This window comes from Caretta caretta, chromosome 4, assembly GCF_965140235.1.
Source record: "Caretta caretta isolate rCarCar2 chromosome 4, rCarCar1.hap1, whole genome shotgun sequence".
Classification (NCBI taxonomy): Eukaryota; Metazoa; Chordata; order Testudines; family Cheloniidae; genus Caretta; species Caretta caretta.
In genome coordinates, this window is record NC_134209.1 from 100,309,312 (window position 1) to 100,453,490 (window position 144,179).

A 144,179-nucleotide genomic window follows, 5' to 3' on the forward strand; every position below is an offset into this window, starting at 1 on the left:
AAACTTATTGAGTTTAATCTTGAAGCCAGATAGGTCTTTTGTCCCCACTGCTTCCCTTGGAAGGCTATTCCAGAACTTCACTCCTCTGATGGTTAAAAACTTTCATCTAATTTCGAGTCTAAACTTCCCAATGGCCAGTTTATATCCATTTGTTCTTGTGTCCACATTGGTACTGAGCTTAAATAATTCCTCTCCCTCTCTGGTATTTATCCCTCTGGTATATTTATTGAGAGCAATCATATCTCCCCTCAGCCTTCTTTTGGTTAGGCTAAACAAGCCAAGCTCCTTGAGTCTCCTTTCATAAGACAGGTTTTCCATTCCTCAGATCATCTGAGTAGCCCTTCTCTGTACCTGTTCCAGTTTGAATTTATCATTCTTAAACATGGGAGACCAAAACTGCACACAGTATTCCAGATGAGGTCTCACCAGTGCCTTGTATAACGGTATTAAAACCTCCTTATCTCTACTGGAAATACCTCGCCTGATGCATCCCAAGACTGAATTAGCTTTTTTCATGGCCATATCCCATTGGCGGCTCATAGTCATCCTGTGATCAACCATTACTCCAAGGTCCTTCTCCTCCTCCGTTACTTCTAATTGATGCATCCCCAGCTTATAACTAAAATTCTTGTTATTAATCCCTAAATGCATGACCTTACACTTCTCACTTTTAAATTTCATCCTATTACTATTACTCCAGTTTACAAGGTCATCCAGATCCGCCTGTATGATATAGCGGTCCTTCTCTAAGTTGGCAATACCTCCCAGCTTTGTATCATCCGCAAACTTTATTAGCACACTCCCACTTTTTGTGCCGAGATCAGTAATAAAAAGATTAAATAAGATTGGTCCCAAAACCGATCCCTGAGGAACTCCACTGGTAACCTCCCTCCAGCCTGACAGTTCACCTTTCAGTGTGACCTGTTGTAGTCTCTTCTTTAACCAATTCCTTATCCACCTTTCAATTTTCATATTGATCCCCATCTTTTCCAATTTAATTAATAATTCCCCATGTGGCACCGTATCAAACGCCTTACTGAAATCTAGGTAAATTAGATCCACTGCGTTTCCTTTGTCTAAAAAATCTGTTACCTTCTCAAAGAAGATCAAGTTGGTTTGGCACGATCTACCTTTTGTAAAACCATGTTGTATTTTGTCCCATTTACCATTGACCTCAATGTCCTTAACTACTTTCTCCTTCAAAATTTTTTCCAAGACCTTGCATACTACAGATGTCAAACTAACAGGCCTGTAGTTACCCGGATCACTTTTTCCCCCTTTCTTAAAAGTAGGAATTATGTTAGCAATTCTCCAGTCATACGGTACAACCCCTGAGTTTACAGATTCATTAACAATTCTTGCTAATGGGCTTGCAATTTCATGTGCCAATTCCTTTAATATTCTTGGATGAAGATTATCTGGGCGCCCCGATTTAGTTCCATTAAGCTGTTCAAGTTTCACCTCTACCTCAGATATGGTAATATCTACCTCCACATCCTCATTCCCATTTGTCATGTTACCATTATCCCTAAGATCTTCATTAGCCTCATTAAAGACTGAGGCAAAGTATTTGTTTAGATATTGGGCCATGACTAGATTATCCTTAACCTCCACTCCTTCCTCAGTGTTTAGCGGTCCCACTTCTTCTTTCTTTGTTTTTTTCTTATTTATATGGCTATAGAACCTTTTACTGTTGGTTTTAATTCCCTTTGCAAGGTCCAACTGTACTTGACTTTTAGCCTTTCTCACCTGACAAACCTTCCTGGAGAAAGTTTCATCAAAACTGATAGAGCACTGTTCCTGATTTGGAGCAGGGACTTGAACCTTATCTCCCACATCCCTGATGAGTTCCAGAAACACTGGGCTATAGAATCAGTCTCTCTCTGGCCCAGTGACTATTTAATTAGCTATACTAATTCAAACAACTCCAACAGGAGAGAGACTGACTATAAGCCAGGTGAGGGGACAGAACAGGAACATTATATACCTGTTAACAGGTTAAACATCCCGCATGCCCTAACCATTGGACTATTGGCTATGATGGGTGTCTGTCTTATTTCTTCCTGAAATTTTTCTGAAGGTCTTCGGTTCATTCCACATTGGAGCAGAAACAACTCTTGAAACCTCAATTTTTCATGAAATGGAATTCTTGTTTTCTAGCCATTTCTATGCTCCTGTTCTTCCAATCTTTTTCTGAGAGGGAAGAGGTGCAAAAAGTTCAGTGAACCAGGGGAGCTGGAGTGAAAACCTTAGCTTTATAGCAAATTGAGGGGCTTTTTTAAGTCATGGAAACTGGCTCAGTTGCGCAGTGATTGGATTTATTTTAACAGATTATGCACACATGCCCAGAGCATTTTTTAAAAAAGGTTTAAGAAGTTTAAATAAATATTCTTTTAAAATTACTTTATATAAATGGTGTTAGATCTTAAGATGTGCCTATAGCCTGATCCTGTGTTATATATACATAAAGAGAGAGAGAGATGTGAAGGCGATCACAAGGTTTTAAAGAGCAGAACACATGCTTTTGAGGATGGTCTGTAAAATGTCTTTTGGCATGCCTGCCTATTACTTTTTTCTAAGATCTTGTTTGTTAGGGAAATAAATGTAGCAGGCACAGAAGAAAAATGCTGTAACTGTTTTTAGCAACATGCTTATTCATTAAACCACTGGTATCGTGTATACTGGACTTCAAAGTCATGATACTATGCAAAGTCCATTTGCCTTTGAAGTCTTTGAAGTGTTCCCAGAAGTTGCTCTCAGTAGGGAGAATCTGGTGGTTTTTAAGAAATAAAAGTAATCTAGCTACAGCTAGCCTAAATCTACTCCTCAAATGCTAGGCTGGAAGTAACTGTAAAGGCTATATTTTAAAAAAAACACCTTGTCATGTGTTTTCCCTGTAAGAGAAGCTACATCCCCTTCTGTAAGTAGTTCAAAGGCAATGTTGGCTGCTAAGTGCTGGTTTCAGTTGACAGTGGAGAGCTTAGGATCCCAAGGCCTTTATCATTTGATGTAATTAAAAATAATCAAATCAAATAAAATTGTGTGCACACAGAGCCACCTTTTTGGCCAAGTAATCTGGAATTTAACAAACAAGTGACAGTCTATGTTGTAGGTTTTTTGACCCAACCTATAAAAACTTTATATAAGATTATAGCCGAGCGCTGATCATGAAAACACACATGTGCTTAACTTTACACATCGACTGCAGTGGGACTGCTCACAGGGCATAAAGTTAAGCACACGAGTGATTCTTTGCAAGAATGGGAACTTTGCAAGAATGGGATATTAAAATCCAATATCAAGAATATCACTCCCTATTACATTCTATAGGCTTTTAGTGTAATTAATATAGAATCCCAATACAATTATCTACAACCCTATTGGTTTAATTCCCATTAAATGCTAAAGGACTTTTCCATAAAGATAATGTTTCAGCCAGGCATAGTTTGATTTACTCACACAAAACCCTTGTCACCCTATGCAAACCTCACATTAAAGAGCGCAATAACCCTTTCCCAAATACAAAATGGATGTACCTACAATTTAAGGAGACCCACTGAAATTTGGCTGAATCATTTAAAAAAGATAGAGGCCTTGATTTTCAAACTTGAGTGGCTACAATTGAGCAACTAAATCCATATATAGAGGCCGATCCCACATCCACTGAACTCAATGGGAAAACTCCTATTGATTTCAATGCAGCAGGAGTAGTCCTTCGGCACCAAAACAAATGCTTTGTTTTCAGAGATATTAAGCAGCTACAGCTCCTATTCAAGTCAACCTCTGAAAATGAGGCCACTTTTATCTAGGTGTCTAAAGATGGATTTATGTACTTCGCTTTAGGCACCCACGCTTGAGAATTTCAGCCCAAGTATTTTAATACAAATGTGATGCTTTGTAAAGCCAGACCAATCAGACCTTGTGTGTATGTGTTATTATACAGTCAGTAATTACATGATCACTTACTATTTTTTCTACAAGACACTCTAACCTCCTAAGTTTACACCAAAAGTGGTATCTGAGTTCCATCTGAATAAGATCATTGTCTCCTGGTATTCTTCCCCAGATCTCATTCTGAGCCAGGGGAAGTTAGACTCCATACCCAGAAGTCAAAAAATATTTGCATTGGAAGAAAACATTTAGGAAATCTAGATTTTTTTGTAGCCTATGGGGATCAGAGGAAATTCCATCTCCACACAATATCTAAGTGGATCAAGCCACGTTTTGGGACTTGTTACATATTAATCCTGTAGCGGTACTTCAGAATTTTATACCTAATTCTGCTAAGGGTAAGGCAGCTTTGATGGCATCCCTTTGTAATGTTTCCTGTAAATCTGCTGTTTGTAGTTCTGTACATACATGCACAGCACTATTCTCTTCCCTTGGCATTTTGATCTAATGCTCACTTTGCAAGTACAATCCTGTGATACTTGTTTAATTAAAACTCCTCAGCCCACCAACCTGCTGGTTGTACCAATCACTGAACTCCCATAAGTGGGAATATGCAGAGGCCACTTTGAAGAAGAAAGGTAGGAAAAGTGTATAGGCATGGGGTCGTATCCCCTTAAATAGTGTGTGAGCAGTCTAGTGGCACTCACTGTGTTCTACATTTTAGAAGCCACCAGAAAGCCATCAGAGCAGCAATATGGAGGTAGCCTTGTACATTTGTGTGTAATTGATAAACACAATTATTTGGGATCCAGCTGAACTTGCGAGGAGTTTCTTTATTTTTGTTGTTGTTTTTGTAGAAAAAGCAAAAGACATATAGTGGATTATTTACCAGTAAGTCTAGGTCTTTGAAAGTGTTATTTCTGCCTATTCTGTAAAATTTGGGCAATAAACTTACCTATTTCACATGGGTGTATTTAGGATTGATTACCCCTGCTTATGCCAAGGCTGAATCTGTCCCATAAAATGGTAAGTTTTATTACTAATTGTTATTAACTTTCCTGCCAATGCTTTGGCACACACACACTGTAGGAAGATCTTTCTTATTTACTTTCTGGTTCTACAAATTTTGGATGATCCTTCACCAGCTAAGCTCTATACATCTTAGTGAAGAAAAAGGGGAGGGGGGAAGTCTCATCTTGAAGTCAGCCTTATTAAAGAATGTACTGTGGGCCATTTATCCTTAAAGAAAGTATTTCCTGCTGATGCCACAGGATATTTTGTGACATTTCTTTCAGAAAAGAAGGTACCACAGAATGGGGAATGACCCTCCTCTCTCAGCTGCACTGGGAATCTTTATACCATTTGTTGGCATTAGTGGACGTTCATGTGGAATATAGAATATGAAGTACAAATGAGAGAGGAAAATTTTGCCCTTAGATTAGTTTTAGGGAATCATTTTCAGAAGTGCCATAGTGACTTAGGAGGTGACGTCCCATTTTCAAATGTAGCTGAGGTGCCAATTTTGAAAATGGGACTTCACCTTCTATATCACTTAGGGGCTTTTGAAAATTTTATCCCTAGTCTCTTCCTGCCATACACTTCTCTGATGCGGGCTCAAGAACACTGCTGTACATCTGCATCGGTGGGCACAATGGCAGGAGTTATATGTACATTTACTGCAGATGACTGTATGTAAACACAAGCATACTGTTTGCATTCACCAGGTCCTCTTCCCATAGAAAATGTGTCCCTTCAACTTAATACACACAGGACAGTCTAATGTTCACAATTGCATATATAATGTCCATATCCCCTCGTTCTTCCCTCCCATTCCTTGCTCTTTATCATGCCCAAACTAACTGCTCAGTTAGGTTTACGCTTGGGTCTGAGTATCATACATGCCAAAAAGTCTGCATTTACTGAAACCTTTTTATCTGAAAATCAATTAATAATGTATGACCATAATTGGGAGATAATGTAATAATTGCTTGCTAGATTATGTAGCCAAAATAATCATTTTCAGAGATGTTTGATTTTTGCCTGGTGACTGAATTTTGTATAGATTTCAGGGCAACAGATGCTTCTCTGTTTGTTGTGGTCCAGAAAACAGCACTAACTTGAACCAGAATTACATTTTAACTTTCCACAGCACCTAATTTTACTTTTTTAAAAAAAAGATAATTGCCTAAATGTTCTTATTTTCAAGTGGGAAAATCAACATACCAAATCCATATATGAAGAATGCAATTTACTCCACTTAGGATCACACATCCACAATGTCAAAGTGGACAAATCTCTTTCACACACACACACACACACACACACACACACACACACACACACACACACACACACACACACAGTCTTTGAACTTGATTCTAATCTTTGTCCTCATTGTCGCAACTTCATGTATATGTTTAAAATATTTGTACATTTAGGTTGTGAGTTTACCCAAATGGAAACCTATTAGAAATCTTGTCAGGTAGTCATTCACAAAAATTATGGCCCACAAAGGGGTTGAAATTGCAATTAAAAATCCCAAACTGAGCACACAGTCCAAACATAGCTCTGGGGGAAAAAAATACAGTCACCAAAAAAACAAGATAAAAATTGACCTCTTGAATCCCATATCATAAATCTAAAGGAGGAAAACACACTAACTAAACCTAGGAGGAAAAAAAGACTCCACTGGACTATCTTACCTGCTCAGCTTGATGACCAATCACTTTGTGAGCTGTTAAAAAGGACGTTACGAGTGGGTTTTTCAAAAGCACTCAGCATTGGCCTGACTCTGCTTCCATTGACTTGAGTGCCAACAGAGGCCAGCATTGGAAATCCCACTACAGGGCCTTTTTCAGTATGTAAATCATCATCATTATTGTATTTCAAGGGCCAAATTCTGACCCAAATTAGCACTTCTATCTGAATTCTATTTTCCTCCAGAAGACTCAAAGAGGCTATTCCACAGGCCTCCCCTGCTATAAGATGCTGAGAGATGTTCCAAGGCAAGAACATGGCTCAAGATCTGGCACTGGGCCCTTTTCATCCAACCTACGTTATCACAGGCACTGGCTTCCCCACCCCACCTCTTCCTGCCCCCACCCTGCCTCTTTCCATCTATTTGTGCCCCCTCCTCTGAGCACAACCTGTCCCCGCTCCCCCTCAGCGCCTCCTGCATGCCGCGAAATAGCTGACCACAGTGGGTGGGAGGCACTGGGGAGGAGAAGCTGGCAGAACTAAATTGAACCAGAGTAGGGAGGGGTAACCAGCAGTCTGAGTATAGGTACAGAATAGTATTGCTTTTGCAGTACATGGGTACCCCTTTGTAAAAATCATCTGCAGGGGCAGCTAGGATTAGACCCAAACAAATCACATTTGGGAGAATTAGAAAATGCTGGCTGAAATTCTCTCCTTTGCTGAGGGCTCATATAAACCCTTAGATCCTCAGTGAGCATGTTTCAATGACATGAATTATTAAAATGCATGTGTGACACGGAGGCCCATTGGTGATTCACTGCTCTGTGTCAGCAGCTCTTGTCAGGCCTGGCACACTCGCTGCACTGAACATATTGTTGTCATAATCTGTATCTAAAGAGTGTCTTGTGCGGTATCATATACAAACTGATAACACGCTGGTTCTGAAAATCATTCCATGGTGTATTTATGATAAATCCACGAAGGACTTCAAGAACATATTTGCAGTACATAGCTATAAAATGTCTTTGGCAAGCACCGCAGGGGCCAACTTTTCATTGTGCTGGGGGGTGCTCGACCCCCAGCTCTGCCCCAGGCCCTGCCCCCACTCCACCCCTTCCCTCAATGCCATGCCCCCACCACACCTCTTCCCACCCCGTTCCACTCCCTTCCCCGAGCGCACCGCATCCTGGCTCCTCCCTCTTCCCCTCAGCCTCCTGCATGCCGCGAACCAGCTGATTGCAGTGGGCGGGTGGTGCAGGGATGGAGGGGGAGGAGCTGCTCGGCGGGGCCCACCAGTGGGCAGGAGGCACTGTGGAGAGGGGGAGATGCTGATGGGGGGGCTGCCGGTGGGTGCTCAGCACACAGCATTTTTTCCCTGTGGGTGCTGCAGCCCCAGAGCATCCACGGAGTTGGCACCTATAGCAAGCAGTGCCTAAGCCATGCCTGTTCCACACAAAGAAATGTGACTCCACCTGCTTGAATGTCTCTCCTGTAAATTAGGTAAGGTGTGACCAAGGACAAAGAAAAGCACATTTACAAGCAAGACAAACAAAGCTATCAGGAGAGCAAGTGGGGAAAGATGAATACTTAATCTCCAAAAAGAAAAGGAGTACTTGTGGCACCTTAGAGACTAACCAATTTATTTGAGCATGAGCTTTCGTGAGCTACAGCTCACTCCATCTCCATGAGGGATGGAGACTGCACACCCCACCCCCGCAATCAGGGAGCCTTCCTGCCTCTTGTAGCTGGGCCAATGAACTTTGGGAAGATAGCATGGTGCTTACATGCCAGCAGGTGAGAGAAGTTTGGGTGGGGCTTACTTTTCTACAAATACATTTCAAAGGTTTACTGGATTATGAAAAGAAAGGGGAGAGGACCCCATAGTTATCCATCACTTGGGTGATTCAAGGGTCCAAAGTTCTTGAAATTACAGAGCATTGGGGTTATCAGCCAAAAGGGTTCAAGTCTCTGGGAACTGAATATAGGTGAGAAACCTGCTTAGGCAAAGATTGTAACTTGCTAAAAATTAAGTTTTAGTCTTACAAGACTATGTTTACCTATTTGCTTGTAGCCCTTTCTATCTTTATTCCTTATATTTGACATCACTTAAACCTGTGTCCTTTTGTTAAATAAACTTCTTTTATATAAACCAATTCAGTGCAGTGATTGAAATAAGAGTGTTTGTCAAACCCCAGTGAAATTAATGAGCTGTAGTGTATTCTCTCTGTAAAGGAGCAACAAATTTAATAACTCCCGAGAGTGTTCCAGGAGAGGAATGGACATTGCAGAGAGAGATCTCTGGGGAACTTGGGATTCAAGGTTTGGTATCTGCAAGCCAAGGGCTGGACTGGCAGAGCTCTGAAGAGTTTGCTGGCAAGGTAGACAAGCTGTCATGCAGTGTGGCAATAGCAAAGCTGTCCCTTGCTGAGGCTGAGAGGGGTAGCACAGTCACTCACAATTCTGGGAACCTCAGAAGATTGTCACACTGGCAGAGAATTTAGGGACAATTTGGGACTGGGGGCGTGTTGGGGTCAGGTTGCTGGGCAATGGATGTCAGGGCGTGACCTGCATGCTTGTAGGCTGGCTGTTGGTGTCAGGGCTGTGAGCCACAGCAGCATAGCATTGAAGATATCCAGGGTGGCAGGGCAAATGGTGACACAATGCCTTACTCGTCTGGGTTGAACCCCAAAGTGTCACTGTATGAGTGGAAGAAAGGTGAATAATCCTAAAAACTCTTCATAATTAAAGTAAAACAAGCTAGTTTTGCACTGTAAAGGAAAGGGCAAGGAACAAGAAGTGGCTAATTTGGTTAACATGGGGCTGCTTAAAATCTGAGGGTAAAAAGGAACTTATGCTAAAAATGGAGAAGGTGGGGAGGGAAATAGACAAGACATTATTGTCAGCTAAGGCTTGCAGAGTAAAGATAAGAGCATAAAAAATGAGAAGTTGTGTATGTCAGTCAAAGGTGCTGAAGTCAACAGAAGGACATTTATAAATATAAGATGAAGGGCAAAGAGAGAAATTTCTTTAACGTAGCTCCTGCTCCAGTCAGCTCTCATGCAACATCCCAGTTACTTCTCCAGCATTTGCACACCCATCTCCTACTTCAATCAACTCTCCCTCAATGTTGTCACACACACACATGCACACACACACAATTCAGTATCCCCTGCCTCAATTTATTTACTCAAATGCTGATGAATTTCATCAAGCTGCTGCTTGAATCGTAAATCCACCCGGGATCTGACCAGAGATTGCATTTAAAAAGAAAAAGAATTGAGAAAAAAGAAGGTTTAGAGAATTAGCTAATGAAATTTGGGGACTTACTGAAAAGCTATGGAGAAATAGGGACAAGTCAAAGAATTAGAATGGAGGCTGCAATCTTAAAAAAAGAAAAAGAAAAAGGGATCTGGGCTATTACTGTCCACCCTCCTGTTAAGGCTAATTTCTGTACCTAGTAAATTAATGGAACAAATATAAAAAGAAACAAATCTTTAAGTACAGAGTGGAGAACTGAACCTTGAGCAATAGGCAACATGAGTTTGAAAACAAAGGGAATGCAGGAGCTGCAATATAGCTAGATATTGATAAAGGTTTCCGTACAGTGATAAACAAAATCTTCTTGAATTAATTAGGATTGGCTTGGATATGATCATTGCCATATGGATTGAAAACTGCCTAGGAACAAAGGGTAGCAATAAGTACCCAATCCTAAGATGGTTCCTAATGAGATACGGCAGTCCTCAATATTAGGCACAGGTTTATTTCACATACTTAATTATTAATGATCTGGAAGTTTATAGATCCACTCAGGGATGGTACTAGAGTGGGAGGTACAGTAATGTACTACCAAAGTATTAAGAAGGTGCACCCTCAACAATTTTCCATCTCTGCGGGCAATATGTGCAACATTCCCAGGGTGAAATTTGAAATTCTGTCCCAACCAAAAATATCCATCATTCCCATTCTCCACCCCATCTCTTCACTCAAAAAACAACCCACCAGTTCCATAGTGTGGCCCTCCCAAATCCATCACTCCTACTCCAACCCTCTTGCCCATTACCTCTAGACCTCAATGCTTTCCCCTATCTATGTTCTCACTGAGGCTCTTCTAGGTAGCTCTCTCTCTGTGGTGGCTGTCCCTTACAGCAGAAGTGGTAGCAGGTGGGTGTCCTTTGGCCTATGCTGGTGGCAGAGTAGCAAATAAGTAATTTGGGCTGCTTACTTGGGGCATTCCTGAAGTGGAATCAACAGCTGGCATGGGGGAGTGGGTCTCTGTTAGCTGATGTGGGTGCAGCAGAATGGGACCCAGCCTCCACTGTCTAATGAGTGACATAACAGGGCTCCAGGCTCACTACCCTCTTGGGTCTTCAGACTCCAAATGCAGAGGTGGGCAGCAGTGGCTACTGGATTTTCATTCAGGGCATCAGCAGATTTGGCCCTATTGCCACTCTTCATTTTTCTCAAGCACTGCTGGAACAGCTGGGGATTTGGAGAGGAGGATACGCAAGGACTATGTGCACCTGGTCCTAGAGGCACTGGTGGGGACATATGAGAACTGTTTGCAGCAACTGTTGTGGTTATAGCAATAGTCAGTGCGCTTAAAGAGGGCTGAAAATTTTAACAAACCAAATCTCACCCTAGCATTTTTGGGCAGCTTGCAAAACCAAAATGTAACCACAATCTACCCACAGTTATCACACTGTTACAAGTACACTGTTCAGGTACCATGGTGACGGGTGCCACATGGAACTTAGACAGAAGGTTAGACATATATTTTGGGGTTCTTATTTCCTTTTCTGGTGTAGTCACTATGGTAAACCCATTAAAATCTCTGTGCGGATGGGTGCGTGAGTGTGTATACAGTCTCATAGCCTGTAGTTATAGTAACAATATAATGCCCTCTTTCTGAGTCAGGAGTGGTAAAAACATGATACAGCAGAGCCAGAGAGAGAGTGCATGAGCTAATACTGATCATAGTCCTCAAAAGTGCAATACCCACTTTAGCGGTCTGGGTGCACAGTTTTAGAGAAGATTAATACCTTATTAATGTTTAATTGTTAATGATTATTTATTAAATATGGTTTTAGATTACCCAGCATCACAACTGGGTAGGGGAACTTTGGTCCACCCACTACGCCAGTTTCCAGCCAAGGGACCCTTCCATCAGCAGCCAAGGTCTGCTCAGGCTCAGCCCTTGCTGTTCTCTCTCTGAGCTTCTTTCTACTTTGCCTTCCACAGGCTGTCTTCCCCACCACTCCTCTGGATAAACCCCTTCTTTCAGGGACAGGATCCCAGGACTTTTGCTCCCCCCGGTGTCCTCCTACCCATCTCTTTGTGCCCAGAGCACAACTGTAGTCTCTCTTCCTTCCGTCCCTTTCTGCTGGCAACTTCCTGGTTTTATACAAGCCTAGCCTGCTCCTGACCAGCTGAGCGTCATCTTCAATTGGTGCTTCTCAATCAAGCCTGACTCTTCCTCCAGGTGTGGCCTATAAGGTTCATTGGCCCCTTCTGAACCACCTTATCTCCTTCAGGGCTGGTGCAGGGTGAACAACCCATCACAGTAAGGCTTTTGATACTCTCACATGACCTTCTCTTAAGCAAATTAGGGAAATATAGCTTAGATGAACCTACAAGAAGATGGGTGCACAACTATTTTTAAACTGTACCCATACAGTAATCAGTTGTTCATTGTCAAGCTGGAAGAGCATATCAAGTGGGATCCCACAGAGATCTGTCCTGGGTCCAGTTCTATTCAATATCTTCATAAATGATTTGAACAGCAAAGAGATTACATTTATAAAATTTATGGACGATACCAAGCTGGGATGGATTGAAAGCACTTTCGAGGACAGTATTAGAATTCAAAATGATCTTGATAAATGGCAGAAATGGTCTGAAATAAACAGGATGAAATTCAATAAGGACAAATGCAAAGTATTGCACTTAGGAAGGAATAATCAGTTGCACAAACACAAAATGGGAAACGACTGCCTAGGAAGAAGTACTGTGGAAAAGGATCTGGGGACTATATTGGATCACAACCTAAATATGAGTCAACAACGTAATATTGTTACAAAAAAAGCACACATCATTCTGGGATGTATTAGAAGGAGTAGTGTAAGCAAGACATGAGAAGTAATTTTTCCTCTCTATTCCACATTGATTAGGCCTCAACTGGAGTACTGTGTCCAGTTCTGGGCACCACACTTTGGGAAAAATGTGGACAAATTGGAGAAAATCCAGAGGAGAGCAACAAAAATGATTAAAGGTCTAGAAAACATGACCTATGAGGGAAGATTGAAAAAATTGGGGTTGTTTAGTCTACAGAACAGAAGACTCTGGGGGAGGGGGAAGAGAGACATCATAGTCTACAAGAACATACAAAGTTGTTATAAAGAGTAGGGTGATAAATTATTCTCCTTATCCACTGAGGACAGAACAAGAACTAATGGGCTTAAACTGCACAAGGAAGATTTAGGTTAGACATTAGGAAAAACTTCCTAACTGTAAGGGTAGTTAATCACTGGAACAAATTACCTAGGGACGTTGTGTAATCACTGGATGCTTTTAAGAACAAATTAGACAAATACCTGTCATGGATAATCAAGATAATACTTGGTCCTGCCTCAGTGCAGGGGACTGGACAAGATGACCTAATGAGGTCCCTTCCAGTCCTACATTTCTATGATTTCTATGATTCTATAAGGCCAACTATAAGATCATCTGATTGAAGCTAACATTCCAGACCTTGCACAATCTGGATTCAGGCCAGGACATCAGAACTGAAAAATGTTTTATTGGCACATAGGGATGGTCTCCTCCTATCCATGGATAGCTAACAGATATCCATTCTCATCATCCTGGACATCTTTGCAGTGTTAAATATTCTTGACAAAGAGATACCTCTGTCTCACCTGAGAGAATTGACAGGTGTCCAAAGTAATGCACGGAAATGGTTTGAGTCCTTCCTAGAGGGAGGCACCCAACAAGCAATGACGGGAAACGGAACCTCTGCCACTGGATCCCTCACCTGTGGGGTTCCACAAGGATCAATTCTCTCTCCAGTCCTTTTCAGCATCTACATGTAACCACTGGATGACCGGTCAGACAACATGGAGTCAAGTGCCAGCAATAAACAGATGACACACAGCTCTACCTAGCTTTCACCTCATACAGCCATACCACTACTGCCATGATGGCCCAGTGCTAGGATCAGATCAGCTCATGGATGAAAAGTATTTGGTTGAAGTTGAAAACAGCCTAAACAGAGGTAATGCAAGTGAACAGAACAAAATATTTGGAGGAGTTTTCACCCTCCTTTGATTGAAGATTGAAGTTCAGTCCATAGTCTAAGAGTCTTGGATTCCTTGCTGACACAGAGCTCTCACATTGCAACAGCTACAAGGAATAGGTTCTACAGCTCTGATTGGCTAGAAGATTCCTTCCAACTCCATCTCATCCTGGTGGACAAAGACCTGGCCTCGGTTACTCATGCCTTTGTCACCTTGTGTCTGTATACAGTAATGCAATATATATGGCATGAGACCTTCAGCCGTCAGGAAACTCCAATTAATACAAAATGTTGCATTGCATCTCCTCACAACACAGGCTATGTGAGCACATCACACCTGTTCTTCCACTTTCTACACTAGCTTCCCACAGAATTTCTAATCAAGTTCAAGATCACGGTCCTTATCTTCAAAGCATTCCATGACGACAGGTCCAGGATATCAAAAAGATCATCTAAAGCTCCAGGACAAAAACCATGGTTGAAAACTTCACTTCTCTCGCACAATGGAACTCCCACCATCACTAACTTCAACACCTTTCACTCCAAGTGCAAGGCAGATTTCTCCAATATAAATACATAGCAACAGGTAGATGTAGTAAAAAAATAAAACTCTACCAAAACAGGACACTCCATTCCATATGCTTCTCCCTCTGGGGACAGGATGAGAGAACAAACAACATATGACGGATGTGTGGTCATGTTGCTTAATGCACTACTGGTGGGTGCTTAGGCACTGTGGTGATGAGCATGGTATAAAAACCTGTGTACAGCAGAAGCCCTAGCACTCACATATCTGGAGAAAGAGCCATCCTGGTAGATGAATACTACATTTCAATGAATGACAGTTGTTTTTAGACCATTTTCTGAGAATTCCATTGAGAGCCCTTGAGGCTGTTTTTTGCTAAAAATAAAACTTTTAGGCATAGAGAATAGAGAAAGCAACTTTTGTTCAACTTCCCACTAAACTAAGGAGCAGAAAAATTTTCTTCCCCTTGCAGTATGTTGCTGATCAGCTTTAATCACATTTGAAGGTGCTATTCTGATTAGACTTCTATATACCCAGAAACTATAATTTGGAGTGCCATAAAACACAGCTAGTTTGCCATCTCACCATAGGAATCACACTGGTTCAGTACCAGAGGTGAGCATGCTAGTCTGTAACATCTTCATTGCTGTTACACTAGGAAAATTCAGACGTTTAGCGGAGCTTTACAATGTTATACACACATTGTAGAAAATGAAGGGAGGCAAGGCAGGACATAGCTTCTGATTCTGTCCTGGAATTAGGTATAGTTGAATTGATGTATGCCAAGGGAGTCATGAAAAAATAGGGCTCCACCCTAATCCGAGTTTGGCTGCAGTGAAAAGAATTTTGTGGCAGAGAGAACAAAGATTAATTACGCTGTGCGTTCTTTCCATATAAGCTATGCTAGCTCTACCCTCACATGTTTACACACAATCTGGAGAATATCACCTGTTCATGAGGTGAAATATTTTTCGTGCTTCTCAGATAGGCAGCAGGGTTAAAACAAGCAAAAGAAAGTCTTTTTTTTACACAACGCACAGTGAACCTGTGGAACTCTTTGCCAGAGGATGTTGTGTAGGCCAAGACTATAACAGGGTTCAAAAGAGAACTAGATAAGTTCATGGAGGATAGGTCCATCAATGGCTCTTAGCCAGGATGGGTAGGGATGGTGTCCCTAGCCTCTGTTTGCCAGAAGCTGGGAATGGGCAACAGGGGATGGATCACTTGGTGGTTACCTGTTCTGTTCATTCACTCTGAGACACCTGGCATTGGCCACTGTCGGAAGACAGGACACTGAGCTAGATGGACATTTGGTCTGACCCAGTATGGCCGTTCTTAGGTTGCATTTAATGTAATTGCCTCTTTGAATTATGAAGATATATGATGTTAAATGGGGGTTTCAAAATTCAACTTTTCTTTCAAACTAATATAATAGCTTTTTCTTCAGAATTTATAATTACCTCACTAAGGTGCAGAGTGCCCTCAACTCTCTTTGGGCCCCTCACATTCTTTTCCTAACCCCAAATTAAACAGTGTGTAATAAAGCAGGTGTAGTGTATTTAGTCTTAAATCATTTTTGCAGGGTAAACTTGACAAACATAACTCTCTTTCACGCTCCCTCCTCCCTTCCCCCTCCATCCCTTCAGGAAGTGGCGTTTTTAAACACTCGTTGCTTTGAATGGATGATAAGAACAGGTCCAAACCACTATCATATGGCTAGACACACATGTATTGCTTAGGGGAAAACTGACGCCAGTGGTCTGGTCTTGAGGAGGTAAATTGGATTAGTCTTTTCTTTCTAAAAAGAAAAGTGCCATGGTTGTGATCAGTACACATGACTATCATATGCATATGAAGCCTACGCAATGGCTGCAATAGTTCATAACATGATTAAAGGAAGATTTGTTTCAAATGCAATTTAGGGCAACATCACAGGGCTTTTGTGAAAATATGTGGCCTATATCGTCAGTGTACTTGACCAGCAGAAACGTGCTTACTGAAACTGTAAATACAGGAAAAATCTCAGAGTCCAGGCTTCCCTGCTGCTAGAACAAGGCACGGGGCAGTTTAGTTAACAACTAATACAGGGCAGTTTAGTTAACAGTTTAGTTTCCTGCTTGCAGGGCTATTATACTATTTAAACTCAATAGAAAAATAAAAATATAAGACACACCTCAGGATCATAGGCTTGTGAAGCAGCCTTACAGAGCAGCAAAACTGCAGGGTACCAAGAGACAACTGCCAAGCAAACCTATTAGTTTAACTCCTGCTCTCCTGGCTAAGTCCACACAGAAGATACAGGGTTAGTGGCTTTTCTTTTTACAGACCAGTTTGGTGTAGGGTGCTGTTCGCAAAGAATGTTTCACCTCTGAGCTGTGACTGGCCAGTACACCCACCACAGATAAATTCAGGCCTGTATGTACAGTTGTTAGTACACTATTCCCTCTGCAGCTAAGCTGGCTGCATATCCATACAGTATGCAGCAGAGCCTTCCCTAGCTTCACACTTCGAGCACTGAGAAAAGCCCTGTGCAACATGTACTGCCCACGTTCACCATATTGGGCTAGATTCTCTGCAGAACCAGATAATACTAGATATTAAATATTATGGTCTAGATAATACTTAGTCCTGCCATGAGTGCAGGGGACTGGACTAGATGACCTCTCAAGGTCCCTTCCAGTCCTATGATTCTATGTTTCAACACTAGGCCCAGGGGGAAAATGTGTAGGGGGTTGTCAGGGAACCAGTTATGACTCCCTGGTTATTGCTGCCGGTGCTAGCCCAGTAGTTCTCAAACTGTGGGTCAGTTTTAATTTTAATGGGGTTGCCAGGGCTGGCTTAGACTTGCTGGGGCCTGGGACCAAAGCTAAAGCCCAAGCCCCACCACCCAGGGCCGAAGCCAAAGCCTGAGCTGTAAGCCAAAGCCTGAGGGCTTCAGCCCTTGGCAGTGGGGTTCAGGTTGCAGGCCCCCTGTCTGGGCTGAAGCCCTTGGGCTTTGATTTTGGCCTCCCCGCTTTGGCTTTGGGCCCCACAAACTGGGGCGGTTGGGCTCAAGCGGGCTCAGGCTTTGGTCCCCCCTCCTGCTGTCATGTAGTAATTTTTTTTGTCAGAAGGGGGTCGGACTGCAATGAAGTCTGAGAACCCCTACTCTAGTTCAGTGTGACAGAGAAGCTGCTCTAAATTGCACCACTAACACAGAAACCTTTATATAGGGTGCCAGGTGTCCAGTTTTCGACTGGAATGCCTGGTTGAAAAGGGACTCTGGTGGCTACCATTGGCGCTGCTGATCGGACCGTTAAAAGTCTAAGGCAGACTAAGGCAGACTTCATGCCTGTCCTAAGGCATGTGTGGCTCCCAGAAGCAGCCACCAGGTCCCTGCAGCCCATAGAGGCATGGGTGGCCAGGGAGGCTCTGCGTGCTGCCCCCACCCCAAGGGCCAGCTCTGCAGCTCCCATTGGCTGGGAACAGTGACCAGTGGGAGCTGCAGGGGCGGTGTCTGCGGGCGCGAGGGCAGCGCACAGAGCCTCCCGGGCCGCCCATGCATCTATCGGCTACAGGGACCTGGCTGCCACTTCCTGTGAGCTGCAGTAATTGCTGCCAGGATCCCACACCCCGAACGCTCTCCCGCACTCAAATTCCCTCCCTGAGCTTGCACCCCCCCAACACCCCAACCCCCTGCCCCAGCCCCCTCCTGCACCCCAAGCCCCTCATCCCTGGCTCCAACCCAAAGCCTGCACCCCCAGCCAACCCCTCACCTCCACCACACCCCAACACCCTGCCCCACCCTGGAGCCCCCTCCTGCACCTCAAATCTCTCATCCCCAGCCCCACCACAGAGCCCATACCCCCTCCCACACTCTGAACCACTTGGCCCCAGCCCAGAGCCCCCTCCTGCACCTTGAACCCCTCATTTTTCACCCAGAGTCTGCCCAGAGCCCAGACCCTTCCACACCCCAGAGCCCGCACCTCCAGCTGGAGCCCTCCCACCCCACCCGCACCCCAACCCACTGGCCCAGCCTGGTGAAAGTGGGTGAAGTTGGTGGAAAGCACACGAAGGAGGGAGGGGGCATGGAGCGAGCAGGGGTGGAGCCTCGGAGAAGGGGTGGGGCAGGGGTAGGGCCTTAGGGAAGGGGCAGGGGTGTTTGGTTTTGTGGGATTAGAAAGTCGCCAACCCTACCTTTATAGCCTCAGGGCTAAGGAAGGATTGGTGTAGCACAGCTCTGCTCCACCTTGCCCCTTCACAGCATCTTCCTCCTCAACGTGTCCTCACCACAATATTTTCATTTCAGAATGAAAGACATTGACATTTTGAATCAGTTCAACATGTTGACAATTTAACCCTGAATTGGAAGCATAAGAGTGACCATTTGCAGTTTATTTTTCAGTACCTTATTGGGCAGGGTAAGGGAAGGGTGTGCTGTCTCTATGCTCCTGACACCCACACACCCCAAAAATCGACCAAGCACCAGCACCCACATAGCCAACATGGAGAGTGGAAGGGTGAGAGGAGGATGTGGAGAAGGCCTGCGGGGATAGGGAATGTGACTGCACTCCCTCAGCAGGGCAGCAAATCAAGAGCTAGAACCCTGTGTTCTGCATTATGGGGATATTTCAGGCTGCTGGAGAGCTTGCCAGCTATACAGGGATCCCCAGTAGCAGATGGTCAGCCAGACAGCCACAGAATACGTAAGACCTGCCCAGAAGGCCTGTGTAATGAAAAGCCCAGCTAAGGACTGTTATAAAAAGGCAGTCAGCTGCGAACCAGCTGAGCGGCGAACAGCGGAGAGGCTAATAGAGGGAGTTCGCCTGGGGAGAGCCCACTGAGGCTTTCATCTTGCAGGCTTCTCTGAGTAGTTACTACAACACCTGAGGCAGTTTGTAGAAGGAAGGTAATATGGATGGTGAAGGTTCAGCTGTTGTTACCTGCACAGGATGTGCCATGTTAGTCTTTCTTCCACAGGACAGAAGTGACTTTGTCTATACAAAGTGGAAGCTGGTCTCCATACTGGAAGAGAAGGTTCAAGGTCTGGAGAAACAAGTATCGTCCCTTCATTACATAAGAGAAACTGAAGATTTCCTGGACAGACGTCAGGATATGCTTCTATGGGCACAACATTCGGAAAATTCAGAGCAGGTTGCATAGCGGGGAGAGAAGGACGGTGAAAAAATTTGGCAGCATGTGATCTCCAGAAGAAGAAAGGGGAGCGTCCATGTACCAGCAATGCAGATACAGGTAAGCAACCATTTTCATGTTCTCTCCACAGGTACTAATGCGGAGAGTGGACTAGATGATACATCTGAGGGAAGGGAGAAGAAGGAGACTCCACCGATTGGAAGGCATGAGATGCACTGTCTTAGGGAAGGGAGCTCCACGACCACCGCTCCCAAGAGAAGGAGGTGTGTGGTGGTGGTCGGGGACTCCCTCCTCAAGTGGACTGAGTCATCTATCTGCCACACTGACTGGGAAAACCAAGAAGTCTGCTGCTTGCCAGGAGCTGGGATTCATGATGTGACGGAGAGACTGCCGAGACTCATCAAGCCCTCAGATCGCTACCCCTTCCTACGTCTCCACGTGGGCACCAATGATACTGCCAAGAATGACCTTGAGTGGATCACTGGAGATTACGTGGCTCTGGGAAGAAAGATAAAGGAGTTTGAGGAACAAGTGGTGTTCTCATCCAACCTTCCTGTGGAAGGAAAAGGCCTGGGTAGAGACCGTCAAATCGTGGAAGTCAACAAATGGCTATGCAGGTGGTGTCGGAGAGAAGGCTTTGGATTCTTTGACCATAGGATGGTGTTCCAAGAAGGAGGAGTGCTAGGCAGAGATGGGCTCCACCTAACGAAGAGAGGGAAGAGCATCTTCGCAAGCAGGCTAGCTAACCTAGTGAGGAGGGCTTTAAACTAGGTTCACTGGGGGAAGGAGACCAAAGCCCTGAGATAAGTGGGATACCGGGAGGAAGCACGAGCAGGAGAGCGCAAGAGGGGAGGGCTCCTGCCTCATACTGAGAAAGTGGATGATCAGCGAGTTATCTTAAGTGCCTATACACAAATGCAAGAAGCGTGGGAAACAAACAGGGAGAACTGGAAGTCCTGGCACAGTCAAGGAATTATGAGGTGATTGGAATAACAGAGACTTGGTGGGATAACTCACATGACTGGAGCACTGTCATGGATGGATATAAACCGTTCAGGAAGGACAGGCAGGGCAGAAAAGATGGGGGAGTTGCATTGTATGTAAGAGAGCAATATGACTGCTCAGAGCTCTGGTATGAAACTGCAGAAAAACCTGAGAGTCTCTGGATTAAGTTTAGAAGTGTGAGCAACAAGGGTGATGTCGTGGTGGGAGTCTGCTATAGACCACCAGAGCAGGGGGGTGAGGTGGACAAGGCTTTCTTCTGGCAACTAATGGAAGTTACTAGATCGCAGGCCCTGGTTCTCATGGGAGACTTCAATCACCCTGATATCTGCTGGGAGAGCAATACAGCAGTGCACAGACAATCCAGGAAGTTTTTGGAAAGGGTAGGGGACAATTTCCTGGTGCAAATGCTGGAGGAACCAACTAGGGGCAGAGCTCTTCTTGACCTGCTGCTCACAAGCCGGGAAGAATTATTAGGGGAAGTAAAAGTGTATGGGAACCTGGGAGGCAGTGACCATGAGATGGTCGAGTTCAGGATCCTGACACAGGGAAGAAAGGAGAGCAGCAGAATACGGACCCTGGACATCAGAAAAGCAGACTTTGACTCCCTCAGGGAACTGAGGATCCCCTGGGAGAATAACATGAGGGGGAAAGGAGTCCAGGAGAGCTGGCTGTATTTTAAAGAATCCTTATTGAGGTTACAGGGACAAACCATCCCTAAGTGTAGAAAGAATAGTAAATATGGCAGGCGACCAGCTTGGCTTAACAGTGAAATCCTTGCTGATCTTAAACACAAAAAAGAAGCTTACAAGAAGTGGAAGATTGGACAAATGACCAGGAAGGAGTATAAAAATATTGCTCAGGCATGCAGGAGTGAAATCAGGAAGGCGAAATCACACTTAGAGTTGCAGCTAGCAAGAGATTTTAAGAGTAACAAGAAGGGTTTCTTCAGGTATGTTAACAACAAGAAGAAAGTTAAGAAAAGTGTGGGCCCCTTACTGAATGAGGGAGGCAACCTAGTGACAGAGGATGTGGAAAAAGCTAATGTACTCAATGCTTTCTTTGCCTCTGTCTTCATGAACAAGGTTAGCTCCCAGACTACTGCAGTGGGCAGCACAGCATGGGGAGGAGGTGACCAGCCCTTGTGGAGAAAGAAGTGGTTCAGGACTATTTAGAAAAGCTGGACAAGCACAAGTCCATGGGGCCGGATGCGCTGCATCCGAGAGTGCTAAAGGAGTTGGTGGATGTGATTGCAGAGCCATTGGCTATTATATTTGAAAACTCATGGCGATATGGGGAGGTCCCGGACGACAGGAAAAAGGCTAATGTAGTGCCCATCTTTTAAAAAATGAAGAAGAAGGGGGGATTTGATAGCTGCTTTCAATTACCTGAAAGGGGGTTCCAAAGAGGATGGCTCTAGACTGTTCTCAGTGGTAGCAGATGACAGAACAAGGAGTAATGGTCTCAAGTTGCAGTGGGGGAGGTTTAGGTTGGATATTAGGAAAAACTTTTTCACTAGGAGGTGGTGAAGCACTGGAATGCGTTACCTAGGGAGGTGGTGGAATCTCCTTCCTTAGAAGTCTTTAAAGTCAGGCTTCACAAAGCCCTGGCTGGGATGATTTAGTTGGAGATTGGTCCTACCTCGAGCAGGGGGTTGGACTAGATGACCTCCTGAGGTCCCTTCCAACCCTGATATTCTATGATTCTAAGGAGTTACAAACCGCAATGGTCAATGAGACAAACACCAGTCCATAATCTAGTCCCTCTCCTCAATGACTGACGTGGCAGAGGAACAGTTCAACACCCACAGCCCCATGACACAACTCCTAGTCGAAGCATAAGTGGTGTTCAAAGTCTTTTGCAGGTCTTCCACACTGGGGTGAATTTCCCCTGAAACCCACAAGACAGTCAGACATACAGTGTATCGTACCGTAGCCCAAAGTCCCAAGCACTATCATAAACGCAGCAACAGTTTATCCTCTGTGACACACCAGTCAAGTACACCAATCACATACACTGTCCCGTATTTATGGGTACACTCATCCAATCATAGAACACCACATGGCAACATGTGATAAAACTCAGATGCCAATATACAGTTAGATTGGCAATGTGGGTTGGGGTGTTTTTTTGCAATATTTTTTAAAAAATCAAAATAAAACCATGAAAAATTATACTGCAATTTTAATTTAATTAAATTTTTGATGAAAAATGGGAAATTTGGAAATCTAAATAGTTACATGAAGCATTTCACTTTCTTCATATTTTTTACATTTGTCATTCAAAACATTTTGACTAACTGTAATGTATGTTATTATAATACATTAATTAGACAACTGGTGAATAACATGCAGCAACATAAATCAGGGTGTTGAAGGAGAAGGGAACAGATAATTTCCATGTAGCACCTTATACATCCTGATCTGCTGGGCCACTTGTTTACCATAATTACTTCTAAGGTGCTGTTCGAATGTTTTTAATGCATAAACATACGTAAGTTTCTAATTGCATAGTCACTAGAGTTGCCTGGAGGATGACAATTCTGTTTTGCAGCAACTTTCAGGGTTTCAAAATTTGTTTTAATTTCACATTGGAACAAAGACAAACCCTTTTGCATGTTTTCATGAAAATGGAATTGTGTTGAAATGTCTATTTTTGTGTCCAAAGGTGCATTGATGGGGTTATTCCATAGCCTGGTGGTTGGGGCTCTACCCTAGAACTTGGACAATCCCAGTTCAAGTCTCCCTAAGTTTTTCATCTGGGATCATTCTGAATCAGGCAGAGTAAAGATTTGAACACAATACTTCCACCTTCTAGGCCAGTACCTAAACTGTCAGGCTATAGAGTCTGAGCTCCTCTTGTAATCCTTTCCCTCTCCCCCCAAAATGAAAACTTAGTTGAAACTGATCTGTCACCACAACATATGTTGGTTTTGATAGTCCCACAATAAAACACATTTATCTGAGCTGAGAGAATAATTCACAGTGAATAATTTATTTGAGTAAATTACAGTATACTCCCGTTTATCGGAAACCCTATTTTGTGAACCTCCGCATTATCCAAACTCCCGATTATCCAGATAAAATCTGTACCCTTGGGAGTATACTGTAGTCTCTTCTTTCTGCTTTTGGATTCTCTGCAACTAGATCATGTATCTCCACAGATGTATTTGTTGTTCATATTTATTCCATGAGCATCTTTGCAAGGGTATGTCTACAATGCAAAAATATCCTGTGGCAGCTAGTCTCAGAGCCTGGGTCAACTGATTCAGGCACGTGGGACTCATGAGATGGGGCTAAAAATAGCTCACACTGAGGGGGTAGGTTTTAAAGTCTGGGGCCTACCCTGAGCCCAAATGTCTACACTGCTATTTGCAGCTCCATAGTATGAGTCCTGCAAACCCGGGTCAGTTGATCTGGACTCTGAGACTCACTGCTAGGGTTTTGGTTTTTTTTCCATATAGAAGTACTCTGTTTTACTGTATGGCTTGATTGTGAATATTCAAAACATGAGCTGTGTTAGATAGCATGATGTTTCTGTTCCATAACTGGCAGAGCCTGCAAGCATCTCCAGCATGAAAATCTACAAGTGCAAACTTAAAATGTGATTTCTGCCAACACTCACGCATAGAAGTCTGAAATTTGCTTTCCATAAACACCATTCAAATAGAATTTGTTCACATGCACGTCGGCTAAGAGAACACAAAAGGGCCACGAGCAAAGGAAAAGTACATTTATTTAAAAATATGACTGAATATTCAAAGAAATTGTTTGCTCAGCTCTATTATTTATGAATGGCCTATCAGGTAATTAATGCAGTTTAATTGTCATCTAAACTTTTACGTACTTGAACAACAAAAGGAACTAAACTGAAGCAGCAGCTATTAATTTCATGCTAGTTGGCAAGTCCCAGGATTCTTCTAGTTACTATGAATAGTGCCATCTGGGGAATTTCCGGCCCCCCGGCTCTGCAGAGGCAGCCGTGACAAGAACCGGAGCCTCCCCGATGTGTCACTGTGGGCAGCCCACTGCTCTCAAATCTTTCTTATGGACTGGAGACACAGTAAGCCTGGATACCATCGCCAGAACTGGAGGTGGGAGAAGTTGGTTGGCTCCACAAGAGGTCAGCAGAATGGGTGTACAAGAACATGAGGCCCTAGTCCTTCCTGCTGTTTTTTGGAAGGGGGCGGGGGAAGAGTTCAGGTGTGCCGGACTGACAGTAGGATTGAATAATAGTTTCATTCACAGTAAGAGCTGAGTAGCTGGAGTCCAGCTATCATCTGAATATTAGCACCTCTGAATATGAATAGTACTTGAACCTGGCTATGTGCTCAGAAGCCACCTAGGTCTCTACGTAGATTCTGTTGCTGATATGGGCCCTTCAGCAGTTCTTCTTAGTGTATGAGTGTATGCCCTCCATGCCTCAGGTGCCACATGGCCAGGATTCATCACCAAATTTGAGCCACTCGTTGGATCATTTGCTTCCCTGGGTGGGGCTGGGTTCTGAGGGGGAGTGTGACGTGAATGCTGATCAGTGCCCATCCCCCAGCAGTTATTTTGTGTGCAATTTATTTTATGTTAGAAAAAGCTTTATAGTTCATGCTGAAAAAAACTATTGTGCCTTGCTTTATTCAAGCCAGGAAATGGAGCACTCTGGCTAAGGCCTTGCCCACTCTCCCCCCATGGCAAAATGGGTGGGCTGCCATCCCACTGAAGTAATCACATGCCCAAAGAATTATATTGTCAAAAAAAGGGTGTATCTATAGAATACTTACAGTGGAGAGCAGCTGGGCCCTGATCCTCAACAGATGCCACATGGGTGGACCCCTGCATTCACGTGGCACCCCAGCAATTTCACTGAGGGTGTGTACAGGAGCTTGGGAAGGCTCTGAGTCTCCATTGTTACATGTGCTGTGTGGTATTGTTCCCCTTCCATGACTGTTGCTTTAACAACATCGTGAATTTCAATGAGCACATAGTTCCCACTGTAAAATGGAAACTTCACAGAGTGGTTTCATAGTTAGACAACTCAGAATCCACTGGTTGGTGACTGTTTCAGCATTCCTGAGCACTTTCATGAGCAAAGCTCAGTCCCCAGAATATTTGCAGGAAGTGAACACAACAGGGATACAAGCACACAAAGTAGAGTTGTTTAAAAAAACCTAAAATTGAGGACAAATTTTAGCTCTGCTCTGAATTTGATTTATTAATAGTATTTTTATGGGAAGAAAACCAACCAAACCCCAAAGCAGTTCTACTTAGATCTGGTAATTGATGTTTTCGGTAGGTCTAACTTTACCTTTAGACCTCCCAAGGGGCTGCCCACCAGCTGGGAATGGACAGAGCTCAACACAGTTTGGTCACCCCTTCCACAACAACCCTTCTTGCCCCAACAAACTTCTGTGTCAGGTGCAGGATGTAATATAGGAGGTGCCTATGCAGGTCCCCGAAGCCAGAGGAATCCCCCACTGGGGAGATGCATCTGGCTTTCAGTCCCCGTGTACACTTGGGCAGCACAAAAGGAATGAACAAGCTAGATAGAGAGTTAGTCTCCTACCATTAATTTAATGTGAAACTCTTTTTGAACACAATAGGAGAGCCCTGCTGCAGAATGAGGGTATATAGCTCTTAAATCTTTTTGAGTTGTGTATTATTACAGGGGTCTACTCGTCAGATAAGTTCGACATGCTTTCAAGATGGTCTAACAGACACCTAACAAGTGAAAGTATCTGGCCTTAGCTAGTGTCACTGCCATGCAGTTCCTAAATAACCAATTCAAGTAAGTAAAGGCTGATAATCTGTTTGTCAGTGGTATCCCAGTGGATAAAGATAGGTATTTTAATACAGTTAAACCTGAACAAAAGAACAAACTTATTAGGCAACTTCCCTTCTTAGGAGGCTATCCCAAAATATCACCATATACACCAATTACAATGTTTCTTCTTCAGTAGGTGGCCACCTCTGATAAACAACCCTAGACAGGTCATCTGAGACAGCTTGTTGTATCACAAGATCCATACATGTGCAGCCATTCCTTGCTGCTGCCAAGTCGCAAATAGATACATCACTAGGAACATTTCAGTTTTTGTCTGTTTCCTTTCTGCATCTGGGTTAAATGTTGTTGTTGTCTACATGCTATGAAGACTTTTACTACAATAAATTATATACATATAAGGGGTGACCAATAAATATACACACAGAGAGAGGAAATTACATGTTTCTGCATCTGCATCTTAGCAATGTGAGAGTACGGTGAATTTAACCAATTAACAGAGCCCCGTACACTATTGCAGCTATTGTTAATATTCAAATAATTGCACTTTCAAGCAACCAGAAAGTCTGTTTGGCTCATCCGGCTGTCTCTACAGACCATGAGAGCCCTCGATCAAGATCAGGACAGAGACAGAAAATCCAGTCTGGATGATAGTCTCTGCTAATTGATTAAATCAGCTCTAAAGTTTGGCTGGCAGGTAATAGTTACCATTAAAATAGTGCTCTATTGATGAAGAAATTTAAGAAATTCAGAAGATATCTACACTAAGTATTTCTGACAACTTCGCTTTTGGTTACAAGCTTTATACAATTGTGGACTTATCTCTAAAGAACCATAGGAAACTGAGGGCCAACTGCAACCATTGATATACTGAAAGATTTTCTCAAAACCACAGTAGAGCTGCAGAGTAGGTTTTCATAGCAGTGCTACTATTTCCAGATTTTAAAGTTAGGTGATTTGAAATCTATTTAATTTCTTAACTACTTTCTTGAGACAACTGTGGATGCTTTTGCACATTTAATAACTATATCATTGTCCAAGGAGGGGGAAATTTGCTAGTCTTCATGGAAGGTGAGCAAAATTTTGCTCTAGCCTAGTTTCATCATATCAAATAGAAAAAACTAGAATGTCAGGGGGGAAAAACCTGCTCCATATAACTTCACTATTACCATTTGTTTGATCTTGTGGCAAGGTTATATTCTGTAGAGCGATTAAGAACATTTCATTCCTGATTAGTACTGTATGACCTGGTGTCTTGGTCAGGAGCATTCCATGACCATTAGCTGCAAAGATGTAAATTTACTAAGGGCCCACATTTTATAGTGGGGAGAAAAATGAGACCATAACTAGAAAATTTGAGAGAATGTAGGAATCATCAATGCTGAGATAGTTTTTCCGCTCCCTTAGCCTGCCCTTAGCTACTAGTCCTAGGCTTTCATGCCTTCCGTCTCCATTACAGGCCCTAGTTGCCCTTCACAAGTGTCTTTTTAAGGCCAGCATAATTTATTGATTTCTTTTCTTGCCCTAAAATCTACACTTGGCTGATAGATCTTGCAAGCAGATTGGTCTTGTTTTGTCTGATTAATATAAAATTGTACTGTTAATGATGCTCGTTGGTTGCATCAGTGGTTTCTTAGGGATACTAGTGCTGGCTGAGTTTTAGCATTCAGGATACATGGACTAGCATTCAGGATACATGGACTGCTTTTTATCCCTGAATTTTGAATATTTCCCCTCCTACCAAGAGCTCCCTATAAAACTCAGAGGTCGTTTCCAGCTACGCTTGGTCATCAGTACTTGTTCTTCATCAGTTCCTGCCCTTCCATTGGAGAGTGCTCAAGGTCTTTACTATCACCCTGGTCAGTACTAAATTGTCTCTCCCTTCTGTGATTAGGTTGGAGATCACCTGGCTGGTGTTATGGACGCACATTGCTCAGTGCCTCCACACACACTGCAACACTTTCAAGGTCTTTCATTCTTGTTACCTTCCATGCAAGCTATAGTCATTTTGTTCTCTCTTTAATTAGTAGGGGAGAAGGCTGAAGGATCAGTCCTAGTGTTCAATAGCAGACTGGTATTTTCCATGCTTCCAGCCAAATGAATGCATCCGATGAAGTGAGCTGTAGCTCACGAAAACTTATGCTCAAATAAATTGGTTAGTCTCTAAGGTGCCACAAGTCCTCCTGTTCTTTTTGCGGATACAGACTAACACGGCTGCTACTCTGAAACCAGCCAAATGAATGTTACAAGTGAGATTCCCAAAGTTTGGTCACATGGTGGGGACTCTTGCTCATTTCCAGTTGCAGTAAATGATAGATAAAAACTACATTAAACACTTTCCTAATATCACTTTCCATGTAAGCAATTGCTATAGCTGACACAGGTATGCATCTGATGAAGTGAGCTGAAGTGAGCTGTAGCTCACGAAAGCTTATGCTCAAATAAATTGGTTAGTCTCTAAGGTGCCACAAGTACTTCTTTTCTTTTGACACAGGAAAGTTATTCAATCACCAGTGGGAAGAGAACTCGTTCATGTGATCGTTGATAGTAGGGGAGATGGTAAATGCTGCAGTCTCCAGAATAGGAACATAGTCTGGATGATTTTCTACATTTGACAAAGAGCCTTGACACAATAGTCTAGGTTCTTTTTTCAAAAATGCAAATTAATGATACAGTAAGCCCAGAAATACGTGAATTACCTCTGCAACGTAATTAGAGCTGTGTTGTAATAATTTATAAATATTGTACATTGATCTGGTTATTGGGATGTTTACTGCATACATTGGTTGGTTTACTTTAGTAGTAGGGTTGGTAGGAAAAACAACCAAGAAGGGAAGCAATGGCTCAGGATCAGACACTCCTTGGTAACCACTTCAGTGTTAAGAGGCAATGCCCGAACTATTAGCTTTACAGATTCTACATCTTGAATCCAGCCACATTCTATCTCCTGGGTGAATTCAAGATCACTCCCAGAGAAGTAAAGGTATGAGGCCTGGCACCTCTGGGAATGCACTCAGAGACCCGATGGGTCATAGAGTTGCAGCTAGTTCTATAACCATGACTAAGGTTAAGAATTCGTTGTGGGTATTTTTAGTAAAAGTCAGAGACAGGTCATGGGCAATAAACAAAATTTCACAGAAGCCCATGACTTGTCCCTGACTTTTACTACAAATACCTTGGTGGGGGGTGGGGGTGGGTGACGACCGGGGACGGGGGACTAACAGTCCGAACCCTGCTGCCAAGGGCTGACCGCTGGCAGCTGCTCCAGTCCCAGCTGCTGCTCCAGCAGTGGGGGCTGCTTCGACTTCAAGGACTGACTCATCCCCAGCCACTGCTCCAGCTGTGGGGGCTGCTCCAGCTCCGACCACTGCTCCAGTTGACAAGGTTCTGCTCTAGTCCTGGCTGCTGACGCAGCCCTGGTGGCTGATCCAGCCCCAACTACTGCTCTACCTGCTGCTCTGGCCATTGGGAACTGACCCAGTCCTGGGGACTGACCCAGCTCCGGCCACTGCTCCAGCCACCGGTGCTGCTCCAGGTCCAACCACTGCTCTTCACCAGGGATGCTCTGGCTCCAGACACTGCTCCAACCGTTGGAGCTTGACCAAGCCCTGGGGACTGACCAAGCTCTGGCTGCTGCTTCAGCCACTGGGGCTGCTACAGTTCCAGGGACTGACCCAGCCCCCAGGATTGACCCAGCCCCAGCTGTTGGGGTCTGACCCAACTCTGGGAACTGACCCAGCCCCAGCCCTAGCCACTGTTCCAGCCCAGGGCTGAAGCCGAAGCAGTCACGGAGATCCGCTAAAGTCACGGAATCTGTGATTTCAGTCACAAAATTGTATTCTTAACCATGACAGCCTGCACTAACCCACGGTGAACCTGCATCACAGATACAAGTTGCAACTTGTTTTTCATCCCAGACCCCACAAAACATATTTTTTCCACTTCCTGGCTCATTATAACAGACAGCGCACTATGCATAATTTTGTTACTTCACTGATCAGTGGTATTATTAATGTAACAAAACGATGAATCCTAATAATTTCACTGAACTAGGAAATGGAAGTAAATTAAAACTTATTTCTATACCAAATGTCCCCCAACACCTGGTTGAAGGGATGATTCAGCTCATAAATAACTTGCTGAACTGAGGCCTAAGCATGTGCTTAATGGTACTGCTCACAGCAGTATATTTCTAAACTTCTTGCAACATTTTATCTCAACTTTAAATTACTCAGACCAATAAAATATGTATTGTGGACCAATTCTCTAGCATCAAAATACTTTCACTCTTGGATACCAAAACAACCCTGCGTGCACAGATTCTTAAAGTTTTTCACATGCTGATCTAATCTGTTTATACGTAAAGAGGTCTCCAGAGAAGCATCAATAGATTGTTAGTGTCATAGCACACATTTTCAAAAATATTTCAGAATTCCAAACTTCGCCTCTGTGGATCCAGATACTGTGGTTTTGCATCCACCCAAGAGTTTATTAAGATTTATAACTAAAGGAAATATTACATTTTAAGATATTACACATCAGTAGCATAGGAATATGTATTTACATTTTTATTTGAACTCTTTAGAACTGCAATTCTACAACTGGACACCATATCCAAAAGTGTTTCATAAACTTTCGAACACTTACATTATTTATACATATGGTTTTTGCATATCTATATATACATATAAAAATATTTTTGTGACTCAAGGACTGAGACTAGTCAAAATGACATTATTGCTACATTTCCATATTTACAAAAAACAATGCGTAAAACCATTTAAAACATCAAGCCACTACAAAATAAGTTTCAAAAAAACCCAAATTATAAAAATATAAATTTAAAGAATATTTGAGACCAAAAATTCTTTCAGCTAAGTGCCCGCAAAGTACCAAGACATCTACAATTATACCAGCTAGACTGTCTACAATAGCTCTGAAAGCCAGCACACTACAAAAGAATTTTCATAGCATTGAAACAAGAATGCTCAACAAGAAGTATGATATGCATAAGTGTGCCCCCAAACAACTGGTTAACTTTAGAAAGGTGCAACAGCATAGATAGGTCCAGTGCAAATGGCTATTTTAAGATTGGTTGACAAATTTCTAGAACTATATACGAAATACATGGTTGTATAAAATAAAGTATGAAAACATGAGGTACTAAAATTATAATACCAGTGTGTGCATTTACAGCTATCTTGTTTTAGGCTGTTAGTTACACATAAAAAGTAAATGTAAACTCAGAACAATGAGACTGACTAGTATGTTGAGTATAAATAACAGAGTGCTTAAGTGCAGGCACATTGTAAATAAATAGGTACTTAAGTAGTACTGTCTCCTACATGCTTCTTTCAATGTTTTTGCTGATTTATACTTGACAGGAATATAGGAAGAGAAGAACTAGCAGTATCTGTGCTGGAAAAAATGGTTGTTTCGGACACTTAACCAGAGTCTTGGGCTCAGGGCTAGTATTTTTAAAAAACATATTCTCACCCCAAATCTACATACCTGTAAAATAAGGCTGAAGCTCTATTTTGTGTTCTGCTACATTAAGATCCAATGTTTCCCAATTAATAATCTCTCCCTCTTATTAATTTTACCATCACACAATATTCATCTGGAAAGACGAAGGGACTGAGAACAAAGCCCTTCCCAGGTTACGGGTATGTGGGCCCATCTGTGGGAAATTTACACTTGTATGAACACAAGGGGCCTCTGGAAAGAAGAATTCTTTGACGAAGAATTTGAAGAAGAATTATTTGTTTAAAATAAGGTGAAAAATTAACTGCCTGTCCTTAAGGTATGTGGATCCTACTATAAATGTCTCCTCTGTACCCAGATCTAACTACTACAACTACGGAAAGAGATTTTTCACTTTCACATTTTTTGTCCATTTTTAAGATACAAATATTAGCCAAGCATGTACTACTCCCTTTCCACCCTGCAACACCACACTCTTTGCTTGGAATGAAAACTATGTGAAATACGGGCTGGGACATGAGTAAGGCTAAGATTATGTCACAGCAGTCACAGAAGTCATGGATACTGTGTCTTCCAGCGACCTCTATGACATCTCCCTTCAGCCCTGGGGTGAGCGGGGCTGGAGCTGTCAGCTAGCTGGGACCCTGGAACAGCTCCCAGTTGCCATGGGTGGGGAGGGTGCCCCTGCAACTCTCAGCAGCTGCTGGTGTCAGAAGAACCCAGAGCTCCAAGCCGCTGGCCCTGGAGCTCAGAGCCACTGTGGGCGCCAGGGGGCCCCAGAGCTGTCAGCCGAAGCAGTGGGTGCTGGACCCCCCTTTCCCATCCTGCAGCAGGGCTCGGGCTCTCATCCCCCACATCAGCCCCATTTTGTCAGTTATTTTGAGTATTTTGAGGGACAGGTCATAGGCTTCTGTGAATTTTTGTTTATTGCACAAGACCTGTTCCTGACTTTTACCAAAAATACCCGTGACAAAATCTTAACCTCAGACATGAGGGAAGGGGAGAGAAACTCCACAATGCTCTCCTTCCCCAGATGTCTGGAAAGCCTTCCCTAATTGCAGAGTCCCTTCAATGGTCTAGTGGCTGCACAGGCTGAGGTGCTGGGGAGGAAAGGCGGGAGGTGTTATTCTATTCACTCCCACCCCTCTCCATGTCCACATGTTACCCTCTTCTCGTGGCATCCAATTCAGAACACCTGCTTGTGACATTTGTAGGGTTTTAGACTTGCCACTTGCAAGCAGCTATTTGTATGTGTGTATGTATGTATGTATGTATTTATTTCAGAAATGTAGCAAAAAATCCCCAACAACCAAGCAATCAGAAAATGACTATTAGCTTTCCAGGCACAGATCTAGAGATGGACTGTTTAATAGTTGGTTTGGTTTGTATTCAACTAGCTCCAGACCCAGGTTTAAGATTTAGATTTTTGTTTATATGACTCCCTACTGCAAAAACATACAATATAGCAAAGTATATACAGCTTCAGTCAAAACTGCAACAATGGATGTGGTGGATGGACTAAGTTTACATGTAACGGTGCGTGGTAAAGGACAGTATTATAGCAATGTTCAGACTACCCTGGTAGTGAGTAAAGTAAGACAAATCATTAATGTCTACCCTCTCTTGTCCCCTACAGAATAAGAGTGCCTAATCCATCTGGGTTGCCTATTTTCCAGATGTCCCTCTCCTCTTTCAAGCATCTTCGCGTACCACAAGGGGCTGAGTAGATGATGTGCTGCTCCCCACAGAATTAATCCTCACTGAGTGATCTGCAGCATTTCCTTGATGGGGTGAAAAGTTTGAGTAAGCCTGGAGAAGACAGACACTATTGTCAATATTTCACTGAATGCCTCCTTCATATAAGCAGAATTCACCATTGCTGTTAGTTGCCCTGTTTTACAATGTGCCCTGGTAACATCTATCCAGGTAATTTGTTTCCTTGGGAAATTAAAGTACATCCTGAAATAGAATTTAAGAGTGCCTGGATTTAATTGTTCTCTAAAATGGATCAGAACCCCAAACTCAGTTATTAAAAAAAGACAGGAGATTTTGTAAGATAATTTTAAACAGAAATCTTTGAAATCTTTCATCTGAATCTTTGAAAATCCCTCCAATAATTTCATACTTTTCCTCACATTTTTGCTTTTGTTTCAGTAACGCTTGTAGTTTGTCAAAAATATGTTAAAGGAAGCAATTGAACCCCAGCAGTTTTTGGTTTCCTCATTTCTCAACATATTGGGGAGCCACTTGTGTTTGTGTCAAAGCCAGGCACCTAGAATTTCCAAGGAACCATTATTTTTAACCTAGAAGCAAGTTCGAACCCCATATATGGTCACATGATCCTTAGGTGCAGATCTGTAAATCATTCGTCACAGGGCAGGATCTGTGTCTCTGAAATGGCATAATTCCTTCTTTAAGACCTGTTGTCCATTTATCCATCCACAAAGTTCTTAGTAAGAGAACTGAGTACAGCAAGATGCTAGCTTGTCAACACTTACATTCCACGTGACAGGCACCAGGGCCCAGATTTTTAAAGGTCTGTAGGTGTTGCTTCATTCATATGCAACACCTAACTCATTTAGGAGCCTAAATCTCATTTTCAAAAGTGATGTAAGCAATTAGGAGCCTACGTCTCACTGATAAAATAACAGAGCAGACAGATCAAAAAGTAAAGAAAGGCCAAATCCAGAAAGTGTATTACTTAGCTGTTCAAACAAAAGAAAAGGTACATTCCTGACTGATACATCCACAATTATGAGATTCCATACATATATATTAGTCTGTGTTTTAAGATATGAAGAAATCAAAAGCTATGACCATATTTTATAACAACATGTACAGTATGTACATTTTCAAAAACATGCAAAACATCAAAAACATACTCTAACTTGTGTTTATTTCATTTTATGCAGACACACAGTTTTCAAAAGTTAGTATGAGCATACCATTTGTGAAGGAATGGCGCAGCGAAGAGCTAGGGGTAAGTCTGAAAATTATCCTAACAGGAAAAATTTACAGTGCAAAAGTACACCAATAACAAGGCCACTAAATTTTTTGCTCTCTTTTTAGAGTCTGATTTACATCACACAGGTTTTTGAGAAATGTAATATTAAAGGTTGAAGATCCATTTGGAAGTTCATACTTACATGGTTTGCATTATCTGAAAGCTGCTGCTCAATTAGCTGTACAATTTGCTTAAATGTTGGTCTCTGTACAGGATCAGCATCCCAGCAACTCTTCATTATCTCATACCTGCAAAGATGTTAAATTAAATATTATTGACTGGAAATTTCAGCAAGAAATAATTTCTGTATTAAAACTCCATTATTATCTGTATGGGCTAAAACAGATTGAAGTTATCCAGTGTAACAATAGCAACTTATTCCAAAATTTCAAAACACAGCTAAGTAAAACTGTTTGAACAAATTTTATAAGAGTAGAAATTGTAGCACTGGCCCAATTGGCTATGGATACTAAGGACCGAATGCTGCTGAGATTCTGTGGGGAGAACTCCATTTGACAGTAATGGAAGTTCTGCGTAAGGAGTTGCTACAGCAGGATGGCTACCTATTTAAAGATAATGGGTCTGATATTGACAAATTTGAAAAAAACACTACACTGGAAATGGCTAGTAAAAAAGATGCTTGGACCATCTTATTCCAATCAGGAAGTAGAACACAACTACAGTAATTGCACAAGTTGGTGCAATTTAACCAGTTTACATCAACTGAAACTGCTTAGTATGCTCTGTGTATTATCTTTATTATCTTTACCTTAGAATATCTTTAATGACAGAGCCATTAGGCCATAAAAGGATCACAGTATGCAGGTGTTATACAATTAAAGCTAGTTCAGCTGTAGAAAATTTGAAGGGGAAAAAAAGGCAACATTATAAGGTACATTTAGCCCATATCTGGAAGTTTTACTTTCTTTGTTTCAAAAATTATTGGCTGATTAGTAAGTGATAGCTTGTCTCTTACATTTCAACTGGTGCACATTCTGGACTAAACATTCTGTATCCTTCCTTAATCATTTTATAAAACTTGGAGTCCACAGGCATTCCAGGGTAGGGGCTGCTTCCTGTGGATACAACATTTAATTAATCAATGCCATTTTAAAATCAGAAATAAACTCTAGGTGAAATACAAAGGACACATTCAATCAGTAAATATCTTACCTAAAGAAAACAGTTCCCAAAGCAATATTCCATAAGACCAGACGTCACTCTCGAAAGTATAAACACAGTTGAAAATACTTTCAGGTGCCATCCACTTTACAGGAAGCCGAGCCTTTACAGGGGTAGGGTATGAAGGTGAAAATAAAAATTAGACAAGCAGGTTAGAAAATTTAATAATATCAAATGTACATTTACATAATGGTTACCTATCTTTTTATATATTATTACTGAAGTGGAATTCTCTCTGCAAGTCAGAGTGCAGAGATACCATACAGTTACTGATCCATCACTGTACAGGCTTTCTACATTTATACCATTCCTTGCACTCTGATTAGTTTAAGTGTCTGATTTGCATAACAGCTATATAGTTGTGGCACCTTAGAGATTAACAAATTTATTTGAGCATAAGCTTTCGTGAGCTACAGCTCACTTCATCAGATGCATCAAGTACTCAAGTGCCACAAGTACTCCTTTTCTTTTTGCGAATACAGACTAACACGGCTGCTACTCTGAAACCAGTTATATAGTTGTTTTTATAAACAGTGTGTGACTCCCTGTTTCTGCTTTAAAATGGATGATAGCCAATCAGAGTGCAAGGATTTGTATAAACATGGTATGGTTGTTTAAAATAATCAGACTCTGAATATGCATATCTCTTCATTTGAATTAGCTATTATGCTTACACTGCTCTGATGCACTCCAGTTTTTCAAGCAGACAACCAAGGCAGCTGCTTTAGCTTCTAATACACCCTCCCCCACCCTCAAAAATGCAAACTGCTGAAAAGGAAATGGTTAAAAAAAAGTGTTCAAAACCTCTTGATTGATTTCCTTTCTTCCCTCTCATTCCTTTGACCTTTCCGCTGTTCCCAGAATGTTTGTATTGCAATGGGAGAATCCCAGCCCTTTCCTTCTAACTCTTTTGAAACAATGTATACCAAAATATATTATAGCTACTCTGTCTAGGAGAGCCTTGATGTCCTGTAGGGAAGGGAAGCAGGAAGTAGGGAAAGGACTTAAGAGGAAGAGAGGAAAATGAGAAGGGAAAGGAAAGGGTAATATCTTTCCATCAACTGCCTAGAGTTATGGGTGATGAAAAGAACATGTAGATGTTGGAGTAGATGAGCAATTTGAGTTACTCATGGTTTACTAAATGAAATATATAGCTGCAATAGTTAGATATTGGAATAATGTTTGGCTGAGTTAGAACAACCAAATACTCGTGCAGCTACTTGCAGCAGAAGTGGCTGCCGCCATTGTTTGGAGCATCAATGCTCCTATAGCCGTAGCTGGGTTTAAGATCAGGCCAGACACAATTAGAGGAGCCCCTCCCACAGCAGCCCCAGTTTCCCTTCTTCCCCAGCAGCTGCTGCCTATCCTTCTCTAACCTTCTCAGACTAAGAAAAATCCTATTGTCAAGCAGCTCAGGGCAACCTAAAGCATAGTCTAGACAAGTGTAATGTAATTAGTTACTGCCCACCTCACAAGCTGCTGGCCTGCACTTAAAAATCCTTGATCAAGCAGATCCTGACTTGAGGTTGAAAATTAAACCTGGCCTCTCACTTCAGTTTCTTTGTAAATGTCACTGAGCAGCACTCAGTAGATATTTTACCAACCCAGCCTGGCTGCTTTGCTGAATTCTTCCTCTGACTTCAGTTGTACCCTACACTGAACTTTGGGAACAGCACACATGGCTGGGGCAGATCTCCAAAACCAGCTGACAAATGCAGTCTTTTTCACTTAAGCCTTAAATGGTCACATTCTGGTTACCTTAAAGACTGCCTCTTCCTGTGGGACACCAAAGCAGTTGAGATTATCAAAGGCACCTAAGCGATCACCCATTGGGTTTATTCGGGAGGAACAGGCACTTTCAGTGAGAGAGGGACTGTGGAATTCTCTACCCTTCTCAGCTTGCCACAGCTTGATTTTTTGTTTCTTCAGCATGCTCCTGTAGTTTATTCCCATATGTGTCAGATTTTCACCAAGGACCCATGAACAGCTCTGGCAGTTAAAAAGGGACTTAAACTGGGCATAAATGCAATGTGCATTCACTTTAAGATTTGGTGAAAAGGGGTCTTAGTGTAATTGTGAATAGTCTGGATTGGAGTATTCAGACTTTTCTTTTTTGGTCCAAAATGTCACATCTCACTACAGTCCATATCTATCTGGATCTACAACTGCAAGTGTCAGGTTATGTCTGTTACATATACAAATTAAAGTCAGTTTCATTGCTAACCTCAGAATATAGAACCAGTGAAAAATCAAGCCTATTTCTGCTTCCCACTTTGTCCTACTCAATAAATATCCCACATTTAGAATACAATTTCTGTTATCTGCATGATATTTATAACAAAGCAAACACCATAAAACCTGATTTTTAGAATATTGTTGTATGAATACTTATTTTAATAATTAACCAAACAAATACAGCACCACTAAGTTTAAAGGACATACAAATAACTAAATTTTAGAAAAAGATTCTTTCACAATTAAGACAATTTAGAATGCTTCTGAGTCAAGTACTTACATTTCCTTTGACCACATAATTTGAGTCATTCCTTATATCTCTAGCAAGGCCAAAGTCACAAATTTTTGTTATTCGACCATGAGTGAGAAGTATGTTTCTTGCCGCCAGATCCCGATGAATGCACTAAAGTAATAAAACAAGCAAACAGGAAAATATTTGTTAGTATGTTCAGTCCTTTTCACTGCTGATGCAGAATTGCTGACTGTGTGTGTTTTCTTGAATATACATGTACTTAACGATACATAATATATAGTGCAAACTGAAAGTCAAAGCGTTTGAGTTTAAAAAGCTTACTTGGCTATCAAGCTTTATAGCACGATAATGTTACCGAAACATACAGGAGGAAGTGCATATACTGCTTTCTATAGTTAAGGTGGCCTAAGCATTTCCATTAGGAAGGATCATTTTCTGTTCCTTATAACTTTCTCAGAGTTTCACACTTTCAGCTGAAGTTCAGTGTGCTTGCTCTGAGCCAGAAATTTTTTTTTTCTGAAAGTTTCATTAAAAAGCGATTGGGCTATTTTCTAACACAGTCAGAGGGGGAAAAATGCAATTTGTTTCTATGGAAAAAAAATTATAGTTTTTTTTTAAAACAATTTTCATGACCTAGGGGAAGGTCATGGAAACTAGAAATTGGCAAAAATACAGGCTCAAAAATTCAAATATATTTCTTAGGAACCTAATTCTCATTTTCAAAAGTGACTAAGGCTTTCATTAAGACTTGTTTGTGGGGCAGGAAGTTTAAAATTACATATATTTGTTTTTACAGTAGATTCAAAATATACTGTACAACATAATGTTCCTAGATTTTATTACTTTTTTCATATTAATTGCCAAATTGTTTTCAAAAAGTAAAAATCTTATTGCAACTGCAGGGACATTATTAATAGCTCTAACTTTCTATTTGGCACAAATCCCTTTCTGATATTCCATAATTTTTCCTATGAAACCTTTAGAAAGCACAGAGCACACAGTGTGTCCAAATGAAAACAATTTGTGGGTCTCTATGTTGATTTTAACATTTTTTTAAAAAATTACAAAGATTCTTCAGTAGGAAACTAAAAGTATCCCATATGTTAAACCAAAACTTTGAAAATACCCATCCTGTAATGATCCACTTGTTTAAGAAGTGTTCTATGGTTCAAAAGTATCAGATCATCCAGGGTTTAATTCTGAACACATACATTTTGTGCAAATAGACCTTTCTTCAGAGGTCTTCTAATGCTCTTCAGTTTGTAAACTGTTTACAGATATCACAGAGAGTAAGCCATCTAAAACATTCAGGAGTTTACTGTCTTTTTGGAGGGATCTCCTCCTTTGAAGATCAGATTCATTCACAAATTCTATCTAGTTTCCACACTATATAAGTCCCTGAAAAATTAAGTCTTCAGGGCTTGTATGGGATCAGATAGCACCAAAAAAACAGATGGAGATTTTATTAGACGGGCTGCGTGCTCCAGCAGTCAAAGGAAAGGCCAAACTTATTGACCCTCTGAGCCGAACTACGACAATCTTCAGAAGTTTGAGAGCTGGACACGCCAGTTGGAGCAGGGCTTCTGCCCTGCGGTGGGGTGGTGGGGCTAGGAGCTTCTGCCCAGAGGGTAGGGGAGTCTCAGGGTGTCAGCCCCAGGGGACATGCCTGCTGGGGCTCAGGACTTCACCCCACGGGACATGCCTCCTGGGGATTCAGCCCCGCTCCTGCTGAAGCCCTGATCCCAGCAGGTGCACCCTGCAGGGCTGAAGCCCCAAGACACCCCCCTCCCTGCTGGGCAGAAGCCCCTAGCCCCACCACCCTGCTGCCGGGCAGAAGCCCCAAGCTCCCCTGCAGTCTGGTAGATGGAGAACTGGGGAGGGGGGGAGCTCTGTGAGTCGCACTTTAATCATAAAAGAGCCGCAGTTTGGCCACCCCTGCTATAGACCAAAATCCTCAACTTCACCAGCAGGACATAGGAAGTAGCAACAGAAAAGGACCTGCTGCTCCTGCTTTCTCCATACACACACAGTCAGTGGAGTTTGTGGATACGGTGCACACACCCTTACAACTCCTCAGGCCTATCCCTCCCTTCACACTTCTGGGCACAGAGCCATAGCATTGCTCTGTTCCATGCACTGAAGGAGCTCTCCAATTCCCAGTGCCCTCAGCAATGGAAATGCAACAATTCTGCTGCCTTTTGAGCATTGTACTCCCAGAGGTAGCCTAGAGGTTTTTCTTCATGCGAGTAAAGTCCAGGGAAAATTAATTCTGAGCAGACTAGCACTTTTCAGGGCAAAACTCTAGGCTGATAAAATGCAGGACTAGATTTACACAAAGGAATAGACTAGTCAAGTCTTCACAGTACAGCAGAACCCTGTTAATTTGCAGTGTTTGTTAAAAAGATTACTGAACAGGTGAAATAGTCATGTTTTAAAATGTCAATATGTGAAGAAAACCTGTCACTCGAATTCACAACTTACATTTTTGGAGGCAAGGAAGCTCATGCCCTTTGCCACTTGATAAGAAAAACTCAGTAGATCTTCAACGTCCAGAGCCAATTCATCATCTTCTAATATGGCAATGGTAACATCTTGATCCATATATGATCCTAAGCAACACAAATGCAAACACTTTATAAATGGACTAAGTATGATGGCCTGGAAACATATTTGGCTTATATTTATCAGAATGTGGTGCTGAATAAATAAGGAAACTCAGTCCATACATAGAATCATAGGACTGGAAGGGACCTCAAGAGGTCTGGTATTCTAGTCCCCTGCACTCAAGGCAGGGCTCAGTATTATCTGACCATCCCTGACAGGTGTTTGTCAATCTTGCTCTTAAAAATCTCCAATGAGGGAGAGTCCACAACCTCCCTAGGCAATTTATTCCAGTGATTAACTACCCTGACAGCTACCCACCACCCCACCTAATGTCCAACCTAAATCGCTTGCTGCAATTTAAGCCCATTGCTCCTTGTCCTATCCTCAGAGATTAAAGAGAACCATTTTTCTTCCTCCTCTTTGTGATGATCTTTTATGTACTTGAAAACTGTTATCACGTCCCCCTTCAGTCTTCTCTTCTCCTGACTAAACAAATCCAATTTTTTCAATCATTCCTCATAGGTCGTGTTTTCTAGACCTTTACTCATTTTTGTTGCTCTTCTCTGGACTTTCTCCAATTTGTCCACATCTTTCCTGAAATGTGGTGCCCAGAACTGGACACAACTGGACTCCAGTTGAGGCCTAATCAGTGTGGAGTAAAATGGAAGAATTACTTCTCATGTCTTACTTACAATACTCCTGCTAATACACCCCAGAATGACGTTTGCTTTTTTTGCAACAGTGTTACACTGTTGATTCATATTTAGCTTGTGATCCACTATGACAGACAGATCCCTTTCTGCAGTACTTCTTCCTAGGCAGTCATTTCCCATTTGTATGTGTGCAACTGATTGTTATTTCCCAAGTGGAGTGCTTTGCATTTGTCCTTATTGAATTTCATCCTATTTACTTTCAGACCATTTCTCCAGTTTTTCCAGATCATTTTGAATTTTAATCCTATCCTCCAAAGCACTTGCAACCCTCCCAGCTTGGTATCATCCGCAAACTTTATAAGTGTATTCTCTATGCCATTATCTAAATCATTGATGAAGATATTGAACAGAATCAGACCCAGAACTGATCCCTGTGGGACCCCAGTTGGTTTGCCCTTCCAGCTTGACTATGAACCACTGATAACTACTCTCTGGGAATGGTTTTCCAACCAGTTATGCACCCATCCTTATAGTAACTCCATCTAGGTTGCATTTCCCTAGTTTGTTTATGAGAAGGTCATGCGAGACAGCATCAAAAGCCTTACTAAAGTCAAGATATACCACATCTATTGCTTCCCCCCATCCACAAGACTTGTTACCCTTTCAAAGAACGCTATTAGGTTGGTTTGATATGGTTAGTTCTTGACAAATCCATGCTGACTGTTACCTTATGAGCTTCTCGGCATTTGCAAGTTGATTGCTTAATTATTTGCTACATTATCTTTCCAGGTACTGAAGTTATGCAGACTGGTCTGTAGCCCCCCAGGTTGTCCTTATTCCCCTTTTTATAAATTGGCATTACATTTGCCCTTTTCTAGTCCTCTGGAATCTCTCTAGTCTTCTATGACTTTTCAAAAATAATCACTAATGACTTAGATATCTCCTCTGTCAGCTCCTTGAGTATTCTAGGATATATTTCATCGGGCGTCTGTGACTTGAAGACATCTAAGTTGTTTAAGTAATTTTTCAGTTGTTCTTTCCCTATTTTAGCCGCTGATCCTACCTCATTTTCATTGACATTTACTATGTTAGATGTCCAATTGCTATTAAATTTTTTATGAAAACTTAAACAAAAAAGTCATTTAGCATGTCTGCCATTTCCACATTTTGTTATTGTTTTCCCCCCCCGCATTGAGTAAAAGGCCTACCATGTCCTTGGTTTTCCTCTTGCTTCTAACAATAACATCCATTACCAAAATGGTAGAATAATCATTTGAATCCCTCATCTAAATGTTTTCACAACATAGAGACACATGAAGCCTTTTTAACTGAATTTATTCTTTTTTTAGTCCTTGTCACATTGAATTAGGGTTTTAATTGGACACATCCATCATCAAAGATCATTTTAAAATTGAAAAGAAATCAGAAATCCCTCTTTGTACTATAGGATGTGAGTTAGATTTCTGGATAAGTACTTACCTGTCTTCCCTGATCTTCTTTTATCTGCTTTTGGTGGAACAACATAAGAGACTCCTGGTTTCATGTCCATGTATTCATTGATGACATCACTGTGTGGATAATTTAGCATAAAAATATTAAGAACAAATCTGAATCTAAAATTTTACAAATGATTAACACTGGAAAAACGTAAGGTTTGTGAGTGTTAATTATTTTTAAAAAGAAAATAAAAATTCTATACAGAGAGTGATGAGATTTGACAAAATAGGCTATAAGGATGTACATTATAAGATAAGTAATGGTCTGATCTCAAAGTCTGGAGTTTTGTTCAGATAAGCACCCAAAAAATTTTTGTTTATATTCCTTATAGTTAAGGTTGAGTCTGGAAAAGAAATGGCTAGATATTTCTGATGACATTCTAATGTTTCCTTCTTCTATTCAGGACCGCTTCTATCAATATATTCGGTAATTCAAGTTTCAGTTGAAATTCAGAAGATAAAACTGGAGAGAAAAGTTAACTGAACATCAGAATTTCCAAAAGGGTTCAAGTTTGGTTGCAGAAATCAGGATAAGTTAGAGGGAATTTGTATTTTTTTAAAATCAGTTTTCCCATCCCTATGCATATTCAAATGTATGGACTCTAATTACATATAGTTTATAAATATATACCTTTACAATGATGAATATTTTTCCATTTAGTATCTTTTTGAACTATATGGACACAAAAATTCACTTTACCCTGCCCATATACAACACCTTTTATCCAAGAATATCTTTTCACTTTGCAAACATTACGCTTGGTCTCACAACAACCTGAGAGGTAATTAAACACTTCACCCCTCCATTGAAGGGCAGAGACCTCTGGGGTGTTATGCAGCTGCAATTCAACAGCACACAGCAATACTCAAATTTGGTAAAGACTCTACAGACCCCATCCAACCTTTTATAAAAAAGTGCTATGTGAAACTCAAATAATGAGATTCTCAGCTTTATATCATATTTGAAAGATGGCACCTCCAATAGGAGTCATAACCTCATGGTGGGATTCAAATGGAAACTCCAGAACCACTTCCTTAAACACATAGGTGGTTTCTTCAGTGTTGTCTATCCATGTACTGATCTAGCATGACCAATCTTCTCTTGAAGGTGTTATGGCACAATGGTGATATGGCAGATACATCCTTAACACCAAAGGGACATAAATCCCTACTGTAGCAAAGTGCTTTAGCTCCTACTAAGAGCTCTATTGGATTCTTTTTAAGTTCAGTTTGCTAAAGTAGAGTAATGGGCTCAATGCTGCAAAGTATAGACTGAAATATAGAGCGGGTCCTTTATTGCTATACAAGTGAAGGTTTGATAAATGACATCTTCAGTACTTTAAAGAAAAGAAGGAATTAGGAGAACCTTTGCACAGATGTATGTGAAAATGTCCTAAGAAGAAGAACTTGGGTTGTATCTTAAATGGAATTCTTTAATAATATGTAGGCAGATGAACACTGGGGGAAAAAAGAGTGCAAGAACAATGTTTGGGGAAATCCTAACTCCAAAATAGTGGCACAGGGTCTTTTGTCACAAGATCTGTGTGATTTAGTGCAGTACTGAAAGGCATTATTTTTGTTGTAAAAAGCCATCTGCAAATGCAGGAACTCATGGTAACACAGAGTGCTATAACACAACAACATTAGCCATATTGTCATTTACGTTGCAAACTGACTGGTGCCAACCATTAGCAGTAATGATAATTAAAAATAAAGATGGAAGTTTTTGATCCAAGGAGTGGCACTGGACACAATCATAGAAAAGCCGTTGAATCAGTAAAAATAGAAGTGTATGAAATAATTTGAACTATAATCTTTAAAACAAACAAATTACTTGTAAAAATTAAATCATCTTTTTATAATAAACTGATTTTTTAAATAAATTGATGCAATCTTTAGAAAACACTACACAAAAGCCCTCTTGTGATTTCTTTTCACTAGATCAGCTTTGATTTACCCTCCCTCTGAACTTTCTGGCTATGCCTTTATGTAGTAGCAGATTATTCTTACCATGCAGGCCCTTTTTGATGCAGAAGGTTCTCATAAACTGCTGTTTCTGCATATTCGTCATGCTTTGGGCAAATAAATGAATCGCGTTTCCTTCTCAGAAAATTCAAAAGATCACCATAGCAGCAATATTCCGTGATGACCAGAGTGGGGCCTGCAGATGCAGAGGGAGTTTAAAAGGTGGGTATAAGGTTTGCTTTCAGAGTCAAAAATCTTATACAAAAATATTCTTCAATTAAACACACAAAATGTCCTATTTGAAGTCACACAACACAGTATTGTCTAGACATGAAAAGTCATAGTGAAGTTACAGCAGCAGTTTCCTCATTCATGGACTAGTTACTATTGTGCAATTAAAGCTATGTCATTCCCAATTAATTTTCCCCTCATCAATAGTATCACACTGTATAAAAATTAAACAAATAAGTCTTTTTTCCCTCTTCATGTGATAATGTTTCTGGCCAGACACATCTGTATGATTTTGCTCACTTCCTGAAGGAAGTTATTTGTTCCAAATATTAGAGTAAGAGGCTTCAAACATTAATCCTTTTGATTCACTTCTGTTTACAGTAGAGCTTCGAGTTCTTTCAGCTATGTTTTTAAATAATGTAGGGTGTTATACTCTGCAGTATAATGGGAAAAATCATTCACATAGAACAGTCTGCTGAGACAGAAAACTAAGTTACACTAGATCTTAGAATATTAAAATGAAATTTAAAAGGGGAATTAAAAGTCACCAACAGCATAGATGTTTATAGATCATATGTATGCTTTCCGAATGAATGACTGCAGCGACGGCATTTGAATATGTAATAATGCTGCCCATTATTTCATTCGTAGGATCATTCTGTACCAATATATCCTCATAGTTTTTCTTTAGTTTAATAATTATGGTTTCCATAAGAGCAAATACTATAGTTAAGATTACATCAGGATTATTACAAACCCTATATTTTCATAAGCTTATACTTTATAAAATTCTCTTTTTTGTCTGAAATAGTCCATGCATTGATTCAGGCCATAGAATTTGCTTTGTGGATCATTTGAACCAAATCCCTTCAGTCATTTTTGAATTATGAAAGGGTGGAATGTTTTGCATAAATCTAAAACTCTGAATTATTCCAAGATTTTTTCCTTTGAAAAGTAAAATGGAGAAATTAAAAATTACAAACATTTATGTTAGCATAACATGTAGGTTACAAATTTAAATGCAGCAAAGTTAAGAAATCACTGTATATAAGCTTCAATTATTTGTTGGATATAAGCTTCAATTATTTGTTGGATTATTTATGTGTGCATGTTAACATTACTGTTTATGTTCTTAAATATATAAAACCAAAATGTCCAGGATGTGCAATGTAAACAAAGTTACTTACTTTGAGAACCTTACTTTTTCATTTTTTGACTGATAAGTATTTAGAATTAATAACCCTAATATTCCAATAATAAATGTTTGCTGCAGTTTAAATAGATTATCTGAGGACTGTACAAGATAATACATATACCAGTTCAACAGTAGATAGTAAAGAATAACTCAGTTCAGACACTAATAAACCATAAAACCATAGAACCATAGAAAGTAGGGCTGAAAAGGATCTTAGGAAGTCATCAAGTCCAGCCCCCTGCTCTGTGACTGGACCAAGAAAACCTAGACCATCCTTGACAGGTGGTTTGTCCAACTTGTTCTTAAACGCCTCCAATGATGGGGACTCCACAATCTCCCTTGGAAGCAGATTTCAGAACTTAACTACGCTTATAGTTAAAAAGTTCTTCCTAATATCTAACCTGAATCTCCCTTGCTGCACATTAAGCCTGTTACTTTTTATCTTACCTTCAGTGGACATAGAGAATTGATCCCCATTCTCTTTATAGCAGACCTTAACGTATTTGAAGGCTGTTATAAGGTCCTGACTCCCCCGCAGATTTTTTTCCCTCAAAGCTAAACATGCCCTTTTAATGTCTGTTCTCATTTTTGGAAGCTAATGTTGCTGACGACAAACATAGACAGCCCATTTTATGAACTCTTAAGAGGAAGCTGTTTTATGTGCCAATCCAATGGAGTCCAGAAATGGACCATGTGCTGGGTCATGTCAGCAAAAAACTAATCTTCATTTCTAGCCAGAATTACTATGGTCTTGGGGTTTTTTGTGTGTGGATTTTTTAATATGGTCTCAAGTCTAGAAGAAAGGTCTTACATGAGAAGGTTAAACATTTCATCATGACTAAGCAATTCAAGGTATGTATGGAATAGGTTTCTACTTCTACAATAAGGCAATTACAAAAATCCAGTAATCTCATAACTTTACCTCCAACAGTGCAGGCTCCAAGTAGATTCACAATATTAATGTGGTTACCAAGGTAACTCAGAACTTTGAGTTCAGACATTAAGGCTTCTCTCTCCGTTAAATGGGCACTTGCTGGAATGAAAAACATGTCATTCAGCAAATTCGGTGTACAATAGAAGAAAGTTAGGAAAAAAGAATATTGTACATAGTAGAAACTTACGTTTGAGCATTTTTACTGCTACTGTCATTGCAGCATCAGATTTAAACAGACCATATGCAGTAGCCTCCACAACTTTCCCAAAAGCTCCAGCACCAAGAGTTTTACCTAAAAATTGCCAGACAACTTTTAATGGGTGTCACAACATTTTACCTATCAGTGGTTCTTTTTGCTTTATATTAAAAAAAGATCAGTAGTAGATTATTGGATCAATTTAAGCCATTTATTCTTCTCAAAGGAAATGGAAGTAGTTTAAGACAGGAAACTGCTTCCTCAAATTGCATGCTGAAAAGCAGCTGTTGTCATTATTATATATTTTAATATTCAATATATTATTGATAGCAAATGCTATGTTTTCATGACAAGGTCTCATAGAAAAGGGATTGAAAATTTCACATTGGAAATGAAGTTAAATAAACCTAAACTAACCAAAACTCAATCGGTTTCTAGGAAACTCCCATTTCTGATCATATGGAAGTTGTGTTGGGTCTATATAAACATAGTTGTTTCCATTTATTTCTTCAACAACTTTCCACTGAACTTCATATTTGGGTTTCTGGAAAAAAAGGGGAAAAATGGCCATTTTACTGCTAAAACTTCAACAAGAACAACTAAGATGAATGTGTGCATCTGATTTTACCTGTAGATATTTGTACACAAGAATCATTACTATGATGCACATCAGTCCTGCTGCTACTCCAAACCCTATCAGTAAAGGAGTGAAGAGAGTGTGGGTACTGATATGTTCTAGAAAGAGACAGAGAAAGTTGTTAAATGTAAAATCTTTATCCCCCTAATTGTTTTTCTTCCTCAGGGAATATTTTCTTTGTTTCGGCTGGAGCCCAGATGCTTTTCCCTTTTTCCCCTCCCCCCACCCGAAAGCTGAATATCAGAACCCTCCTAAATGGACAGAACTGTAAGATGATGTTGCCTGATGGCAAGTTGAGACATCTCTTTACCCTGGAAGCTGTGCAGTTTAGTTTGTTTCTTCAGCACTCCCAGCCCCATCAAACTAGGAAGCGTGAAACCAAGACCAATTAAACTCAGGGTTTCTGCATGGTAGCACAAAGTTCTATCGTTAGCCCATTAAGACAGCTCTCGCCAATTATTTTTAGCTTTAAAAACAGGATTCATGTCAAATTAGTGAAAGAAAAAGTTTCTTAACTGAACTTTTCTCAAAGTCCCAATTTTTTAGCTTATCCAATGATTAATATGCTCTCTACAACATATTCTTTGGAAGCAAAGAATATGGACAATAACATAATCTTGTAAAGATCAATATGCCTCAAATCTGACCCATTTTTGTTTGTATATTATATATGGCACATAGTATAGAAAAAGAACAGCACAGAAACCTTAGCTTTTGCACAGAAGGAAACAACAAAGAACAACATACAGGTTGCAACTGATAAGTATTTTGGCATTTCCACTTTTACAATTCTGCGAATTCTTTTATGCTGCTATGGAGGCCAAAACTCATTAGCACCCTCTAACCAGTGTGTTTGCAATCTGTTGTTAATTATTTTTATTATAGTGGCACCTAGAGGCTCCAACCAAACTCAGGGCCCCATTGTCTAAATAAACAGGACAGACAAAGGTGTGAGAGGGCACAGAGAGGGAATGTTACTGAGCAGGTCAGTGGCAGAAACAGGCAATATATTTAAAATATGGGTTTTATTGTAATTATTTGTGATGCACAGAGCTAAAACATCCCATCATCTTAATTACATTTTATACATTTCTATATACCATTTTGGCCACTACCTTTAACAGCAAAGTTGAAAAAAGCAGTACTTCTGGCAACATCATTGGAAGCCTCACATGATATAGTGCCATTGTTTTTGAATGTGCTGGCATCAACGGTACTTTCAACCACTATCCTTCCAAATGATGGAAAAGATGAATTTCTATAATAGATCTTCACATCCACTGGAGATATAGCTGGTGAATTGAAACACCTGGGAGAAACATTGTTGACAATTACCCTTTTATGGATAACTACTTGGAGTAAATTCTTCATTATTTGAACTTTCTTCTAAGATAAAGTTCAATATTTACAGCCAGATCCTCAGCTGGTGCGAACTGACACAGCTCCATTGAAGGATTGAGCTGAAGAACTTGCTTTTTATACTCTAATGATCAGATCTGAAGTATATTTTTTCCTCTGTGTGCAGAATTATATATGTAAATCCTCCATGACAACTTAACTCATACCTACACAGCGTGGCTCTCTGTTCTATTCTACTGGCTACTCCACATATAGAAATTTATGAGTCTGCTGCAGTCTTTGAGCTATGGAACCTGGCTCTTTAGCTCAGGCTATCAGATCCTTAGGTCCTGGTTTCAACTCCCACTGTTGATAACTTATTCAGAGACATTGTGTTTTAATAAGATAAAAATATATCCGTGGCCAATCTACAACAGCACCATATGTATCAAAGAACAAAATACCCAGCACTGCCTTACAAGCTGTTGTTTCTAAGAGCTACCCTATGAATTGGTCAAGATAAGTAGGTTTACTCTTTTTTGACCAGTCAATTGTAATGTTAAAATTTGACATCTTTACTATATAAAAGCAAGCATGCTAATTTTAGCAATATTACCAGTAACATAAGTTATAAAACAACACAGATTTTCCTTAAGAAGACTAAAAAAACAGACTATTTAAGGCTTAAAAAAATGATTCCAGTGAGATATATGTGACTTGTTAGTACTATGTCTCTGATAGAAGAAGTGAGGAGCATTTTACAATGTTTTTCACAAATATTCTACCTCAATCTTCTTAGAGACCTGGTAATTTAGTAATTTATTTTCATAATAACTCCAGACACATTTAACACGTAATCTACTGTATACACATGGAAATTTCATTATCCTGTGTCCTGGAAAATTGTGTGATTACATGATAAATCCAAAAGATAATAGCCATATATAGAAACTCTTCTGTAACTGTCATTCTGTGAAGTTACACAATTAGGGTCAAATTCACCCCCGGGGTAAAAAGGTGTGAACCCTTTGTAGTCAGTTGGCTTACAGCAGAACTCAATTTGGCCTTTAATGTCTACTCAGTAAAATACACTGAGTATCCTCCCTTCAAGGAACAAAACAAAAACAAAAAAAATCAAACAAACAAACAGCACAAACCTAAAACAATTAAGACTATGCTTACAGAAATAATGCAACAGTTGAACAGCTATTTGTCTGTCTTCTTTCAACATCTTATTGCTTGAATTTTAAATCAGGTGTGTCAGGTCACTTTTAAGGCACATTCTGGAAATTACTCACCTCTGCTCAGTTCCTGGACAGAAACGCCAATCTATTGTAGGGGCAGGGAAGCCAGCTGCCACACACTGGAGCATGCCATTGCTAAGTCTGTCCGAAGTGAGAATCTCTGGTTTTGCTGCAATAAAATAAGTGAATACTCATGCTTTTGGTGAATAAATAATTTTCATTCTGATTTATTACTAATTCTGGCCCTAATTTTGCCAGCATTTATGCATTGGACTACTCACTTCCATAAAGTCGTGCACGTGCATGAGCGTTTGAAGGACCAAGGCCTGTATGACCACATCTTTCCTACACTATCATTTTTAACATTAGCTACCTATGAAAATATATTTAATTTAAAATTATTATGTTGACAGGCTAACCTAGATTTTCCAAAGAAGGCAAAAGTAATACAAAAGCAAAATACTTGATCTGTGCAAGAATTTAAAACGACATAATCACAGCTGACAAGAGTTTAACCCACCAGAAAAAAAACCACCTTCCATATTTTGGAACAATTAATAAAGTTCCAACTTCTCTGCTGGCTGATCCCTCTAACATGCATTAACACTGTTTTTTTCATGATTGTGAATGTACTGTATCTGTCACACCACACTTCTGTTACATCTGCCTTTTATGTAATACAACACCATTGCACATCTAGGAAAGGTACTACAATGAAATATACAAGAACTTCCCACAATGAATTGACTAGAGAGTTGGGATTTGCTGTGTATTTAAAACACCCTGCAAATTCTCTAGATCATAGCTGATAGAGAGCAAGATTGTTGTAAGAAACTACCCAGCAAATTAAATATCAAAGGCAACTGCCCAAAAGGGTTTGAGCAGTGTACAATAAAATATAGATGTATATTTACAAATACATTGTCTTTGGTAGTTCAGGCTTGGATTTTACAAAAACTGCTTTTAAGACATTGCACATGTAGGAAATAAAACTAATATTTGGATGAATACATTAGATTCCTAAAAAGTAAGTCACAGTTAATTCATTACTTTAAAAAACATTGAATTGAGCAGCTTCCTTTCCTCAAGACACTATATTTTGTTTTAGTATATCAAGAAATAACAACATTGATGTATTTATTTAAAAGATTGTTATCTGAGCACAAGAAGAGAACGTACCAATAAAGCAGAATTTCCACATAGCGATCCAGTTTCTGAGAACTTTTGGAAGAACAGGCAATAACAGAATATAACAATAACAGAGTTTTGACAACTTTTCTAAAACACTCTGTGAGGATTCATTTAATAGAGGATTTGGACAGTTCTAATAAATGCAGAAGTCACATTTACCACCATATGTATCTTAGCTTCCTTTCAAATAACTGTAAACGACACTAATGGAAGATTCAATCTGCTGAAATCTCCAAGGACATTGAGCAATTCATAGATGCCATTAAAAGATCTTTTTAACACATTATTTTTCATAGACACATAAGACCAAATTCTCATGTGCTGTAAATTGATGGAGCTGTATTGACTTTAGTGAAGCTAGTATGTACATTTACACCAGCTGAGATGCATATACTGTAATTTGTTTGTGGATATGAATTTCATTGTCCATTTTACTTCCTAATTAAACTTGATGCAATAAAATGCATTCAGATCCTCAATCGTATCCTCACCTACTAGTGAGACAAGTTTCGGGAACTGAAAGCTCCTTCACTTCTAAATTTGCATGTAATGTTTGATTCAAAGCATCAAACAATTAACCTTGTTGCAATATGCTGGGTTCTATTTGCAACATTTAGTGTAGGACATTCTGATCATGCACATCTTGGACAATGGGGGAGTTCATGGATGATATCTAACTTTTTTTTAAGGCCCAATTCCAAAACAGTCACATTCAGAATTTTTTTAACTTAACTAAATCTGATACTCAGTGACTGATGACTGCTTTCAAACGCAAACATGACCCTTTAGAAATACATACTGTACACACTGGGCAATACGCCATCCAGCACAGATCATTGCTAGAAAAAGATGGACAAATTAATAGTCAAACTGAATTTAAGAGGAAATTGAACATTAGTTACTTTAAAAATATCATGTTGGGTGAAGCCTGAATCTAGACCTTTCTGGCTTTGGGTGAAGGAAACAAAAATAAAAAATATGCAGGTCCACTGTTCAGTAAAAGCCAAGTACAACAACATGTAAGCCAGTACCTAAAAGTTATACACTATGAGATGCTGGGCTTGAATCTGATCTTGGTTACAGGATCATAAAAAGACTGTTACCTTTTCGTAACTGTGTTCTTTGAGATGTGTTGTTCATGTCCATTCCATTGTAGGTGTGTGTGCTCGCCACATGCACCAGTGCTGGAAGTTTTTCCCTCAGTGATATCTGTAGGGGACCACCTCTGACACCCTCTGGAGTGGCGTGAGTATGCACTGGTATGAGGGGCGCCACCGGCTCCCCAATCCCAGAGTTCCTTCTTGCCGGAACTCCGACAGAGGGGAAAGAGAGTGGGTCATGGAATGGACATGAGCAACACATCTTGAAGAACAACAGTTACGAAAAGATAACCATCTTTTCTTCTTTGAGTGCTTGCTCATGTCCATTCCATTGTAGGTGTAGTACCACCGGAGACGGGTAGTTCATGGACGTGTCGATTGCAACACAGCTCTGCCAAAGCCAGCACCATCTCAGGTGCTGAGTAATGGCATAATGCGTTGTGAACATGTGTACTGAAGACCACGTTGTGGCCCTGCATATATCCTGGATAGGGATGTGCGCCAGGAAGGCAGCTGAAGACGCCTGCACCCTAGTCGAATGGGCCTTCACTATCGGTGGGGAGACAGCCTGCGTCAACTCGTAACAACTATGGATGCAGGTGGTGATCCAATTTGAAGTTCTGTGAGAGGACACCAGAAGGCCCTTCATCCTGTTAGCTATTGCAATAAAGAGCTGGGTCGATCTGCGGAAGGGCTTGGTGCCCTCCAGGTAGAACCCCAGGGCGTGCCTGACATCCAGAGTGTGCAGCCGCCTCTCCTCATTGGTCGTGTGAGGCTTCAGACAGAACATCGGGAGGAAGATATCCAGGTTGACATGGAAGTGTGACACCACCTTAGGCAGAAAAGCCAGCTGAAGCCACAGCTGGACCTTGTTCTTTGAGAATATCGTGTACGGGGGCTCTGAAGTGAGGGCTCTAATCTTGGAGACACGCCTCGCTGAGGTAATCGCTACAAGGAGTGCAACTTCCACAACAGGTGGGAAAGGGAACAAGAAGCCATGGGCTCAAAGGGCGGACCCATGAGCCTGGAGAGGACTAGGTTGAGGTCCCATTGGGGAACTGGGTACTGGATTGGTGGAAAGAGCCTTTCCAGGCCCTTCAGAAACCTGATCCACATCTCATGCAAGAATACCGATCTCCTGGACACGACAATGGAAGGCCAATATGGCTGCCAGGTGCACCTTGATCAAAGAGAAGGTGAGGCCCTGGTCCTTTAAGTGAAGCAGGTAATCCAGGATAGACTGCAGAGACGACTATGTCAGGAAGATGTTGCACTCCCGATACCCAGCCGGAGAAACACTTCCACGTTGCCAGGTCGCTGTGGTGGAGGGCTTTCTGCTATCCAAGAGAACCTGCTGTACCTGACTAAAGCATACCTGTTCCTCTGGATTCAACCATGCAACATCCCAGCTGTGAGGTGGAGAGAGATGAGGTTTTGGTGCAGGAGCCGACCATGATCCTGCGAGAGTAGGTCTGGGTGACTGGGAAGTGGCCACGGGGCTGGCACAGCCAGCCCATGAGTATGCCACACCAATGCTGCCAAAGCCATGCCGGGTCAATCATAATGACTCATGCCTTATCCCTCTTGATTTTTGCTGATGAGGGGAATTGGTGGGAAGGCGTACATCAGGTCCCCTGACCATGACAGGAGAAAGGCATTGGAAAGCGAGCCTGGGCGGAGGCTTTGGAGAAAGCAGAACTGATCACACTTTCTGTTCTGTCTGGTGGCAAACAGGTCCACTCAGGGAGCTCCCCACTTCTCGAAGAGCACTCTGATGACCTCAGAGTGGAGGGACCACTCGTGGTGAGAGAAGAAGGACCTGCTGAAGTGATCTGCCAATGTGTTCTGGATGCCGGGGAGGTGCGAGGTTTCCAGATGGATTGCATGCTGAATGTAGAAGTCCTACAGACGAATGTGCTCCCTCTTGCCTGTTGACATATAACATGGGAGGCCGTGTCATCTGTCAATACCTGCACAACCCAACCGGACAGTTGGGGAAGGAAGACACCGCAGGGCAGATGGATGGCCCTGAGCTCTCTGATGTTTATATGTAATGCAAACTCCTCTTGACACCATAACCCTTGAGTCCACAGTGTACTGAGATGTGCTCCCCATCCAAGGTCGGATGCATCCAAAATTAGGGAGACCATAGGTTGCAGGCTCACGAACAGCACACCTTCCAACATCAACGTCGGGTCGGACCACCACTGCAGAGAGATAAGTATCCTCAGAGGGACTGTGATGACTTTGTGTAGGTGATGTCTGGCCAGGGAGTAGACCGACGCCAGCCACATCGGGAGGGGACGCAGCCTGAGTCTCGCATGGTGGACAACATACATGCATGCTGCCATGTGACCCAATAGTCTGGGACAGACCCCGGCCATGGTGAGCGGAGGTGAGGTGATGCTGGCAATCAGATCTGACATTGCCTTGTACCTGGCCTCTGGCAGAAATGCTCTGGCTCAGGTAGAGTCGAGAACCACTCCAATAAACTCTATCTGTTGGACCGGGATTAATGTTGATTTTTGTTCGTTTATCAGCAGGCCCAGGGCTTGACAAGTGGCTCACAACGTCTCAACGCTGCGCTGGACTGGGACCCTAGAGCAGCCCTTGATGAGCCAGTCGTCGAGGTACGGGTAAATCTGGATACCCCAATGTCTGAGGTAGGCCACCACCATCAACATGCATTTCATAAACACCCTTGGTGTCGTAGGGCCAAAAAGGAGCACTGTGAATTGGTAGTGGGCGGTCCCAACTACGAAATGTAGGAACCATCTGTGACTGTGGAATATTGATATGTGAAAATAAGCATCCTTCAGATTGAGGGTGGCGTTCCAGTCTCCTGGATCCAGGGAAGGAATGATGGAGGCCAAGGAGAACATGCGGAACTTCAACTTCTTGAGGTACTTGTTGAGGCTCCGTAGGTCGAGGACGGGGCACAGACCCCCCTTGGCTTTTGGGATTTAAAAATAGTGGGAGTAAAACCCTTTCCCTCTCAGATGCAGTGGGACTTCCTCCACGACTCCCACTGGCAGAAGGCCCTACACCTCCCAAGCGAATACCCATGAGAAGGGTCCTTGAAGAGGGACGGAGAGGGTGGTGGGAGGAGGGGATAGAAATAAATTGGAGAGTATATCTCCCTGCTACTGTGCTAAGGACCCACCGGTCTGATGTTATAGAAGCCCAGGCAGGGATGAAGGGGGACAGGTGGTTGGAAAATAACAGGGGAGCAGGATCCAGGACACAGGCTGGAAGGTTGTCCTCGAGAGCACCTTAAAACGCCTGCTTGTTACCCAGTTGCTTACGGGTGGGGCTCGAGTGAGCAGAGAACGCCGGCTGATGGCCTTGCTTGTGCTTATAACTCTTGCTCTTATTGTGGAAGGGCTCCAACAGACATTGGCTCCCGAACCTGTGGGTGTGTTGCAGCTTAAACTGCTTCCTTGCCAGCCCCAGCATGTACAGCCCCAGGGAGCACAAGGGAGCCCTCGAGTCTTTCAGGCCATGCAATTTACTGTCCATTTGATCGGAAAACAGTGCCAGGCCATCGAATGGGAGATCCTGGATGGATTGTTGAACCTCTGTCGATAAGCCCTAAAACTGCAACCAGGACGCCTGCCTTATTGAAATGGCCAAAGCCATGGTTCGGGCGCAGAGTCTGCCACATCTGAGGCCGCTTGGAGGGCTGCCCTGGCCACTGCCCTGCTCTCATCGAGGATAGCCAGGAATTCTTTCCTGGGTTCCTCTGGAGGCGAATTTGAGAACTTGGCCATGAACTTCCAAATATTAAAATCATAATGGCCAACCAAGGCCTGATGGTTGGCCACTCTCAGCTGGAGGCTGGACATAGAATAAATTTTTCTACCAAACAGATTGAGCCTCTTTGCCTCCTTGTTCTTAGGCGTTGATCCTGGTTGGCCATCTATAATGCTCATTGGCTGCCAACACAACCAGTGAGCTTGGGGCAGGGTGGGTATAAAGATACTCATACTCCTTAGTGGGGACGTAGTATTTTCTTTCTGCCCGCTTGGAGATGGGGGGCAGGGAGGAGGGTGTCTTAGTAATTTTCACCATCCCACGTGCACCGGCAATGCCACCCTGGGAGGGGGCTGCTGCACTCAGCACATCGAACAAGGAGTTTGAGGACTCCGCCAGTTCCTCGTCTTCCAGCCCCAGGTTTGATGCGACCCTCTTCAAGAGCTCCTGGTGGGCCCTGGCATTGTCCTGGGGAACTGAGTGAGAGGGTCCTGCTATCGCCTCATCGGGCAAAGATGATGAGGGGGCAGGTACAGGCAGGTCTGCCAACTCTGCCGCTTCTGACCTAAAAACCAGATATCAGCCCCAGACTCTGTAAGCAGTTTGTTTTTTTCTGGGCTAGCCTCTTTCACTGCTATTGAGTTCTCTCTAGCTTCCTCTTATTTAATGCAGTAAGGAGCCTCATCAGGAGTCAAATGAATGTAGAGTAAATAGAATCAAATGTGGACTAGCCTTGGCAAGTGTGGACACAGAGTTTCTCATTAAGCTATCCTATTCTGAGAAATATTTTATTATGGTTAGTTTTATGACTTCCAATATCTAATTATCCTTAATTTAAAAGCAGATAGGATTTTAATGATTATATGTTGCTTACTGCTTTGGCTATAACATGTTAATTATTTAACGTTTCATTAAATTGTTCTGCATACTTGCATATTCCCTTCAATAATCAGTCATTAAATGCTTTAAATCTCTAATTTCATTAAGTTTATTAACTGTTATTCAGCTCTTATTGATGTTTATTCCAAACATAGTAAAGAGGAATTAAAGATGCCACTACTATTTATAACTCGACAGTCTAGCAGTTAACATTGTTAATTTAATTACTTTTATTACCAATTTCTTTTTCCTTCATCCTTAACAGAGGAAAATAAATATCTAAAAGTAACACTTCTATTGCCATTGTCTATCACTGTAGTCACTGGAAGAGGACTTTCTTCCTACAGCTCCAGTTTCTGGATTTGAATTAGTCTCTTTAAAATATCGTGGTGACTTCCCACACACTCCCTATATTTTCAGTAAGGCTTTCTGATATCTGGGAAACTTGAATTTAGCATCATGTGATTTGTAACGTCATGGTGGTAACGTGACTAGTTTCTCACCTGTAGCATCATCCTGAACTGCATATATAATACTTTGTTGATTGTCGCAACCTATATTTAAATTTGAAAACGTCTTCACTAATTTCTAGCTGGACTATAGTTGCTAGTCTGAAGATTTCTATCATTTCTTAATTGTTACTCCCTTCAGCATGCTGTTTGTCAATTTATATTTTAATCTTTAGTCTTTTAATACCTCCTCCCACCCCACTCTCCTGCTACTGTGGAAAGTGTAGAAGATCTTATTATATACACACAAAGCACCCCAGAGAGTGGGGTGGGAGGAGGTATTTTTTCATGCTTTGTGTGTATATAATAAGATCTTCTACACTTTCCACAGTATGCATCCGATGAAGTGAGCTGTAGCTCACGAAAGCTTATGCTCAAATAAACTGGTTAGTCTCTAAGGTGCCACAAGTTCTTCTTTTCTTTTTGCGAATACAGACTAACACGGCTGTTACTCTGAAACCTGTCAAAATTTAAAAAGACATGTCTGAACAAAGAAGCTAAAATTCATGGAAAAAAAAAACAGTCAGAAAACACTGGCAGGTCAAATTTACCTGAAAGCTTGTACAAATATGAAAGACCAATAGAAATTATTTTATTTTATTTATTTAAAATTCCAAAGAAAACTTTTTTTAAACAAATAAAATATTTGCAATCCATGCACTGTTGCAACGTTTCCTGTGAGGTGCTGCGTGCCTCCTTTGAGGTGGCTAAAAACCCTCAACTCCCATTAACTGTTGAAACAAAAAAGAAAGAGACTTGAATACTGGTGGTTGTAAACACAAGCAGCTCTAGATAAGCTCAGTCAGAAGGCATTTATTTTATCTGATGCAACAGCTGTAGAAGTGACCATGAGAGCAGCCACTAAGTAATACACAGCCAAACTGTTCCTAACTTGCTACCTATTACTGAACTGCTTTGTTAACCTGGAGTGTCTATATTCAGTCTCAGAACCCTGGAGCACTTGCTGTGAAGAACTGACAGGCTACTTCTGGCAGGCAGATATGACATCCCAAATCTGAGAGATCCAGTCAGGTTCACAGGAACTGATGGCCACGTACATAACTCACAATTCTTTTAGTTCCCAAGTGGCATCATTGGTAATGTGCTACAATATTGTGAATGGTGATGCTGTGTAAAACTCAAATGTTAACACCCGGCAACACATGGGAGCAATTCAGTAATTAGTGCTGAACATTTAATACAATTATTGTATCCTAAAGAAATAGTCTTGACTAAAAACTGTAATACATCTCTAGAGAACAGTATTTTGTAATTAAATCAATAGGATAGGATTTGATGTAAATTTACATTTCTACATTATGGATAATGCTCTCACATTTTTCAACATGTTAATACTACCAAGTTATTCCTTTTGCCATTCAGCTTGCAGTGCCTACCCTATTCTCCTTAGCTTCCTCCATTTTGCTTGTGATCCTCTATTGCTTTGATTTTTGTTAAATTTGGTCTTAAATGCCAATTTTTGCTTGGTGAGAGCATGAAACTCTTATAGGATGGCTTAAATTGGAAGGCCAGAGCTTACTCACGGTTTCATTTTCTACACTACGCTTTTGTCTTGAAGAATGCTGTTTTGCATCTAAACTAACACTCTGGAATTTTTATATAACTTTTGCTTGGGAATGACAATATACATACTTCTAAAGTTATGTCGGCCTTTTTGAAAACACATAATCTGCATTATTTTGCAGATGTAATGAGACTGCCGAAATGCTAGCATGCACGTCAATGGGTGCAATCTCCTCGTCAAGATTTCATTGTTGGCATGTAGTCCAAACAAATTTATGCAATTAATACCCTAAATTGGTTTCTGATCTGCATTTTTTGTTACTCTAGCCTCCATAGCCTATCATATACCACCTTAAATTATTGTTTTCTGAGGCCAGGTTTCCAGGTTCTACAGATTTTTTCCCCCCATATAAACTCACCAGATCAGTATTTTAAAATTGCTCAACACTTAACCTCCAGAATTCACCTCCTATGATCATTAGCAAGGTGTATTCCATAGAATTTAACGTCAGGAATGACATAAAATGTATTTGCATAAGTACTCTGTTGTTTTATATCTTGATATTTATATAGTTTTACAGACTGTACTTTGTATTAAACATGGTCTCCTATGTTGAACCACACTGTGACATCTCGTCCATGCACGGAATTTTGTACAATACGTCTGTGATAATAAAAAGTTTCAGACTGTTCATTTTACTTACTGTTCACATAGACATTAAATGGTATAGAGGACTTGGCATCAGAATTGGATACAAAAAATGTGTAAATGCCTCCTTCTGTTCCTTTTAATCGGGTAAGGTGAAGTTCACTCCTGTATCTGCAAAGACAGAGAAATTAAACATTACCACGTTTGTTACTCACTAAGTGAATGGAAGGCCAGTTGCTAAGTGATGAAGTTAATTTAAAGATATTCTGAATGTAAATGTTCAGACTGTTTATGTCACAGTTTATGCTGAAAACCACATTTTACTATATTTAAAGCTCTCTTAGGGCTAAATCTTGCCCTTGCCAATACAGGGAACAAACTGGGGAAAGAGCCAGAAAGGGTTTGCATAAACAGCAATACGCACACTATGAGCAGGAGTGGTAGGTTTGTAGAAATTTTGGTGGTGCCCAGAACCCGACCCCGCCCAAACTTTGCCCCCCCAAACTCCACCCCCCACCTGCCCAAGGCTCTGGGAGGGAGTCTGGGTGGGGAAGGAGGTCTGGGGTGCAGGCCCTAGGTTGGGGCATGGGATTGGGGTGCAGGCTCTGGGAGGGAGTGCAGGGGTGAGGGCTGTGGGGTGTGGCTGTAGATGAGGGGTTTGGGGTATGGGAGGGGCTCAAGGCGAGAGTAGGAGTGTGGAGGGTGAGGGCTCTGTCTGGGGCTGGGGGGTTTGGGGTGTTAGAGAGGCTCAGGGCTAGGGCGGGGGTTGGAGTGCAGGGGGATGAGGGCTCTGGCTGGGACTGGAGATGAGGGGTTTGTGGTGCTGGAGGGGCTGAGGGCTAAGGCAGAGGGCTGGGGTGCAGGGGAATGAGGGCTCTGGCTGGGACTGGGGATAAGGTATTTGAGGTGTTGAAGGGGCTCAGGGCTAGGATCGAGGGTTGAGGGTGCAGTGGGAGGGGTGAAAGCTCTGGCTGGGGGTGTGAGCTCTGGGGTGGGGCAGTGCTGGGGATGAGTTTGGGGTGCAGGCAGGCTGCTCCAGGACAGGGGCCAGAGAGGAGGACTCCCCCTAGCCCTTTCCCTGTCGGCAGCAGCAAGCTCTCGGAGAGGAACTCCCCTTTCCTGCCCCCCCAGCAACACACTCACCCCCACCACTGTCACTGCATGTGCTCCTAGGGCCCCTCTCAGGCCCAGGAATCTCCCTCGCCTCCCCCCGGTGGGTGCCAGGGGATGCTGTGTGCGCCTCCTCCCCTGCTGTTGCCCCTGACTGTAGCCTTGCTAGGGGTGAGGGATGGGGCTGCCTCCTTGCCCAGCATGGGGCAGGAGTGGTGACTGTGGGCGGGGTGGTCCCCTGTGCTGCTGGAGGGTCCCTCCGGAAAAGGGAAGAGTCTGAGGTGGAAGGGCAGGCTCAGAGTCAGTCTGCCCTGGCAGTGGAGATGTAGGGCACTAGGACCCCGTGGCAGCATGGACGGAGGCAGCATGGAGCTGCACGGAAGAGGGAAGAGGCAGGGATGCTCTGCTCCGGGGCCCAGGGAGGTGTGTGGGGGCAGCAAGAGGGGGCCGGGGGACACTTGGGGGAGGCGCAGGGGGGTGGGGAGGACACCCGGCCCCAAATATTGGTGGAGCTGGGCCCCTGGGCTCTGAATACTGCTGGTGCCCAGGCACCACGTCGGAATATAACTCGTCGCCTATGACTATGAGGGTTTAGAAGGTATCCAGATGTAGTCCACAAGAGTGTGCTAACAGATATACTCAGCTGGCACAACACAGTGACCACAGAGAGGGCATAATTATGCACAAACAGATGAGCATCTATGCCATCATCCACAGTAAGACAGCACCAGGAGCAGCAAAAATGGTTCTCCCATACCACAAAGTTGAAAACAAGCACCCCATGGCATAATAAGCCAGGATCCCACTCTGTGCCAGGAGGATTTCTTCAACATTTCTCTTTCCCCAATCCTTTTGGGATTGGGGGCAAGGGAGTGATTTCTTTTGCATCTCCCCACCCTCATCTTCTGTTGGAAGATTCCAGTAGCTGTCTCAAATTAAATCAATCATGCTTATAATTACTCATATTACCTGTTATTGCCTACAGTCTTGAATTTGACATAATGATCAGATGAATTGTGTAATGTTTCATTCATATACAACCACAGTTCTTCTTCTGGTCTTGGATATGCCTCATACTCAACTATTAAATTTAGATTTTCTCCAGCATTCACATCTACTGTTGTATTCTTCGTGGTAGACACATTGACAAATCCTTTATCTGATTGACATAATAAGAAAAAGAAAAACAATTTTAAAGGTAATTTTTACCCAATCCTTGGGTATTCTATTACACTATTTACTAATATCAGATCAGTGAGCCAACATCAAGCTGTGAGACAGAAAACCTTACCTAGGAAGCATACTCTGAACTCTCACCTGCTAAAACCAAGTCCACTAGTTACATAAGGGATTGAAGCCTTGGCTGCAAAAGAGAGTGACAACCAAACTACTTACATCAGCTATAGTTGGCAAACCTACAGTTGCTTTAGCAGAAGTAATTTAATCTTCTGGTAATAAATTGAAATATCCTGACCATGCTCCTGGAAAAATTGAGTACCTGCTTAAATTTTACTAATGTACTTAAATGTTTCCGTAATTGAAGCCCCTGACTGTTTGCCTGAGAAGAAATGTTGACAACAAATGCAAGACAAATTGATTGTTTTTGACAATATGTTTTGAGTTTTTGCTACTGTGTACTTAATGTTTCACTGTCATGTGTCATTCTTAATTATAAGTGAAACTATCAAAAACTGTAATTAATGAAATATCCACTAAGTTCACAGGTCTGGATACCAGTCCTTCTAAACAAAGGCATTTCTGTTCATCTACTATTGTGTCTTAAACTTTATTTGGGACATACCATTTATCACCATTAATTTACCTTCTAAAATATCATGTAGAGCAATGTATTTACTGAAGTGATTTTCTTTTAGTTAATAAGCTCATCAGCTTTAATACTACCTTCTTTAAAAGACAAATTTTCAATTACATATTAATTCATATGTGCATTGTCAGTTTCAGATCACTTGGCAGAAAGTGATTTACTGCTTGTTCCTGATCCACAATAGCTATAATTTAAGTTAGACCAAAAGTTAGAACTTGGGGCCTGCACGCTTCCAAATTGCTCTTCCTGGTTGGACCCATGTACTAAAGCAGGGGTGGGCAAACTTTTTGGCCTGAGAGCAGCATCAGTTTTCAGAAATTATATGGAGGGCCGGTTAGGGGAGGCTGTGCCTCCCCAAACAGCCAGGCGTGGCTCACCTCCCAACCCCTATGTGACCCACCCTGCTTCTCGCCCCCTGGGATCCCTGCCCCATCCACCCCCCAGCCCCCGCTCTCTGTCCCCTTACTGCCCCCAGACCTCCGGCCCTAACTGCCCCCTGCCGCCCCATCCATCCCCCCCTTTCCTTCCTGACTGCCCCCCCAGGACCTCTGCCCCATCCAACCACCCCTTCTCTGTCCCCTGACCACTGCCAGAACCCCCACCCCTGACTGCCCCGTGCTGCCCCATCCAACCCCTCTTCTCATTCCTGACTGCCCCCCCGGAACCCCTGCTCCATCCAACCCCTCCTCACCTTCCTGACTGCCCCCCGGGACTCCTGCCTCATCCAACCCCCCTTCTCCCTGTCCCCTGACTGCCCCCAGAACCCCTGCCCCTGTCTGCCTCCTGCTGCCCCATCCAACCACCCCTACTTCCTGACTGCCCCCCCAAGACTGCCCCCACTCAACCCCACCATTCCCCACCCTCTGACCGCCCCGACCCCTATCCACACCCCCGGCCCCTGACCACCACCCCCTGAACTCCCCTGCCCTCTATCCAACACCCCCTGCTCCCTTACTGCGCTGCCTGGAACACTGGTGGCGCAGCTCCACCAGGACAGGCAGCCGTGCCGTGCAGCACAGAGCACCGGGTCAGGCCGGGCTCTGCAGCTGCGCTGCCCCAGTGAGTTGAGGCTGTGGGGAAGGAAGGACAGCGGGGGAGGGGCTGGGGGCTAGACGTCCTGGGCCAAGAGCTCAGGGGCCAGGCAGAACGGTCCCGTGGGCCGGATGTGGTTTGCCCACCTCTGTACTAAAGCCATTGTAAAGTCCGTGGGGCTCTGTGAAAGCAGAAGTCTGACAGTTCAGAGCAGACTGCACAACTGGGGCGTTGGGCCATGAAATTTTCAAAATAGGAACACAGGAACCGTTGTACCTGGTCAAGCCTGTGGTCCATCTAGTCCAGTATCGTGTCTCTGACAGTGGTCAGAATGCTTCAGAGGAATATGTAAGAAGCCTGACAGCAAGCGGGTATGATACAGCCTGTTCCCTCCTAGTTAGAAACGTGTTTAAACCCTGCAACATGAGGTTTTTATCCCATTGCAAGCTCTTGTTTTGTATTAACTCTGGATATATTTGTTATTCATTCAATACATCCTGCAATCTTATTCAGTTCAAGACTGTATCTGAAACGTTTCAAATAAAATTCAATGATTAAACTGCCAATATCCAAAGCAGAATTTTAGTAATTGCTTGTATTTTACAGAAATCAACCTGTTTAAAAGAAAAAAAAATCAGTAGATCCACCAACATAGCTATTATTTCTTCCAAGCCTTTTGGTTAATGTCAAAAGGTGTGTTAATTTAGCATCTGATACAATCTCAAAGATCTCAGTTTTTTTCCCCTGTATTTCACCTCTATGATACTAGGATCTGGAACAGCAAAGAAAAGCAATAACCTATTTTATCAATTGCCAGTAAAAGAATCCAGAACAGATTGCTAACTTTGTTGTAGGTGAAACTCAAGGAAACAAAAAAATATTGTTTTGAAAATGAAAAATGCCAGCTTTTAACTGATTAAGAGCTTTAATTTTTTATTAAGCATAACATATGTTTTCTTTGTAAATATATTAGTTTATGTTTTATAGTGCTATGCTCATTGCATTTAATAAAGCAAGTATGCACAGAGCAATTGTTTTTTTCTGTGTATTTCACAAAACTATTCTGAGTGAACCAATTCAGCAAAGTCATTTGCATTTGGAGTATTTATAATAGGCTCTGTACTGAACAGCCTCCCTACCCTTATAATAAACTTGCTTATTTCCCCAACCCCTGCTCTTTGTAAAAGATTCTGTTCTTTAATTCTTAACATTGCTTCAGTACTGATTAGCTTACTTTATATAACAATTTCGTTTCATGTATAGCAATAGAGCAAAACATACATCAAAATTATGGGTCAGATCTTCAACCGGTGTGAACAGGTGTAACTGCATTAAAACCAATGGAGTTGTGCTGATTTACACCAGCTCAGAATCTGATTCAAATACTTATCTTATTTCTGCTTTTCTTGAGTTACTAGAAAGAACCATGCAAACAGTTTTGTAATGTCATTTGTGAAAGAAAACTGTTGTAAAAGGAAAAAAAGATGACAACAGAGTAACCACTACTTCAAGAAATATTGAGGTTTCATAGCTAGATTTTTTTTTTCCCAATTTCTACATTCTTGGAAGCAGAGGAACCAAAAATCTTTTAGCCAATAACTTGGAATTACTCAAAATTCTCTTACTAACTACATCAATGTGCTCCTTTATCAATTTAGCAAATTAGCACTTAGGGTGGTTTTAATATTTTAAAGTACATCTTGTCATAAAAATTAATACAGGGCATTTGGGGTCTAAATAGTCTTCACAGCATGACCTGTTACTAAAAGGGGCAGAGTAAAAAGATCTGCTTGCTCTTAAAGGGTGTGATCCAAAGCCCTTTGAAGTCAACGGATGGGAGTCTTTCTACTGATTTCAGTGCGCTTTGAATCAAGCCCATGTATTTTATGCTATAATGCCGTACAGAAAATAAATAAATAAATAAATAGAACTTTTAATTTTATAAAAATTCTTCCAAACAGAGTTCAGAGTGTGGCTTCTCCTACATAAAACATATTAACACACCAATGGATGTAACAGAAAATCAATTTCCTATACATGGAATGTGGTATTGAAGACCTGTTTTATATTTGCTCTGCCAGCACTATACAGCATGGGAATAATGTAAGGCAAATTTGTGTGGGACTAGTAATAACTCTGCACATTATTAAGACAGGCTGAGGCAAGACCCACAGCAGGAGGTAAGATTCCAGAAGATGATACCATACAAAGATGGGTGAGTAGATGAAGAAGGGGAAGTTTTGTGCTTCATTAAGACTGAAATAGTTTTAAAATTAAACCAGTTAAGAGCACACAAACCAGAGAGATGAAAACATTGTTGAGGTTGCTCTTCTATGCAAGATCACATTTGACTGACAAAGAGTAGGTTACCATCATTAAAGAAGTGATACACACTAAAGCTTTAATCTTTCTTTTTCAACATATCACCAGTCTGCAATACCTTTTTAATAAGCTCTACTGTTCGATATTGGAGGGGGTGTTTACTTTGCATTTTCACCTTTCAGCTCTTAGAAATGTTGTATTTCTTTAAGAACTATTTACCTAGTACGTTCAAGGTTATTGTGATATTGGATGATCCAAAAGGGTTTCTTGCTTGGCATGTGAATGCTCCAGAATCATTAACTCCCACTGAACGGATGCTCAATGTTAATTTCTTTTCATATCCATAATCACCCATATTCTTGCTTTTGCTTTTAACAGTCTGTCGGTAAAAAACAATTAACATCTAAAATACTGTGTATGCAGCAGCCTTCCTAGATAAATTAAAAATAGAAGTAATTATAACTTCACTACATTAATATTCATAACTTTAAACCGGAATAATAAGCCTTCGTGACAAACCTGTCACTGGAACGTCTCCATACAAAACAACTACATGATCAATTCTCTGTGAAAAATAATGCTCTTCCCAAAGTTGCAGTCCCTTTCCCTTGTTCTTTATTGCCTCTCCTCCTCAAACCCCACTCCTACACCCTTAGTCTGTTGGGTTTCACTGGCCTAGCTCTCTCTAAATGAGAGTCCCATCTTCTAGGATGCTGAGCACTTTCAACTCCAAATGGTTTCAATGGGAGCTACAGGCACATGACACTGTGCAATTAGATTTTATGGTCCTCAGGCAGGGGATCTACTCTGTTCACGTCTGAAGAGTACCAGATAATTAGAAATGGGCCAATGCCACAAAGTTCAAATCCAAATTTTCCCAAATATTGGTGTTTGTGTCAGTGGGCCAAGGCCAGTTCACTGGAGGTAATTTTCCAGCACCAGGAAAGATTCAGATTCTGCAGAAAGCAAACTTCCATAAAAATAAAAGGAGTACTTGTGGCACCTTAGAGACTAGCAAATTTATTTGAGCATAAGCTTTCATGAGCTACAGCTCACTTCATCGGATGCATTCAGTGGAAAATACAGTGGGGAGATTTATATACAGATGGCTAAAGGAGAGTAATAGAAGGCAGATATATTAGCCCCAGGCTAAGTAGGTCCCTTTTCCCTGGGTAAGGTAACAGGGAAGGTTCCAGAACAATCAGGAACCTTCTGGAGACAATTAAGACTGACAGGCTGATTAGAACACCTGCAGCCAATCAAGAAGCTGCTAGAATCAATTAAGGCAGACTAATCAGGGCACCTGGGTTTAAAAAGGAGCTCACTTCAGTTTGTGGTGTGTGTGTGAGGAGCTGGGAGCAAGGGGCACTAGGAGCTGAGAGTGAGAACGCATACTGTTGGAGGACTGAGGTGTACAAGCATCATCAGACACCAGGAGGAAGGTCCTATGGTGAGGACAAAGAAGGTGTTAGGAGGCCATGGGAAAGTAGCCCAGGGAGTTGTAGCTGCCGCACAGCTGTTCCAGGAGGCACTCTAAACAGCTGCATACCACAGGGCTCTGGGCTGGAACCTGGAATAGAGGGCGGGCGCAGGTTCCCCCCAAACCTCTCAACTCCTGGTCAGACACAGGAAGAGTTGACCTGGACTGTGGATTCATGAAAATGGCCAAACTGAGGGCTGCCGTGAAGCTCCAAGGCGAGCAAATCCGCCAATAAGCTCAAGACCCACCAAGGTAGAGGAGGAATTTTGTCGCAATACATAGAGAACATGATTCTCTATGTATATAAATCTCCCCACTGTATTTTCCACTGAATGCATCCGATGAAGTGAGCTGTAGATCACAAAAGTTTATGCTCAAATAAATTGGTTAGTCTCTAAGGTGCCACAAGTACTCCTTTTCTTTTTGCGAATACAGACTAACATGGCTGCTACTCTGAAACCTTCCATAAAAATAACGTTTCTAGTCCTTCTGTGTGGAAACTAGATGAGACCTCCGCATTGGATTTCACTTTGACATTGCTTGGAAGGTGAAGCTAGCACAGAATGTGGCTGCTGGACTGACGGTTGGTGCATCAGTCAAACAGCATGTAAAAAAACATTACCACAAAAGTTGATCTGGCTCTCAGTAAAGTTCCAGGTAGAGTTTAAGGTGCTAATTTTAAACTGCCAAGTCCTCACAGAGCTTGAGAAGAGGCACCACTTCTTTCTTGCGTCTTTCTATCACAGCTGAGCAGCATGGAGCTCTCTCAACACACACGACAGGGAGCTGTCAGTAGGCTGCTAAGTGAGGGGTTCTTAGCTTTGGAATACATTTCCCTCTTTGATCAGCAAGCATCTGGATTTCTTAACCTTCTGGGCAAACTGGAAAGCCATTTTTTTTTCTCAAACACTTAATATGTTGGGGTTTCTGTTTAGGGGGTAAGCCTGGGAGTTGAAGAAAGATTTTAGGTGTGATCTTATGAGATGGTTGGGTAGTAAGTGCTTTTAGTTTTTTGTGGCATATCTACTATTAAATTGGGATGACTTGTCATTTCAAATTAGACCAAAGCATAGTGTTGAATTATTTTTTTAGATGTTCTAATGAAAACGTTTTCATTAGGAGAGGTGCTAGAGATTTCCAGGTGTTTCATCCATTTAACACAGTTATGACTTTTGGCCTCTTTATCATTAATATTTTATACGTTAAGTCTGGAAGTGGTTGTTGAAAACAGATCTTCTACTGATTTTTCAAAAGCAGCAGCAGCAACAACAACTACTACTAGTGATCAGGGAAGCAGTGAACTTTTTTTACTTTGACCTATTCAGGCCAATATGCAATTCTGCCTCTATTTAAACTCATTAATGTTATGTATTCTAGCCATTCCAATACAAAATTTAATTTGACAGTCAATATTTTAAATGATTGCTTCCCCTGATATTTAACAAACAAGACTGAAAGGTCACACTTATTTGGTCCAAAATATTTTTCTTGTGGATTTTTCTTCATAAAAATGTAAACTAACATAGCATGAAAAAATGTGATCAAGAAAAGATCCTGACCTTACTGCAATCAAACAAGAAAATAAAAGTGCTCAAATGCAAGATTTATAGTTAACCTTGGCAAGGAACCAAAAGCCCCATCTGCAAGTACCATACTGCCTACATGTTATTTAGGCTTTAACTCTTGAAGCTGTGAGCTGGGATTTCACAATAGATATGCACTTAGTGAAAGAAACTCTGCCAGCATCAATGGATTAGTTAGGAATGGCATAGACCCTAGAGAGTCAGTATCCAGGCCTGAGGTTGTATGATTTATCTATCATTACAGTATCACAGAAGCTTTTTTTCTATACACACATGAACAGCAAATTATGTATTCCAGTCACTGCCATTAACAACAAAAGACCTACCAATTAACAGGGGATTGTATGCTGCAGGAGTAGTAGTCGGTCTTCTTACCAACAACAACCAGTTTGGGAACTTTAGGTACTTTTATAAACTATGGCCAAACTCTTCAATGCTACTGAGATCTTGCTGCTCCCGTTGAGATCAAAGGGATTTGTGGGTGCTCAGTAGTTCTGTATTTAGGTATGCCAATATAGGCTGATCTTCAGATTTAAGAGCCTAACCTCAGGTACCCAGGTTTGAAAACACTGGATATCTGGAAGCTGCTCTCCCCCTGGGCTGTGATCAATGATGCGCGTAGCCCACACAGAAAAGCAGGAGTGTGCCTGGTGCCCCATCTTTGGCATGCAGAGTGTTGTAAGGACAAGTCACAGTCCTGCCCTAAGTAAGGAACTGAGGTAAACTGAAATTGGCCAAATGTTACTTACTTGAGATAAACACATACATATCTTCGCAGAAGTTTTATTTTCAAGGAATACGGACATAAATGCCTTTCTAAGGTCCTGTTGTTTTTTAGACTGTGTTTTAAAACTTAAATGATCTCACCGTGTTATTTTGAGGAATCCAATTAGCTGTCAACGAACTATCTACATCTCTTATTGTGCATGTAACTTCAAATTCTTCTCCTTCTTTGAGAAGCTGGCTGGGTTTGGATAAGGTGATAACAGGGAGGGTTTTGTGAACTGGAAAATAATTTATAAGTGCATTATTTTTCATTACATTCAGAGCTTCCAAGAGGGATAAAAATCAACAGTCATTAACCTTCCAACAAAATTCAGACCTCTTAGCGGCATTCAAATCTCTGTAATATATTAGACTAGTGTTTTCATGCTAAGTATATTTCCATTTTGTCCCCTTTTAAACTATACTTAAAGTTAGGAAACACTTAGATCTACTCAAGTCACATGGATAAATGCAAGTCACATGGATAAACGTGGATGGTATTTAACTATCAATTAGGTAACTCATTCTATGACAATGATGAACCTGCTGAATTTTACAACTAAAACCAGTTAGAATTATGTCACTATGAAATTGCATGTTGAAATTAAATTCAATTTCTTAAATATAAAATGTCTACATGAATTTAGTGCTCTTGTAAAATGTCTAACTGAATGCCCTAGAAAACGAAAGTTCTCCACTTAGACAAAGAACAGGAACTGCACAGGGAATGACAGTGCTTGATTTTACCACACCACCCTGCCAATGGGCCTTAACTCTGCCTGAGATGGATGATCACAAAGGGGAGAATGTAGGTCTCCATCAAGACTGACAAGGCTGCCAACTGAGATGGCTTTGGTGATGTGTTACTGACTTAGTAGGCTAGATACACAGCTGTTTTAAGTTGGTGTAGTTCTGCTGAACTCAATCAAGTAATGACAATTTACACTATCTGAGGATCGAGTACCTATGTATTTATCTGTAATATCTAAAGCTTTTCAATTTCCTCCTTTAATTTTCTCTTTTTTTTGTTGCTTCAACATTTTCCCTCAATCCTTCCTCTAAATTGTCTCTTGTACTATAGTATAATAACAAATAATAACAGAATCCTAGAAATATAGGGGTGGAAGGGACCATGAGACGTCATCTAATCCAACCCTCTGTGCAGATGCAGAACCAAGTATACCTAGACTGTCCCTGATAGGTGTTCATCCATTAAATATTTCTAATGTGAGGGATTCCACAGTCTACCTTACAAGGCTATTCCAAAGATTAACTATCCTTATAGTTAGAAATTTTTCCAATTATCTAACCTAAATTTCTCTTGCTCCAAATAAGCCCCTTATTTCTTGTCCTACCTTCAGAGGACATGGAGAACAACTGATCACCATCCTCTTTGTAACAGCCCTTAATAAATTTTGAAAACTTATCAGGTCCCAGCTCAGTCTTCTTTCTCAAGACTAAATATGCTCGGTTTTTAAACCTTTCCTGATAGGTCAGGTTTTCTAAATCTTTGATCATTGTCGTTGCTCTACTCTGGACTCTCTCCAATTTGTCCACATCTTTCTTAAGATGTGGACACAATATATCAGCTGAGGCCTCAACAATGCCAAGCAGAGTTGGACGATTGCCTCCTGTGGCTTATGCCTGTTAATATACCCCAAAATGATACTAGCCTTTTTGGCAACTAATCACATATTTGACTCATACTCAATTTGAGATCCACTATAAACCCCAGATCGTTTTCAGTAGTACTATCACCTAGCCAGTTATTCCCCATTTTGCAGCTGTGCCTTTGATTTTTCCTTCCCAAGTGTAGTAATTTGCACTTGTTGTTATGGAATTTCATCTTGATGATTTCAGACCAATTCATTGATTTGTCAGGTCATTCTGAATTCTAATCCTGTCCTCCAAAGTGCTTGTAGTCCCTCCCAGCATGTTGTCATCTGAAAATTTTATAAGCATATTCTCCACCTCATTACCCAAGCCATTAATGAAAATACTGAATAGTAACGGACCCAGGACAGACCATTGTGGGACCCGATTAGGTAGGTCCTCCACAGTTTGACAGAGAACCATTGATAACTATTCTTGGAGTATGGTCTTTCAACTAATTCTGCACCTGTTTGCTTATGAGAATGTCATGTGGGACTATGTGAAAAGCTTTACTAAAAACCAAGATATATCACATCTACTGCTTCCCCCCAATCCACTAGAGCAGTAATCCTATCAAAGAAGGAAATTGGTTTGGTTTGGCATGATTTGTTCTTGGCAAATTCATGTTGCCTATTCCATATAATTCTATTATCATCTGGGTGCTTATAAACTGATTGTTTAATAATTTGTTCCAGTATGTTTCCAGTTATCAAACTCTAAAATTCCTGGGTTCTTTTTGTTCCCCTTTTGAAAGGTAGGTAGTATTTTTGACTTTTCCAGTCCTCTGGGATGTTATCAATCTTACATGAACTCTCAAAAATAATTGCTAACAATTCCAAGATTGCTTCAGCTAGTTCTTTAAGAACACTATGGTGAATTTCACCAGATTCTGCCAACTTGAATACATCAGACTTATCTAAATATTCTTTCACCTGTTCTTTCCCAATTTTGACTTGTATTTCTTCCCCCTTGTTGTTAATAGAATACCTAGCTCTTATATAGAACTTTTCATATTTGACTTTTATGCCAGTGGAATTGAACTGTCCACTCCTGGACTACATTTGGATAATGTAAATGATGGTACAAAAAAGGAGGATGTGTTTTCCAGTGGTGAAAATGGCAGTCTCATATGGGGAGCTCTGGATTCTACTACTCCTGGTTCTACCACAGATTTGGAGAGAGAACTTGGGCAAGCTATTTGAACCTTAAAAAGATGTTGTGCACCTCAACTGTTAATATATTTTAGGCGCTTTCATTAATTAGGCTTATATTCCTTCTCTCCAAACTGATTTACAACAATTTGCTAACGTACAACGTCACTAGAAGGTTAAATAAAAGATCTGTCTAAATGGGCTTAAAATTCAAGAGGGAGATCAGAGGTAAACAGTCACAAATGACAGCTTTACCAGTGATGTCCCATTCAAAATTAGAGGACAAGATTTCTATACCTACCTTTTTTCACCCATGAAGAAAATAAGATTGTTCCATTCCCTCCTTCCCCCACCACACAGCTTCTCTTTCTCTCTCACACACACACACCTTACTTCAGTTGTGAGAAACTGTATTTGTTAGCTTACTACATTTTGTTAACCAAAATGTATTATCAGGTCTTCCAATTTCAATTATATAGATAACAGTAAGGTGATAAGGTGTCCTAGTCTTCTGGTTTAGCAGGACAGTCCTATTCAAATCTACTGAATACTGTAAGTTTTGACAGAGCAAATGAATTAGAAAGCCAGCATCGAAGACGAGTGTCAGCACTGGACCAGGGCTCAGAAAAGCCTGGATCCCCAAATTCCTTTTAGAATCCACAGAACTACCCAAAATCAGCAGGGATTTTGCCAAAACCTTTCTAAGATCCCCACTGTCAACCCTTATGTGACACCTCTTCCCTTCTCCCTTCAAACACAAACACACACACACCCCTCTACCAAATTCTAGATCTGGAACAAGCTCTGAAGTCCCTGCAACCTATCCACCCAGCTACCAGAACCTCAAACAAGCACCTGTTTATTACTATATTTTAAAATGTATTCTGTTTTATTATATGAAAAAAAATCTAGTAATCCTAAACTTGCATTATTAACTCAAACCTTTCTATGAAAAATAGTGATAAGTTCAAGATCCATTAGTGTTTCTTAGGAAAGTATTCGCAGCAGTGTTCATCAATCTGTTTTCTTCAGATGAATGCCCATATGCATGCAGAGGGGAAAAAAGTGCATTTACCTGGCCTTACAATCAGGTATCTATTTTCTGAAGTTTTCTCAACTCCATTTTGTTTTGCCAAGCATTGGTAGCACCCTTTAAATGATCTTTGTACATTTTTTATAATGATTCCTTTCTGGGGATTGGCAATAAACGTCAAATTCTTGGGAAATGGTTTGCCACCACATAATTTCAAGGTGAAATTTGAAACATCTGGATCTGTCACTGGACATGCCACAAGAGCATCACTGTCCTCTCTTACATAGATTGAAGGGTCAGAGTCATCAAGGAAAAGGATATGTGGATCTGTAAAGAAAACAAATGTGTTAAAAAGTCAGGAATTGTACAAGTTAAGGTTCAAAAAAACCAAACTCTGCCAGATTGCTCAAAGAATACATTAAATTATACATTTTACTAATATTATGAATACTGTATTAATTCAAGTTTATTAAATTAACATTGCTAATAGAATTTTAGAAAACTTCCTTATTTTCTGACTGTGCACTATGCTGAGGTGCAGTAGTTTTAAAACTCAGTCACTTGAGAGTTTTGTGCAGGAAAAAAAAATCTTATTTTTTCTTTTATCTTTAAAGAGAGGAAATGATTATTTCCTTCTTGTCTAACTCAAAAAATGCCAGAATAGATTTTGCTCAGACTATTAAAAAAATCACCTATGAGCTGAGATCAGGTCTATCAAGTTTCATGCCCAGAAGGAGAATTTCTGAGAAATGTATGATCAAGTGAAAGTTGAACTGTAACCTCAATTATAATTTTCACTTCTAAAAAAGACAATCTAAATGAACACATATTGCTACCAGAGGAAATAGCAAAATTAAAACTTCTCTCTCCCTGAAAATATTGGGGGTATTTACATAAGCATCTGGTTAATCCATAGTATTGAAAAATTATGATGTAGTTATTCTGTATGACTGCTTACAATTTGTCATGTCAGTCAATCTACAGTACAGTAATATCTGATCTATTAAGTATTTTTAAAACCAAAGTTGAAGTCCTTGCTAGCTGCTAATTTTAAAATACTAATAACTTGCTCAACAATATTGAAAACCAAAAAATTAAGAGATTTCACAATGACTGTCAAAGTTTATTTATGCCCCAGGCTACAGTTTACATTGGAGGAGTAGAATTAGAACAAGTTTTGCTCATTTTATTTAAGTTGGTCTTCATGTAACTTATACATCCACTATCCTGAAATCACTACAGGAACTTAAGAACTAGCACCAGAAAATAGAGACCCACAATGAGGATAGGAAGAAGAAAACAAGAGCATAGCATATTGTTTAACCAAAACAAGAATGAATAGCACATTTCAAGCTTGTTTTACTTATACTGTATACTTTAAAGAACTGTAGCCTAGAGAACTTTGCAGTCAGAGATGGAGTCAGCTGAGGACAGAACATCTAATCTGCAACATTCTGTGGAAGGATAAAGTTACATTGAGCTCACTGGCCTAGTTGCAATATGAAGACATAGCATTAACTGTGCTTCTTTTCAAGTGGCAGAAACCCCCCAAAATTGAAAACAAAAGCAGCTCAGGCCAAGACCCTTATTGTAGGCTTAATGTCTTGCACCAAGAGTTTAATGGCTTCCAAATAAGATGGTAGCATACAGAGAAGCACGGAATCCCTCCAAAATCAGAAGACAATCTCAATGAACTCAAGAATAATCCATGCTGGCAAAGGCTTAAGCAATCTGTTTCCTCCTACTCAACTTCATCCTGGCTGGGTTCAGGTGCAGGAGGGTTCCCTAGGAAAAAGAGGTCCTTGGATGTGTGATAAGTGAAGTAACAGCTGGTTCACAGACAGCTGGAATTGGTGTCAAGGCCAGGGTTGAAGTGAGCAGAATTACCAAGGCTTGATCCTGTACAATCTTCCTAGATCATTCTGGAAATGGGGAGGGAAAGACGGGATGGCACAAATCCATTTGTCTAAGGGAATGAAGACATCTAAAAGGATTACACATATACTTTCCTCACTCCCCCCCCCCCCCCCCATCTCATCCCACTGACATTTTGGGCAGTACTCCTGCTCCTCCAACACAAAATGAGTTGCTTATAATTGTATTCACCCAGCTTGCCTTTTATATAAAAGTGTCTGAGAGGATTGTCCTCCATTTTATTTACCTAGAATGGGTTAATAATTGCCTCCATCTAGACAATGGAGTTGCAAGTTCCCTGCTTCTGCATGTTTAAATAGGTTGTCATTGTCCTGTTGTCTATCAACACTGCATGATTTCTGATCAAAGAATAAAGAGTGTGTGCCATGAATGACCCAAGCTCTGAAAGACAGATGATTAGTCTATATTACCCTCTGCCTTTGAAGGCTGGAATACCAGCTATAGAAATCCTGATGGTGAAATTGTGATGTCGATATCCACCATTGTAGCAAACAGAGGACTTTTTTGGAGACATTACTACATTGTTCATGTTCTCCTATGCATTCTAACTGTGTAAAAGGAAAGCCTGATAGTGTTTCATGTAGAGTTGAATGCTCTGTACTGTCCTTATGTCTGCATAGGATATCATCAAGCCCAGGATTTGAAGGGCATGCCACACACAACGCTGCAGGAAGATGACACGGCTTGAAAAAATAATTTGTTTTACCTCCAGAAGCCTGTTTGTCCCAGGTGAGTTAGGAATTTGACAAAGGGGTTAACCAAGTCTTGTGTGATTGCCAGAAAAAGCTTCTCTGATAATTCATTGCAAAACCATGTTCATTTGACAGCACTGGTTTGCTATCTTTCATTCTGAGGTGAAGAATATCCCACTAGTAGGTCATTCTTGTAATGGGAAATATGAATGCCTTCCTCATCAAAGTTGATTATGATAGCTACCATGAGGTTTAAGAAAATGTGTGTGATAGATAAAGCTCTATTGTGTCCATCACATACTGGCATTGGCATGTCTGACTTCATTTGTCATGATCCATGAGAAACAAAAGTATGGCTTGCTCTGAGGAAGAAACAAGAGAATGTCCCCAGTGCTAGAGAACATTTGAATGGCCTCCAAGGATTCCAGGTTACTGGATGGATAAGATGGTAGGGAGAAAGCTGGTATGGAACTGGAGAGATGGCAAAGTCCAGCACTACCACTGAACTCTTGGTCTCAGACAGCTGATGGTTTGAAGGCAGATTGTGAGTGGGTGGAATGAAGAATAAATCTGTTCATACACAGGTCATAAGGTCTAAAGGAACCCAACATAGTATGTTCCTACAAAGTCTACATGCATTTCTTGGGAAGCGGGGGTTCCAGAGTTTTAGGTTAGCTTTTTGGTCAGGTCAGCTGGATGGTTAGGCCTTGTCCTGGAATTGTGAAGTGAAAAAGAGGAAGAAATTTATCCATGAAAGAAGGATGGCTGTTCTGAGGACTTGGTAGCTTTGCATTTCTTCAGAAACGCCACAGGGCCACATAGACTACCTTTGAGAATATTCCATCTGGAGAAAATCCCCTGCCAGGCTATGCTGGCTTCTCTGTCCTTGTGAAGCAGTTCCAGAAGGTTTACCAGGCCCCTAAGCAACTTCCCTCACCTCTCCCAGGGACTGCTGGCTGGAGGTGGAGAAAGAGAAACACTAGTTGCAATAGAAAAGGCCACACACACACACACACACAAAACCCCCACCAACAGGAAAAGAGGGCAGCCTGAGCCACATGGGCTCAGGCAAGAGAATGGGTTGCCCTAGAAATCAGCGGAGTCAGCCCACTTGAGGCACATAAATTGGCAAAGTTGGCTGAGAGCCAGTGAGGCCATCTGTCAGAATCCAACAAGTCACAGAAGGGAGGAAAACCAGAGGAAAAGACAAAGGTGGGTAAAAGGCAATAGCAGTTCAAGAAAAAGTATCACAAGACAGGCAGGTACCCACTATTGAAAGGTGTACAAGAGTTAGTCAGAACTGCCTGAACTAAAACAGAGGCTGCATGCAAGATGATTCTTTGTTACCCACTGGCTTATACAAAGGAGCGTTTAGGTACTAACATTTGTAACAAACTGCCTCAGTAAGCCAGAGGGTGGGGTCAAACCTTTAGTGACTACAGACTAGTGGATGTAAAGAATAATAACTTTTAAAATTCTACAAAGAATAAAATGAAGGAAGAAATAAGTTTTTTGCTCTCTATACGGAACAATCCACCCAAATGATTTTAGCTCATTTTTTTAAAATGGTATCCAAATTCTCCTTCCAGAAGCCAAGTTTTTGCATATAACAGTGAAGATTTATATGGAAACGCTACCGAAAACTTCCTGTGACTACAATGACCCTAGCAAGCATTGTCTAATGTAAATACCTAACTTCTCCCTGTATGTGTTACACCATTTCTCATCCCCTGGTGTTATTGAACATTGCTGAAATATGTTGCGTTATTTTGAATATATTAAGTCCCTGCTAGGACTATTTATTATTATTATTATTATTTTTATTTTGGCTTAAGTCTTTTCTTTACCTGAGCTTACCAGACAATCCAAGTCTATGATTGTAGTGTATCATAAAGGACCATTGTCCGACCTCCTGCACATGCCAAGCCACAGAACCTCACCCATCCACTCCTGTAATAGACTCATAACCTTCGGCTGAGTTACTGCAGTCCTCAAATCGTGATTTACAGACTGTAGTAGCTCAGAGCCCTACCTATCTAGTGTCCCATCTCTGGCCATGGATTCCTCATGAATTTGGAATACAATTTAAACAGCTTTACTACAGTTTCTGAGTACTCATACGCAAAGGGACACACCAGACTCCAATTATGTGCTTTGGAAGGGAAGAAGGGGAAAAATACACATACAAATTTACCTTTAACAAAAACATAAATGGAGGTGTTCAAACTCTCTTTGTTTTTGCATATGTATCTGCCTGTGTCTTTGGCTGATGCATTTTTTATGTACCACTCCTTATTATTGAAATGTCTTGGTTTTCCTGAAGAGTCTGAGTTCTGAAAATCCCAAGTCACTGGACCATCATCATTGCATCTCAGTCTTACTTCTTGTCCGCTATTCACAACTAAGGAAGATTTTTCTGGAGTAATAGAAGGTATTGTACCACCTGGCAGAGAGACAAAATGCAGTATACATTGCTATATTTATTTGTCTTGTTTTAACAAATGAAAATATTTACCTGATCACTTAAGTATAATTTTAGATTTTGTGCCTTAAAAAATACAAAGTATTACACTTCATTAATTCTACAAGTTTCTGTAGACAGCTCATAACTAAAGACCCCGGCCCATATGCACAGAGCTTGCAGCCACTGCAGATGGAAACTGGGTTAAATAAATAGTCTGGAAACTAGTTCCAGCTAAAACAGTTTCTGTCATGGTTTGGCTTGTCAATAGGGACAGTGCAAACAATTTTAACATGAAACTACATTTGTAAACTTGATTCTACCATGATTTGGTTTCAAGAGCCAAAAGATGACCTCTGATGGTATTTTTAATTGAGTGTTGTCAAGATTTAAACTCTCTTTGCCCAGTATTTATTACTGTTTTAGCTGCTTTGCAATAGGAACTGCAACTACATCTATTCTGTATGCATATGGCTTCAGTGTAAAGTTTACAATACATTTATTTTCTTTGATGAAATACTAATTTGTAACCTCTTATAGAAGTAAGTACTCAATATAATGCAGGTATTCCTACACCTCCTGTTGCTTGCAACGTTAGAGGAACTGTTTTCTTCCAGTAGAGCAAGCCCCCTCAAGTCACAAAAGTATCATCTCATTCACTGCACATACCCTGGTCTACCCTGATTGCAGCTTTAAAAAAGGTTCTGAGAAAGTACTGCTATGCAAACTATTATCCCCCAAATGTAAAATGTAAAACATTTTCCCACCCAAAAACCAACCAAGAGCATATTAAGGCCTGTCTGTCTAAAATGAAGCCAAATAGTTTTTTGCTGAGCTAGCATATCCCATGTTTCAGCCTAAAGAAATTCAAAATGAGTTTAGAAAATGGGAGTTTCTATGGGGAATGAAGACAAACTCTTACTAACGTTGACCTGTCTGAACCACACATATCATATTAAATTTATGCAAATTATGCTGAGGTCTTGTGACAGCAATCTATGCCTACCCTGACACCCTAAAGAATATGTATTTAGTCAGGTGAATGGCCATCTGTTTATCTCATGATAACTGTCCATACATTAAAATATATTTTAAAAAATTCAGCCAGACTTGATGACCAATAGGCACATATACTGGTAGAAATATACTGCAGTTGGCGATACAATGTCCATTAGTTTTCTTTCAAAAACACACACAATTCTGATGTGGTGAATTTCCCTACCAACAGGGACAATACCACAAGTTCAATCAAAACACTCTATAATTAGTTTGGACCCGATTATATTCCAGCCTTAATTCATTTATCTCTCAGCTTTAGTGGCTCTTAAGGGTATATAAATGGATTAAGATCAAGTCAGATAAATGCTCCTGTTGCTGAGAAATCCAAAAACAATAGAAGAGTATAAGAGAAAGAATGAAGGTCAGAACTCCTTCAGATTTTAACTATTTTGTTTGCAGGCTGGATTTCTGGACTGAGATCTCTCTGTCATTGCTGATTAAAGGCATTTATCACTGCTCAACTAGAAAGATAAACATTTTCCATAATCCATATGAAGATCTTCAATCCATACATACAGAAATAGCAGAATTGGTATGAAGTATCTTAAAATATAATCATGTCCACTTCCAACAAAGAGGCAGACAACATCGCTGCACAGCCATACTCCATGTTCATGGCTCTGCCATACTTAGTCTGCTTTGACTATTGCATATAATATTTCAAGTCAGGAGTTCAAAGTCTACTATGACAGGTTTCAGAGTAACAGCCATGTTAGTCTGTATTTGCAAAAAGAAAAGGAGTACTTGTGGCACCTTAGAGACTAACCAATTTATTTGAGCATAAGCTTTCGTGAGCTACAGCTCACTTCATTGGATGCATACTGTGGAAAATACAGAAGATGTTCTTATACATACAGACCATGAAAAAAATGGGTGTTTACCACTACAAAAGGTTTTCTCTCCCCCCACCCCACTCTCCTGCTGGTAATAACTTATCTAAAGTGATCACTCTCCTTACAATGTGTATGATAATCAAGGTGGGCCATTTCCAGCACAAATCCAGGGTTTAACAAGAACGTCTGAGGAAGGGGGGGAGGGGAAACACGGGGAAATAGGTTACCTTGCATAATGACTTAGCCACTCCCAGTCTCTATTCAAGCCTAAGTTAATTGTATCTAATTTGCAAATGAATTCCAATTCAGTCTCTCGCTAGAGTCTGGTTTTGAAGTTTTTCTGTTGTAATATCACAACTTTCATGTCTGTAATCGCGTGACCAGAGAGATTGAAGTGTTCTCCAACTGGTTTATGAATGTTATAATTCTTGACATCTGATTTGTGTCCATTTATTCTTTTACGTAGACACTGTCCAGCTTGACCAATGTACACAGCAGAGGGGCATTGCTGGCACATGATGGCATATATCACATTGGTAGATGTACAGGTGAACGAGCCTCTGATAGTGTGGCTGATGTTATTAGGCCCTGTGATGGTGTCCCCCGAATAGATATGTGGGCACAGTTGGCAACGGGCTTTGTTGCAAGGATAGGTTCCTGGGTTAGTGGTTCTGTTGTGTGGTATGAGTATTCGCTTCAGGTTGGGGACTGTCCGTTGGCAAGGACTGGCCTGTCTCCCAAGATCTGTGAGAGTGTTGGGTCATCCTTCAGGATAGGTTGTAGATCCTTGATAATGTGTTGGAGGAGTTTTAGTTGGGGCTGAAGCTGACGGCTAGTGGCGTTCTGTTGTCTTCTTTGTTAGGCTTGTCCTGTAGTAGGTGACTTCTGGGAACTCTTCTGGCTCTGTCAATCTGTTTCTTCACTTCAGCAGGTGGGTATTATAGTTGTAAGAATGCTTGATAGAGATCTTGTACGTGTTTGTCTCTGTCTGAGGGGTTGGAGCAAATGTGGTTGTATCGCAGAGCTTGGCTGTAGACAATGGATCGTGTGGTGTGGTCAGGGTGAAAGCCGGAGGCATGTAGGTAGGAATAGCGGTCAGTAGGTTTCCGGTATAGGGTGGTGTTTATGTGACCATCATTAATTAGCACTGTAGTGTCCAAGAAGTGGATCTCTTGTGTGGACTGGACCAGGCTGAGGTTGATGGTGGGATGGAAATTGTTGAAATCATGGTGGAATTCCTCAAGGGCTTCTTTTCCATGGGTCCAGATGATGAAGATGTCATCAATATAGCGCAAGTAGAGTAGGGGCGTTAGGGGACGAGAGCTGAGGAAGCGTTGTTCTAAGTCAGCCATAAAAATGTTGGCATACTGTGGGGCCATGCGGGTACCCATAGCAGTGCCGCTGATTTGAAGGTATACATTGTCCCCAAATGTGAAATAGTTATGGGTGAGGACAAAGTCACAAAGTTCAGCCACCAGGTTAGCTGAGACATTATCAGGGATAGTGTTCTTGACGGCTTGTAGTCCATCTTTGTGTGGAATGTTGGTGTTGAGGGCTTCTACATCCATAGTCGCCAGGATGGTGTTATCAGGAAGATCACCGATGGACTGTAGTTTCCTCAGGAAGTCAGTGGTGTCTCAAAGGTAGCTGGGAGTGCTGGTAGCGTAGGGCCTGAGGAGGGAGTCTACATAGCCAGACAATCCTGCTGTCAGGGTGCCAATGCCGGAGATGATGGGGCGCCCAGGATTTCCAGGTTTATGGATCTTGGGTAGCAGATAGAATATCCCAGGTCGGGGTTCCAGGGATGTGTCTGTGTGGATTTGATCTTGTGCTTTTTCAGGGAGTTTCTTGAGCAAATGCTGTAGTTTCTTTTGGTAACTCTCTGTGGGATCAGAGGGTAATGGCTTGTAGAAAGTGGTGTTGGAGAGCTGCCAAGCAGCCTCTTGTTCATATTCCGACCTATTCAGGATGACAACAGCACCTCCTTTGTCAGCCTTTTTGATTATGATGTCAGAGTTGTTTCTGAGGCTGTGGATGGCATTGTGTTCTGCACGGCTGAGATTGTGGGGCAAGTGATGCTGCTCTTCCACAATTTCAGCCTGTGCACGTCAGCAGAAGCACTCTATGTAGAAGTCCAGTCTACTGGCTCGGCCTTCAGGAGGAGTCCACCTAGAATCCTTCTGTTTGTAGTGTTGGTAGGGAGGTCTCTGTGGATTAGTGTGTTGTTCAGAGGTGTGTTGGAAATATTCCTTGAGTCGGAGACGTCGAAAATAGGATTTTAGGTCACCACAGAACTGTATCATGTTCACGGGAGTGGAGGGGCAGAAGGAGAGGCCCCGAGATAGGACAGCTGCTTCTGCTGTCTACTATGTTTACAGTAAAAAGAAAAGGAGTACTTGTGGCACCTTAGAGACTAACCAATTTATTTGAGCATGAGCTTTCGTGAGCTACAGCTCACTTCATCAGCTGTAGCTCACGAAAGCTCATGCTCAAATAAATTGGTTAGTCTCTAAAGTGCCACAAGTACTCCTTTTCTTTTTGCGAATACAGACTAACACGGCTGTTCCTCTGAAACCTATGTTTACAGTAGGCTCCCATCTTGCACCTCCGACAAGCTGCTGAACACTCTCAGCTTCCAGCAGGTACTGAGACACAGGACCTGTCCCAATGTTTACAGCAAAGCCTGTATGTCCAGTGTAGCAATGCAAGTTTCATGTGCTGGGGTTGGGAGGGAAGGAAAGGAGCAGTGGTAACAAACATATCATAGCATTTAGAAAGCAAAATCCATGATTTATGAATTCTCCAGTGACAGACGATCTACATTTCAGGGCATTGATACTGAAAATGTAGGACAATTATATCTAAGCAACATAGAATAACAGGCTTCTGCCCCAAAGTTTTTACAACCTAAATTAAACTTAACGTACTGAGTGATGTCATCAAACTAAGGATCTGATCCAAAGCTCATTGAAATCAATGGCAAGGCATTGCACGTGCATCTGTTACGGAAGGGAGTTGGAGAATGAGGGTTATAAAAGTGAAAGAAAACAAGATATGCTTAGTATTACATATCTAAAAATCTCTGATCCTTAAAAAAAAAAAAGACTAATTAATTTAAAGTAGTATGATTTATAGGTAGTAAGTGGGATGAAGGCTGGGTGTGTATGTGTCTCTGGGAAGAGTGATTAAGTGATGGAAGCCTGAAGATTTTTTTTCAACAGTTTCTGATCCCCCTAATCCCAAACAGATTGTATACACCTTTTTAACATCAGAAACAGGACTATGCCTACAGTTGGTTTTGAACAGAGCTGGGGCACATGTAGGAGTAAACGACAGACACATGAAGTTAGTGTTCCATAGCTAAACAGTCACTTTCACCCATCCCGATTGCCTTAGTTTATCAAAGCTTGTTTAATTATTAGAATGCTGGGATCAACTGTGAGCAATACTGTTTATTGAAAAAAAGAACTGAAGTACCCTGGAAAAGACTTTGTAAGCCACAAATTTGCGGGGTGGGGTATTTGGTAATAGCGACTGCTGCAACAGAAGGGGAGCTGGAAAATAGGGCTGAAGGAATTAGAGAATGATCCGGCTCTAGAGAATACTGATGGAGAGAGAGAGATAATAATCGCAAGTCAAAATGGAGGGATCCTACAAAGATCAGGAGATGTAAAAAACAAAAAAAGCTTTGCTTCTGGAGCAAGTAACAGTGGAAAAATCTTAAGTGTGGAATCTTGATGGATTCTGTTAGCTTCAAGCCATTTGAGCTGTTGTGCTTGTGTGACAGGGAAAGGCACTGACAGGTGGAAATTTACATCATGTTCGTAAGCACCTTCGTGTTGCCCCAAGTTGCCAACCACATCAAAGAGATTAGATTGCAGTTGAAGAATTAGACTAGGAGTCAGGAGATCTGGGTTCTACTCCTAGCTCTGACACGGGCTTCCCGTCTAACCTGGTCCCAATCACTTAACCTTTCTGTGCCTCAGTTTCCCCCTTGCCATACAATTATCAAATATTAACGGAATTGGGAGTTTATAGCAGGTCTGCAAAGCACAAAAGTGACCAGGGTACACTTTCAGAAGTGATTCTTAGAAAATCTGTTTCAGAAGATTCAGCCAAAAACACCATCAGGAATATAACTTAGTTGAGCTTTACAGTAGAACCAATATCGTGTGAAAGACATTAACTGAAATGTAATACACACTTCAATATACAGATTCCTATTATCCTAATTTTCTTACAATTATGTTATCTTTTAGTTCAAAAGACATGTTGCTGGCAAGACAAAGAAGCTGAGAGACTAAAGGAGTTTACAAGTGGACGGAGAAAAGGAGGTAGGGTGTTGGTTCTCCCACCCCCCACCCTCCTTTAACTTGCAAGTAGTCTACAAGGAAGAACCTACATTGGGAGGAAAATGGCACGTTGCCAACACCACTACTAACTCTTCCTCTGCCTGCTCCTGAGGGAGCCCCCACACCAGCCAGGCATACTGACCCTGGAGGCTTCCACCCAGGCCCTGGTCTTGACTTGCTGGGAATGAGGCCTGCACATGCCCGCCGACAAAAGCTAGGCAAGGACATCACCCCAGTGAGAGAGGTGTCTGTTGGTGGAGTCCCTCAGGAAGCAGGCAAGAGAGCTGCAAAAAGAGGTAGCTTGTCTAAATATCCCCTGGGAGCACAAGGATTTCATCACCAGGATGCAGAGGATGCTAGCTAACTACAGCGGCACAAAAGGAAGGAGAACCAGCTGCTCTATGAGGAGGAAACTGGCTTCTGACCACTTGGGGAGTAGACAGTGCTCCACCCTCCACCCAGGTTCCCCATCCATCATGGTCAAGCACCAGTATAATATACTGGAAACAGGTGGGGAGGGGCAGACCCCAATGTCTGAAGAGGAGGAGCCACCAGCCCCAAGACTGGGACACTAACAGCCACTGCACCAAAAAGAAGAGGCATAGAGTGCTGGTGGTCAGGGACTCCCTTCTGAGGGGAATGGAGGCATCCATTTACTGTCCTGACAAAGTCCTGGGAGGCGTGCTACCTGCCTGAAGCCCACATCCAAGCCATTACAAAAAGGTTCTCGAGGCTCATCTGTCCCTCTGACCACTACCCCATGCTGCTCACTCATCCCAGCGGGCACTAATGATACTGCCAGGTATGACCCTGAGTAGTTCAGCTGTGACTACAGGGCTCTGGGAGCAAGGGTGAAGGAGTTGGGGGTTCAGATGGTGTTCCTGTCCATCCTCCCAGTTGAGGGTAAGGGCCTAGGCAGGGATACATTTATTCCAGAGATGAATGCCTGATTGTGCAGATGTGTTATTGGAAGGGCTTTCACTTCCTTGACCATGAGATGCTGTTTTCAGGAAGGAGGACTGGGAAGAGATCGGACGCGGGGTGCCATTTAGAGGGCGCATGGGGGGGGCTTCTGCCTCCCCTCCACCGCCCTCCGCCCTCCCCGAGTTTTGGCACATGTCCTAACTCTAGTGTGGAATGTGAGTTCTCCAGAGGAGAGGTGCTGCTCCCAGCTTGTGTCCCTGGGGCAGGGAGTCAGTGTTTTGTTTACAAACAGAGGTAGGGTGATTAAGATAAGAAAGGGCTGGAAATTAAAGTTAAATGAGCCTGTAAAACAGGAATCCCTCTGCGGGGGAGGGTAGATGTTGAAGGGAAAACACAGGGGACTCAGAAGAAATACAGCCAAGGTTACATTCAGAAAAGAGAGATGTGAAGGGGATAGGTGAAAAGAAGGGGCCAAAACCAAGGCAAGGGATAGCATGTGGCACCATCACTGCAGATCGGAGTGCCTCACAGTGTCTAACCTATTTCTTCACACAGCCCCTTGGTGAGGTAGAGCAGTGCTGTTATCCCCATTATACAGTTGGAGCACTGAGGCACAGAGAGAATAAGGGCCAGGTTTTCAAAGGTATTTAGGCACCTAGTGAGATTTTCAAAAATGCTTAGAAGGTTAGATGCTTTGTAAACCCCACTAGATGCCTAGCTGCATCTTTGGGTCCCTAAAAACCTTTTGAAACAATGTCCCTAAGGCACTGGTCTGAGGTCATAGAGGAAGTTCATGGGGGGTGGGGGGGGTGTAGAACCCAGCTCTCTCAGGCTGGTCCAATGGATAGGGAACTAGCCCCATCTTGACATCTGATTTGTGTCCATTTATTCTTTTGCGTAGAGACTGTCCAGTTTGGCCAAAGAATAAATGGACACAAATCACACGTCGAGAATTATAACATTCAAAAAACAGTTGGAGAACACCTCAACCACCCTGGACACTCAATAACAGACTTAAAAGTGGCAATTCTTCAACAAAAATACTTCAAAAACAGACTCCAACAAGAAACTGCAGAACTGGAATTAATTTGCAAACTGGACACCATCAAATTAGGCCTGAATAAAGACTGGAAGTGGATGAGTCACTACAAGAACTAAAAAATTTCCCCCTACTGTTACTCACACCTTCTTATCAACTCTTTGAAAAGTGATTTTTCGTCCTGCTGATAATAGCCCACTTTATTTGAATTGTCTCAATCCTCTGCTTGATAAGGCAACTCCCATCTTCTCATGTACTGTTATATATCCTCCTACTGTATTTTCCACTCCATACATCTGATGAAGTGGGCTTTAGCCCACAAAAGTTTACGCCCAAATAAATTTGTTAGTCTCTAAGGTGCCACTAGTACTCCTCGTTGTTTTTGCTGATACAGACTAACACGGCTACCACTCTGAAACCTTATAATTATTGTTTTCCTTGGACCCCAGCTTCTGGGGTCAAGTGGATATCTGATGATTTCAGCCTTCATTCTTAAAGAAAAGGTAAGTTGCTAGCCCTTGTGGCTGTGGAGAAGCTTCACAATGTGACCCCAGTACACCCTAAAGGCTTAAAAGGCAGAAGGCAAATAAAAAGAACATCACATCTATTATTTTTACATAATCTCATGACTTTTAAGTGAATCCCTTGATTTTTGCTGAGCCTGACTTGGGATTTTTGAACATTTGGGGTTGGCACTACTGTGAAAGTGACTTGAAAAAGTGTCAGTTTCACTTCTGTTTAAAGTCAATTTTTAGTCTATTATTTGTACCATGGTAACACTCCTAGAGCCCAAGGCAGGTGCAGCATAAACTCACAGGGCCCTCGTAGGATGTTTCCAGTAATTAAATGATCTATTCCAAGCTTGGTGAACTGCAAAAATTAAGTACCCTAAATGACAGAAAGTAATCTAGATTTTTCTACAGTTTTTTCAAGTGTTGTATTCAAGAGTAAGAATATACATTAAAATTTTAAATCTACTTAGCGTCTTAAGTTACTTGATGCAAGATATCAGAACATGTTAGTATTAGAGCTCAATGGGTCTAATATTTATTTATTTCTCTTTCTTTATATAGAAATTAGATAAAGTGCTCCTGTCAGCTAATTTCTAAGTTATTATCTGAAAAAAAACCCTAGTTTTCAGGTGCCTAAGTAGTCCCCGGAATCAAAGTTAAAATCATCCCCTCCCCCCCCCCAATGTGAAATGGCACCCCTGAAGAGATGGAGTCCACTTACCTAAAAAGGGAAAGAGCATCTTCACACATGAACTCATTAAACTAGTGAGGAGGGTTTACTAGGTTCAAAGGGAGCAGGTGACAAAAGCCCACAGGTTAACATAAAAAAAAGCAAAGTTAACACAGGGTTAGATGTTTGGAGGGACAAGGAAAATTCAAATAGGGTCATATGAGTAAGAAGAGAGAAATCAGTAGGAGAATCTGCTCAACATCTTAGAGGTCTATACAGAAATGCAACAGGAAAAATTGGAAGTATTAGTACTTAAGCTAAGTTATCACTTAATTGGCATCACAGAGAGTTGGTGAGATAAATCTTATGACTGTAATATTGATATAGAGGGGTATAGGGTGTTCGGTAAGTACAAGCAGCGAAAAAAGGAAGGCAGTGTTGTGCTATACATCAAAAATATATACACTTGTTCATTAATGATCTGGAAGATGGTGTGGACTGCAGCCTCAGCAAGTTTGCAGATGACATTAAACTGGGAGGAGTGGTAGATACGCTGGAGGGTAGGGATAGGATACAGAGGGACCTAGACAAATTAGAGGATTGGTCCAAAAGAAATCTGATGAGGTTCAACAAAGACAAGTGCAGAGTCCTGCACTTAGGAAGGAAGAACCCCATGCACTGCTACAGACTAGGGACCGAATGGCTAGGCAACAGTTCTGCAGAAAAGGACCTAGGGGTTACAGTGGACGAGAAGCTGGATACGAGTAAACAGTGTGTCCTTGTTGCCAAGAAGGCCAATGGCATTTAGGGCTGTATAAGTAGGGGCACTGCCAGCAGATCGAGGGACGTGATCATTCCCCTCTAGTCAACATTGGTTGGATATTAGGAAAAACTTTTTCACTAGGAGAGTGGTGAAGCACTGGAATGCGTTACCTAGGGAGATGATGGAATCTCCTTCCTTTGAGGTTTTCAAGGTCAGGCTTGACAAAGCCCTGGCTGGGATGATTTAGTTGGGGATTGGCCCTGCTTTGAGCAGGGGGTTGGACTAGATGACCTCCTGAGGTCCCTTCCAACCCTGATATTCTATGATTCTAAGGCAGGAGTTCTCAACCTTTTTCTTTCTGAGGCTCCCCAAAATGCTGTAAAAACTCCACAGCCCACCTGTGCCACAACAACTGTCTTCCCGCATATAAAAACCAGGGCTATCATTAAGGGGTAGCAAGCAGGGCAATTGCACCATGCCACAGGGGGCACCACAAAGCTAAGTTGCTCAAGCTTTGGCTTCAGCCCCGGGCGGTGGGGCTCGGGACCCTGGGTTGCAGTCCTGCGCAGCGGGGTTTTGGCTTTCTGCCCAGGCCCTAGCGAGTCTAATGCTGGCCATACTTCAGGGGACCCCCCTGGTTGAGAACCACTCTTCTAAGGTCTAGAAGGAGGTGAGAAGCAGACTAGTTGAAAGTTGCTGAGTAAAGATAAAAGAGAAAAAATAAGGGTATGTAGGGATCTATTATAGACAATCAAATCAGGAAGAGGAGCCAGATGATGCATTTCTAAAACAAACAATAGAAATATCCAAAACACAAGACCTGGTAGTAGTGGGAGACTTTAACTACTCAGACGTCTGTTGGAAAAATACTATGGCAAGACACAAAATGTCCAATAGGTTATTGGAGTGTGTTGGGAACAACTATTTGTTTCAGAAGATAGAGGAAGCAACCAGGGAAGCAGCCATTTTAGGGTATGTCTACACTGCAAAAAACACACGAACAAAAAAAAACCCCTAGCAGCAAATCTCAGAGCCCAGGTCAACTGACTCAGGATCGTCCTATCAGGCTAAAAATAGCTGTGCAGACATTTGAGCTTGGTTCGGAGCCTGGGCTCTGAGACTCTCCCCCCTCACTGCTATTATAGTCCCATAGCATGATCCCCAGAAGCCCAAGTCAGTTGACCTGGAGTCTGAAACTCATTGCTATGGGTCATCTTTTTTTTTTCTTTCTTTTTTTTTTTTTGCAGTGCAGACATACCCCTAAATTTCATTCTGATAAAGAGGGAAAAATTGGTTGCAAATCTGAAGGTGGAACGCCATTTGGGGGTAAATGATCATGAAATGGTAGATTTCATTGTTCTAAGGAAAGAAAGGAATGAGAATGGTAGCATATGGACAATGGACTTCCACAAAGCAGACTTTAACAAACTCAGAGAACTGGTAGGTGAGCTTCTATGGGAAGAAAATCTAAGGGATAAAGGAGCTCAGGAGAGCTGGCAGTTTCTCAAAGAGATAATATTAAAGACTTGACTGCAAACTATCCCAATGCGAAGGAAAGAAAGAATAGTGAGAGGCCAATATGACTCCATCAGTAGCTCTTTAATTACCTGAAAAGAAAAAAAAAAGGAATCCTACAAAAAATGGAAACATGGACAAATTGCTAACGATGAGTACAAAAGAATAGCAGAAGCACGTACTGACAAAATCAGAAAGGCTAAGGCACAAAATGAGTTACAACTAACAAGGAACATAAAATGCAAGAAGATGATCTTTAAATATTTTAGGAACAGGAGAAATATGAAGGAAAGTATAGGTCCTTTACTTAGTGGGGAAGGAGAGCTAATAACTGATGAAATCAAGAAGGCTGAGGTATTTAATGCCTATTTTGCTTTAGTCTTCACTCAAAAGGTGACCAAATACTCAACACAATTAATATTAACAAAGTATTCAAATTGGCAAAGCCTGATGAAATTCATCCTAAGGAACTAGCTGAAGGAATCTTGGAACTGTGAGCAATTATCTTTGCGAATTCATGGAGGACTACTGAGGTCCCAGATTATTGGAGAAAATTAGTACTTATCTTTAAAAAGGGGAAAAAAGATGACCCAGGGAATTACTGACCAGTTAGCCTAACTTCAATACCTGGAAAGATAGTGAAAAATATTATTAAACAATCAACTTGTAGACACCAAGAGGAAAAAAGATTTATAAGGAATAGCCAACATGGATTTGTCAAGAACAAATAATGCAAAACCAACCTACTTTCCTTCTTTGAAAGGATTACTGGCCCAGTGGATAGGGGGGAAGTAGTAGATATGATGTATCTTAATTTTAGTAAAGCTTTTGACACAGCCTCACATGCTTAAGCAAACTAGTTCTCATAAGCAAACTAGAGAAATTACTATATGGTGGGTACACAACTGATTGAAAGACCATACTCAAAGAGTAATTATCACTGGTTTGCTGTCAAACTGAGGATGTATCTAGTGAATACTCGCAGGAGTCAGTCCTCGTCTGATACTATTCAATATTTTCATTAATGACTTGGATAATGAAGTAGAGAGAGAGTATGCTCATAAAATCTGCGGATGACATCAAGCTGGGAGGAATTGCAAGCACATAGGAGGGCAGTATTAGAATTCAAAACAATCTTGACAAATTGGAGGATTGGTCTGAAATCGACAAGATGAAATTCAATGAAGACAAGTTCAAAGTACTACTCTATGGAAGGAAAAATCAAATGCACAACTTCAAAATAGGGAATAACTGGCGAGGCAGTAGTACTGTGAAAAGGATCTGTGGTTATAGTGGATCACAAATTGAACATGATTAAATTGCAAAAAAGGCTAATATTCTTGGGTTTATTAAAAGCAGTGTTATATGCAAGACCTGGGAGGTAATTGGCCTACTCTACTGGGCATGAGTGAGGTCAATTCTATGCACCACACTTTCAGAAAGATGTGGAAAAATTGGAGAGACTCCAAAGAAGAGCAACAAAAATGATAAAAGGTTTAGAAAACCTGATCTATGAAGAAAGGTTTTAAAAACTAGGCATATTTAGTCTTGAGAAAAAAAAGTCTGAGGAGGAACTTGATAACACTCTTCAAATATGTAAAGGGCTGTTATAAAGAGGACTGAATGCCAGACAAGAAATAATGGGCTTAATCTGCAGCAAGGCAGACCTGGGTTAAATATTAGGAAAAACTTTCTTAATATAAGGATAGTTAAGCACTGAAATAAGATTCCAAGAGAGAATGTGGAATCCCCATCATTGCAGGTACTTAAGAACAGATTGAACAAACACCTCTCATTGATGGTCTCCTTGGTTCTGTCTCAGCGCAGGGGTCTGGACTATATGACTTCTCAAGGTCCCTTCCAGTCCTACATTTCTACGTTCTCTGAAAGGCACCCCGCAAAACCTTACATTTAACATTTTTTAAATTATCTTCCCTATTTCTTTGAAAATGGACATAAATCACAAAGCTAAAAATAGCAATGACAGTAAAGTATTTTCAGTTTTGTGTTGAAAGTCCATAATGTGGTAAGTGACTCCACTGCAGGGTGTTGCTGTGAGTGCTGTTTTACATCAGTTCCCACTAGAGATCTGGTCAGATGTTCTGAGTACCACTGTAGATTGTCCAGACACTAGGATCTATGGGCTGTAGTCCTTGGTGGGTCCACACTACACATTTCTGGATTTCAAGGAAGTAAGAGAGGATTACTTTACTCTGGCTTCCAGCAACAAAAGGTGCAATTACCTGCCTAGCCACAAGGTCTTCAACAAGATACTACAAAAAGCTACCCAACTGTTCCTAACCAAGTCCCATGGGGCAGCCCACAGCAGGGGTATAATGGTTACCATCTCATTTGGGGCCACATCTTACAAATCCCCTGCTGTGGCATATATGCTCCCCTCACGTCTTCTGCTGAAGGCCACTGTGCTGTATCCACCTGCCAGCAACAGACTGCTTTCCTGCCTGGCTTTCAGCTTTCTAGTCTCAGATTGGCCTCTTGCTCACACACAGCCGCTGGCGCTCTCCATCCCAAGCCCAAGCCACTCTGACCTCAGGATGTACTTCTTTTTCCTGTACTCTCAGAATTGTGGCTTGATATTTTCTCTACAGCCCAGCCAGGTAGTGGAAAGTTACCCCAAAATAAGACAGCAGGCTCATTAACATATACTTAGAGCAAATCCTTCCCTCTCCTTCACCCCAATATTCGATAGCAATCGAGCCAATATAAGAACCTGGGTTAATATACAGATTCTTTGTATGAGCTCAACCTTGCATGCTCTTCATAATCTTGATAGTGATAAATGGCTCCTAATTAAGTTGTACTAATATTACACAATGAAAATAATTGATCCATCACAATTTCTAAATAATCAATACTGGGTTTATGGAGAAGAAATGAGAACTGGAACTACCTTTCATATTTTTCCATGACAAGTGCTCTTGGGATCTTAAATTCAAGTAATTACATTTTCAAGATTGTTTGCAAGGCTGCAGTAAACTTGCTGAGACCTATTTCTTGGTCATCTCCTATCTCTTTGAGCACTGACTTCATCTTAAAGGATACCACACAGTTCTTGTTCACCACATTTTTCAGATTCCTATTAAATGCTATATAGGATTTGAAATAAGTTGTGTTGATGACAATGAAAATGTACAATATACTCATGTAAAGTTATGACTGAATCTGGATTTTAGTTCCTTTCACTTAGATTTTTTTTATCCTCCAATTTATGCTAAAAGAAAACAAATAAGGTTACATCTTAAATACCAGTCACACAGGGACAGCTGTAACTTACTTTGGTGTATGAAACTCTCCCAAATTTCTCCAAAGGGGAGAAGGTATTAAATGTTACGTAGTTGAGAAAAGTAATTCCCTTCTGTCCTACCCCATTCCATTGACTAGGCACCCCTCTCATGCTAGACTAGAAGTTTAGCAATGCCAAAACGTCAATTGTCTAGAATTTAATCGGAGAGCCATGTCATGTAGCATTTACATTTTGCTTCTCAGTGAATAAGGCCTGCAGAGGTGCCTTTTACTTTGCAAAAGAAAGCTGCCCATGCAGAATTTGTTGCGCTCTCCACAAAAGGGGAATTAAATGACACTTCAGTATGTGATAAAATACATGATTTTCAAAGGTGCTGCGCACCTGTAGCTCCCAGTGAATCCAACTAGAATCATGAGTATTCAGCATATTTGAAAGACAGGCCTCAGTTGTTTGAGAAAGTACCTTCTCACCCCCTTCCCCAACTTCAGTCTGAGGACTTGTCTACACTTAAAATGCTGCAGCGGTGCAGCTGCATCATGCTGTAGGACTTCAGTGAAGACGCTACCTACATCACCAGGAGAGCTTCTCCCATGAGCATAGGTACTCTACCTCTCCAGGAGGTGGTAGCTATGTCGACAGGAGAGCTTCTTTCATCGACATAGCACTGTCTACACCAGCAGTTGTTGTACAACATGTCCACACCTCTGAACGACATAGGTATACCAAGGGCTTGTCTATACTGGCACTTTACGGCGCGGCAACTTTCTCGCTCAGTGGTCTGAAGCCCCCCCCACCCCCCCCGAGCACATCAAGTTTCAGGGCTGTAAAGCGCCAGTGTAGACAGAACACCAGCGCTGGTAGCTGCGCCCCTTGTGGAGGTGGGTTTGTGCAACTACACAAGCCATGTTACCAGAGCTTTAACGTTGCCAGTGTAGACTAGCCCAACATAAGCTGCCTTAAGTCGAGGGTAATCTTGTTCAGCCATCGCATTGAGACCCCTGTACTCTGGCTGGGCTGCTCCTGTCAAGTAGGATGCTAGCAGAGTAGCCTTTGCAGCCAGCAAGCCACCGTGACAACCCTTTCAAAAGTTACCAGGAATGCCTCTGAGTTGTGTGTAGACCAAGCCTTAGAAGGCAAGGTTGAAAACTCAACCTTTCCATTGCTGTCACCAAACACATGTTGCAGGAGCTGCACAAATCAGACTAATCTTTCTACAGAACAAAGTATTTGTTGCCCAACATATTCAACAGAGTTAATATATGTTGATTATGCTTATTCCAAATAATGGTGCTCCTGAGCTACTTGGGGATTGGTCCTGCTTTGAGCAGGGGGTTGGACTAGATGACCTCCTGAGGTCCCTTCCAACCCTGATATTCTATGATTCTTTAATAGCTGTATTAAAGTTTTGAATTCTTGAATGCTCATGGTCACTAAGGGAAGGACAACAGAGTAAGTTTAACATGGGTATTGCTGTTTATCAAACTTGGTCTTCAACAATCTGTGTCTTTTAACATTAACTTCCTTATCTTTCAAATCTAACACATTGAATAGGAACACAATAAAAGGCGGTGATGGTGTCAAGAATTAAGGTACTACTGGTAAAAACCCCAACCCCGTACTCCAATGAGGTGGCTGGGCCCTTTTGGAAAGCAGTGGCTGAGTAGCAAGCCAGGAACTGCAGAGAAGCTGGATGCAGAGCGGAATCCCAGGAACTGCACGCAGAGCTTTCACGGTGGGGAACAGGCTGTGACTGCCAGACTTTACAGCTGAGTGCAGGTCTGTGCAAGACTTTTGAGGGAGCGGAGCAGCAGCAACTGGGTAGGGAGCCAGTGGGTAGGGTCCCCAGTGAGAGACACTAAATGAGCCTGGCCTGGAAACCTGCAAGCTCTGGTTTGCTTGTACAGAGACTGGACTGGAGAGGGCATCCCGGGCCTGAAGAGTCTTAACTCTCGATTAGACTGCCTACAATGCCTAGCTGCTGAATTACCTGCATTGCTTCTCTTGAGTTGCAGTACACCTAGCATGCTACTGGTACATTAGTGGTATGGTATTCTCCAGCACTGAGCAGTCTCAATAATTACAATAGCAACAAAGCATTCTAGATACACACAGTAGTCTTATACAACAGTGAATGTAGATTCTGTGGTAGCAATCTTTCCGTGATAAACAAAATTAATACTGATGCACAACTGAACTAAATCTGATTAGAAAGAATGTCTGAACTTAAAACAATTTAAATGGTTAATTATTACTAAAATGGACAACCATAGAGTACAGATCTGCGGTGAATATAAACATGGCATTCGCCCAAATAAAATAGCTGCTTGCAGTAACACTTGTAAAATTTGATATTTTACATGTCCTCTAGAATGACATTGCCTTCTAATGTATTGTTTTCTTTTTACTCTAGTTTTCTAAATTGCTAATCAACTAATTGCTCCAATAGTTATTTTTTGCAGCCATTATACATTTAAATAAACAAAATCCAAAATAATTAAGACAGAACAATTAAAATGGATTGAAAAGCATGCTAATGGACAAAATTCGTTTATTCAAATTCTGTTTTTCATTCCTCACGACATTTGCTGGTCAATTTGCTTAATGGATTTTCAATCTCCTCACACTCTTTTTGGTGACATTTACTTTAAAAAGTACATTATCTTTTCAATTCTGTTTCCATTTTAAAAGAATGTTTCTTGTAATGAGCACAGGCTTGAAATGGAGTACTTGTGGCACCTTAGAGACTAACCAATTTATTTGAGCATAAGCTGTCGTGTGAGCTGTAGCTCATGAAAGCTTATGCTCAAATAAACTGGTTAGCCTCTAAGGTGCCACAAGTACTCCTTTTCTTTTTGCAAATACAGACTAACACGGCTGTTACTCTGAGGCTTGAAATGTTGCTTTCTGGATATTTGTGAAAAGGTAGTTCCAACAAAGGCAAGTGAGAAAACTCGGAGCACATAGTTTTTTCCCCTCGGATTGCAACTTGAATCAAAGGTTATTTGGAAAAAGCTCAATTAAGGAAGGCGATGTAGGACTTTTGGCAATGTGAATGATTATTATTTCAAGCCCTGGCAGCAACTTTATTAAAAGGTAGCAATTTCATTAAAGGTGCACTGGTTAGTCATCTATGCATCGCCTTCAGAGGGGTAAAAGATACCAATAACTGTATAATTATGTTATCTGTACTCCTACATTGGACCACATTAAATAATGCATTAGAGGACCAAAGCTTTTTACTATATCTACATATTTTATTTTGTATTAATTTTTTCAACAAAATTACAGCAATGAATAAGCCACACTATATATTATATGCTTTATGCTTTTAGGTTCAGTTTCATTTAGTGAAAAAATGGACACAAGAAATACCCAGCCACAGAATCATGAGATTAGTGTATATTGATTACAAAATGTTGTTTTAGTCATGACATATCTAAGATACTTACATGGCTCCATTACCACATTATGAAAGACATCACACTTGCATATAATGCATCCATATGACACCAAGTCTGTGTGTGTTTCCACATTTAATTGCCCATGTAAACGAATTTTCTTCATTGCATCTGTGTTTGACAATTTTTATATAGTTCTGAACACTCTTAATGTATATTTCCATTTTCTAAATATTGCATAAGCTTTGCTAATATTTGGGATGTTGCTACCCATTTCTTGGTGTTCACTCTAAGACTGAACTCTTCTACCAACTCTTGTATACATATTTTTAAGAGGGGCATCTCTTTGTACTTTGGTCTATAGAAATGCCTTTGTACATATTGCTCCAGTATATATTTTTTATGATTTGTGGCCAGGAAACATTATGTAGGGCAAATTAGCTGCTGGTTGGCAGCATCTCCAGAATTTACCATGGTTAGCAAAACCTGCTTCATGTAGTCGTTCTAGGATTCTGTAAAATCTGTGTAAAGTTTGGTTTTGGAAGTGTCATACAGATAGTGAGTCAGATGCATTTCTGACAATCTGTCATATTTCTTCTCAGTCTACTTTTGACAAGGAAATTTAATAACTAAAACTCCTTTTTTAACTTTTATCTCAGATGTTGGCATGTATTACAAATAAGTCATTTATATATATTGCCTACAAGATTGTCTTTACTTTCCTAAAATATTAACACAGTCCTCTAACGAAGAGTTTTTCTACGCACAGTTTAATTGCTTATGCAGAGTTAATTGTAGGTAGTTGCCCACAGAAAGTGCCATGTGATAGAAGCAGGTGATATGTTTTGCACAAGAAATGGCAGGAATCTAATTAGTCAGTATTTATTGCTTGTTTATTTTTGCATCTACTTGTCCATCTGCTTATAAACACACCTAACTTTGCGCTATCTAGCTAGAGGTATTTTCATCTTTGGCAAAATTAAAGAGGCATTTGAAACAGATTCTGACCTCCACTTACTCCAGTGTAGCTTCATTTACTCAAAGGAGTGACAGTACTATGGATTTACACTGGTGTAAACAGTTCCAAATCTGGCCCTTGTATTCAAAAAGCAAATAACTGCAATGTATCCAAACATGAATGCAAATAAATTTTAGACAGTCTTTGAAGAGATCTCTTTGTGAGAGTCACCATTTTATATTTGCTTAATGTCATGTAGTCAAAGGCTGTGCTTTTTTTGTAACCAACAGTTTGTTTCATTAGCTCATGGCTCAATCCCAATTTTACCACACATCTGCAAGCCCCCTTAAGCTGGTAGTCTACACAGTGTATATATTGTGTACTATACTGCATACAATCTGGGATCCTATGCACATCCCATGCAGGCCATCCCCACCATGTCCCCACCTCCTGCTTGGAATGGTGGTAGCAGAAGAGGCCACGAGATCTGTCTGCTGTAAAGGTGGGGCCAGAAGACCCACTGTTGCTCTTCTTCAGGGAGGCTCCTTCCTCCTCCTTCCTCTTCTCCAGCACACTGCTCTGTCTTCAGGGAGGCTGTAGTCCAACCCAGAAAGAGGAAGACTGTAGCCCCACCCACCCAGCAAAGAATCCTGTGTCGTGTGTGTATGGGGCAGGGGCTACATCTGCCATCTCAGTCAAGGGCCCTGCTGGGTTGGTAGCAGGAGCCACACACACACAGATTCCTCTGTTAGGCAAGGTTTTGAAGTGGTGGCAGCCCACTCTACTTCTGGACTACAGGCTACCTGGGTCACTCCTCTTGCTCAGACTAGTGGTCCTTGTCTTCAGACAGGAGGGATGGGTTCTGGTCTAGGAGGAGGGAAACTTCAAGTTTCCCAGTACCTCAGAAGAGAGTCGTGGATATCCACAAGGAGGGCTTCCTGCCACAACTGCAATTTGAATTAATATAAATTGGTCCACTGTAAGTGGCATCCCATTTTGGCATCTTGCATGGATGGAGTGTGCTTTATGGGTGGCACTTGAAAGTGTACAGCTATTTTTATTCTCACAATTTGTCCTCTTTTTACAGCACTGTAACATGTTCTTTCAATATAATATTAATGTAGCTGTGAAGATATCAGAATTAAAGAAAAAATTAGCAATGCATTGTACAATACCTGGAAGTTAGAAGTGCTATGGAATAGGAAACCTTGAGAGTCTGTGCCTCAAAAAAAAAAAAAAAAAAAGCCTACCACCCTATGGGGAAGAAACATTAATTTTGCTGAAGTTAATGTGACATTTTTAAGTTAAAAAATTATACTTTTCCAACCATCAAAAGAATGCTTCTATTCCACATCTGTGTTGCCTTGCTAGCCAGCTTCCTGGGTTTAACAACAGTTTTGTCCTTCCTATCCAACTCCCTTTAAGCCAAATAGTCATACTGGAAGCAGTCAAAACACAGTGTTACCTACTCTCCAACTATTTATGAGTCTTGTGATATTTAGGGTTTGTTTTTTTTTTCTTTTTTTAAACAGCCTCACCTCCTGGAGTCATGTGAATGTGAGTTTTGGCTTTCATTAAGAAAATTTGCAAGTTTCTAGCCTTCAGAGAAAAACTTGAGAATATTACCAGTGGCACCCTAAAAGCTCAAAAACCAGAAAAACAGAAAACCCAAAACGCATTAATTAAAAAACAAAAAACAAAAAAAAAATAGTGATTCATAAGGCAATATCATGATTTGGGTTGTAGATATAATTTTTGAATGTTTAAGGGTTGGCAATATGCAAAGCAACATTTGTTTCTGAGAGGTTTAGTTAATTTGGAGCTTTTCCCTTACAACTCCTTAGTTTTCTGAATGACAGGAGATTACTAAGGAAGTTCCTCTTTAAAACCATCCAGCTCAGGTTCTTCAACTCAGCATTTGTATCAGGCAGTTCACTGGTTAACAGTCCACTATATGCCATGAGGAATACACCAGTTCACCATATGTGGAACATTGCCTGGTTGAGACTACTACCCACAGAAAACAGAAGGAAATGTTGGTCAAAAACACCTCTGTCATCTCTATGCCCAATAGGGTGACCAGACATCCCAATTTTAGGGGACTTGTCCTGCATCCCAACTTTACATAGGTTGGGACGCCCTTTGTCCCGATATCGGGACCATCCGGACCACGTCCTGCTCACCACGTCCTGGGGCAGCTCCTGGTGCCCACCCACCAGCAGGAGTGCTGTGTGCTGCAGGGGCGGGGCTTGCAGGCGCTGGGAGCAGGCAGAAAGCCCTCCGCCCTTCCCCGACCTGCGACCCTAGGAGCCAGACGACCTGCCTGCCGGATGCTTCCCGGGACGGAAGCCACTCCAGGTAAGCATCACCAAGATGTCCCACCTTGCCCCCTGGCAGGTCCCTCTGGCTCTTGGGGTGGGGGGGCTCTGCGTGCTGCCAGCGCCTGCAAGCCCTGCTCCGCGGCTCCAGCAGCTCCCATTGGCACTTTTCCCGGCCAATGGGAGCCATGGAGCTCGCACTTGTGACGGGCATAGCACGTGTAGTCTGGAGACTCCCCTCGCCACGCTCACCCTAGGAGCCAGAGACCTCCCAGCAGGGCCGGTGAGTGCGGCCAGGGAAGGGGGCAGGGGTGTGATGGTGAGTGTCTGGGAGGTTTGTGGGGGGGGTGCTGGGCTGTGAGGGTGTGGAGAGTGCTGGGCAGTGGGGGGGGGTTGTGTGTTTTGGGGTACTAGACAGTGGAGGCCTGTTTGGGGGTGCTGGGAAGTGGGGAGATCGGTGTGTATCAGGGCACTGGGCAGTGGGGCATTGTGTAGTTGTGGTAGTGGGGCTATGGGGAAGGGCACTGGGAGGGAGGGAGGAAGGGGAAATCTGTGTGTATTGGGAAACTAGCGAGTAGGGGCTTCTGTGTGGGTTGCTGGGCAGCTGTGGTGGGGCTGTGGGCAGGGGGCGCTGGGCAGTGTGTGTGTGTGTGTGTGTGCACAGCACTGTACATTTGTGGTGGAAGGATTGTATGAGGGTTCTGGGCATAGTGGATCCAGGGGGCGCTGGGCAGGGGAGCTGTGTGGCACAGCATGGGCCCACCCCCAACAGGAAGGGGCACTCTGGTAGCACAGGGCCAGGCAGACCAGTGTGCCTCTGGCTCCAGTCGGGGCTGTGCACCTGTGTCTGTCTCTTTCCCCCCCGCCCCCCGAGCTCGCCCAATGTGTCCTGATATTTAACTCTTGCGATCTGGTCACCCTACTGCCCAACCATTGTAACTCATATGTCATGTTTGCAATGAGCACTAATATGGAATGTAACAGCCTATCTGATTCAAATCTGAATTCTCAAATTTCACTTACAAAGCTCTCAAAAACAAACACAAGTCAGCTTTATCTTCCTAAGCTTGTGCATCATCAACCTATGTTCCACTCAGATCTATCACTGCAGTTATCCCATTTGTCCACTGAAGTTTTCCCAGTATCAAGTATTAGTAGTTCTATTTCATGATTCTGTACTCAGCTGTAGGCTGAGATTTTAAATGCTAATCACTTCATGTTTTCAAATGCAAAACTATAGAAATGTGTGGTTGATTATGTTATTAAATAGTGCTTAATTTTAGTTAAGTTGCCCTCAGGTGATTTGTGAAGAGCAGTACAGCGTTACTTATTGTGCATCTGCATTAGAAAATATCAAAACCAGAAAACATTTATTGGGTAACCTACTTTTTGGAGTAATCCATCAAAATACCAAATAATAAACCCACTATGAGATTAACATTTACTGTACCTTCTAATTATTGTAATCCTGAAAATACGAGTCACATTCACTCTTCAAACACACGTTTACACTATTATTTTATGCTTTTATCACTAACTGCAGCAATCTTAGCCAGTGAGCAAACAATACATTTCAGTTTCCAGTGTAAAATCCCAAACCAATGAGACTACTCATATGTACAGTTAAGCACATGCATGGCTGTTTGCAGAATTGGCTTTTAATAGCAGTTAGGTGCCTAAGTGCCCTTTTGAACACCCTTTCAGTCTGTTAAAATTCATAAATAAAACAAAATACCCCAACAGTAAAAATAGCAAAGCAAAAGAGTTGTTTTAATCTGTTTTCTAACTAGTTCTGTGCATTCTTGTCAAAGTTTGATTTTAAATAAATGAGCAAATGCTTTGGAATGAGAGAAAGGTTTAAACCAGGGGTCTCAAACTCAAATCACCAGGAGGGCCACATGAGGACTCGTACGTTAGCCCCGAGGGCCGCATCACACCCCAGCCCCCAGCTGCCCCCACCACCCACTCCACCCACGCCTGTGGGGTGCAGCAGGGGGTCAGGGGAGGGGGTTGGGGTGCAGGAGGGAGTGCAGGCTGCAGGAGGCGGCTCAGGGCAGGGAGTTGGGGTGCAGGAGGGAGTGAGCGGTATGGCAGGGGGTTAGGGTGCGGGAGGGGGCTCAGAGCAGGTAGTTGGGGTGCAGGAGTGAGTGAGGGGTGTGGTGGGGGCTTGGGGCAGGGGGCTGGGGTGCAGGAGGAAGTGCAGGGTGTGTCAGGGGTTTGGGGTGCAGGCAGGGGGCTCAGGGCAGGGAGTTAGGGTGCGGGGTGCAGGAGGGGTTCGGGTTCCGGCCCAGCACCGCTTACCTTGAGCGGCTCCAGGGTGGCAGGGGCGCACACTGGGGCCAGGGTAGGCTCCCTGCCTGCCCTGGCCCACACCGCTCCGGGAAGCAGTGGGCACCCTGTCCCTGTGGCCCCGGGGGGAGGGGGAGCAGAGAACTCCATGAGCTGTTCTTGCCTGTGGGTACCTCCCCCGAAGCTCCCATTGGCCATGCGTCCCCATTCCCGGCCAATGGGAGCTTCAGGGGAGGTTACCACAGGCAAGAACAGCTCACGGAGTCTCTGCTTCTCCTGCCCCGGGGGCCACAGGGAAGCGGCAGGCCGCTTCCCGGAGCAGCGCAGGGCCCTCAGCACCACAGGATTGGCAAATCTGCGAGCCAGATCCAAAGCACAGAAGAGCCAGATGTGGCCTGGGGCCATAGTTTGCCCACCCCTGGCCTGGAGCTAGGCTGGGGACGTGTCACGCTGGGGAGGGGATGGGGCGGGGGGGACTGCGGGGAGCTTGGCGGGCCGCAGGGAAGAACTCTGCGGGCCACATGCGGTCCGCGTGTTTGAGACCCCTGATTTAAACAGAAAACTGGGTTTTCACCTTCAGCTGCAATTCAGCTTTTGCCTTAAACCTCATTCTTCACAGAAAGTTTCACAAGTTCATAAATTGAACAATAATCTGAACACTGAGGAACAGAACAACAATTTTGGGAGGTGGGGGAATCAGGTAGGACACTAGTGGGTAAAAACAAGGCAAAGAGCTATACATAAAATGAAAAATTGTGCCACAATGAAGACTACTTAAAGTAAAAACTCTTTTCAGGATATTAGAACTCATTTCCTCATGTCCTTTTTTAAACAGCTGAAAGAGACTTGAGGAAGTGAGTCAAAATCCTGGAAGATGTTTGCACTACACTAAAAAGAAAAACAACATCTGTAAAATAACATGTGCATATATACATTGAGAAAGATAATGTGCAATGGCTTCTTCTCTCACGCATTTACCTTCATCAGTGGAGAGTGCAGGACAGCCCAAAAGTGATTACTGTCTCTCTTTACCAAACCAATAACATAATAGATCTTCTGTCATGTACTGTATATAAATGTTGTTGAGCCTCTTTGATGCTTTGAAATTCTTCTTTTTTCCAGATTTAGTTACTTCTTACCTTAAGATTTTTTCAGATTGTTTACTGAACATTCAGGGTGCAAAGAAACTTTTCTTCAAAATATAAATGCATAGCATTTTATGTTTAGTTAAACTGAATGATAGATTTGTTACAAAATATTTAAAATATTTTGAATCTACAAAGAGTTATACTGTAATTACAACAAATTTATATATGTGTTAAATTAAACAATAGAATATACAGAATGTAGAGGCAGCATTAGGCCACAGAACAGAACTGGAAGTCAAGCTAGGTTGAAATTCTTCCATTTACTTTGGTGGGGCTAGGATTTCATTACCAGAGTCTATTCTAGACTTTGCCCCTGGCTTACTGTTCTACCTTGGTCAAGTCACAACCTTTCCGCCTCAGTTTCTCCATCTGTAAAACAGAGTAATACTTACCACTCTTTGTAAAGGGGTAACCCCCCTGATCTACATATGAGCAAGGAAATATTGTTGAAACCACACAATTTGTAAGAAGTTACTGAAGTAAAATGAAAAGTATGTGAAGATTCACCATAGCCTAATTGTGTTAAGAGTTAGAATAATTTATGTCATTGTGTTAGAAAAATAGCACACAGAAATGTCACCAATTTGTATCAATAGTATTTCAATTGGATTTGAATATAAATCCTGCTTCTTCCCAAACCCTGCACATTCTCTGTTACACAGAAATGAGTATATCCTAGAGGAATCAAATGTAGGCACGTGATCACAGTAGTTTCCCAGTGACTCTGGCAGGAAAAGTACAGTATTGCACAATCCTTGACATTTCCATTCTGCTTCTGGCAGCGCTTCGGGCAACCAATATGCGCAGGAGACTCATACCTATACTCACCTATGTAGGGAAGGGAGGAAAATACAAACAGAATTGCTGGGAGATGGAGGTAAAACACACACAGAAATGGAGGGATGGGGAATCAAATAACTTAGCAACAGTCCATCTGAATTTTTAGCAAGCTCCCCCAGGGCTGGCAGGTGTTGGGAACATAATGGAGATAGACACGCACCTTCCAGGCAGAGGGCACACCTTATATTACTGTTTAATTGTATGAATAAGAGTGTTGATGGGCTCTGAAAGGAACCATGCCCAATCATAGCAGCAGAGTGAATGGGATGAGAGGATTTTCAGGAAGCCTGGGAGGAATAACAAAAAAGGGCTAGATCCACAAAGGGATTTTTGGCACCTAACTGCCACTTTAGATGCCAAAATGTAGATCCTCAAACACCCTGCTCATGGCTGCAGACATCTAAAGTCCCTAGGTGCCTAAATTTCCTCTGGTAAAGTCCCCCAGGCACCTACAAAAATCTGCCAGTGACCGTCTGCACAGTCACCTTAGGGGGGTGCCTAACTCATGCCTAAGCGTCAGTGCAATCCTGAAGCTGGCCCTGCCCACCTTACCTGTGCGGAAAACCAGTGGACACTGTCAGAAGCCGTTTACATAATCAGGCCTCACACAGTGACAAAACAGTGGAGGAAGTGATAGTTCCAGACCTGTTTATAACTTTTAGCCCAGTGGTCAGGGCACACATCCCAGATGTGGAAGACCTGGTTCAATTCCCCCCACCGCCCCGCAACCTGATGTGGAGAAAGGACTAGAATTGGAGTCATCACCTCCCAGGAGAGGACCCTCACCACTGGGCTGTGGGGTATTCTGGGAATGGTCTCTCTCATACTCTCCCATTAAAACTGTTCCGCTGCATATAAATAATTAAATATGCACAGAAGGAGGCCTGGAACCTGGGTCTCTCACATGGTGATTGCCATAACCACTGGGCTATAGACTCATTCTCACTCTTTTCCACAGCTCTGTGGTTAGGGCACTCTCTTGGGAGGCAGAAGACGCAAGTTCACATCTCTACTCCACAGCAGGCAGAGGGGGGAATTGAGCCTGGGTCTTCCACATTCTGGGGCTAAAAGTTATAAGGCAAGGTGCCACCACCTCCTCCATATTTTTAAAGAGAAAGTTTAGGTGCCTAATTTCAGGTGAGTGTTCATAGCTGTGAATCCTGAGCAGAGGGAGGCACCTCCCACCTGCCAAGACATAAGGCATCTGAGGGATAGGGCTTGGCATTTCTTATTGGCTAGTCTAGGTGGCTCCCTGTTAAGCTTGCTGACTTTTGTGGGTCCCATTCTTAGATGCTTAACTCTGTCTCATGCATTGTACAGGATGCCTGGTTGCCTAACTCAGGACTGTGAATTCTACTGGGCACCTCACAGAAGCTGTTGCAATGTTGAGTCCAAGTCCCCTCTGGGAATCTAACCTGAAGATTCTAAAAGAACATCCCACAAAAAGAGTGGATGAACTAAAAAAAAAAAGTAAAAGGGGAGAAGATGGCAATAAACTGAGATGCAGAAAACACAAGGACAGGGAAAGGGCACAAAATACCAGCAGCGAAGCGAGGGGACTGAAGGTTTAGTTTGGTACCAATTCATTCTCTTTTTGCAAAAGTCAGGGAGAGGCAGGGGAGGAGAGAAACTCTTGACTATCCGATAAAGAAATTAATTGTGATGTAAAACACAGACAGACACATACACCCCCCCACACACACACATAAACAGACACTTACCCAAAGACAAACATTTTTACTATAGTGAGTCTTACTATTCACTTCTCATCCCATTCTAATGCACTAATTCTTATTCACTATTCACTTCTCATCAATATTAGTAAATTCATCTACGGTGCCATTCAAAGCAAATAACTCCAGAAAATGTGTCTGAATCTAATCAAGTAAGTAATCAAGAGAAAGAAATAATCTCCCCTGCACCTTCTACTCCTTGACACAAGAGCCTGGATTTGGTGACCTTCAGGACATGTTGCAAGGCTGACCTGTTTTCCCAGGCTTTTCCTGAGGAAAGGGAGGGCTGATTTGAAGGTCAGGGACAACCAGATGACTACTTAAGGGGCTGGGGTCAGAAATGGTATCTGGAGGTTAGTAGACATTGGGGGAAGTTAAATGTAATTATCTTTTATATGCTTACAAGAAGTTTGGACAGTAACCTCTTGTGGGAGGGGTTGTTAGTTGGTTGGTTTGGTGGCCCTTTCGACCCATGTAATTTCTGTACAAAACTAGAGCACTGAACTGGTATTTCATAAATGTAAAGAAATGTGGGCTACAAACTTAGGCGAGGCCATGCTCAGCTTCATCGCACCTAACTTTTAAGTGCCTAGAAAATCACTGGGACTCAAAGCCTGAGTTTAGCACAAAAGCCAGCATGCTAGGTGATGCCTTGCCTAAACTAGCCAATGGGAGATACCAAGCCAATGGTTTATGCTAAGCCCCACCCTTCTTGAGACAGGTACCTGTCTGGGCTGCAGGGAGGCACCTCCCTCCACTTGGAATTCTCAGGCTTGGTCTACACTACAAATTTGTGTGGATATAACTATGTAGCTCAGGGGTGTGGCTTCTCCTGTTGACATAGCTACCACCCCTGTGTCAATGGGAGAAGCTTCACTAAGTAACACAGCTGCACCGGTGCAGCTGCAGCACTGTAAATGTAGACAAGCCCTCAGCTGCAACCCCTATGCCATTTTTGCAAGAAGCCAGGGGGGAGAAGGGCAGGAGGACAACCTCCCTCATAATAACTTTTAGCCCAGTGGTTAGGGTACTCGCCTGGGATGTGGAAAACCTGTTTCACATTCCCCATGGGAAGGGATCTGCTATTTCAAGTGAGTGCCCTAACCACTGAGCTATAGGAGACTCTGATGTGGGGCTCCCTCACTCATCCTGTTGAAGTTGTTCCACTGTGGCTAAATAATTACAAAATTCAATGCAGGAAGGGGACACCCACTCCCAGTGTGCTAACCACCAGGCTACAGAGTCTCTCTCAGCTGTTCCACTGTGGATACATTAAAGAATCATTGGGCCAGAGAGGGTTATCTGCAAGACCCCACTTTCAAGAATTAGGAGAGAAAAGTTCAACCACCTTTTGTTTTCTGTCACCATGCACTGCTTCTCTCCACCCTTAGCTTCAAATAAGATAAGGGAGGGAGGAATCAATTTTTTTAAGTGGTCAGGCTTCCAATTTTGATTCAAACAGTGAGCTGAATTCATCCCTGGTGCAACTCCTTTAAATCATTAGAGTTATCCAAGGGGTAAATTTATGCCACTGAGAACATCTGATGGCTTTTCCCCTACACCTCTTTTATTAAACATTTTGATGGGGAAATCCTGAATTTGTCAGCCTGATATATCACAGTTACTACACTGACAGATTGTCATCAGTAGCTTGAGTTGGGTTTGACATTGCCTGACCTTCTATACAATCTAAATCTGGATGATGGCAACTCCTCAGGTTTCACAGATATGCTCGTAGACAGAGACTGATTCTGCCACCTTTTTCATGTTGAGTACATTCTTTCTACTGCAAGTTGCCCCATTTATTTCAGCAGGACTACCTGCAGATTTAAGCTAAAACTCGGCATAAAGGTGATAGGAATTGCTAAATGCCTAAGTCTGAGTGACCTGTCTAAACAAAAGAGGGCAATAAATTAGAATGACAATGGCATGACAGGTTTCAGAGTGAGGAGCATACATATTTGCTGTCCCATCGGTACCATCAACTCAGTTCTCCAGTACACTAGGCACAGCATGAGTGAAATGACTTAAAAATCCACAAGCCCAGTGCAAGAACTAGAAAGCCTCCTTTAAAAGAGGGCTTGACAGGTATTCTAACTTAGAAAGAACAGGTGATTAAAAGTTTGTCTCTCACAAGACTGACAAAATGCATAAATAGGTTGACTAGGAGATGCTCTACTAAATACAGTCATGTAACAGTGCCCTCAAAATCATCTGTGTAGAAAGAATGAAACCTGTGACATCCCTGACGACTACATTTCACTTACACCTTCGCCTCTGCTGCTGGAAGCCGGACTCCTCCTCTTGAAAGTATTTCTCGTTACCATTTCTACTGTTTAACAGCCATCTGACCACAGGGACACTTTGTACTGATTACGAGATAGTTTACTGCCAAAACAACCCAACCCGGGCAGATGCAAGACCCCTCCCCCACCGACAGATAATAGTTCTCTGAGAAACAAAAAAGGTGCATTAAGTACTAACACTCCTTTCCTGGATGTGGTAGCCAGACTCGCACGCCTGAATAGGAAATACTCTATTACCAAAAAATGCAGCTGCCATTGGCTCGGGAGCAGTGATTGTTTCTGCTTCCCTCACAGTAGCCCATTCGGACACTGCAGGAGCTATCAGGCTACCGCGCTTCCCCCTCCAAAACCAGTGCAAGCCTGGCTTCAGGAAGCACTACAGCAGCATGACGAGACTTGGCATTGGAGGGCAGCAAGGAGAGCTCACGCGCCTCCAAAAATCGCGCTCAAGCTATTCATTGGCAGGACACGCTCTGCAAGGACTTGCCAAAGTTCGTGCAACTGAAACTCAGGCCAGTGGTCAATGCAACGCAACAAATGCAACCCGGCCCCCTGTAGCAGGAGGGACCGCTAAGCAACGCGAGGAACCTGTCCTCTGCGTGAACCGCTGCAGCGCCAGAGTTTTCACAATAAACACAGCTGGTGCGGCGACCTGGTCGATCTTTATCAATGGAGTGAGGGTAAGAAAGCCAGGCGCACCTTCCTTCCCCGGCAGAGGCATAGGTGCTGAACTAGGGGTGCCGGGTTTACAGTTTGGTCAATGGCTCTCAGTACCCCACTCCTCCCCCCACACACAAATTGTCCCCGCGCTCCTAGGCAGATGACCAGAAATAACTGTTTGCAATTCTCCACAAACGCCTCCACGCACCCCTGCGCTGCCACCCACCCTGCCTGTCCCAGCGCTGCTCTGGAAGCTGGGGTGCAAGAGCTTTGCTAGCCCCTCACCGGCGACTGCGCAGCCCAAGTGCCAGCGGGCGCAGCTGCTGAGTGCTGCCCCTTCCCTCCCCGCTTCTGGGAGCGGCGCACCGGCTCCCCTTGCACACGACGCGGGCCGTTGTAGCGCGGACCCCCCTCCCGGCAGCGGCTAGACCACGCGGCGCAGTCCCACCTGTTGGAAAGCTCAGCAGCAGCACAGCGCCCGCAAGCTCCCAGGCCAGGTAAGAGCCTTTCATGCTGCCGCTGCGCCTTCCTCGGCGCCGCGCTCCTCGCTCCCCGCGCGGCCACCAGCCTCCCGCGCGCCCAGACAGCTCCGCAGCAGCCGAGTGCGGGAGGGAGAGAGCCGGGAGCGCACAGCCACCGCCACCCCCAACCTGCTCCTCCTCCAGCCACGCCTCTGCCCTGGCCCCCCTCCTCCCGGATCCCAGTGGCGGGCGGCTCGGGCAAGCGCTGCCCGCCGCTCGCTCGAGCTTCGCGGCTGGGGGGCTCAGAGCCCCCGAGTCTCACCCGGTTCCAGGACCTCCCTCCCTTTCAGCTGATGCCAAGGGCGGGCCAGAAACTCTGCGGGGTGGCGCCGTGTGTCAGGGATAGGGGCACAAAAATTAACGGGAATTGGCTTCATACGCTAGAGAACGGGGGAAAGTGTCCCGGGAGCCCGCCTAATGCGCCGCATGGAGAAGCGACCAGCCAGCAGCTTGGTCATATATTTAAGCCTCAGCACTCACAGTAAACTGAGGGCGAAGGGCATGTTAATAGGTAGGATCCGCGTCAATCCTACGTGTAGCCTCCCTGGGACTTTTCTTTTTTTGTGTATAAATATCTAATGTATTCAGTATAGTGTTTCGAAAAATAAGTTCCCATCATCTCAGAATACAAATAAAACACTTAACTGTAAACTCAGCCTGTTACAGTACAACAACTCTATACCTTAGATCTCTTTGGTTGGGCCATAAGCACAAACACCTTTGACCATAGGCTTTGTGTTCTAATGGTGCAGTAAAGACTTCTGGTTATTCTCTACTCTAATGCGTACATTCTGTAAAGATTTAATCTTTGTTGTAATGCACAATAAACCCATATTGACTACAGAAATAACTGGTTAGTTCTGGACAAACAGTACATGCAGCAAAAGAATGAATACCCTTTGAATGCCAATCCTGAAAGCCAAAAGATTCACATGCTCCTTGAGTGTAGAAATGTAAGAAGGTAGTTTTAAATTATATGAAATACACCAGTGTTAGGGCAGGATTGGGCCCTAGAAAGAGAGCTCCTTCTTTAATAAAAAGAGCTACAGCTAATCAGAGTCACTTTCCTTTAAGCAAGAACCTGTCATACTATGGGATCAAATATCTCTGCCACAGTGAAAAAAGGGAGGAAATTCTTTACAGAAATAAATATAAATATGCATACATAGATACATTTTTTGTATTTTATAAAAATAATTACATGCTGGCTAATATATAATACGTATATATACCTAAACATAGACATAGGTGTTTAACAGCACTGAAATTCCACTCAGCTTGCCCCCCATAAAAGTATCATAGAGCGATTGACACTAGACAATCAAGACAAAGCCCTACTAATACCTACATGCGCTCACATGCAGCAAGAACTTTTATATACTATTAGACATCCAGAGAGAGAAAAGACACACTTGGGAAGTGTCAAAGAAAACTGTCAAAAAATGTAAAAAAAAACCCAAAAACCTTGTTTATTTTCCATCTGGATGTAGAGAGGGAGATAGGACAACTTTTAACAGGGAAAGTACAACCAGAATCAATGTGGACTTTTTAAATTTCAAGTGTGTCAGTAAAGATCAGAAAAGTTATTGAAAGTAAGTTATTCATTTTCTTTTTTTCCAAAACTGTTAGATTTTTCCAAGGTTAACAGCATTGTCCCATATGGTCAGTCATTAGATCAAAGTCTTGTCTTGCATGTTTAAAATGGCTGTCTAAATTTCTCTGTTTTCATTTTAGACAACTAGTCTCTATTGCTGGGCAGATCCTGCCTTTGCCTGCAAAGGAGAATACATTTTTTAAATCAAATAGCATTCTTTAAAATCACATTTCTCACTAGGAGTCAGCCTCAAAATTAATTTCAGAGGGGAGGGGGATTTTAATAACCAAACTTTTAAAAATTTCAGTACAAGTCTATTCACTGCTACTGAGGAAGAGGGTATCTCAGACTCCCTTTATATCTAATTTATAAAATGCTTATTAAAGGCCATTGTCCCTATGATCTTAAATCAGTATTGCCATTTTAGTCAAAGAGTTTTCCAGATGTCAAAAGCATAGATACAATCTTCACTAGATCTTTAAAAACTATAAAAACTATATCCTATTCTTAAAGATATGTCTTGTGTTAACACATCCATGGTACCCTATTATAAAAATTGTCCTATAAGTAGAAGCTTAAGCAGAAAATGAAGGTTCTAAACTTCTTGATAAAACCTTTGTGAGTTTATAGTCTGCAATCTATATTAAGAAAAGAGAAGTTCTTACAAACTACAGGGTCCTGTGTTTTTCCCTTTTGCTACATGTCCGCATAGAAAATCCTGTGGAAGGCTATAGTAATAAGTTTCAGTCAGTAAGGGCACTGTAACCCAGTGCAGTGAATTTGTTTGAAAAGATTTGCAAAAAAGTTATTCTTCCCCAAGTTTTTTTCACTCCTGAGGATAGTGTGTAAAGCAAAAGACCAAAATAGCTTAACGTAACAGGAAAATATACAGAAACAACCCATTTTAGTTACAACTCAGTCCTGTGACCAGTGAGCGTAGAACTCTGCCTTCACAAAAGCATTCTGCCTCTCATAGGTGTATTTTTATATCATTTACTCAGTGTCTGATTGGGCCTTCAAACTCTAGCCCTGCTACTTCATTCTATTCTGTGTCAGGTCTGAACAAGGAATTAACTCCTTGCTTGCTGGAAATCAAGTCAGCCCTTTACATACTGTGACAGGTTCTGTTATAAGTCATGAAAAATCCTTCTGGGATTTCTTCCAGATGAAATGCTTTGCATATCTAAAAATCTAAATAAGTTATTTGAAAGAGGTTGTCAAGCTTTTTTCCTTCTGAGGTGATTAGATCCACATGAGACTGAGTGAACTCCTCCAATATTTTCCTTAAATTACATTTTTTGTGAATGAATTACTTTGGTAAATTAATCAAGGGAATATTTCTCTCTGCATATAAACTGCAATAAAAATACTCTGAAACCAATAAAAATAATAAAATCCTTGATTGATCTGATGTACATCGGAAGAGTGAGTAAGGGAATAAAGCATTTGCTTCTTGGCTATACTCTTCCTACTTGTAGCCCCGTGAGCTGAAAAGCTAAAAGCTTGTGTTTGCTTAACACATTTTAATTTAGTTATTTAGTACTTAGTAAAGCTAAAGATGTGCCAAATAAAGCGCCATCAGTGTTTGTCTAGTCCCATTTTGTTTATTTAATGGAGATTTGTCAGTTCCTCTAATCTGTCAAAAAAATGGGGTCAGGGTTACAGAGTTAACCACATCTGGGACTCCTCTTGGTCTCACCGAGCTCATCCCCTCTAGGTCAGGCTATCATGTGATTCCCATTCTCAGACTATGTCCTTGTTGTAGTTCCTGTGCATCAACCATGATTACTTCAGCAGATCTGATTTGCATCCAGATCTACAATTCTGTTCCCTCCGGGAGCAATGACAGTGGTAACCAGTGACAAGACAGCCTTCTTAAATCAAAGTATTGTTTTCTCTGAAATGCTAATGTTCTAATGAACAGTTTAGACTGTACATAAGTCTGGCTTACCAGGTGACTCTAACTTCTTATAGATTCGTCCTCAGGACCTCTCACTGTATCAACCTGTCTCCCTGTCAGAGCTCACTAACAACTTCCTGATCAGCTGCTGGTAATTGATTCCTTCAACAGAAATCAAGTCATGTTTAACCGATTATAGCCCTAGGCTGCTGGAACAATTTGTGTAGTGAGGATGCTGAGAGCCATTGAACCATTGAATGCATCCGATGAAGTGATCTGTAGCTCACGAAAGCTCATGCTCAAACAAATTGGTTAGTCTCTAAGGTGCCACAAGTACTCCTTTTCTTTTTGCGAATACAGACTAACACGGCTGCTCCTTTGAAACCTGTCATTGAACCAAACTGTAACCCATATATAATGGAAACCACTTCAAGCTGCCGCACCCCCAGCACCAATGTATAGCCCTTTGCTCCAGTAATTCACAGCCTTGGCAAAACAAAGTTTGCCATTTACTGGAGACAGAAAGTAGGATCCTCAAAGCTAACAGCTTTCTCTATTGTCTTTCAAGTGTGTGCCTGGATGATCTTAGCTGGAATCATAGGCCTTATCTACACTACCAAGTTTTGTCAACAAAAACTGCCTTTTGTCGACAAAACAATGAATGCGTACACACTGCGATGTGACTTTTGTCAGGAAAAATGCCCAGCTTTGGCAACAAAATACAACCACCCCGACGGGAGACATATATCTTTTTCCTCTAAATTTTTCTTGACAAAGTGCCAGTGTAGACACCACGCTTGATTTCATAACTTTAATTGGCCTTCAGGAGGTGTCCCACAATGCCTATTGTGACCACTCTGGTCAGCAGTTTGAAATCTACTGCCCTGCAGCCAGGTAAACAACCATCCACCCTTCCCCCTTAGAAGCCTTGGGAATTTTTGAAATTCCATTTCCTGCTGGATCAGTGTGGAGAGGTCTCATCACATCTTCCTAGGTGACCATGATGGGTTATCGAAGCAAACGCTATCCTGCTTGGACCACTGCAGAGCTGTTGAATCTGATCAGTATATGGGGAGAGGAGGCTGTGCAGTCACAGCTGTGCTTGAGCCATAGGAATTGGGATACCTACGGGCACATTTCTCAAGGCTTGTGCAAAAAGGGCTATGATTGGGACATGCTGCAGTGCAGAGCGAAGATAAAGGAGCTGAGGCAGGCGTACCATAAGGCGAGGGAGCAAACCATCGCTCCGCTGCTTCACCTAAGACCTGCAGGTTCTATAAGGAGCTGGATGCTATCCTCAGTGGTGACCCCACCTCCACGAGCCCCGTGCATACTTCGGCAGGCCTGGAGGCGGCAGAAAGAGGACCTAACCTGGAGGATGAAGTTATTGATGAAGAGATGGAGTTAGATGACGATGTGGAATTCCCAGCAGGGTCGCCCGGTGGGGCAGGCAGCCAGGAACTGTTCTCCATTCCAGAGGTGTCTAGCCAGTCTCAGCAATTGCTCTCTGGTGAGCAAGAAGCAGGAGAAGAGACGCCTGGTAAATGGCTGTGGTTTGTGTAGTGTGGAGGTGGGTTCAGGATATAGAAATGTGGAAGGCTGACTGTGTTTCTGTGAGCTGGACATTTCCCCGTGTAGCTAATCGGTGTGGCAGAACAGGGTGTTGATGGACACCAAGATCTCACGGGAATCCTCCAGAGAGAGATCTCCAGGAAAGTTTCCTGGAGGTACTCGGTAATCCTTTGCTGAAGGTTCTATGGCAGAGCAGCTTTGTTCCTTCCCCCATTGTAGGAAACTTTCCTGCACCATTCAGCAATCACTTGTACAGGGACCAAAGAGGCACACAGGCGAGCAGCATAGGGAGCAGGGCAAAAGCCACAAGCATGGAGTAGATGTACACTCATTTCCCTTCTTACCCTTAGCAGTGAGATATCTGCTAGAATGACCCCCGCCTGTGGGAAAGTGTGGCAGAATTTTATAATTTTTTCCCTAGTCAGCCGCACCATGACCCTTGCAGAGTGTGTGCTCTTTTCCCCATGTGGAGCACCTCCCTCCCACCACACCAACACTCACCGGGTTTGGGTGTTCGCAGAGATGTGTGCCTGCCATGTATTGTTGCAAAAGGTGTATTTAACTGAAATGTTTCAATGCTGTGTATGAATTTAACAATCCTGCTTCTGTGCATTGTCCCTTATGCTTCAGCAGATGTGGCCTTCAGGAACACCCCCCACACCCCAGCTGAGCATCTCCACCAGATAAGAAAGCGCCCAAGACGCAGCAAAGAAGACATGTTCCATGAATGTTCCAATGCAGAGAAAAGGGAACACAAGGAGTGCTAGGAAGCCAAACGGCAGGACAAAAAAGAGAAGCAGGAGTTTGTTAAGGACGCAACTGAGCGGATGATTAAAGTAATGGAGGAGCAAACACAGATGCCGAAGTCTTTAATAATGCTGCAGATTGAGCAGATCTGTGCCCGCCCTCCCCTGCAGCACATTCAGAACTCTTTTCCATGTCTCCCCCCCTTCCCCCAACTCCACTTGCACATTCCTCTCCACTTTCCAGGACTTCTCGGTTTCCCCTTCACTCCACCTCCTCGTGCAACTTTCACAATGATAGCTGGACCTACACACAGCTGTGAAAGTCTGCCCTTCCCTGGTTCCTCCTTTCACACCAAGCATCTGTGTGTGTTTGTGTGTGCTGTTTCTTGTGCTGTAAAAGCAAAGTTTTCGAATGGTAACTCATCTTTATTTGTTTCCTACAAATTGAGATTGCAGGCAGTACCAATACATGCACAGGCATTTTAATCATGTGCTTACTGGAATGCCAGGCCCCAAATGTCACCATTCCTTCCTAGGAAAACTACATGTAATGTAACATTGAAGCACCAATCACAGAGATATACGTTACTGGTTCTCATTTTCAAAGTGTTGTCTCAAAGCCTCCCTGTTTCGAATTGCCCCCCTCTAGGCTCCTCTAATAGCTCTGGTATCTCGCTGCTCAAAATCAGCAGCCAAGCGGGCTGCCTCAACACTGCACCCCTGAGCAAACCTTTCACCTTAGCTTCACAGAGATTATGCAGTGTACATCACGCGGCTATGACCATGGGAATATTGTCCTCATTAAGGTCTAACCTGCCATAAAGGCATCACCAGTGCACCTTTAATCCGCCAAAGGCACATTCAACTGTCATCTGGCACCTATTCAGCCTGTTGTTGAACTGCTCCTTACTGCTGACCAAGTGTCCCATGTAAGGTTTCATAAGCCATGGCTGTAAGGGGTACGCCGGGTCTCCCAGGATCACTATGGGCATTTCAACATCCCTCACTGTAATCGTCTCGTTTGGAAAGAAAGTTCCTGCTTGTAGCTCTCTGTACATGCCGGTGTTCCTGAAAATGTGTGCATTGTGCACCTTCCCGGACCACCCCGCTTTGATGTCAGTGAAATGCCCATGGTGATCCCACATTTAGTCAATTGCAGGACTGGGCCCTAATGTCTCTGCCCCAGATTAGATGAGGAGTGGCTTTCTTTGAGATATATTGGGCACTTTCACCATTCCTCTCGCATATCCTTGGCACACGGTGGGTTTCTTGGACTCCTGCAGGTTCCTCATTCCCTTACTGGATGCTACAGGGGGTCCCTCTGCAAGGGGTTTTGGGTGCCAGTGGAGGGTGCGGTCCTGGGAGTTGTGCAGGCTCCTCATGGTCACTTGCAGGGAGTGGGAGGTGCTCCACCTCAGCAGCACCCTGGGAGTTAGCCACAGGAGAAGGAAGTGGCCGCTGTTCACAGAGAGGAGCAGTGGCCATGACAGCAGTCAGTCCCTGAAGTCGTTCGGCCATCTGTTCTAGCAGCCTCTCCATTAGGGAATGCTCCTGTTCTCTATGGTGTGCCTCCCGCTCTGTGAACCGATTCATCAGTGTCTCTTCCTGCTGAATGCCTGATCCTCCTGTGCCCTGAGGAGCTCAAACTACTTCTCGTTCTCTGTGTGTGTGCCATTGAGCAGCTCCTTCAGAGTCTTTCTCTGTCTGCCTCTGCTGTTTCTAAAATGCTGCTCCTGCCCTTCTGGCAGAATGTTTTCCCTCTCACCAGTAGAAGGTCCTGCCAAATCTAAGACAAGGGTGGCATTTTGTTTTTTTTCCCTTTGGAAGAAGCCAAGCAATTCCCCTACATAACATATCTTTGCTATGGAAGGCCACAATATTGTTACTTTTCAGCATTCCAGGAATGTTACTGTTAGTCTATCTTTGGTTCTCAGAAAACTTTTGCAGCCCATGGAGAAGAAGCAGAGGCTACTAATCGTAAGATATATATAATAATATTTTCTGTTAATTAAAATTGTCATAGTGTATCAATGGGAAGGTGGCAGTTCCTTCCAGGGGTTATATTACCTGTTTGCAGATTTCTTCTTTTAAAGGCCAACAATTGGAGACCATAGCAGTTTTCAAGGTACCAGATATGGAAAAGAGAGATGGCTTTCCAGTCCTTTGGAGGAAATCTGGCAATCTATGCCAGAGAGATGTTTCTACTAGTGGACACCCCTCTACATATTGCTGAATGGAGGGTTTTGGTCAGCTATGAAGGAGGACCAAGCAGATTTCCACTGCTGTTGAATCTCAACCCCCACTACGCCAGAAATTTGCTGAAACCAAGGGCTTGACCACAATTTTATTTTGTTCCCTGAAGTTTCAGATCGTCAAGCCCCTGGCCTCTCTGCAGCAAAGGAACACCACACTCTGTTTATCCAACTGCCAGAGTGGCTCCTTCTCCCACCCGTTTCCCCCACCATGTGCAGCATGGCTACATGCAGGCAAAGGACAGATAGCTGGGACAGGGATGGTAAAAACTTTGTAATCTTCCAAGGGAGAAAGGACTAGCTTTTCCTCAGACAAAACAAAGCATCCCCTTCCTTTGATCACCCAAACCCGCCCCCAGCTCCACTTTGTATGGGGATGGTAAAATTGGGGAGAGAGGGAGAAGCACTGCAACTGTGTAATCTTGCGAAGGGACAAAAGAGAGCTGATACGAACTTTAAACAAGCTACTGTAAGTTTTCTACAACTGTCCCATTCCCAACCAGCACCTTTCTAAGCCCACACACTCCCTTCCCCCAGTCCACAGGACCCTAGGGCCATCGCTGCCTGCATGCTGGCCGAGAATTGCACAGTCACAAGGTCACGATTGTTCATTAATAATCTGTTTTATAGCTTCTGTCAAATGCATAATGGTGGTTCATTAGAAATCAATAAAATCATTGATTTATAGCCAGGTCTTACTCAGAGTTCATGTAAGGTTGAAGCAGAGTGGGGGCTGGGCTTAAAATCAGGAATGTAGCGCCAGAATGAGAGGTAATAGTGGTAGGGGTCTGTTGTAACTTACCAGCCTTGGGTTCTGATTCCTGCCCTGGCTCAGGGTAGTCCATGAGCTTGTCAGGTGGGGCTTCCTCAATTGGCTCCTACACACAGAGGTGCAGGATCACATGCTCCTTGTCCTCCAGGTCTTCCAAGGCATCCTCCACGGTCCCTGCTGCCTCACCCAAGTCCTCATCGGGATCCCATTGGACAATGAGGCCAGCAGGGATGAGGAGGGGGTCATGAGCCACTTCAGGATGTGTACTGGGAGCCTATTACAGCACTGGGTCCTGCTTATCATAGAAGGGGAGTGTACAAATGAGCCCCCTGGAGCAACTGTTGGAATCTTTTTCCCTTCTGTGCTTGATGCGTTCCCAGCACTGGGCCAGAATCCGCTCCAGCCTCTGTGAAATTTCCTAATACACATGTAAGTTCCTGCTGCTCCCGGAGAAGTCATGGAGGACGGTGTACTCTGATCACACACAGATCAGCATCAGGGAGTCGTCAGTGGGCCAAGCGGCTGTTCTCTCAGCAGAATCCATGTTCACCTGTATTGATCAAAAGAGTGCAGTGGAAAGCTGTTCTGAAGTGGTCAGTGCAGCTCGCTACTACCTGTGACAAGGAGGGATAAGGACCTTTATAGAATGTGTCAGGATCACACAGAAAAGGGTTTAGTGCTTTGTGGGAATGGGGCGGGAGGGAGGACAATTGAAACTTGAGACCTGGTACATGCCCTTTACCCCACACTGCACATTGGCATGGGTATGGGACCATGCCACAGCCCAAGGCGTGTACTTACTTATCCCCTTCGAGCATGCTAGCTTACTCACCTTCAGACACTTGCGTGTGGGATTTAGATGTGGAAAATAGGGAGGTTATGGCACAACCACGGGAACTGACATGTACAGTTGCCAGTGTAGATGTAGCCCTACTGTTACCAGCAACCTCAGCAACTGGGTATTTTTAGGAAGCCTCCCATCTGCTGACTACACACTACCTTGCTTAGTTTGTGCTAAGAGACTGGCATGTGATCTAGTAAAATACAAGCTGTGTCTGTGTACTTTGCAAGCTTGTTAGGCAATGCTTGCAGACATTGAGTGTTCCATACCAGTTAGTGACTAAGTAGCTCTATCAAGATCTATTTGCTTCCCATACTTTACAAGCTCTATTCAGTGTGTATGGGAAACTTTTCAGATCCTTGAATCAGATTCTGTGGTCTACAGAGCTTATATATTCTACAGGCATACTTCAGAATTTGTCATTTCCTTTGACTAAAGAGTAAGGCCATGTCTACACTAGAGACCTTACAGCAGCACGGCTGAACCGATGCAGTTGCGCCACTGTAAGATCTCCCTTGTAGCTGTCATAGGCACCGACTCCATGGGTGCTCCAGCCTTGGAGCACCCACAGAAAAAATTAGCAGGTGCTTAGCACCCACCAATAGCCAGCTCCCCTCTTCCCCCCAGGCCTCCCACCCACCAGTAGTCCCGCCGATCAATTCCTCCTTCTCTCTCCAAGGGCCTCCCATCTGCCACGATCAGCTGTTCCGCAGCGTGCAGGAGATGCTGAGGGGAGGAGAAGCAGGAATGGGGTGCACGCAGGGGAGGGGGTTGAACTGGGTGGGGGTGGGGTGGGGGTGGGGTGTGGAGCAGGGGTTGAGCAGCTCCGGGGAAAAGAGGAAGCTGGTGCCTGTCGTAGGCGCTGTATGCTGACAGGAGAGAGGCATAATTAAACCACCCCCAATGAGCGGTGGAACCTATGTCAGCGGGAGACTGTCTCCAGCCGACATAGCGCTGTCCACACTGGCGCGTCTGTCTGTGTAACTTATGTCACTCAGGGATATGTTTTTTTAACACCCCTGAGTGACATAAGTTATACCAACAAAAGTACTAATGTAGTTGCCTAAGATAAGTTGTGCCTCCTCATTTGGAGGCCTACTAGAGTGGAAAGGGGATACAGGGAGTTTTCTTCTTAGCCCACATGTACAGAGGCTTCCAGTGCTGGGGAGTACAGCGGATATCGGGCTACCAAAGCACTGATAACCACAAGTGGGAATGTATTTTTGTGGATGTAGGTTCTCCAGAATAGCTACTTTGGAAGGAGTATGGACCTGTCATGCAAATGTAGTAAGGGACTATTCCCATCATGTTCTCCCCAGGAACCATTAAATATTTCAAAGGCATAATTCCTCCAGGTCTCTAGTAAGCAAACTACAGCTGTAGAACAATGCAGTCCAGCAATGCCCCCAACAGTTCCCCTATACACCATCTATCCTAGGAGCGGGGCACAGGAAATATTACATTGCAAGAGATGGGGTGTTAGCTCTAGAAAACAAAATTCCAATTTGGAAAGTAATTTCATTCTGCAAACTTGAAACAAATGCCTGCTGAAGTTTTAGTTGCACAGGGGATATTTCTAGAGGGCTGTTACTCCTACTTTCTGTCCCTCTTTTCACTGTTGGAGTGATGTAAACAGGCATAAGTGTAACAGAGAATTATGCTGAATGAGTTTGGACTGCACATGCCTTCCTGAACAAGTTATCTATATTCATTAACACATGCTCAATTTAAAAGTTTTCTGAAAAGACCACCATGCACATTACACCTTCTGTACTGCAGACAACTTGAATTCACATGCTGGTCAGCCTTGGTCCTTTTTGCACTATGCAATTCACTTTTGTAACAGTACCTAGTGAAATGGAAACAGGGTTTTTCTCCTGTTTCACTGAGGATGCAACAGACATAGTGAGACACACTTCAATTATAAAAGGAAACATTTTTATGGGGTGACTTCTTGTTAATCAACTTACTGCTAATGACAGGTTTCAGAGTAACAGCCGTGTTAGTCTGTATTCGCAAAAAGAAAAGGAGTACTTGTGGCACCTTAGAGACTAACCAATTTATTTGAGCATAAGCTTTCGTGAGCTACAGCTCACTTCATCGGATGCATCCAATTTATTTGAGCATAAGCTTTCGTGAGCTACAGCTCACTTCATCGGATGCATCCGATGAAGTGAGCTGTAGCTCACGAAAGCTTATGCTCAAATAAATTGTTTAGTCTCTAAGGTGCCACAAGTACTCCTTTTCTTTTTACTGCTAATGAACTACACTAAAATGTTCTACTGTTCTTATTTTTAATGATAACCTATAAACATTTACAGTACAAGAGAAGATTTAGATGTTCAAAATAAAGTTAGTATTTTTGGACCATGACATCAGTTTTTATGGCATTTCAGTCTATTTTAACTACAATTAAAAGTGATTTATAAAAAGAACTGTGTCTAATTTCTGTGCTACATCAAACCAGACAGCAGTGGATATTTTTACTTTAAACTGGAATATCATTAGAGTGAGTACAAGGCACTATTGTAACACAGCAAACAAACAAACAAACAAACAAAAACACACATTACTATAAAGTTATGGTTGAGAACTTAACCACACAGAAGTCTGGAAATTCAAAGTTATACTTCCCTGGGTAACTACTGCTTGGCCTACTTCCATATAAGTACCACTAAGTATGTTGTTATAATGCAGAGGCTTTTAAATGTATATTTTATATAAAATATGCAAGGCGAGTAAATTATAGCTGCTATGAGAACCACAATTTTGAAATATCTGACATCGATGAGATTAAATCTTCAACACACATTTTATGTAGAGTTTAATCAGATTCAAAAAAAGAAGAGGGTGCAGAGGAAAAAACTCAAGATCAAAATGCTCAGTCTCTGCAAAAGTATTGTGTTCAACATAATGCCAAGGGTTTGGGAAAACATGTTAGGGATTGAACTCCTCTGCTGTGTGTATCAAGGAAATTGTTATCTATAACCCAAAGGGAAGACTGTGCCATGGCAGCATCTGACACCTGATCCAATGTGGTGAAATTAGAGTGAAGTGAGGGCACTCAGCAAACCTCAAGAGGCACTTTGCAGAGTTGGGCTCCAGGAGTACTTGGATCTCTTTAGTTTGGATTTACAGGATAGAGACTACACTCAGAATTTTGATCTGTGATGGAGATGGATACTGATGAGATGCCCAAGCCGATATTGGTTCCTTAGAGCTATCAGCTGTTTTTGATACCATCAAGCCTGACTAATTTGCAGACCCTCACAGGGGTAGATGCAGCCACTCTTGCATTACTCCATGCTCTTTCTGCAGCAGGTCTCTTCTGGAGGTGGCCTTTAAAAAGCCACTGCTGTCCTGGAGCTCTCCTCATACCAGCCCAGAATCAGTACCAGCAGGGCAACAAAGAAGTTGAAAGGCACTGCAGCACTACTTCCCTAACTCTCATTAGACTGCTACTGATTTGTCTGGGGACTCTGGGACCCAGTGTCTCCATCATCCATGTGGGCCTCTCCACCTCCAGGAGCATCCAGTCTTTCTTGGTGTGAGCACTGACCAGTCCTTTTTCTCACAGAATAGTCCTTACACTGACCCTAGTGAAGTGGGAGACACTCACTGCCTCTAGCCTCCCCGGTGATGTCATCAACTTTCTCACCCAGTTTACCAGATCTCAGACCCTTATATCACCCTTGGTTTGGACTAATTAATTGCCCTAACAGCCGTGATGCCTCTGTTTATTTTGATTTTTCTTGTCTTCACCCTTTTCCCTCCTCTTCCCCTCCTCTTCCCCTCCACTTCTATCTTCCCTTCCATCTGCATGCCTCATCTCCTTTCACATTCCTTTACTGAACTGATTTCCATTCCCTTTCTGGGGATGTCCTGTAAGCTATAAGCTTAACCAGTTATGGGTATTGATTTGAATTTGATGAGGCAAAGATGAGGATAAATACATAGTGCGGTCCTTAAAACATATCTTTGCTTGCCTCTAAAAACTGTATAGCCATACTTATCAGTTATCCTGGGCCAACCAAGACAAAATATCTTACCCCCTCATCCATATAAACCTTCAAAAGCTAAGAGAGTTACTTATATCTTTTTCAATCACTTTAACTCTTGGTAAATGCAGGGCATTCAGTAGATACCATGCTTCCTATTTTGGTTTGACATTTTTCTATTCATTGAGTAAAGATGAATAGTCTTAATTTCTGTTTACTATCTTTGATTTCTTTCTTCTTTGTGGGGTTGGAGGGGAAAGCGGGTTTCAGAGGAGGGGCTGGCTTCTATACTCCAGTATAAATAATGATTTCATAATTATTTCTGATCTAACCCTTTCAAGATTTCATGTGATTCTGTCACATTGAGGAAGTGAAAGAACAGGGATAAGTTTTGTGAATATATTTGGATACCCCCGGGCCTCAGAGTGGAGAAAATCTAGGTCTACACAGACATTTTCTGAGATGAAGATTTCAGACACATAAGCATCTGGAGCACTCATTAATAACAAGGAACATTCTTTCATAGGATCTGTCTCTGGAAGAGACACTTTGTGCCCTGTTCTGGGAAGAAGACAGTAGCAAACACTAGTGGTGACTATTAAACCAAGGGGACTAGAAACAGCAGCAATAATAACATTAATTAAGAGAGATAGAATCTTAATTTGTTTAACGTGGTAAAGCTAGCTGAGTGGAAAACAAAAGGATTTGATTTTATTGATATCTGCAAGACAAATAGACAAGCTAAGAGGCCTAAGAATAAATATATTTCCCTACGCTACCAGATGTATAATTCCATGGAAACAAACACTGAGACATAAATTTCAAAATGCTAGAGGGCATTTCTAATTCATCAGCATAAGAAAGAAGGAAAATAAGTATAAATGTCACAGAAGCAATAACTCAAATATAAAGAGCACGCATTGTGTTTAAATCTTATAGATAATGTGCTAAAGATTATGTTGCACACTAATAAATAACAGTGCACATTTTAAAGTGGCAATGTGTAAATCATGCCACAGGAACCAAAAATATTAAATAGTTTTAGGTTTAAATGATAGTCTAACTAATATACTCTTCTGTTGAGTCATATATGGTGTAATTCCCACTCATGTTAAAGAGACACTGTCAAATTAAAAATAACTTTCTCAATTTTTTATTAATCAGAAGTAATACCTAAGGCTCCAATCCTGCAAGTGAATCTGGGTAAACAGAACCCCTGCACCTTGACAGAATCCCCATGACTACATGGGGTAGGCCTAGGTCTACTCCAATTAAATAGATTAAAGAAAAAGTTATTTTTTACCCAATATTTTTCTAGTTTGCATACTTTGACAGCACTATTTTATTCTTACTGCTCTCTAATCAGTCAGTTTTCCTGGTTGTTTGTCTGGATTTTTCCCACCAACACAGGGAGATAAAATATTATAAAAATAAAAGGAAAATACAATTGTATAATCTTCCAAATATGGTGAGAATTGTGAGAAAATATAGTACTTGAAACTCATTTAAAGAAATGGACTGGATTTCAAGTTGATGATGTCTCTTTAATGAGAATAAGTGGTAAAATCATCAACAGTTATGGGTATTATTTGGGAGGAGTAGGTCATCCAGGATCTCCCCCCATGTTTCACTCTACTTCCACACCCTCAAAGGCCACACTTTATGGAGACTTTCCCAACTAGGGAAGGGATCTGGATGGAGCTCCTTCTGGAGACAGTCAGTCCTTCTCCAAACTTCAACCCAAGTAAGTCACTAGAGAGTGATACAAAGCGCAGCCTCCACTCAGAATCCTGGTCCAGATCATCAAAGGTGTGGGAGTTAGGCACCTAAATACCTTTGAGGATCTGACTCCCGGTCTTTCCTGACCTGGGAATAGGGTTGCCAGGCCTCCAGGATTGTCCTGGAGCCTCCAGGAATTAAAGATTAATCTTTAATTAAAGATTATGTCATATGATGAAACCACTGGGAATATGTCCAACCAAAATTGGCAGCCCTACCTGGGAAGCAAGGGATCAAACTCAAAGCCAAAGCTCCAATAAGCCTATGTATAAGTATTTTGTTCAACACACTCTCAAGCCCTGAAAACAATTGAGTTAGATATTGAATTCCTCCTTTGTCTTAGCTCACTTCATCAGATGTGTACCGTGGAAACCGTGTGCAGTTTCCACGGTACACATCTGATGAAGTGAGCTGTGGCTCACGAAAGCTCATGCTCAAATAAATTGGTTAGTCTCTAAGGTGCCACAAGTACTCCTTTTCTTTTTGCGAATACAGACTAACACGGCTGTTCCTCTGAAACCTGTCCTTTGTCTTGTGTACTAAGCTGTGCTGCATATTCCGCAAACTGTTTTGTTAAATTATGTACATGTTTTTGTGGAAAGTTTTAAAGGATAACAAAGGATCAAGTTACCCCCCTCTCTCACAGATGCTCTGGAAAGGGCACTGAACTCTCAATTCAAACATGTACAGGATCAGAATGGGCAATGGAAGCTCCTCAGTGTGACAGTTATCTAACCTTAGACATTGCCTACTGTATTGGGAATCAACTGTATTATAATTTATTATCTTCACCCACTGCTGTGAACTGGCTCTGGGTGCACATCCTGTGTGTCAATTTGCCTACACTTCACTGGTGTATATTTGTGCACCAAGCTTTCCAGGGCCCGCTTATATATCAGTTCCCACAGAACTCTTCTGAATTAAAATAATAATGCTTTTAATCACAGGAAGATATTTGTGGAGGAAAGGGGAAAAAGACGGGGGATAAGTGAAATTTCTCCAAAGTTCAAATAGACAAGTTAGCAACAATTAGTAGTAGCACTTTCCTAAAAGCAGGCACCATGTGCTGTAACGTGATGCAAATAATTGTTCCAGCAGCAGTTATATCTTCAAGCAATTCCTGAACCTTCACAATACAGATTTTCAGATATATTTGTTTATGGCTGTGGCTTACTGAATAATACAAACAATATAGCAGTATAACAAGCATGAAGCAGGACAAGAAAAATATGATTAATATCAGGATCCAAAATCTAATTTGTTTATTATATGTCCTCAAATCACCCTTTGCCTCTAAGTTACACATTTGAAATCAGGAAGACATAGCTGAATTTTCATTATCTTTGGATGCTCAGCAGTGTATTTTATAGCTAATATAAAATGCTCGCAAATGTTTCATTCATATAATACACTGCTGAGCATCCAAATATATATAGATTTTCTTTGGTAGAATCACCAAATTAGTGGTTGAGGGAACGCAGTAAAAGTAATACAGATTTAAATAGAACATTTGATATGGTGCCTCACAAAGTCTTAACTCTCAAAATTAATTCAAATTAGCTTGGATGTAAAAATTGCCATGCAAACTGAAAACTGAAGGCACTAAGCATAACCAATCTATGTTGTTTGCAGTGTTGTTGTAGCTGTGTTGGTCCCAGGATGTTAAAAAGACAAGGTGGGAGAGGTGATACCTTTTACTGGATCAACTTCTGTTGGTGAAAGAGACTAACTTTCAAGCTACACAGAGCTCTTCTTCAGGTCTGGGAAAGGTACTCAGAGTGTCACAGTTAAATACAAGTTGTAACACATTATTTAGCATAATTAGTTAACACTATTCTAAGGGACCATTCAAGGAGAAGTGGCCCGTTAACACCCCTATGGTCACTGGACAAAACATGAGGGGTTAGTGGCTGACAGATTGTTGTAATAAACCATAAATCTGGTATCTTTGTTAAGACTATGATTTTTAGTGTCTAGCAAAGTTATTAATTTAAGCTTCCAGGCTCGTGTTTTGAAGGTGTTGTGCAGCTTTCCTTTGACAATGAGGTCTGAGAGGAGAGGTCAAATATAGAGTGATCGTTTTGTGAAAAGGGTTCACCCACCGGTGATATGGTGTTTTTGTCTTATTTTTCTGTGTGAGTTCATTCAAGAGCATGGTGATTATCTGTTTTCACCCACATACTGTAGTTATTGGGGAATTTAGTGCACTGGATAAGGCACAGCACATGTTGCGATAAGCGTGTGTAGGACCAATGGATCTTGAAAGGTGTGTTGTGGGGGAGCAGTGGATATATGCCTGCAGGTTTTGCATCTGTGGTTCTGGCAGGGACTGCTATCACTTTCAGTTGATGGGTCCTGACAGTCTTAAGTGTGTTAAGATGCATGTCCCAGACTTTCTCCTTGGAGTATATTATATGGTATCTGAGGGCCTGGCTGTAGATAACAGATTTCTTGGTGTGTTTGGGGCAGTTACTGGATCTGTGAAGGTAAGTGTGGTGTTCTATGGGTTTCTAGAATATAGTTCTCTGTAGGGTTCTATTACTGAAGCTCATCATGGTGCCCAGGAAGTTAATGCTGGTGCAGGAGTGTTCTAGAGAGAATTGGATGGATGGATGGATGGTGGTTGTTGAAGTTGTGGTAGAAATCTGTAGGGAATTTAGGTTGTCTGTCCACAGGATGAAAGTATCATCAGTGTATCTCAGATATATCATTGCTTTCATGGTGCATTTGTTCAGAAATTCTTCCTCAAGGTGACCCACGAAGAGGTAGCCATACTGGGGACCCATCCTACTACCCGTGGTTGTTCCTATGGTTTGGACAAAGTATTTCTTGTTGAATGTAAAATTGTTATGGGTGAGGATGAAAGGGATTAGTTTAGGGTAGATAGCTGAGTGTTGTCCATTGTCCTGTAGATATCTGAGGCAGATACCCATTCTGTCATTGTGAGGGATGTTGGGGTATAGGCAGGTGACACCTATGTTGGCAAGGATGGTGTTCTGAGGGAAGTTGTTAATGTTGCAGAGTTTCTGGAGGAAGTTGGTTGTGTTCTGGAGGAATGGGTCATTTGCGTGGTGAGTGGTTTGAGGATGGTTTCTATGAGTCCGATATTCCTTTAGTAAGAGTGCCACGCCAGATATAATGGGCCTGCCTGGGTTCTCTTGTTCATGTAACTTGGGAAGCAAGGAAAAAGTTCCTGGAGTGGGCTCATAGGGGATGAGGATTGCAGAGGATCTCCTGGAGTTGTTTGGGGAAGGATTTAATGATATCCTTAAATTCCTGGTGTGAGGTCTTCTTTGAGTCCTTTACAGTAGGTGTTGTCAGAAAGTTGTTGGTTGACCTCGTGGACATAGTCATCATGGTTGAGAATTACAATGGTGCCCCCTTTGTCTACTGGTTTGATCAGTGTCTGGTGACTGGATTTCAGGAACTGTATAGCTGTCCTCTCAGCAGTAGAGAGTTTGTGGTGGCCGTGATGTTTGTTAAGGATTTCATAGTCCTTTTTTTTCCTGAAGCAATCAGTGTAACAATCAAGTGTGTGGTTTTGTCCACTGTGGAGTGTCCAGTCAGATTATTCTTTTTGCTTATGACTGCCTGTCCTACACATTCCTGTCATAATATATGGTGTACCTCATCCCGTGCACTTAATGCCCCGATAACAACTATCAGAGTAGCAGCCGTGTTAGTCTGTATTCGCAAAAAGAAAAGGAGTACTTGTGGCATCTTAGAGACTAACAAATTTATTTGAGCATAAGCTTTCATGAGCTACAGCTCACTTCATCTGAATGCATCCGATGAAGTGAGCTGTAGCTCACAAAAGCTTATGCTCAAATACATTTGTTAGTCTCTAAGGTGCCACAAGTACTCCTTTTCTTTCTGATAACAACTATGTGGGTGAAATCAGACAGACAATCACTATACTCTCAGATGAACTCACACAAAAAATGATAAAAGACAAAAATACCATATCACCCCATAGCGAACACTTTTCACAATACGATCTCTCCATATTTGACTTCTCAGTTCTCATCTTCAAAGGTACCTTACACAACACTTTCAAAAGATGAGCCTGGAAGCTTACATTCATAACTTTGCTAGATATTAAAAATCATGATCTTAATAAAGATACTGGATTTATGGCTTATTACAACAACCTGTAACACACACACACACACACCTTTTTTTTGGTCTTATGGCTGCAGGAGTATTAACAAGGCTCTTCACCTTGAATGGTCCCTTAGGATATGTGTTAACTACTTATGCTAACCAATCTGTTCCACCTTATATTTAACAGTGACACTCTGAGTATCTTTCCCAGACCAGAAGAAGAGTTCTGTGTAGCTTTCAGGGTAGCAGCCATGTTAGTCTGTATTCACAAAAAGAAAAGGAGTACTTGTGGCACCTTAGAGACTAACAAATTTATTTAAGCATAAGCTTTTGTGAGCTACAGCTCACTTCATCGACATCTGATGAAGTGAGCTGTAGCTCACGAAAGCTTACGCTCAAATAAATTTGCTAGTCTCTAAGGTGCCACAAGTACTCCTTTTCTTTCTGTGTAGCTTGAAAACTTGTCTTATTCACCAACAGAAGTTGATCCAATAAAAGATATCACCTCACTCACCTTGTCTCTCTAATAACCCATCTACACATTACAACACTTACCTGATCATAGCCAAATACCTTTCCCCTCCCATGTGAAAAATAATTCAAAACACCGATAATTCTCAACTCAAATTGTAAACCTATATGGACACAAGAACTGAAGGCTTCCAGAAAGTTTGGAATCTTTACTTAGACTTTATATGAATAATCTAATAACTTCTACACATTATAGTTCCCTATGCTGATGAATCCCTGCTCAGCTAAATTAATCTCAGCATGATCTCCCTGGAAAGCTAAATTCACCATCATTCAGTTACTTGGAATACCTTCAATTCTTTGATAGAAACACAATTTAACTCCATTCACTCTGACCTGTTGTCATTCCCATTTCTCACCACCCCATTCATTCTGCTAAATTATTCTATGTGAATTGAATATTATTTTATGTTAAATATGAATTGATAACAAAATGTTCTGGACTAGGGCCAAGAAGTTAAAAATGGGTGCCTAACGTTAGGCTCCTATGTCCCTATCTAGGTACCTAAATAAGTGAACCTAATTTTCAAAGTTGCTTACTACCCAGCAATTACCTCTGACGTACATTAAAGATACTTTTAAAATAAAATTAGTATTAATCACTATTTTATTTTATTATAAGGTGTTTTCTCCATCTGTAGATTCTATGATTCTGTAAAACAACCAGTTTATTACAGATCAAAAGTTTGGTGGATTTTTGTTTTAAAATAAAGTTTAAAAGGGACAATGCCTGGCTTTTAAATGTCTGAAGCACTAAGCCATCCATGTGCTGTAATTTGAACGAACAAAATGAGCCATTGTGTTGGTTCTCAACACTCCAAGCTCAGCACAGGTTTCCCTGTAATTGACATGCCCAGTGCATGGTAAGGGACAGGTTATTTTTAAACAAAAGAACAATAAGTATGTTTACAACTTGCAGTAAAGAGGTTTTAGCCTGACACAAAGATGTTATCTCCTTGCTTCTTGTTTATTCAAGGGAGGTGAGAAAACAAATAGACATTAATGGAGGACTTTCAGCCACCTCTGCTCTCAAACATTCACCAGCTCATCACCAAACAGTATTGTTTAGAAATTTAGAGGAGGAGGGGGTTAAAGCTTCAGCCACCAGCAAAAATTCTGCCTTGTTCTGACATCTGCTGTGGCCTAGCAATAGAAAGAGAACCCCAAGGTTGGATCTGCACTTTGAGTGTATATGCACTGAGTGAGAAAACCCTTGTCAAAACACCTGTTGCATGCATGCTTGGTTGTATTGCTGTTCCTTGCAAGACTTGTAAGCAATGCTATTTTTGACAGAACCATTCTAGCATGTCCACACACTACATTTCTTATTTCCCCCCCCCATCCCCCACTGCTCCTCAGACGTTCCTGTTAACTGCTGGCAATGGCCCACCTTGATTATCACTACAAAAGGTTTTTCCCCCCCCCCCCCCGCTGGTAATAGCTCATCTTAAGTGATCACTCTCCTTACAATATGTATGATAACACCCATTTTTTCATGTCCTGTGTGTATATAAATCTCCTCACTGTATTTTCCACTGAATGCATCCGATGAAATGAGCTGTAGCTCACGAAAGCTTATGCTCAAATAGATTGGTTAGTCTCTAAGGTGTCACTAAAAGAAAAGGAGTACTTGTGGCACCTTAGAGACTAACCAATTTATTTGAGCATGAGCTTTCGTGAGCTACAGCTCACTTCATCGGATGCATACCGTGGAAACGGCAGCAGACTTTATATATACACAGAGAATATGAAACAATACCTCCTCCCACCCCACTGTCCTGAGTGGGGTGGGAGGAGGTATTGTTTCATATTCTCTGTGTATATATAAAGTCTGCTGCCGTTTCCACGGTATGCATCCGATGAAGTGAGCTGTAGCTCACGAAAGCTCATGCTCAAATAAATTGGTTAGTCTCTAAGGTGCCACAAGTACTCCTTTTCTTTTTGCGAATACAGACTAACAAGGCTGTTACTCTGTAAGGTGTCACTAGTACTCCTTTTCTTTTATAGTAGTACCAGTACATTCTGTGACTTCCAAAGCAACCATTTTTACAATGGGGGTTGAATAGTTTCCAGTGTGGCTGGGTCAATCTAGTGAAGTTTTCTGTAAGTGTCCTAAAATTCCTAGGCCTATTTATTATTGCTACTATCACCAGCTCAGACAGTGCCATGGAACAGCAATGCCTATTGTTTACTTGGCAGCTAGTTTCATAGGCATAAGAGAGTTGTGTAACTCTGGCAAAAGTAGGGGGTGGAATGCAGTAGGAGATTTAAGATTATGAGATTTCAGTCATTGGACAGTCAGACTATTACTCCAAAAGAAGCCTCAGGATGAGCGCCACATTGAAAAGCCTGACATGAGTGCTTGCTTTATGTGCGTTCTGACCTTGAGCCTTACCAAAGTGGAGCAATAGTTGTGGATCAACACATTTTTGCTCAGATGTGGGATTATGGGAGACTGGAATAAGAGTTAGTAGTTGAAGAATTTAGTATCTGTGTGAAGTTTGGCCTGCAGTGAGATCCCATCTGTATGAGAGCTGCAGCCCCCTCTCCGTCCCTCCCCCACCATGGATGAGAGAATGGAAGACAATTGCCTTGTGAAGACAGGTTACAATTATAGAGTATCACTGGGTTTGGGGTGGTCAAGTCTATGGCTGAGGCCAATGGATACAGGTGGGTAAAGCCATACATAAAGACCAGCAGTCCTGTGTGATTGCTGTTTAAAATATCCCTGATACAGCAGAAGGGTTTGGGCACGGACTTGCCCATTTTCAAGAGTTCTGGCTTGTATGAGAAGAGACACGCTCTGCAGAAGCCTTTGATGAAAATTCTTTATTATTGACAACTATATCTGTGACAATAGGGTTCACTGATTGACTATATCAGCCAGAGTGCATTAGAGGAGAAATTGATATAGTGGGGAGCTTAGATAGAGGGGACATGGCAGAGAGGGGGGACACAGCTGGTGAACTATAGGAGGTTTGCCAGCTGAGACATTGGTGGAATGGAGCTGGTAGCTCCACTTCTGATATTCTCCCTGTGGTGGTTGAATTTTTAGATGTTTCTGACAACACCTTCACATACCAAGAATGATTCAGACTCCGTTGTTCTCTAACCCTATAAAAACATAGCCTGTTCTGTATGTTACTTAAAACCATAGGTTTCAGAGTAGCAGCCATGTTAGTCTGTATTCGCAAAAAGAAAAGGAGTACTTGTGGCACCTTAGAGACTAACAAATTTATTTGAGCATAAGCTTTCGTGAGCTACAGCTCACTTCATCAGATGCATTCAGTGGAAAACCATAGGTAATCAATTGAAGCACTTTCGTGTATGGTCTTGAGGAGCATTTCAAATTGATTGCTGGGTAACAAACATTACTTGACATGGTAAATTTGGCTAGTATATATAAGAGTTCCTGCATCTCAGAAACTCACTGTGACTCACTGTCTTCAAAGAGACTAGTTTTACAACCTCCAAAAGTTTTCTCTACACTAGGAAATTTATTCACTGCTGACAACAGCTGTCAGTGATGGGTGGTGCTGAATCTGTGCTGAAAAAATGGATAACTTTATGTCTACACATGCAGCTAAGCCATTTTCAGCACAGATTCAGCTCTTCCCATTGCTGATACCTCTTCAGTAATGTGTACATATTCCTCAGCTTAGGCCAGGGCAGAGCAAAGTACAGACTGCGGGCTGGATCCAGCCCATCAGGGCTTTCAATCCAGCCTGTGGGATTGCCAGCCCCGTGGCGCAGTGGGTCTAAGGCAGGCTCCCTGCCTGCCCTGGCCCTGCTCCGCTCCCGGAAGCGGCCAGCACCATGTCCCTGTGGTCCCTGGTGGAGTGGGGGGCAGAGGGCTCCGTGCACTGCCCTCGCCTGCAGGTACCGCCCCCCGCAGTTTCCATTGGCCGTGAATGGGGAACTGCAGCCAATGGGACCTTCGGGGGTGGTACCCACAGGCGAAGGCAGCACACTGCAGAGCCACCTGCCCCACCCCACCCCCAGGAGCCACTGCCAGACATGCTGGCCACTTCCGGCAGCGGCGCGGGGCCAGGACAGGCAGGGAGCCTGCCTTAGCCCTGCTGCGTGCCACTGCCACCCCGGAGCCGCTCGAGGTAAGCGGCGCTGGGCCGGAGCCCACATCCCAAACCCCTCCTGCACCCCGCACCCCAACCCCCTGCCTTGAGCCCCCTGCCACACCCTTCCTGCACCCCAACCCCCTGCCCTGAGACCCCTCCCACACTCCACACCCCCTCCTGAACCCAACCCCCTTCCCTGAGCCTCCAACCCCTTGCCCTGAGCCCCCCTGCCACACCCTTCCTGCACCCCAAACCCCTGCCCTGAGACCTCTCCCACATTCCGCACCCTGTCCTGCACCCCAACCTCCTGCCCTGGCTTAGACAAAGCTGACGATATTTATTGAAAGAGATTCAATTTTAATTGCAGTTACATCTCCCCAAACAATTAGGCTATGTCTTCATTACAGCCTACGTCAACATAACTTATGTTACTCAGCGGTGTGATCCCCCTGCCCCGCGAGCGACATAAGTTACACCGACATAAGCATTTGTGTGCACAGAGCTGCTCCCACTGACATAGTTTCTGCCATTCATGGAGGTGGGTTTTTCATGCCGACGGGAGAGCTCTCTCCCATTAGCATAGAGCATCTTCACCGGACACGTTGCAGCACCACAGCTGCAACACGGTACATGTAGACTTGGTCTTAGCTAATAGAGACCTAATTTGAATAACTATTTTATAGTTTGTTTAAAAATAACCTTCCCATTTTTTAAAAGTTTGAATTAAAGAAAACATTTCACACTAGAACGCCATTTAATCGCCTTTGTTCTTACTGTGTCTAGGGCCTGTCCACTTGAGAAAAAGATCCCAAATGCAGTTATTCTTCCTCACCTGCCATGCAGATCATACCACTTCTGTTGTTGAGTCCTTGCAATGTCACCTCCCCCCCTACCAAAATCATATTTAGGATTCTCACCCTCTCTGTCAGGGCTCTGCACAAACTCACCTACATGTCTGCCCTTTTATCTCCTCTCAGTATGTTGGACCACTTTGGTCCATCAGCATTGTCACAGTTTCATCACTCCATTGGCTACTGCCTCTCATTCGTGTCCTCATGCTGTCCCTCTGTCCCTGGGATTGAGCTTCTTTTCTTAATACATGAAGTACCCTTCCTTGAAAATTCCTCCTAAAAAAATTTTATTTGACAAAGTCCTCAAAAATTAACCCATCTGAATGTTTATTTTTATTATTGTTTATTAATGTTGCGTTTAGAGTTGGCCAGAAACAAGAGTTCTGTTTTGCAAAAAACTGAAGATTTGAAATTTGATTTTGTTCTGCATTGAACCTTTTGAAATTTCAAAAATTTTCATGAAAAACAGAGAGCAACCCCCACCAGTATAGCTAATAGACTGCTTGTTAGAGCACTCTCCTGGTTCAAATCTCTACTCTGCTTCTATCCCATATCCAGTTAGTGTCTTTTTCTCTCACACACAATGAATGTTCATTCATTTATAAAGCATGGACCAGTTCCAACAGAAGAGATTACTCTGACTCAGGCAGAGCAGGGACTTGAAACTGGCTCTTGCTCATCCCATGTGAGTCCCCTGACCACTGGGCTGTTCTAGAGTCAGTCTCTCATTCTTGCTGACCAGAATTCCTATCCTAGACCTGACAATCTTCCCAATAAAAGCTGCATAGAAACCAATACATTTCTGCAGAAAGTATTGATTGCCGTGAATCAAAGACATTTAGTTGAAAAATTACCAACCAGCTATAGTTGTTTTGTTTCAAAGGATGAATTATATGGTAGGACCTGCATGCTGGTAATTTTTTAAGTCAAAGGTCTTATTTATAACTGAAATGAACTAGATTTTTCTAAGCAATGTGTATCACCCAGTACAAAGGGGATGGGAGGAGACCCTATCAAAATGGAATGTCATCAACAGTGTACTACATACATAAATGATTTCCCCGTGCCCCTGAGCCCCATTCTTTTTTCTCATCACAATCTATAGCATTAACAAAGTGAGTTCTGTCCAAGACAATGCCTAAAGGCAGGTGCCAGAGATGTTAAGCTGTCCTTATTAACAAGTTAACAACTTCTTGCTTCCTACTTGGAAAAAAATCTTAGATAAAGTTTACACTGTGTGATAAAGTTCCTCCTCTACCTTGGTGGGTCTTGCACTTATTGGCGGATTTGCTCGCCTTGGAGCTTCACGGCAGCCCTCAGCTTGGCCGTTTTTCTGAACCCACAGTCCAGGTCGACTCCTCCTGTGTCTGACCAGGAGTTGGGAGGTTTGGGGGGAACCCGGGCCCGCCCTCTACTCCGGGTTCCAGCCCAGGGCCCTGTGGTATGCAACTGTCTAGAGTGCCTCCTGGAACAGCTGTGTGGCAGCTACAAGTCCTTGGGATACTTCCCCATGGCCTCCTCCCAACACCTTCTTTATCCTCACCATAGGACCTTCCTCCTGGTGTCTGACAATGCTTGTATTCCTCAGTCCTCCAACAGTCCGCGTTCTCACTCTCAGCTCCAAGCATCTCTTGCTCCCAGCTCCTTACACGCGCACCACAACTGAAGTGAGCTCCTTTTTAAACCCAAATGCCCTAATTAGCCTGCCTTAATTGATTCTAGCAGCTTCTTGATTAGCTGCAGTTGGTCTAATCAGCCTGTCTGTCTTAATTGTCTCCAGAAGGTTCCTGATTGTTCTGGAACCTTCCCTGTTACCTTACCCAGGGAAAAGGGACCTACTTAACCTGGGGCTAATATATCTGCCTTCTATTACTCTCCTGTAGCCATCCGGCCCGACCCTGTCACAACTGCTAGAGGTAGTGTAAACTTTTACTGAAGCAAGGGAAGTAAAGAGAGTGAGAGGAATATTATGCTATGGGTCATCTGTTGGAGAAGATAGTATCTCCAGAGGTGAGAATAGAAAGAATATCCAGGCCTAAGAGCATCAGAGAGAATTGTAAACAGTAAGGCACCTCCCTCAAATCTACAACTGGTTGAAAAAACAGAAAAGAAAGAGACTGTTTATTCCATTTTTTATTGTAATTTCAAAACATTTTAAAATTTCCAACTAGCTCCACTCAAACCATTTTTTGTGTGTGCATCTGTTGAGGGTTTAACCTGTGCCAGAAGAGCCTAGGCCAGGGACCCATTAATTGTGAGTCAGAGATCTTTGCTTCTGGATTTCAGACAGAGCTGGCTGGAAAATGGAAATCCCTTCCCACAAAAAGTTTTGTGGTTTTGAAGGGAAAAAATTGTTCCAAACCAGGACAACAAGTCAAACACAATTTTTTTGTTGGGACCAGTTTTCAAGAAATACTGTTTCAGGAGAAATTTTTGGTATCCTGGCTGCCCACCTGGGCACAAAGTAAAATTGACAGGAGCCTTCCAGCCTGGCTGCTATGGAGGCGGAGAGGCAGGGGGTTCAGTTCTCCCAGGTCCAGCAGCCAGAGAACCCAGCTTTTCAGCTTCTCCACCTCTCTCCCATCTCTGAGGCCAGAGAGACACAGAGCAGGGTGCTCAGCCTCTCCACAGCTGGGGCGGGGAAGTTTGGGGGGAAATAAAAAAGAGATAGAAGATTCAAAAGTTACAATATTGGACAAGTTTATGGTTTTGTTTTAATGAGTGAGTGAGTGAGTGAGCTGACAAGATACAGTGTGAAATCCAGGCCCCATTGAAATCAATGGCAGCTTTACCATTGATTTCAGTGGGGCCAGGATTCACTTATACAAGTCCTGATACTCTGCTGTTGGTTAAAACAACGAGGAGTCCTTAGAGACTAACAAATTTATTTGGGCATAAGCTTTGGTGGGCTAAAACCCACTTCATTAGATGCATGGAGTGGAAAATACAGTAGAGAGGTATAAATACACAGCATATGAAAAGTTGGGAGTTGCCTTACCAAGTAGGGGGGTCAATGCTAATGAGCCAATTCAATTAAGGTAGAAATGGGCTATTCTCAACAGTTGACAAGAAGGGAGGAAAAATCATTTTTGTAGTGCTAATGAGTTCAATGTAATCAAGGTGGCCCATTTCAAACTGTTGACAAGAAGGTGTGAGTATCAGGAGGGGGAAAATTAGTTTTTGTAGTGACCCATCCACCCCCAGTCTTTATTCAGGCCTAATTTGATGGTGTCCAGTTTGCACATTAATTCCAGTTTTGCAGTTTCTTGTTTGAGTCTGTTCTTGAAGTTTTGTTGTTGCAGAATTGCCACTTTTAAGTCTGTTACTGAGTGTCCAGGGAAATTGAAGTGTTCTCCTACTGATTTTTGAATGTTATAATTCTTGATGTCAGATTTGTGTCCATTTATTCTTTTGCATAGAGACTGTCTGGTTTGGCCAATGTACATGGCAGAGGGCATTGCTGGCATATGATGACATGTATCACATTGGTAGATGTGCGGGTGAACGAGCCCCTGATGGTGTGCCTGATGTGGTTAGGTCCTATGATGGTGTCCCTTGCATAGATATGTGGACAGAGTTGGCACGGGGGTTTGTTGCAGGGTTTGGTTCCTGGGTTAGTGTTTTTGTTGTGTGGTGTGTAGTTGCTGGTGCGTATTTGCTTCAAAAACTAACTTTCCCCCTGCTGTTACTCACACCTTCTTGTCAACTGTTTGAAATGGGCCACCTTGATTACATTGAACTCATTAGCACAACAAAAGTGATTTTTTCCTCCCTTCTTGTCAACTGTTGAGAATAGCCCACTTCCACCTTAATTGAATTGGCTGATTAGCACTGATCCCCTACTTGGTAAGGCAAATCCCATCTTTTCATATGCTGTGTATTTATACCTCTCTACTGTATTTTCCACTCCATGCATCTGATGGAGTGTGTTTTAGCCCACGAAAGCTTATGCCCAAATAAATTTGTTAGTCTCTAAGGTGCCACAAGGACTCCTCGTTCTTTTTGCTGATACAGACTAACACAGCTACCACTCTGAAACCTGCTGTTGGTTGCTTTCCTGATGCAGCTCTTCTCCATGGCACGTTAATTAATCCCATTTATGTGCCCATTTACAAATGTGAAATGTACACCCTCTGAGTTTAACCCCTGAATCCTATATATGGCAAGGAAATCTCTACCATTGTCTTTTCTCAGAATTTCTGGCCATTCAGCTTTTCAATAGAAGAAGAGAGCTTTCCCAATCAACAAGGTGACCATAAAAAAAGCCACACAAAACAAACAAAAATACCAATCCATTTGTTTCCTTTTGTAAATCATCTCTAGGTTTCTTTTTGTTTGAGATTAATATGTCACTAGGATCCTGTTCAACCATGTTTCTATAGGTAGGTGATAAATCTTCAATTTATATAGAATTAATACACAAATGAAGACATTCTTCAATGTGTGTAATGGGCAAATAGAGCTCTAGCAACAAGCATAAAGAGTCACAAGGTAATATATTTTTAAGTGCAATTTACTCCCTCAAAATCTTCACATTCCCATTTAGAATCTCCTGCCTCTAAATGAATAAAGTTACCACTTCCACCTAAAGCTTTTAAAAATCCCTACTTGAGCCATTTGAATGTGTGCCACTTGAACAAGTGTTCTGATCAGTGACACAGAATTCTTCCCAAACAATTGGTCTAATTTAAAATACAATTTACCACCTCCTAAAATATCGATAGTACAGATTCCCTCTCCAAAGTGCTTTCTGGTCTTTCCAAAGTATGAAGCACATTGAAAGTCTATATATGTATTCAAACCAAACAGGATAAAGGACATTCCATTTTCTAAAAGTGGTTTATAAAACTTATAGTTAATTGGTTAGAAAAAGTCACAGCACAATCAAATTTATGGACCTCTCTCACTGTTTTAGTAGCCCCTTTTAGATAGTCAGTTGTACCAGCAGATGTTGTAAATTAGTGATGAGAAAATCACCGAAGGCCTGGCTCTGATCTCACAGATATAATTTTTAAACCCCTGCAACTCCACTGGGTTCGTGGATTTACTTTTGATTTAAAACAAGAGATCACAGCTGGACCTTAAGAACTTGAGTTTAGTTCAGAAAAGCCATCCAAAAATGTGGACATACATATTCCTAAAAAGAAAAGGAGTACTTGTGGCACCTTAGAGACTAACCAATTTATTTGAGCATGAAGTGAGCTGTAGCTCACGAAAGCTCATGCTCAAATAAATTGGTTAGTCTCTAAGGTGCCACAAGTACTCCTTTTCTTTTTGCGAATACAGACTAACACGGCTGTTCCTCTGATACATATTCCTGTGGTGGAGGGAGGAGACAAAGGAACACTGTCCAGCCTTCAACACTAATATCATTGCTCATGCATCTAAGCATGTATTTTGAAGGACTAGTTCCTGAAAGAGTAAATGTTATAGGTGTCATCCATAGGTTGTCAAGCTCCAGAAAGAAGGTTGTGGTCTTCCAAGGTCCACCCAAGTGAGTTACCAAAGTAAATCACTGCTCAGGGTAGGCTGCACAGATGTTACTATGATTGTGCTTCCCTCTGAACTGAACTGGGCACTTGATGAGGGGATGCAGATGGGGAAGAAATGGTAGAACTTTCTCAAATATCATCCCATCCTGGTACTAAATTAAGACATTATTCAGAGTAAATTGTGCAATTCTGATTCTCCCTCATCTCTCTGAAGACTTATTTATACAGAGAAATAAACTAGCGTAACTATACAGATAGAATTACACCAATATAACTCTCCTGTGGACACACTTATTCCAGAATAAGGGCAGTTCCACACTACCAATTTTTGCCAGCATAGCTATGTTGGTTCAGGGTATGATGATATGGTATGATTCCTGACCAACATAGCTGGAATAAACTATGCCAGCAAAAGTGCAGTTTTTCTGGTATAAATGGTGGCCACACTTCGGACATGCCTACACTCCTTTTCTTTTTGCGAATATAGACTAACACAGCTGCTACTCTGAAACTTGCGAGTTAGAGCACATTAAAGGAGCCCCGGGCGCACTAGCTCATGACCCGTCCACACTGGCAAGGCATGTAGAGCGCTCTGACTCCACAGCTAGAGCGCTCCTGGTACTCCACCTTGGCGAGTGGAATAACATTTTGTGTGCCCCCGCTGGAGCGCTGCGGCGCTAGTGTAGATGCCCTGGTCCTATAGTGCGCTCTGATCGGCCTCCAGAAGTGTCCCACAATGCCTGTTCTAGCCACTCTGGTCCTCACTTTTAATTCTACTGCCCTGCCCTCAAGTGACCAACTGTCAGACCCGCCCTTTAAATTCTCTGGGAATTTTGAAAATCCCCTTCCTGTTTGCTCAGCCAGGCGTGGAGTGCTCTCAGCACATCATTCCAGATGACCATGCCTCCACGTGCCAGGCGATCCCCAGTATGGAGACATGGCGAGGTGCTGGACCTCATCAGTGTTTGTGGGGAGGAAGCTGTCCAGTCCCAGCTGCACTCCAGCCGTAGGAATTACGATACCTTTGGGCAGATATCAAGGGACATGATGGAAAGGGGCCATGACCGGGATGCACTGCAGTGCAGGGTTAAAGTGAAGGAGCTGCAGAATGCCTACCGCAAAGCCCGCAAGGTAAACAGCCACTCCGGTGCTGCCCCTGCAACCTGCCATTTCTACAAAGAGCTGGACGCAATACTCAGGGGTGACCCCACCTCCACTCCGAGTACCACCATGGACACTTCAGAGCACAGTACAACAAGGCAGGAGGAGGAGGAAAGCAGGAGTGAAGGTGCTGAGGAGGAGTGGGGGGACAGCCCAGCATCCATAGATGTATGCAGCCAGGATCTGTTCTCAAGCCAGGAGGAAGGTAGCCAGTCACGGCGGCCAGTGCTTGGGGAAGGACAAACACCAGAGGAGGTTCCCAGTAAGCGGCTTTTATTTTGGGAAGGAAGTTATTTGGTGCGGGCTCTTGGGGTGAGGAGGGTTAGGGCTGCATGCATGCCTAGATGCGGAATAGGGCGTTGATGTGCTCTCTCACATCGCGGTAATCAGCCTCAGTGATCTCTTCAAAGGTCTCGTCCAGAACTTGGGCAATGCGCTTGCGCAGGTTTCTTGGGAGAGCCACTGTGGTCCTTGTCCCAGTAAGGCTAACTTGTCTGAGCCACTGTGCCGTGAGGGGCGGGGGGACCATTGCTGCACACAGGCAAGCTGCATATGGGCCAGGGCAGAATCCGCATTGCAGTAGAAGACCCACCCTTGCTTCCCAGGTCACCCTCAGGAGCGAGATATCTTCCAGGACGAACTCCTGTGGAAAATGTGGGGACAGTGTTGGCTCTCCCCAAGGCACAGAAATTCAAAGGACAGTACAGCCGTGAAACAATCAGTCACGCTTGACCCTGTGCTTACTCACCATTTTGGAGCTTCCATGGGTTATGTGAGCTCGCTTTGGAACGGGCAAATTATGCTATTGTCTAGACCAGAGGTTCCCAAACTTGTTCCACCGCTTGTGCAGGGAAAGCCCGTGACGGGCTGGGCTGGTTTGCTTACCTGCCACGTCCGCAGGTTCAGCCGATCGCGGCTCCCAGTGACTGTGGTTCACTGCTCCAGGCCAATGGGAGCTGCTGGAAGCGGCGGCCAGTACGTCCCTCGGCCCGTGCCACCAATGGGAGCTGCGGGGGTGGTGCCTGTGGGCAAAAGCCACATGGAGCCGCTTGCGTGCCTCTGCCTAGGAGCTGAACCTGCTGGCTGCTTCCAGGGCGCAGCATGGTTTGCGGTGCCAGGACAGGCGGGAAGCCTGCCTTTGCACCCCAGCTGTGCCGCTGACTGGAAGCTGCTGGATGTAAGCCCATGCCCCAACCCCACACCCCAATTCCCTGCCCCAGCTCTGAGCCCCCCTAAACCTGGAGCCCCTTCCTGCACCCCAAACTCCTCATCCCCGGACCCATCCCAGAGCCCGCACCCAAAAGTCGACAAAACAAAAATCACCAAAGGGTGTTCACACTTTCTCCCTCTGTTGACAGATCATGTCCACATTGGGGACACCATCATCGACAGGGTGAGCCATGCACCGTGAGTATATATCCCACCGTGCAGTGTTGTGGGAAAGAAGAGCTGATCGCTGCACATCTTGGGATTCTCTCTGAGTTCTCCCGCAGCCCCCTCAGCTGCCAAGAGTAGCATCAGGAGTAGCTCGGTGAGCTCTCCGTGCTGGGGAATGGCAAAGCAGCACAGCAGTCTGTCCCTCTCCCTTTGCAGCAGCTGTCTGCCTGCTGCTGTGTTCCTAGTGTAGGGCAGAACAGGAGCATTCCAATGATTTGCTCTTTGCTTGTTCCCCAAAGGGAGCAGCACACAGATACTTCCCGGAGCTTTGAAAGGGGAGGGGCGCATGCCTGCAGGGCAGCAGAGATCAAAACACTGAGGAGAGCAATCAGGGCAGGCATTGTGGGATACGGCAGA

At 42.5% G+C, this 144,179-nt stretch overlaps 1 protein-coding gene across 2 annotated transcripts; it reads right to left on the reverse strand.

Annotated features, from left to right (window-relative positions):
• Window positions 1–30,868: 30,868 nt before the first annotated feature.
• KIT (KIT proto-oncogene, receptor tyrosine kinase) lies at window positions 30,869–110,815 on the reverse strand. Of its 2 annotated transcripts, XM_048848283.2 has the most exons (21): window positions 110,644–110,815; window positions 79,347–79,595; window positions 74,568–74,852; window positions 70,791–70,927; window positions 67,080–67,239; window positions 62,651–62,840; window positions 60,627–60,742; window positions 51,021–51,135; window positions 49,500–49,693; window positions 48,376–48,482; window positions 48,165–48,291; window positions 47,739–47,843; window positions 47,540–47,650; window positions 45,237–45,387; window positions 43,210–43,298; window positions 40,955–41,082; window positions 38,501–38,623; window positions 35,977–36,088; window positions 35,780–35,879; window positions 34,946–35,051; window positions 30,869–33,608 (listed from the first exon to the last, which is right to left on the reverse strand). In XM_048848283.2, exons 1-21 carry the CDS (start codon window positions 110,705–110,707, stop codon window positions 33,492–33,494), a joined length of 2,886 nt encoding a protein of 961 aa, XP_048704240.2. In that variant the 5' UTR covers window positions 110,708–110,815; the 3' UTR covers window positions 30,869–33,491. The 2 variants fall into 2 exon arrangements, with proteins under 2 accessions (XP_048704240.2, XP_048704241.1); XM_048848284.2 differs by lacking the exons at window positions 67,080–67,239; window positions 70,791–70,927.
• Window positions 110,816–144,179: the final 33,364 nt, after the last annotated feature.

What these genes read in the sequence shown, in the direction of transcription:
- KIT (XM_048848283.2), bottom strand. Translation starts at nt 110,707, where the DNA reads ATGAAAGGCTCTTACCTGGCCTGGGAGCTTGCGGGCGCTGTGCTGCTG. An exon ending in TAGAAACCGATTGAGTTTTG is followed by an intron (nt 47,844 to 48,164) that starts GTTAGTTTAGGT and finishes GGCAATTTTTAG; the next exon opens with GTAAAACTCTTGGTGCTGGA. An exon ending in GAATGTGCACCAGTTGAAAT is followed by an intron (nt 35,052 to 35,779) that starts GTAAGAGACAAG and finishes ACATCTTTGCAG; the next exon opens with GTATGAGATAATGAAGAGTT.